The sequence below is a fragment of the Zootoca vivipara genome, chromosome 7 (assembly GCF_963506605.1).
Source record: "Zootoca vivipara chromosome 7, rZooViv1.1, whole genome shotgun sequence".
NCBI classification, from domain to species: Eukaryota; Metazoa; Chordata; class Lepidosauria; order Squamata; family Lacertidae; genus Zootoca; species Zootoca vivipara.
Window position 1 is genome coordinate 95,769,886 of NC_083282.1, and position 134,871 is coordinate 95,904,756.

Consider the following 134,871-nt stretch of genomic DNA (forward strand, 5'->3'; position numbering starts at 1 on the left):
ACACCCCCTCAATTCCTTCATGCAAGTCATTTATAAAGACGTTGAACAATAACGGGCCCAGGACAGAATCCTGCGGCATCCCACTTGTCACTTTCCCCCAGGACAAGGAACCATTAATGAGTACTATTTGGGTTCAGTCAGTCAACCAGCTACAAATCTTGTTGTTGTTTAGTCATGTCCGACTCTTCGTGACCCCATGGACCATAGCACGCCAGGCACTCCTGTCTTGCACTGCCTCCCGCAGTTTGGTCAAACTCATGTTCGTAGCTTCGAGAACACTGTCCAACCATCTCATCCTCTGTCGTCCCCTTCTCCCAGTGCCCTCAATCTTTCCCAGCTACAAATCTACCTAACAGTTAATCTCATCCAGCCCACATTTTACCAGCTTCTCTGCAAGAATATTGTGGGGGCCCTAGGTCAAAAGCCTTACTGAAATCAAGATGCACTATGTCCACGGCATTTCCCTGGTCCACCCAAGTTTGTAATTCCATCAAAAAAAGAAATCAGATTGGTCTGGCATGACTTATTTCTGAGAAACCCATGCTGGGTCTTAGTAATCACAGCATCCTTTTCTAAATGCTCACCGACCGACGGTTGAATTATCTATTTTAGGACCTTCCTTGGTATTGATGTCAAGCTCACCAGTCGGTAGTTTCCTGCGTCCTCCTTTCCCCCCTTTTTGAAGATGGGGAGAACATTTGCCCGCCTCCAGACTGTAGGGACCTCCCCTGTTCTCCAAGAATTCTCAAAAATAATACACAAAGGCTCTGAAATTGTGTCCACAAGCTCCTTTAGTACCCCTGGATGCAGCTCATCGGGCCCTGGAGATTTCAATTCATTTAAGTATCTAGGTGTTCCCTTACTACCTCTCTTCCTATTTTAGGCTCCAGCTCCCTCCTTACATCATTTATTCTGTAATTGCCAGGGTGGGTATCACTTTCCTTTTGGGTGAAGACAGAGGCAATGTAGGTGTTGAGTAGTTCTGCCTTTTCTCTGTCACCCAAGAGCATTTCTCTGTCTTCCCCAAACAGAGGACCTTCCACTTGCTTGTTCTTCCTCTTACTTCAGACATAGCCAAAGAAACCTTTTATTATTATTTCTAACCTCTCTTGCAAGCCTGAGCTCATTCTGAGGTTTAGCCAGCCTGACCACCCCACCCCACCCCGCAACTGCTGGCTACTTGTGTCTACTCCTCCTTTGTGATTTCCCCTTTGCTGGTCAGAAGGTCGGCGGTTCAAATCCCTGTGATGGGGTGAGCTCCTGTTGCTCGGTCCCAGCTCCTGCCAACCTAGCAGTTCAAAAGCCTGTCAAAGTGCAAGTAGATAAATAGATACCGCTCCGGCGGGAAGGTAAACAGCGTTTCCGTGCTCTGCTCTGGTTCGCCAGAAGCGGCTTTGTCATGCTGGCCACATGACCTGGAAGCTGTATGCCGGCTCCCTCGGCCAATAATGCGAGATGAGTGCGCAACCCCAGAGTCGGTCACGACTGGACCTAGTGGTCAGGGGTCCCTTTACCTTTACCATTTCGTCTTCATGCCCTTCTTAACTCTCAGCTCATCTGTCAGCTTCTTATGCAGCCACACCGGTTTCCTTAGATGCCTCCCACTTTCCTTTCTTGTTGGTATTGTCTGCATTGGGGCCTTCAGTATTTCTCCTTTTAGAAACTCCCATCCTTCTTGGACTCCCTTCTCATTGAATATTTCTGACCACAGGATCACACCCAGTAGCTCCTTCAGCTTTTCAAAATTGGCCGCCTTAAAGTCCAGAGTCCGTGTCCAGCTACACTCCGCTTTCCCTTCCATCTTTTTAAGGAAGCCTTCCTGCCTGTTGACACTCTCGCCCCCTTGGCCTCGTGGTGCCTGACCTGATCTGGGGTCTACACTCCACTTGACCTCCTCAGATTGAGTTCTTCAACAACTCCCAAGCCTTGGAGTGATTTGACCCTCTTGACTTTGCCTTCCAATTTTCCTTTTTACCAATCTCCTCATTTTGGGGACATTTCCTCTCTTGAAACCGCAGGCGACCCTGTGAGATTTTCTTGGCAATTGGCCATGTACTTGTATATCCAGTTTAATAGCTCTGTGGTCCCTTCTCCCGGCTGGTTCAGCAACAATGGCACCTGGCACCAGGTCCTGGAGCCACTCAGGGTGGCTGCCCCTCTGTGACTCCTGGCCGGAACATGTTTGTAGCCGGTCCATGTGAGGGGAGGTGAAGTCACCCCTCAATGCACTGTCTCGTCTTTCAGATGCTTCCATTCGTCACCTCCAGATCTCCAAGAGCATTTTCATTAGGGGATGAGAGCACATCCCAGCCCTGAATGACTCTTGGGGTTTGGCATCTCCAAGAAAGATTCTGCAGGGAGAGTCTGCCCCTTTGGGGATTTCTGTCTGGCAGGACCCCCTCCCCTCTTTGATGGGCAGAGTGACACACCCTCCAGTGCACCCTACGCTGTCCTTCCTAGGGAGCTGGCTCTGTGGCAAGCACACACACACACACACACACACACACACACACACACACACACACACACATGCCTGTTCTACATTTGGCACTGGGGAGCCGAGAGGACTTCCCCAATCGTCATTCTCCCCGAGTGCTAAGCCGTTTGCAGGCTCCGCAGAGCAGTCGTATGATTAGATTCCTAGGCCTTTATGAATAATTTGTTGTGCAATTACAAAGCAAATATTTAATTGAACTTTATGTAAAATGTGCTGCTGAATCTCCTGTGGCTTTGGGGTGGGGGGGGTGCCCATCCTCTGTGAAGCATCACCAGCAGGCCCCTCCCTCCTTCCTTCCTTCCCTCCCTCCCTCCTTCCTTCCTTCCTTCCCAGTTTGCTCCGGGGAGCCTGGATGGTCCTGCTGAGTCAGGTGCAGGGAGCTGCCCATCTGGGCCCGGAAGGATGCGCTCAGGCGGCAGCCCCCCTGCCCTAGCCTGCTCTGTTGGCTGTCAAAGGGGAGGGGTGGCATCTCCCTCCCTCCCTGGGCATCCCAGGGCCTGTCTTCTGCCTCCTACCGTAGGCAAGCCCCGAGCCTAAGGCTGCTGTGCTGGCCCTGCCTTTCCACCTCGGAAGGTCTGTGTGCTCCCAGGCTGAGCTCCACCAGGCTCCCCATTCAAAGAGAGTCCCTTTCCGGTTATTAAAAGCAAAGTCCAGCAGTCTTCACTTCCCCCAACCACGCACTGATTCAATACCCCCCCCTCCAAAAAAAATAGCCCCTCTCCGAGAATTCAAACACGAGGCATAGACCCCTTTCAAGGGAGCCGCTTACAGTGCCCATCCCATGCCTGGCTGCCGTGGCAGAGTGTGGGTCAAGAGTCCTGGGTCTGTTGGGTGCAGGCGGGTGCCATCGTGTGGCAAGCAAGTCTTCAGCACCAGGTACAGGGGCTGATTGTCCTGCCCTGACCCCACAGCCGGTGAGTCCCCTGCTAGTGGCAGCAGAGTTCTGTTTCCATGGGGCAGGAGGGCACAGGACACCCTTCCAGGCCCCTCTGCTCATGGTCACGCACTCAGTCAGCTCAGCGCAAAGTTGGCCTCCACATGTAGAAGGTGGGGGGCAAACGTGCCACCTCCCACATCAGATCCTGGGCCAGTAGAGCAGGAACACGCCCCGCCCCCCCACAAGTCAGAGGAGGAGATGGATGGATCTGCTTTGAAGAGGGAAGAGCTGAGCCCCCTCTGGGCAGCATGTCCAACAGGGAGAGAGATGCACACAGGGCCGGATTTGGGTTTGATGAATCATAGAATCCTAGAGTTGGAAGAGACCACAAGGGCCATCCAGTCCAACCCCCTGCCAAGCAGGAAACACCATCAAAGCATTCTTGACAGATGGCTGTCAAGCCTCTGCTTAAAGACCTCCAAAGAAGGAGAATCCGCCACACTTCTTGGCAGCAAATTCCACTGCCGAACAGCTCTTACTGTCAGGAAGTTCTTCCTAATGTTGAGGTGGAATCTTCTTTCTTGTAGTTTGAATCCATTGCTCCGTGTCCGCTTCTCCAGAGCAGCAGAAAACAACCTAAGCTACTGAAGGTAATGGGGCCTTTTCTATGTCCAGTTGTCCTTTGTCAACAACAAATTGCCACTGTTTTTGTGTGGAATATATGCTACCGTATATATATATGGTAATTTATGGACCGAATAGGTATCAAAAGCCATTTGCACCCTAAATATACATCCAGGTTTTTTCCTTTAAATTTTTTTTGGGGGGCCCTAAGAGAGTGGAGCCCTAAGCTATAGCTTGTTCAGCTTATATGTAAATCCAGCACTGGTTGCACATGTGTTGCTGTTGTTTTTAAAAAATAAACCTCAGTTTGGGGCTGGGTGGAGCCAACGCCATAAATGTCTGTACAGCAATCGAAAACACTCTGAGGAGGGAGATGGGCCCTCAAAGCAGCGCAAGCTGCTTCTTTCTCTTGCCAAGCCTGTCCCCCCCCTTCCTCAAAGAGCTCCAGGTGACACTCAGGCACCTCATTACCGTACCTGGTCCAGATTTTTCCATTTCCTCCCCTCTTCCTGACTCGCTGGCTCCGGAGATTCTGCCCCCCTGCCCCTCCCTCTTCCCTCCCCCTGCACCTGGCCTGGACAGTCCCCTGCCTTTCCCCCACCGGGGGGGGGGCTTCTGGCAGCCTCCACTGTTCTGGGCAGGTGGGGATGTCTGCTCAGGTGGGCTCCTCCAAACAAGCCCCCCACCCTCTGTTTTCGAGGGAGCAGGAGATACTCGGGTGCAATCCACGTGGGTGTGAGTGGCATGGAGGATCCTGGGGTGGTGCTGGCTCTTGGGGGGGGGGCTTTCCTGCCATGCTCCTCCTGGCTGGCTTGTTCAGGATCTGTCCTCTGCCCACAGATGGGTCCCTGGGCAGCCGCCTTCTCCTGCGTCCTCAGTGCTGTCACATATTGATCTATGGCTTCTGCTTACATGGAAGGAATTAGTGATGCTCCAGCGGCTCAAGGGCTCTTCGGCTACACAAACCTCCCTCTCCCTCTGCCCCCCCCACCTCATCCTGAGCATGCTCACGCAGACCCAGCCTTCAAAACCCAACTTTCTGGGCCAGCTCTGACACACCCGCAGCATGCAACTGCTCAGGTCTGGTGCGCTCTGTTGGTTTGGGGGGGGGGGGAGGCAGCCTCATGAGCCAGATCATCAAGCCCATCAAGCCTGATATTGTCTACACTGACTGGCAGCTGCTCTGCAGGCATTCAGACAGAAACTCTCTCCCAGCCCTGCCTAGAGATGCTGCCAGTGGCGATTGAAGCCGGGGCCTCTGGCATGCAGTGCAGACGCTGTAACCACTGAGCCACAGCCCCGCTGGAAGGGGCCACAACAGATGACCTTGCTTCCTACGGAATGGGTCTCCGGGCGCCCCCACCTGCAGAATGCCAGGTTTGGTTCAGGCAAGAGACTATTTTAGGCTTCCTGGGGATCCGTTCAGCAACTGAGCGCACACCCTCAGTAGAGGTCAGAAGAATCACCTGTGGGATCAGGCCCATCTAGTCCAGCACCCTCTTATCCCAGTGGCCAACCAGTTGCATAAACCCACAAGCAGCATTTGGGCGCAAGAGCCGCTCTCCCCTCCTGCGGCTTACGCCAACTGGCATTTGAAACCAGCACTGCCTCCAATGTGCTGGCAGAGCAGAGTCAAGCTTGTGGGTGCTTTGGGGACCTCTGCCACGGTGCTGCTATCCCAGCTGGTAGCTGCGGACCCCTCTTTTGTGGGAGCACCATGCCAGAGCCCCCCACCTGCCCCCTTGCCGCTGCTTCACCTGCCACGTGGGGATTCTGCAGTCCTGCGCTGGCGGGGAGGGGAGGGGAGGGGGAGGCAGGCGGTACATCCAGTTCCTTCTGCAAAACTTCAAACCCACCGTCCTGTTTGAATTATTCACTCGTAATCCCTGGAGTTGGCAGCAGCTCCGAGAGGATCCAGCAGGTGCAAGCAGGAGACGGAAGGGAAGGGAAAGGGGGAGGGAGGGGGGAAAGAGGACATCAAATGGCAAAAACCACCAAGGATTTAGAAAGGCGGAAGAGGCTGCCAGCAGGAAGGGAGGAGGAGGGGAGGGAGAGCTGTGGTGGGGAGGTGCAAGGGGTTAGCCAGGGGGCAAAGTAGCACCCAAAAGACAGTCCAGGCCCTGGAGTGGAAAGAGCTTGGGGAGCAAAGAGCCAAGGCATGAGCAGCTGGCCACAGATGGCCAAATCCTGGAGCCAAAGACCAAGCACACGTCTGCATTTCACTTTGGCCTGAGAACATGGGAACATCAGAAGAGCCTGTCTGGGGGAGGAGGCTAGAGGCCCATCTTGTCCAGCCTCCTGCTCCCACCATGGTCCTCCAGATGCCGGGGGGGGGAGCAGCAGGCAGGAGAGCCCCACTTGCCCCTCCGGCAGTTTCCAGCCACTGGCCTTCAGAAGCAGCCCTGCCTCTGACCGGGGAGGCAGAGCAGAGCCAGTCTGCCTAGGAGCCCCCCATTGCCCTCTCCTCCAGGAATGCTTAATAATTTCTAATAATCATTTAATAGTCCTTTGTATCATTTATACATCACCCATCTAACTGGCTTGCCCCGGCCACTTTTGCAATGGTCAGCAGTCCTTCCTCCCTCCCTCCCTCCCCCCCTGTCTCAAGAAACATCCCATGTTGCAAGGAGGGGAATGAGAAGCTCTGGCTAAACAGCTGGAGGCTGCCTTGGGGCTGCTCTGGCCAATAGCGGAGGCTGTGAAGAGGGTCTTCTCTCTCTCTCTTTTTCTGGACTCCATGAGGAGTGAAGCAGTGGGTGACCTCCATGGACCAGCTCAGAGACTGCTCTGCTCATTCAGAGAAGCAGAGTTGCTTCTCTGTCGTCCTCCAGGCTCATTTGGAAGCTGCAAGCCCAAGAGCTCTTGGGGGCAAGAGAGGAACTAAGCCTGCCTAGTTCAGTGGTTCCCAACAGGTGGTCCGGGGACCCCCAGGGGTCCGCGAGCTATGCCAGAGGGGTCCGCAAGATGCTATTAGAATAAAAAATATATTAAATATATTTCGTATGATAGCAGATTTTTTGTTTTGGCCGCTTCCTGCATGAGCAGAGTCTAGCGCAAAGCTAGAATTAGATAGAGGCAGTAGTTCTGCTGTATGCCGTTAGGTGGCGCTTTACAAACACTACTGTTTTGCAAAGAGGCAGCGCACGCATTCTACTAACGCTCACCTCCCCAAGATGCTTTGCGCGCGTCGGCTTCATTTGTGCGCTACTGCGCAGGTACCCTGTCTTCTCCATTCCCCTCCCTCCTCCCTGGCGCGCGCTGCCTCTTTGCAAAACAGTAGTGTTTGTAAACAAAGCGTTGTTTTTCGCGGAAGCTACAGTTCGCGTAGTTAAAAATGGACCGTTGGTTTAAAAGTGGTTCGTTAAAACGACAAAGGCCTACAGATGAAGAGGAAGAACTGTAAAAAACGTATAAATATAAAATATAAAAAGACTCTTAATTTGGCTCTTACTTTTTAATTTTAGGATTAGGAATTAATGGGGGTCCTTGTCACAATAGCGGCTCGATGAGGGGTCCTCGAGAAAATTTTGTTGGGAACCCCTGGCCTAGAAGCTTCTTTGGGGAGAGGCCTCCACTCTCGCAAGTCCTCTCAGCCACCCTTGGGAATGGAAAAGCCAAGGCGGCCAGCAATGGCAGGGCAGAGGCAACTGCCTCCCCAGGTTTATTTTTGTTTAAGTGAGCAGTTGGACACAAAATGTGCAGTTGGGGGGGGGAATCACGCAACTGGAAAATTGCGAGTGAAATGAGGCAGATGTGCTTAGGAACACTTAAACAACAGGCCATGTCAGGAATGGCATGGCCACAAATTATATGTAAGGTCAAAGGCATTGAAAGGCCCTCTTCTCTCTCCCCAGACTGTCCTTCTCCCTCCTTCCTCGCTTTGTCACTTCCTGGAAAAGGCCCTGAAACCCTCCTGCCTCTGCGTCTTCTGCCTCTCTGGCACCTGCCCTCTTCCTTCTGCAGCCAGCGCAGAACAGCCAGTCCAGGGTCCCACTCCACCCCTGGTGGCCTAGGTTTCAGGTAGAGGTGCTCTGGGCCAGGGGCGTACCCAGGATCAAAACTAGGAGGGGGCAAGCCATGGTCGTTCAGGGGCGGGTCCAAGGCACGGGAGGGGAGGGACCACAAAGTGGGAATGTGGGCAGGGCTACAGGGCCAGCGGGCCCGACGACTCTGCGGCGGCTGCAACTACTAAATGAACCCCCTAAACTCTCTCACACGAGGCGGCGAGGAAGGGTCACTGCCGCTGGGCTACTCCTGCCGCCGGCAATCCGGCGCAAACGCCCCCATGCAGCTTCCTTGCAGCAGCCACGACCACCGCCTTTGGGCGCCGCCCCCCACTCCTCCTTTGCGGGCTTCTGCCCGCCGAGGCTGAACTGGCTCCTGTCGGTGCACTTCCTCTCCCGGCCCAGGAGGAGTCTCAGTAGCAACTCCTAACTCAGGGGGGGGTAGGGGGTGCGGAGGGGGGAAGGGGGATTCCCAGCCCCCGGCGCCGACGATCGCAGTATAGCCTACCGGGAGGCAGAGTGCAGCAGCGGCTGCAACCAATGCAGGGAGCTGCGTCTCCTTCGCTTGCCAGCCCAGCGGAACACCTAGGCAGGAGAGGTTGCCGCCCGGCAGGGCTTTCTGTTGGGAGGCGCGAAGGCCTTAGTGGGCGGGAATTGGTGCAAATGTAGGCAGGGCGGGCTGAGAGGAGGAGCCGCCGCCGAGGAGCCACGGCACCAGCAGTGTTTCCTCCCCCCCTCCCCTCCCCTCCCGTGTCAACAAGCGGGGCGCCTGCGCAGGGTATTTGCTTCCCTAGTTGGGCCCGTGGTTTGGTCTTCTGAGGGGGCAGCTGCACCCCCCTGCCCCATGCTGGGTACACCCATGCTCTGGGCTGTATCCAACTACATTTGGCTCAGAGGAGACCTATTGAAATTAATCATACAATCGTGGAATTGTAGAGTTGGAAGGGACTGTCTGGAAGGTGGCAGACTCTCCTTCCTTGGAGGTCATTAAGCAGCGGTCGGGGGGGGCATCTGTCAGGTATTCATTAGCGGTGATTCCTGCATAGGAGGGGGCTGGACTAGATGGCCCTCGGGGGTCCCTTCCCACTCTACAATTTTATGACCCTAACTAGGCCAGTGCTTGCCCTGGATGGATCTCTTCACCTCTGTATCCTGGCTGCCCCAGGGTCTGACTCTGCAAGCACCGGGCAGTAAGGGGCCTCCGGGTCCCTCCCTCCTCCACCTGGCCGCCTGACTGACTGACCAGTGCCCCAGGGCAGGGACATGGGCTGCAGGTGGGAATGTTGTGCCAATCCAAAGTAGGAAAAGGAGGCCACGCCCTGAATGGCACGCCTTGCCAGCTGCCCCTGTGGGGCTGTGGAGCCCATAGGCAGGGAATGGTGTGGCCCGGGGGTCTGAAGCAGGCAAGTCCAGGAGGCACAGAGGCCCCTCATGTGGCTGTGCCAGGGGGCATCCTGCGGCCGCTGGAGCATGAGCTTGGCTCCCCAGGGCCTGCCAGGCAGGTGTGTGAGGCATCCGGCGCGGCAAAGAGGCTCTGACAGGAACGGGCACCAAAGTGTAATGTTGATTACGTTGGAAGCAAAATAAACACGAGGCCTATTTATGTATCTATAGAGAATTAATTGGGGAGCTCCAGAACGCGGCAGATTATAAATGAGAATCATTTTCAGCAACTCCAGCTCATTCATCTTGTTTCAAAAAGGGACTGTCAGCACAGAAGCTTCTGGCTCCGCATCGCCCCCTCCCTCCCTTGCCCCCCCCCAGCGCCCAGGGGGGAGGGGGCAGCTCAGGGATGGAGGACCCGCCTTGCATGCAGAACATCTCTCATTCGGTCCCCCCCCCCACCTATACATACATACATACACACACACACACTCCAGCTCAGAGGATTTCCAGGAGCAGAAATACGAGAAGGGGCTTTTTCTGGCTGCAGGACCCTGGAGAGACACTGCCAGCCCAAGTGGGCACAATGCACGAGGTGGACCAGTAGTCCGGCTTGGCCAACCATGTTTACAAAGAGCACACACACACACACACACCCTTCCTGCTCCCAGGCCAGACTCAAGGCCCACCTGATCCCACGTCCCCGGTTCCTACAGAGCTTCCTTTGGGAACTCACAAGCAGGACCTGAGGCAACAGCAGATCTCCCTTGCAGGTCATTCCCAGCGACTGGCATTCAGAGGATTGGGGTATCCATGGGGCTAGGGCTGGGGGGCACTTGCTGGGTCCCAAATGTACTTATTTTTTAATGTACACAGACACGCGTATCCAGCTGACCAGCAAGATGTTTAACCAGCAAGCAGCTCTTTGTTACTGGCCACATTGCCCAAGACCTCAAAGCTCCGGCTTTTGCTTGAAGAGGGATCCCCTTTGTGTTCTATTTTCCTTTATCTTATGGATGCACAAGCATTAGCTTAAAAAAGGGCCTGGCTACTTTCAGACCTTGCATCCAGCACTCACCACAGCCAAGGCAAGCTTTTCATCCAGCTGAGAGTCGTACAATATCACCGTCCTGAAGGCAAATTACAGCTCTCTGCCTTTCCATTAATGTTAAATGGACAAACAGAAGTTAGCTCCAAAATGTATCATCCCGTGCAATGCAGCAAATTGCCATGGCTTCTCTCCCTTCTCTTCAGCACACTGCCTGGTGCTTCGGGTTCAAGAACATAAGAGCATAAGAAGAATTCTGCTGCAAGAGACCAGTGGCCCACCCAGTCCAGCCTCATCCTGTTCTCACAGTGGCCGAACAGCTGCCCATTATGGGGAACCAGCAAGCAGGATCCAAGCCCAAGAGCCACACTCTGGTCTTCAGAGGCATTGCTGCCTCCAACTTCACAGCCAGAGCACCTTCTTCTTCCGGGGAGGTTTTTAAGCAGAGCTTGGATGGCCTCCTGTCAGGCATTCTTTGGCTGTGATTCCTGCCTTGCAGAACCCTCAGGGTCCCTTCCAGCTCTACCATTGTGGTCCATCATTGTCGGCGCTTTCCCCCTCTACTTCTGCTGTGCAGCTGAGGGTTTGTTTCCAGCTGCCCCGTGGGTCTTGGGGGCCCAAGGGGGCCCCCCTTGCAACCTGGACACGGAGCTGCAGCAGAGCGGACTTGGGGGTTCCTCCTCATGCCCCCCAGTCTGCACGAGGGGAGACGTCAGAACAGGCAGGAGGAGACTCCTGCCAATCCTTTGCCAGCTGTGACGGGTGCAAGCGGTGCTTTGCAGAGCGTGCGTGCGTGCGCTCCCTCCAGGGATCCTGATTCTGCCCCCTTTGATTGCACAGAAGTGGCAGACGAGTCAAAGCAGCTAAGCCGAGCGAAGCACATCTGTGTGGAATTCCCGGTGGGATGAGCAGCGGATTCGGCAGAGGGAGTGGGCCTGGCGCACATGAATAGTCACTTCAGCTTAGCAAACGCCCTGCAAATCCATAATGTTCCTTAGCTCCAGCCCATGCGCACAGCAGCCTGCTAAAAAGGAGGGCTCATTGTGGGCTTGGGGGCTTGGAAGCCACTCACTGCAAAGTTGGTGCTGTGGACTGGAGGGGGACGGGTCACCAGTGGCTCAGGTGGGCAGGCAAGGTACACAAATGGCACCACCTGGGGGGGGGGAGTGAGCATCACCTGCACGCAGCCTGGAACTCTTCCATTTTCAGGAAAGGAGGGGTATAAAGGTAGCACATTAAGAAATAACATCTTTCCGCATTTCATGAGTGTTCCAGCTGTCAGGCCTGAGAGTGAAGCGGGAGGTGAGAAAGGGCCTTGAAACCTCTTTTAAAAACTTGCTCTCTGGACTGAATTCTTCTTCTACATGACTTGGGTGGTGGCTTTGGGCTACCTAGCGCAGGGGTTCCCAACAAAATTTTCTCGAGGACCCCTCATCGAGCCGCTATTGTGACAAGGACCCCCATTAATTCCTAATCCTAAAATTAAAAAGTGAGAGCCAAATTAAGAGTCTTTTTATATTTTATATTTATACGTTTTTTACAGTTCTTCCTCTTCATCTGTAGGCCTTTGTCGTTTTAACGAACCACTTTTAAACCAACGGTCCATTTTTAACTACGCGAACTGTAGCTTCCGCGAAAAACAACGCTTTGTTTACAAACACTACTGTTTTGCAAAGAGGCAGCGCGCGCCAGGGAGGAGGGAGGGGAATGGAGAAGACAGGGTACCTGCGCAGTAGCGCACAAATGAAGCCGGCGCGCGCAAAGCATCTTGGGGAGGTGAGCGTTAGTAGAATGTGCGCGCTGCCTCTTTGCAAAACAGTAGTGTTTGTAAAGCGCCACCTAACGGCATACAGCAGAACTACTGCCTCTATCTAATTCTAGTTTTGCGCTAGACTCTGCTCATGCAGGAAGCGGCCAAAACAAAAAATCTGTTATCATACGAAATATATTTAATATTTTTTTTATTCTAATAGCATCTTGCGGACCCCTCTGGCATAGCTCGCGGACCCCTGGGGGTCCCCGGACCACCTGTTGGGAACCACTGACCTAGCGCGTTTGTAAAATACATTATGCATTTGTAAAATTGGCACCATTGATCTCGGAACCAAGAGTCACAGAATTGCGGAGTTTGAAGGGATCCCAAGGGTCATTTAGTCCAACCCCTGCAATCTCACAGCTGAACCTCTTGAGAACAGAGGCCACAGGGCTATGCAATCCAAGGTGCATACAAGGGGACAGCAGCTTCGGGGGGGGGCAGAGCAGCAATAGCACACACACACACACACACACACACACACACACACGGACAGGAATGGAGGGGAAAGAGTCTTGGTGGTCTCAAGTTCTTGTGGAATAAGAGGAGAGGGTGCTCCGAGGGGTCAGAAACTGGTTAAAGAACAGCCCTCTTTTTGTGGGGTGGGATCTCTCAGACCCATCTTCTATCTGTAGAGATGTTTATAGGTTTGCATTTCTCGTAATCGGTTTTAACAAGATAGAAGTTGATAGTATCAAGTTTGCACGGCATGGAGAGAGTGGATGGGGGAAAGTGTTCTTCCTTCTCTCATGACACCAGGAAAACCCACGGGCATGAAGATGAATGCTGGAAGATTCAGGACAAATGAATGCATCACAGTTAAACTATGGAACTCCCTCCTGCAGGAAGCAGGGATGTCTGCCAACTTGGATGGTTTTAAAAGACTATCAGACAAATTCATGGAAGAGGAGAGTGCCATCGATGGCTCCTAGCCAGGATGGCTCTGTTCTGCCTTCACAGTTTCAGGGAGCGATGCTTCTGAATCCCAGTGGCTGGAGAGTTGCTCTTGGGCTTTAATTCTCCTTGCTTGTTTCCCACAGGCAACGGACTGGCCTGATCCAGGAGACTCTTCTCGCAGGAGGAGCAGGACTCCCATTCCCACTTCCTTCTGGGTTGAAATCATCTTTAGATCTTCAGGTTATTGCCCTGAGTTTCCCCAGGAAGGCAACCCCTACGCCTCCTTTCTTTGAGTTGGTCCCAGCGGCAGAGCTTCACGTTCTGCCACCGGGGGCGGAGAGCAGGCACGCTGCCCCCAGTGGCGTGGCACACATTCTGGGGGCGTGGCGCACTGTGTGCAGTGACGTGGCACACGTTTTGGGGGCAGGGCACGCCGTGCGCAGTGGCGGGGTGCGCGTTTGGGGGGCGGGGGGGCAGCGGTGATAGCGCCCCTGGGATCGTGTCACTCGGGGCGCACCGCCCCCACCGCCCCATCTTCCTACGCCCCTGGTTGGTCCCACATACAATTCACCAAGTTGTATCATTCAGGAGGGGGTAGTTGTGCTCCACATACTTCTATGACGTGTGAGCTTTGGGGGTGGGACAGAGAGCAGACCCCCCACACCCCCTCCCCCGATGTGCTGGTTCCATGGGAAGGCAGGAAAGGAGAAGGAACCCCCCCCCTCCCCAGCACACACACATGGTAATTGCTGCTCCCTCCGCCTGGCTCTTAGCTTCAACCTCTCACTCTGCCTGGCTGGTAATTTATATCATTAAAAGAGGAGTTCGTTCGAACAGCGTTACTAATTAGTATGGAAATACTATTAGCATTGTTAACACATTCAAAGCATTTGTATTAATGCTCGTTGGCATTGTGCAAGAGCCAGCCTTGTGGAGGGAGGCCGGGGGGGGGGGAGAAAGTGAGCAGCAGCTCAAGCACAGCCTAAAGCAGCCCCAGGAGCCCCGGGGCAGGTGAGAATGGGGGGGGGAGGTGGGGCAAATGATCATTCCCCCAACCACCCCCACTGCTGTGCAGAGACCCAAAGTCTCCTCCCTGCGTTCCTCTCCCCTGTCAGTTCCCCCAGGGCTGGGAGTTCAGAGAGAGACGGGGTCACTGAGCTGAGAGTGGGGAGGGACCCCGAGGGGCAAGAGACTCCGGGCGCCTGCACTTCCCCAGAGTTGGGTCTCCTTTCAGTGCAGGCCAGCGGAGAGAGTGGTGTCTTTTGGATACAGTGGTCCCTCGGTTTACATACTTAATCCATTCCTGAAGTCCGTTCTTAAACCGAAACTGTTCTTAAACCAAGGCACGCTTTCCCTAATGAGGCCTTCCGCCGTTCGGCTTCCGTTCTTAGACCGAGGTAAAGTTCTCAAACCGGGACACCACTTCCGGTTTTGCGGAGTTCATAAACCAAATAGTTCGTAAACAGAGCTGTTCTTAAACCGAGGTACCACTGCATATGCTTTTATTTACACATATATACAACCAGACACCTTCTGGCAACTCCTGCATCCCAGCTGGTGCCAAACATCTTGCTCTGCTTTCCACATCAGCGAGGCCGGGGGGCGCGTGTTTTGTTGTCTGGGCAGCCCAAGATCTCCAGACACACTGGCCAGGCTTGCACTCCAGGGGGGGGGGGTTCGACTTCAGTTCTGCCAGCGCAGTGGTTTGGCTTCCCTCCTGGAGGCGCCCTCTGTTGCCTCTTGAGGTGGCTGGATGCCAAGGATACAACCTGAGCAGAGGATGGAGGGACTCACAGAACTAACAGCCCAACAGGTGCTGCCTCCCCATCCGTCCCAGCTTTGGGGTCACGCACAGAGCAAGACCAGCCTCTGTCTGTCCAGCTCCCAGCAGTATCCCAAACTCATGCCTACAGACACAGCTCCCCCTCCAGGCCTGTTGCTCCCCTGCTTGGAACACCTGGCATCCAGCCAGGTGAGGTGGATGAGAAATGCCCTCCTTCTCCCCAGAGAGCACCATCACTTAGCTGTTGCTTTGGCAATGTGGCCCCCTCTTTTAGTCATGCAATATGCAGTGCTTAGCTGAGCGGCTAAGGCCATTAGCCTAACAAAGAAATGGGTTGGACTGGCTCTGCAGCTCCTTCTCCTATAGTCTAAATCCCGGATGCCAAATCACAGGCCTGGAAGGGACCCCAGGATATCATCCCCATGGAGCCCTCCCCTCCCCCCACCCCCTATTCTGTAGCAACATTTTTGTTAGAAGACCAGCACTTCCATATTGGAGTTCTTTAAGAGTTGTTGGGTCAATGCCATCTGGACTCTGCTTGTGTTTTTATTTAGTGACGAAGGGTTAGAACTTCATTTCTTTTCACCACTGAATTAGCTCCAGTCCTTCGGAGGCCTTTCCCAAGCAAGTTAGTTCATGCTCGGGGATCTGCCCTCCATCCTTTGCAGTGAAGAGAGACACAAAGAATTCATTCAGTTGCTCTGCGATCTCATTTTTCTCCTTTGTCTGCTTGCTCTTCTTCTTTTGCCAACATTTGCCTTTCCTTTGTGTTCTTCTCATTTGTACAAGACTTTCATTTTTGACAGAAACCTTTTTGTCTTCTTGGGTTTCCTTGACTCTGCTCATTAACCACGCTGGCATCCTCTTGCACTTGGCAGTGGCTCCTTTCCTGATCTGCAGAAAACAGCCTAGATGAGCCTCTACTGCTGTCGTTTTCAATGACCCCGGAGCACTCTGGAGATATCTGATCCTTTCAACTTCCTTTATACAAATCCTCTCCTTTTCTAGAAGTTTCCTCTTTTGAGGTCCACTTTGACTGTTTTGGACTTGCTCAGCAACTGTGTCCACTTCCATGTATGTTGAACTCAATAGCACATGTTCTTTCTTCCCAGCTGGATTTAATGGCACTTAATGCCTCACTCCATATCCTAAGTGCCATTTAAGATAAAGCCCCAAACTGCCCCCTTCTCCTTGGTTCCCTGACAGGTAAACACATGCATGGAGAAAGCAAATTTTCTAGATCCATTCAAGGCCTGATTTAAGCACCTAAATAACCTTGATTTCCCTGACTGATGACTTATATCAGGAGAGAGGCAGGGGGAATCATAGAACTGCAGAGTTGGAAGGGACCCCGAGGGATCCAGGACAAGTGGGTGCAGCCTTTTAGTTCTCCTTGCAGCTTTCAACTTCATTGGCTATGGCATCCTTCTGGAAGGACTCCGAGGGATGGGAGCTGGAGGCTGGGCTACAAAGGTTCCACTCCTTCCTCAAAGGTCATCACCAGAAGTCAGTATTGGGCAACTACTGCTTGGCCCCATGTCTATAGGAGCCAACTCTTAGGGGCCGAGGGAGCTGCGGCCCTCCAATACGATATTAGAGGGGGCTGGGGGGCCCCAAAGTTGATGGGTATTGCCATTCAAATGGTGTGCATGCACTGCGTCATGTAATTGATTGCGTGGGGTGGGGCTTACCTCCCCCCCCCAATATTTTATTCAAGTTGGCACCCCTGCCTGTGGCTGTTTAGTTGCCGGGTCCCACAGGGGGCCACCTTTTCTCCTGTGCTCTTCAAGGTACAACTTGCCCCAACGTGAATTCTTTGGGAACTGTCACCTGGGGATAGAGAGCGCAGCTCCATCAATGTGCAGTATGAATCAGGAGAGGCCATGAAGGTGTCAGATCAGGGTCTGGGTGGGGCTGAATCCTGGTAAGGTGGGGGCGCAGGAGTTGGCAGCTCCCAAGTCTGGGAGTTAGCTGTACAGCCTGTTCGCTGAGAGCCTGCACTCCCTACTAAGGAGCAGGCTTGGGGACCCATCCCGGATTCCAACTTGCCTCTGGAGTCCAAGTGGCTTCTGTGTCTGTTCCCAGGCTGATTCACCAGCTACAGCTTCTCCTGAGTTGCCTATGCTCTAGTGACCTCCTGCCTAGACTACTGTAATGCACTCTACATGGGGCTGCCCTAGAGGACTGTCTAGAAGCTGCTCTTATACCAGGTATTTGTCCATCTAGCCCAGGATTGTGAAGGCTTTCCAGGGCGGTGTCAGGCAGAGAAGAGCCTTCAGTATTGTCTTCCTCCTTATCCTTTTTAATTGGAGACACTGAAGCCTGAACCTGGGGCCTCCTGTCTCCAAGGCAGGTGCTCTAAATCCAGGCTCTGGAAGTACCCCACCACTAGTTACTTCTGTGCTAGACTACTGCCATGGGCTCTCTGTGGGTCTGCTTCTGAAGATGGCAAGAGTCACAGAATGTGGTCACCCAGGAGCTCTCTGGGGTTGGATGGCCAGGATATGTGAATCTGATACGGAGCCAGTCCCTTGAGCTGCCTGCTGTGCCATTTAAGACCCAGCTTCTAGTGCCGCTATTTGACCTCTGACACTGCCAGCGATTCCCGGGGGCCAGGCTGAGTCAAGGACCTGACTGCCTCCCTGTGAAGCTGCCCAAACCTCAAGAGCAGCGCCTGAGGCCCCTCTTGCTGGATCCACCTAGAGACGGGGCCTTCTCCGTGCTGGGTCCCTGTTGGTGGAACTTCCTCCCATGTCTGGTTTCCCACACCAGTTCCAGCTTTTAAACCAAAGCTGAAGCCTCATTCGTTTCCCATTGCTTTTAGCTGAGATGAGCTTTTTCCCATTAAGAACTTGGGCGGTTATGGATGATATTAATGGATATTTTACTGCTGGTTTAAACTGTGTTTTAATTGGTTTAATTAATTCTGTAGATTGCTTGGCTGGACTTTGACATCTTCCTCACTACAAGTTTTAAACTGCCGGTTTTTTGTTGAAATTTCTCTTTTGAGTTAGTGAGGCTTTTCATTTTAAGAAATGTCTTTTTCCAACCAAACAGCTTGCTTTCTGCTTCTCCAGAGGGCAGGATCTGAATGAATGGACTCAGGTGGCGAGACATTAGGAAGAACTTTCTGAGAGTAAGAGGCGTCTGGCAGTAGAAGGGTCTCCCTCAAGAGGTGGCAGACTCTTTCATCAGAGGTGGGCGCCTGACAGGGGTTATTCAGCCATGATTCCTGAGTACAGGGGGTGGGATGGATGACCCTCAGGGGTCCCTTCCCACTCTAAAGTTCTATGCTTCTATGACCCTTTATCTGACTTGGTACAGGGCATCTTCCTGTGTCCATGTACGTTCTTATGAAATGCATCCAGAAACGGGGAGGGGGCTCCGGGGGGCCTCTGCAGACGAACCTTCCCCAATAGCAGAAGGACGAATGGGGCTAATATTCTCCTCCAGCTTCCTGAGCTGGCACCCACTGAGCTGCTATAATTAATTAATTTATTATTATTATTATTATTATTATTATTATTATTATTATTATTATTTCTACCCCTCCCATCTGGCTGGGTTTCCCCAGCCACTCTGGGCAGCTTTCAACAGAACGTTAAAAACAGAATAGAACTTCAAACATTAAAAACCTTTAAAAACATTTAACCTTTAGATGCTGGCTGAAAACTTCCATGCAGGAAAATAATGCAGACAATAATGAAATATCTTCTTGTAATAGGTGATTCATTTGAGTCTTTACGTGGTCTTTATTGTATACCTCTGTGTTGCTAACTGTGTCATTGTTGTTTTACCAACGGCAGCATGTTGTTGTTGTTTGTTGTTTAGTCGTTTAGTCGTGTCCGACTCTTCGTGACCCCATGGACCAGAGCACGCCAGGCACTCCTGTCTTCCACTGCCTCCCGCAGTTTGGTCAAACTCATGTTCGTAGCTTCGAGAACACTGTCCAACCATCTCGTCCTCTGTCGTCCCGAGAGGACGACAGAGGACGAGATGGCAGCATACAGATACAATTTTTACAGATAAATATGTTGGGGTGGGGGCACTGGTGGTGCTCTAGGGCAGGGGTTCCCAACAAAATTTTCTCGAGGACCCCTCATCGAGCCGCTATTGTGACAAGGACCCCCATTAATTCCTAATCCTAAAATTAAAAAGTGAGAGCCAAATTAAGAGTCTTTTTATATTTTATATTTATACGTTTTTTACAGTTCTTCCTCTTCATCTGTAGGCCTTTGTCGTTTTAACGAACCACTTTTTAACCAACGGTCCATTTTTAACTACGCGAACTGTAGCTTCCACGAAAAACAACGCTTTGTTTACAAACACTACTGTTTTGCAAAGAGGCAGCGCGCGCCAAGGAGGAGGGAGGGGAATGGAGAAGACAGGGTACCTGTGCAGTAGCGCACCAATGAAGCCGACACGCGCAAAGCATCTTGGGGAGGTGAGCGTTAGTAGAATGCGCGCGCTGCCTCTTTGCAAAACAGTAGTGTTTGTAAAGCGCCACCTAACGGCATACAGCAGAACTACTGCCTCTATCTAATTCTAGTTTTGCACTAGACTCTGCTCATGGAGGAAGCGGCCAAAACAAAAAATCTGTTATCATACGAAATATATTTAATATATTTTTTATTCTAATAGCATCTTGCGGACCCCTCTGGCATAGCTCGCGGACCCCTGGGGGTCCCCGGACCACCTGTTGGGAACCACTGCTCTAGGGGTCCCTGACTCCAAGGTGTGTGCATTTGCAGTGGACGATCGGCTCTCAAAAGCTGTCCCCAGTGATCCCAGCCAGGCCAGGACCCTCCGGAACAACCTCCCAGCCAAGACTCGGGCTGCTCCCCACCTGCCACAGAGGAGACGAGGGTTCAGTCCGCAGCCCCCCTCCTTGCACTCCCATCCCCCCACCCCCATGCTGGGGAAAGATGAATTTCTGGCCACAAGGGGTTAATGCCAGGAGCAGAGCAGAGTAATTGGGAGTTAATATGGTCCTGTGTTTTTTATTACGCTCAGTGCATTAAATTGATAGCCTGTTACCAAAGGCCACGAGTGTCACCTCTCAACAAGATGAAATCTATGTAGCCCATGGACAGCAGAAACAGCAAGATTTATAAAGGTCTCCATAAAATTAACATTTGGAAGGGAAGGGGGGCAGGGCAGCTGTCTCTGGAGATGGGAGACATCCCCCCCAACCTCCCTCCCTCCCAGCAGATGGAACTGCAAAAATGGGGAAGGGGGAGCAGCCTGGTGCAACAGATCCAGTACCCAAACTGGGCATGGGGGGGGGGGGCAAGGCTGGCCCGATCTCCTTTTCTGACCCCACACCCCTTATCTCCTGCTTTTAGGGAGACAAAAGGAGGCTGTGACTTGGCCAGGCCTGGAAAGAGGTGCAGGGGCTTGCAAATGGCATTAAGGCCCAAAGGACTCCCTTCCTTTTCTTCCAGGATCTGAGGACCAGCTGAGGTGGGGGGGCAGGAAGGTGTCTAACAGGGTGGGGCAGCCTCAGGCCTTCCCCCCACAGCCTAGCCCTGTGGCGGATGCAGGAGGGCCAGGCTTGTGGGGGAGGGCTTTTGCCAAGCTCTGGGTGAAAAGTTCCCCCTGCCCCAGCTGCCCACTTGGGGCGGGCATGGGCATGCATGGCCCTCTCTGCACTTCTTGATTGGCGCCCCCACCCCACCCCACCCCTGGCTACCCTAGGCACCCCCAGCCTGACTGCAGCAACACACACCCACACCCCAGCCTGGAACTGCGACTGCTCCTGCTTGCTGGATTGTCACAATTAAGACAATGAAATATTTAGACAGGAATAAATAACGAGGCAAAGGCTGGTAATGAGGGGAGGCCGCCCAGGCCTGACAAGGTGTAAATCAGGACTCCCTCCCTCCCTCCCTCCTGCTGCTGCACTTAGCTATTTCTGCACCCAGGAAAGACTTCCAGGTCTGCCTCTGCCCCCTCCCTTGCAACCGGCACCAGGAGCAGGTTCAGTGGGGGGGGAGGCAGGGGGCCTCTGACACTAACTGCCCTGCTGTGGCCATGTCCCCATAAGCGTCTCCTGCCCTGCGTGTCTGGGGAAGGGCTCAGTGGCCCTGGCATGGGGTTCCCTAAAAGCGCCCTGGCTAATTCCATTCTGGAAAGAAAACCTTGCATGGAATCGTAGAATCACAGAGCTGGCCGGGACCCCCAAGGGTCATCCGGTCCAACCCCCTGTAATGCAGGAACCACAACTCAAAAATCCCTGAAAGGGAGCCATCCAAACTCTGTTTGAAAAACTTCCCTATTTTCACTGTCTCTTAACTATCGCAGGCACTTGCTGCTCCCTTTCCTTTGCACCCATCCAGGTCAGGCTCCAGAGAGCTGCCCTCTCAGCTTGCCCACCTCCCCACCTGGCACTCTTGCTCACCCCCAGCTCTGGTGGTGATGGTGGTGGTGGAGGCCCCCTCCGTCCTGGGGGAGCCAAGGGAGGGGTTGCCCCTGGTCCCAACGGCCTCCTGGCATCTGAAGGCTGGAGGGCTGCATAGAACCCAACGGTGAAAATGTCCTGGAAGGCCTGTAAATGCCGCTTTGGTCATCGCGATAACTCCAGGACTAAGTGTTAGTTGCTGCAAAAATAAATTCACACAGGTTTGGATCCCATGATGTTTTGGTTCAGTTCATTGGGAGAGGAGAGGCTTTGACGCTGGCTGCCTGTCAGCTCTTCCCTTGACCTGAGAGATGGAGGAGAGCTGGGAAGGGGCCTCCAAGTCAGAGGAGAACCCATTGGGCTCCTAGCTTGCTGGGTGTAGAAGTAGCGCTTCACATATTAGCACCTCACAGACAAGTCATGACACCTGCCTGCTGCTTTGGCATCTGCCAGGAGTCTGTAAAGGCAGCAGGGCTCTGCAGGGAACGTTGAAAGCTCTCGCCTTTCTTTCATGAAGCAACAAAAGCGGTCCTTCCCTTCTGGCGTTCCTGACATCCCTCTGGTCTCCCTGCAGCCAGCCAGCCACTCGCTCAGAGCCTCCTTTGGGCCTGCGGATCAGGACATATAATCCAGATTTCATGAATGCCTGGCAGCTTTAGCCAAAGTCAGGAGGAAAAGACTGTGTTGCGCCCTCCCCTGTCGGAGCCAGAGGCCTCTGGGTGCCACTTGCTGGGTCAACCGAGCTGAGAAGAGGAGCCTCGACTAGATGGGCCTCCCTTGGCCTCATCCTGCTGCTGCTGCTGCTGCTGCTGCTGCTGCAGGGCTTCTCTGGTCTTTTTTTGTCCCTCCTGATTTTATAAATACAGTGTCTATAAATAGAAAAATATTTATGTTACACATTTCTAGCTTATTTAATATGACTTGATAAAGTGCTTCATTGGTTAAATATGAGCATAAAAGTTTCTACAATTTCTATATACTGTACAGGGAACAGAGATTTCCTTGTTCTTGCCCCTCCTTGGTCCAGTGAACCAGCTTCATTTTCAATGCAGCTCTCCTGCCTTGCCTTGCCTTCTCTCCCTCTTGTCAGATTTGTAAGTTGTCATAAAGGCCTTGGGCAAACACAAGAGGGCCACGAAGTCGTTCCTGGGGGAAGAAGGTGCTCCCAAATTTTCATGTTAATAAAAAGGTTACCATTCCTTGGAATGATGCTTTTGAGATATGCAGAGTGTAACCGTGGGATCTATGAGCTGGAGGGGGGGGACCGACGTCCAGGCGCCGTAGAAAGCGGCTTCCCAGCGACGCCAGGCGGGTGGGGGGCTGAGTGCCCGGAGGGGAAGGGGCCTCCAGGAGGTCTTTGGGGACTCCCGGGGCGGGTCTCAGGACTCGGCGCCTGGCTCCGCTGCCCTTGCCTTTGGGGGGCGATGGCTGGGGGGGGGCACTGGGGGGGGGTCTCCCGGCATAGGCAGCCCGCTGTGCCGCAGCCTCGACGCGGCTCCGCACCGCCGCCGTAAATCACTCTTTGCCTTTCGCAGCAACAACTTAACGGGATTAATTTATTGCGCCCTGTCTTTAACAAACATCATTATCATATCGCCATGCAGGATTATGCAAATCCGGGGGGCGGCAACGAGCGGAGCCTCTCGCCAACGGCACCTTCGCTTCGCTCCTCGACGGGGCGGGAGGGAGATCTCCCCCCCCCCAAAAAAGTATCCTGCGCACTCGCTCGGCAGAGGAAAGGCGCCCCCACGACGAGCCCGGCTTCCACCAGCAGGCGCGGACTGGACCTGCAGAGACCCCCGGGCTCCGGATGCTGGCACCGGGAAGAGGGCGTCGGGGGGCTCGTGGGCGCAACTGCGTTGCGACGGCCTCGCCAGAACGGCCTTCGAAACACTCGAGGAGCCAAGCGGACGCCGCCGCGGGCTGCCCCGTCCCTCCCCTCCCTCGCCACGCGGCGGCCAGGACATCCCCGCCCCGTCCAAGCAGCGGCGCCGAGCAGTCAGGCCGCCTCCCTCTTAGGCACGTGGTCGCCCAGCTCGCGGGCCGGCGGGGGCTTGCTTGCAGAACCGCTCCCACGGGGCTGCCAGGTTCATGGGAACCGGACAGAGCCTCGCTCGCTCCTCCTGCCCTCCAGGTCTCGATGCGCCCCGGGAAAGGCGGCGTGGAAGCACGGCGGCCACTGTGCGCTGTTGGGGAGGGGCACCAGCGCCATGCAAGCCCCCCCCCTCCCTAAATCTGGCACGGACCCCCGTTAGAAGCCGCGCCTGGAAGCGCTCAGAGGCCTGGGGAAGAAGACCCCCGAGGGTCGTGCCCAGCCAGCATCTGCAGGGCAGGCAAGACCCGATTCCCCAGCTCAGCTTCCAGCTACCGTACACTCTTCCGGCTGCGCTCCTCCCTGGACTGGATAGTCTGGACTCTGTCAACTGCGCTCTTGTAACCTCCCGGTTAGATTCCTGCAACGCATTATGCATGGGGCTGCCTCTGAAGACAGTTCTTGGAAACTTCAGCTGCTGCAGAATTTGGCAACCAGGTTGTTCATTGGGGCAAGACGGTGGGAGAATTTTACACCCATCCTGGTCCAACTGCATAGGCTGCCTATTAGTTTCTGGGCCCAAGGAGGGAGAACTTCACAGAGCCAGAGTAATCTCTCCCATTTTCTCATGCCACTGCAACAGGGGGCTGCTGTTCCCCCACAAGGGGTCCCTCCGGAGCCCCAGAGCAAAGAGCACTTGCATCCTGCCATGGATCCAGCCCAGAGTGGGGGGGGGAGGCCTGTCCCTGGACGGGAGCCAGACCCCTCTCCTCTGCGCCCTTGTGCCCAGGCACCTGGTGCCGCCGTTTGTCATTCCCTAAATGCCAGCGCTGTAGGCAAGGCTGATGAAGGAGCCACCGGAATGAAGTCTCCTTGCTGCTTTTTATTGCAGGATCACCGCTTGGATTTATGAGGCCTGAGTGAGTCTCATTTCTCTGGCAAGGCAGAGGGAGTAATTAACTATTAATAAAAGTATTACCAAGCTCCCCACAGGGGCTGCTTAATTCATGGGGCAGGAAAGGGCAGCGTAAGGTGGCTGCCTCTGCAGCGGCCGCCTGCCTTAGCACCAGCCTTGCTGGCTGCCAGAGAAGAGGACCAGGACCCGGACCAGGCAGCATCTCTTGCTCGGAAACTGGCAGGTAAGGGCACTGTAGCTGTGGCCCTCAGCAGCTGGGAGGGGCAAAGCCTTTTCTCTGCCACTTGAAGGAGATGCCAGGGAGGGAGACGTCTGCCTTGAGCCCATGGAGGGCCCAGGGCCAAGTGCCAGGCTGACCCCAGGTCCCAGAGCCTCCATCTGCCTCACAGCCCTCAACCCCCCCCCCCCCCAGTGGAGGCAGGAAGCCTGGTCTACCTTTACAGCAGAGCTGGAAGGGTTGCTGAAATGATGGCATGGAACATACCTGGAATACCTAAGAGGAAATGCTCTGTAAAGACTTAAGTCTTATCGCTGGGGAAATGATGGAGTTCCTCCGACAGTGACTGTAGCTCACAACTTGTGCTCCCAAGTATATTAATAGCAACTGTCAGCTGAGGCACAATTGGTTGTGTCAACTGGCCGTGGGAGAAGCACAGGGAGCCCCAGAATTAAACACCAGCCTCCTCCTAGGCCTGGGTCACTAGAGGCCGAATTCTTCAAGGCCTGCCCCCTTCCTTCCATGACCCCACACATCACAACCTGCTCTGACTCCTGGTCCTGACTTAGCCCCTGAAGGAAGCCCACCTTGTGCTTTCTGCGGTTTTAGAAGAACAAAATCTTTGTTTTCACATCTCTGGCCGAATGCCTTTGTTCACTTTTAAGACCGTGATGTGGGCACCAGTCACAAAACGGCAACCATGTGAGCATGGCATAACACAAAGTTAGAGCAGTCACTGTGGCTTCTTCCTCAGCCTCAGGTTCCCATGAGAAGTCAGCTGTGTCCTGCTGCTTGTTAAGTTCTGTGCTCCCCCCACTAGGGAGCATTTCTCAGCACCAGCAAAAATGTACCAGGTGCCTATGAAAACTCTCTCATGCACATGGACACCCGACACACACATGCATTGCTCACCTCTCACCACAAATGCACCTCCCCTCTCTCTGCCCAAATGCATCTCTCCCAGACCAGACCACAGTCTCTCCTCTCCTTACAAAGCCCACCTCCCTCTCTCTCATATATGGGCATCCATTTTTCTGGGGGGAGGGGGAGGAAACCCTGAAAGGCAGAAGGATAATTTCTCTCTCTCACGCACGAAAAGATTGCTGTCCATATCTGTTGCCTCATATCTTTCGAAAGATGCTTCAACCTTACATTAAAAAAAAAAAAGGAAAGCTGTGAATCTAGGAATTCAAGTTCATCCTAGGGGCACCGGAGGAGCAGCAGCACTGTATGTGAAGGACATGTAATAATAATAATAATAATAATAATAATTAATACCAGGGGTCCCCAGACTTACCAGGCTTCGGGCCGGTGCCCGCCGCGCCAACCGTGCAGCGGGCCGGAGGGCAGGGGAGTGCGCGCGCAGCGGGCCAGAGGGCGGGGGAGTGCGCGCCCGTGCGCATGCGCACACGCACACGGTCGGAAAAAAAATCGCCGAAAATCACTTGTGCGCATGCGTATGGGCCTCCCCCAACCCGGAAGTGCATCGGAAATGACCTCTTCTGGGTCGGGAGAGGCCCATACGCATGCGCACAAAGGATTTTTGGCGATTTTTTGCCGATTTTTAAGATCGCCGCCGCGCCGTAAGAGTGGGTGGCGGCAGCGGGCCGGATTGGGAGGCCAATTGGGCCGCATCCAGCCTGGGGGCCGTAGTTTGGGGACCCCTGATTTATACCCTACCCATCTGACTGGGTTTCCCCAGCCACTCTGGGAGGCTCCCAATCGAATATTAAAAACACAATAAAGTGGTTACAGACGCTTTGGGTTACAAACTCTGCTAACCAGGAAGTAGTTGCTCCAGGTTAAGTTCTTTACCCCAGGATAAGAATGGAAATCGCGCACCAGCGGCAGCAAGAGGCCCCATTAGCGAAAGCACGCCTCAGCTTAAGAACCATTTCAGGTGAAGAACGGACCTCTGGAACGAATTAAGTTCTTAACCAGAGGTACAGCATTAAACATTTAAAAACTTCCCTAAACAGGGCTGCCTTCCAGTGTCTTTTAAAAGTAGGATATTTGCCGAGCATCTGAGCAGCAGGGACCAGGGAATGCGAGGGTTGCTGCCGAGGGGCTCCTGCCTTGCTGCCTGTGGACCTTCCTGTTGCAGCACCTGGCTGGCCACAGTGGGAGAACAGGACAGGTGAGGTGCCCTCCACCTTTGGCCTGATCCAGCAGGAGGAGCTTAGCTTTTACAGCTTGAGTGGCAGCTGCTTGCTCACCCATCTCCAGCAGCCCTCAGCTGGATCAGGGGGCAAATGCCATGGGGCCATCGAAGTGTTCCTTCCCAGCGCCCCCTGGAAACGGCTCCACAGCTTGGAGCCCAGGAGGAACCTGCAAAGCACGGCAGGACCCACTGCCTGGGAAGGAGAGGGCTCAGAGTCCCTACTGCCAATCTGGTCCCAACCAGCCTCAAACGAGGTGACGGGCACAGCCTCCTCAGCCCCAAAGCCCGGGAGGGGAGAATCTGTGGGGGGGCCCTCCAGAGGTTGGACTCCAGCCCCCCTTCCGCTCTTGCCAGCAGGCCCAACAGCCAGGGATGCGGAGAGCTGGAAGTCCCACAAGTCCCCAGACCCCCCCCCCCAACCTGGGCCCTCCAAGCTGCTGAGGCTGTCACTTGGCAGCTGCAGGCCAAACACATGCAGGAGGAAGCAGCAGCCCAACAGACCGGTGCCTGGCACAGCAGCGCCACCTGCTGCCCGCTTCCTGAGTGTGGCCAAAGCCACTGGGGCAGCAGGAGAGAACACACCTGTCTCTTCCTGCCGACTCCCCAAGATTAGTGTGCTTGGCCGTCCAGGTTTCCGTCACAGGAGATGCTTCCATCCCACCATGAATCACGGTTTTTTAAATTCTTCAAAGGCTGCTGTGGCTAAGGCTAAGCCAGGCTCGCCTGAAGGCGTCCTTCTTCCTCTGGGCCCCTTCAGACTGGCAACTCCGCCTTGCTTCAGTTCTCAGGCTTTGAGGAAGGGCAAAGGGCAAAGGGCAAGAGGCCCCCTCCCCCTCCCCCTCCCCTGATGCCCAAGGGCAGCTGCCTCCTCCCTCCTCCCCTTCCATCTTTCCAGGGAAGAGGCCCCAAGGCCGTTCCTCATGCTGCTCTCTGCAGCGGCTTCTCTGCTGCTGCTGCACGGTCCGTTTTTGAGGTGGGTTAGATGATTTCATGGCTGATTTCCACTCTTGCTTGCTTTTGGCAACTCCCTCTCCCCCCCCCCCCCCGGCCATTTCCAGTTTTCTATTCCCACTGTCACTTCCAGCTTATGCAAAGGATCCTTCCCATGTTGAGATACCCTGCACAGAGACGGGGCCTTCTTCAGCATGGCTCCCCCAGAACCAACGCAAGCACACAGCAACACCCCTGGCCTCCCACAGCTCATGCCACAGAAGAGTGGCTGACCCCTGGTCACTCCAGTCGTGCCCAGCATCGAGGAGGAAAGGGCTGACAGGCAGAACTCTGGGGCACCTCCCAACTCCTTCCTGTTTGTGGAGCCTGGTTGGGGCAGAGCGCCTGGGGGCCAAGAAGCCCCCCTCCTCAGCAGGGGGGCAGGGGCAGAGCTCAGCACCGCAAAGGCAGGTCCCAGAGGTTCTTGGGACTGAGAGGTGGGGCTGGACGTGGGTGCAGGGACACGGCTCCTTGGCAGGTCTGGATCTGTGGCCTGACACTGCAGAACACCTTCCCCTCCAGGCGAGGGAGAAGATGGGTGTCTTTCTTCACAATCGCCCCTTTTCCAAAAGATTGCAGAGTCAACAATTGACACTAAAAACATTTAAGACAGACAGACAATTACACTTCCTTTGTTAAGAAGTTTATAGGGTGCCTTTGGATGCTTGAAAGCAGCTGTGCGTTTTGTGGGGAATGTACATTTCAGCCCCACCCCCACCCCCGGCATATCCTGCTCTTGAGAGTCTCCCTGGCAGCTTTGTGGATTCTCTGCATCTCTGCTCTTCAACTAAACACAATTGCCCAGGTGCCTCGGAAGGACCATTGTAGTTGCATCTTGAAATAAGAGCACCGACCGCAAATTAGGAAAAGGGCAGGCATGAAGCCAGTTCACGGGGGCCTTAGAGAAGGCGAGGAGCAAATTGTCCCTGCAAATCAAAGGTCAGGCAGACAATGGGACCAGGAGGACAAAGCCTTTTGCTCAGGGCATCAGGGAGACAAGGGACAGCCCATGAGGCAGCCAGGCCTGACCCTAACCCTCCTCAGCCGTGGAATGAAGGTCACTAACTTAACTCCAATGGCTCTAGTTACAGGTAGGTAGCCGTGTTGGTCTGAGTCGAAACAAAATAAAAAAATTCCTTCAGTAGCACCTTAAAGACCAACTAAGTTTTTATTTTGGTATGAGCTTTCGTGTGCATGCACACTTCGTCAGATACACTGAAACAGAATCCACCAGAATACATAAGGGTCTGGTGGATTCTGTTTCAGTGTATCTGACAAAGTGTGCATGCACACGAAAGCTCATACCAAAATAAAAACTTAGTTGGTCTTTAAGGTGCTACTGAAGGAATTTTTTAATTTTAACTCCAATGGGGAATTCAAGAATCTTAACAAGCTCAGCAAAGAGGCAACTCTCCTCTCTTGCAGAAACTCCACTTCCCACCAAATGTTCCCAGAATATGAGGCACATTTAGCAGCCGTGGAAGGAAAGGACAGGTCCTCTCCTGGAAGGGCAACTGCTGGAACAGGAAGCAGTGAGGAGGAATGAACATCCTTTCATTCATGCAAAGAAGGAAATAAATAAATAAGAAAGGCTCCATGTAGGGAACCATGATTTTTAACTTGATCATAAAGGATCAGCAGAGAGCTGGTCAAGTTTATGGACATCATCACATTATTCAGAGTGGTGAGGGGGAAATGGACAGCCAAGGGCTCCCCAGGGTTCCCCTCCTGCCACCAAGCAAGTCAGGTGACAAAATGGCAAATGTGGTTCAATGTGATTGTTGGGTGAGGAAAGGGATCTTGAGGGTGCAGTCGCAGTGGGGAACTGCGCCATGGAAATGTCAAGTGAATGTGTCAAATCCCACGTTAGGGATCCAAAGCAAAGCTGCCTACAGGATTCCAAGTGTGACCCTGTGAGAGATTTCCATAAGGTGTCATCTAATTTTCCTTATGGAAATTTATGGTGGCTAAATATGGGGTACAGTCTGGTTCTGCTCAGTTCATCTCCAGAAGGAAGCACAGCAGAGCTGGAAAAAGCTCTAGAAAAAGGCAGGCAAAATGTTCAAGGGTGAAAAAGCAACCAACCAACAGCCCCTCCCCCCTCCCCCAAAGATTAAAGGGCTGGAGCAGCTGCCCTTTGAGGAAAGGTTGCAACAGGCTGAGGTTAGAAAATGGAGACATGATGGGTGAAATTGTGGGCCAAATGAGCAGAGCAAAGTTTCCCTCCCTCTCTCCTGCTACTAGAACCCAAGGAGGGTCAGGTCACCAAAGAAGAGGGAGATTTGGGGTGAGTGGAAGGAGGCCCTTCTTCACACAGTGAAGAGTTAAACTCTGGGATTTGCTCCCAGGAGAGGCAGTGGTGGCCACCAGCTCAGCTGGCTTGAGCCGGGGACAGTCCCAGAGGAAGAGGGACTGCAAGGGACAACTGGACAGAGAGCGCCTCCATGCCGCTTCCAGAAAATCAGGGTGGGAAGAGCCCTCCTGGGGGGGGGGCCTTCCTTGGGGGCATCTGACTGGCGACTCTGGGAGGCCGGAAGCTGGGCTGCATGGACCCACTTTGGTCCAACTAAACCACAAGCACCACCATGACATATGAATGGATGGCACAGCTGCATTTCAGAATACCACGCACACCTGAATGGTGGCAGCGGCTGCCAGCGCCACCCCGTGTCTTTCTTGCCAGCTGCCCAGGGCCATTCTAAGCAGCCACAGCTGGAGATGAGGGGAACTGGCAAGGCTGCGATCCAAGACTTGCTCACTTGCAAATCTGGATGACTTCCATGGGACTGACTTCCAAGCAAGGGTGAAGAGGGTGCAGGACCCTGAAATGCCACTCTCCAGAGCCCAGAGATGGGCAGTGGAAACTCCCAAACTGGCCTCCAATGTCCTCATGATGACAGCAGTAAGGCAGCCTCACGCCACGCCCAGAGGGGAGCAGCGAGGGCTCCTCTTCACCCAGGCAGGCTCGAGTGGTCCAGGGCATTCTGCGTTCAGGGCTCCAGCTCCCAGCCTGCTTTCCCTAGGACTACCTTCCGGTCCTATGCCCATCTCTCTCTTTGCCCACACCCTGTCCCAAGTTTGTGGCAGGTTTCTACTGCTTACTCCAGTAGCTGGAGCTCTGAGTACCATCTCAGAAGCGCCTAGTTCTGAGACCACCCTGATGCCCCCCCCCTCCAAACTCCAGGGACCCAGAAGCAGAAAGCAAGAGGCTCTCGGCTGCTGCTCTGGCCTCAGCCCACTTTGGTCCCAACACACCTCCCAAAGCACCAGCTGCTCCTCCCCTCCCAACAGCCTTTCCGCTTCTCAACACATTCACATGGCACAGCCTCCGGCCCTGAGGGGCACGCAGACCAGAGGGCACAAAGAAGGGCGCAGAAAGGTGGCGCCCAGTGTCGCCATGCGCAAGGGCTCACAGGATGGCATGATCAGCCTCACTTTAAAGCCTCCCCCAAGCTCCCTCTCTGAGCCACTGAGACCCAACACAGCGCCTGCACCCACCCAGCTTCCTGGGGCTCCCCCACCCCCAAGATCTTTCCCATAGCACCAGGGCCCAAGTGCTTCAGCCTCTTCCCGTCTGAGGGGCACAAGACCACCCACCCCATTTGAAGCCCTCCGGGGTGGCCAGCTCCCCCTGCCTTGGGGCTCTCTTGGCTGAACTGCTGGCATGTTTCAGCGCTGGGGGAATCCCGCAGGGTCCTCTTCCTCCTGGTGATGGAGCAGCAGCAACTCCAAGTCCGGGCTGGAGCAAGACTCCTTGGGCCGCCTGGCGCCCTTTTGCCCTGCGCAGGGAAGGAGGCACTGGTCAGCCGGCCCCCAACACGCAGCAGGGCTTCTGCGGCCCCCACCCCAAACCTTGGCTATGCAGGAAGCCCAAGTCCCAAGACACCCCGTCCGCGTCCCTGACATTACCTGTGGCATTGAGAGCCTTCAGCGCAACATGGAGGGAGAGCCCCAGGAGGCAGACGACGAAGCCCAGCCAGTTCAAGAGGCTCAAGTGGTCTCCCATGAGGTGCGTGGCCAGCAGAAGAGTGCAAACCTCCTGAGGACAAGAGCAGGGGCGAGTCACAGCCACCAGGACTGGCGGCCCCAGGAGCCAATCGAAAGACTCATATTGGGAAGGGGGTGGGCTGAGTGCTTCTCACAGGGGCCCAGAAGCGCCCCAGGCCTCCATGGAACAAAGGAAAGACCCCACCCCAAAGACTCCTGTGGTCCCACTTGAGGCCAAGCAAGAGGCGACTGGGGCAAGGAAGGGCCAGAGGAGGAAAGGCCACCCAATACCTTGAAAATCCCAGAGACGGACAAGGCGAGGCTGGAGGTTTTTGACACCAGGAGGAACTCCGAGAAGCCCAGCCCAAAGGCCAGCAGCCCTCCCAGGGCCAGCTTGCCCAAGAGGCCCAGCAGAAGGTCCACCTCGTGGAAACGGAAGAGCTTCTCTGACGCAGACAAGGGCAGGCCTGGGAGGAGAGAGAGAGAAAGGGCTCAGGAACCTCCAGGGCCCTTGACCTGGAAGCAAGTGCCGGGGGCTGGATTTCCAAGGGAGGGTGCTCAGCCCTAGGGGCCCTCAGGGCTCCTCCTGCCAAGCCAGGGGCCCAGGGAAGCTCAGCCCTGTTCTGGGGAGGCCGACCCACCTTTGAGCAGGCAGAAACTCAGCAACAGATTGACAAACACTCCCAGGGTTTCTCTCCCCCTGCAACCAAGGAAAATATTCCTTGCAAATGACCAGGAAAGCTGAGGGGGCCACGGATGAGCTTTTTCTACAGGAAGAGGAGCTGCTCTGGTGGCTGCAAGACTGCACTGAGGCAAACAAATGATTCCCAAGTCCAAATACAGAATTTATTTGGGTTTCCACAGTGGTGACAGTTTAGATTTTAAATGTTGCCGGTTTTTAAAATTTCCTATCAACTGAATGCTTTTGGGTGCTGCCCTGTCTTGCAGCTCCAGCTCTAAATTTGTAACTTCTGTTTGCCAAGAACTAAAGAGCCAGCCCAAAACAGCCTGACGGACGTGGCTTTCCCCCTGCTCATTGTTCCCTTCCACTTATGCCTAATGCTCCATGCCTGGCATCACAGGGCACTTGTCAAGCCACATCCATTCGCTTCCCTGGGTCTACTCTGAGCATGGATACAACCCAGCACATTCTGTCTAAGCCTGAAAAAGGCTATTACACATTTTCCCATTTCTCCCCAGAATCTCCCCCCCCCCCCCCGACTGGAGCGCTGAACGCACCAGCCAGCAGCTTTGGAAAAGGAACCCAAACCCTGCTTGGACCCCAGTGAATGTCCTAGACTGAGCCATGGTTCCCAATGTGAGGCACACACCCCACAGGGGGGCAATTTGATTTTAAGGGGGGGGGCAACTCGAGAATGAGTTATTAACAGTTAATGGCCTTTTAGGCTTCCTCTGCGTGAATAGTTCACTTTTTGAATACAGTGGTACCTCCGGTTGCGAACAGGATCCGTTCTGGAGGTCCGGCTGGATCCCGAGGTTTTCACAACTCGAGAAGAAGCAGTAGACCGCTTTCGTAACCTGAAGTTTACATTACCTGAGGCTAACATAACCCAAGGCGCTACTGTAATAAGAATGATATGTTCCATTGTGGGCGGATGAGGATTTTAGAGATGCTTAGCTGCGGCATGGCCAAAGGAAGGTTGGGAACCACTGCCCTAGAGTAAGAAACCCCCAGACAAGCACTCTTTTGGGGAACAGCTCCCCTGGGAGATTTGCCCCTGGATCCCCTGCTCTGCTGTTCCCTCAGCTTCCCGCTCAGGTGCCATTTCTGCCCCCGCCTCACCCAGACAACTTACCCTCAAAGGCAGCGAAGAGGGGGAAGAGGCCCAGGAACATGGCTGGCTGCAGGTGGAACATGGTGTCTATGGGGTTCTGGAGTCCTGCCAGGAGGGTGAGAAGGGGGAGCCCATCAAGGAGCAGGAAACGGAGCAGGAAACGGAGCAGGATGTCGCCTGCCCCCCAACACCCGCCCAAGAGGGGCACATACCCAGCTCGTCCTTCTGCAGAAGTATCTGTGTCAGCGTCCAGCGGATTCCGCCCAGGAAGGAGGCGCCCAGCACCATGGCAAAGCCCTCCATGTCAAACTGCGTCGCCTTGTAGGTGAAGAGGAAGAGCCCCCCCGCAATCAGCAGCACAACCAGCACCAGCGCCGCCCTCTGGTGGGAAGAAGAACAGCGCAGGTTGGCTGGTGCCCAACCCCCCAATAACCCCCTCCCGCTCAGCCTTGGGGGGGGGGGTCGGGGGCTGGGTGCTCTCACCGGCTCCTCCAGCTTGAAGACCAGAGAGAAGAACAAGATGAAGAGGACGGCCGAGGACTTGGTCATGGTGTAGCTGCAAGGCCAGGGAGGAAGGAGGCCGTCAGGCAGGCAGGCAGGCAAGAGACGGGCAGCGTCTCCACAGCACCCCACCCCATACTCACAGCGAGACGGTGATGTACAGGAAGCTCCAGTTGCTGAGACCCACATCCAGGGCCGTGGACAGAGCTGAGAAGCAAAGAGAGAGAGGACTGAAGGAGAGGTCAGTTTTGCTTTCCCACCCACAGCTAGTCAGCCAAGACATGTCCAGGAAGCCCTCAAGAGGAGGATGACCGCAGCCCTTCTCCTTTGCCCCCAAGCGACTAGCAATCGGGGTTAGACTCCTTCTGCACATGGAGGCTCCTCAGTCAGGCATCTCGACTAGTTGCCACCTTCCTCCCCTGTGACTGAGCTACCGGCCCAATCACCACCTCTTCTGGCAGTAAAATATGGAAGCACAAATTGTACATTCTGCATTTTTCTTCTCTCTTTCCTGGGTCCCTTTCCCTGTGGACTTGCAGGTGTGAGAATCAGGAGAGGAGAAGAACCAACTGCTGCCGCCACAGAAGCAGCCGTCTTTTCACAAACCGAGAAAGACTGCGTGGAGAGGTGTGTCCTGCCCCTTCGCCTTGATCAGGCACCCCCAAACTGTGGCCCTCCAGATGTTTTGGCCTACAACTCCCATGATCCCTAGCTAAGAGGACCAGTAGTCAGGGATGATGGGAATTGTAATCCAAAACATCTGGAGGGCCAAAGTTTGGGGGTGCCTGGCCTTGATGCTTTTGGTCCTGCCGGCCAGCCGAAATTCAAGGCTAATGGTCCACCCCAGGGCCGGATTTAGGTTTGATGAGGCCCTAAGCTCCTGAAGGTAATGGGGCCCTTTCTATGTCCAGCTGTCCTTTGTCAACAACAAATTGCCACTGTTTTTTGTGTTGAGTATATGCTAGATGGTAATTAACGGACCTAATAGTTATGTAAAGCCATTTACACATAACAAATAGGAGCCTTCACAACACAAAACGCTGTTGCTGTATATCAGTTTTATTTTATTTGTTTTTTATCTTGTATTTTGGAAATGTACACCCAGTGGGTTTTTTCTTTTAATTGGGGGGTGGGACAAGAGAGTGGGGCCCTAAGCTGGAGCTTGTCTTATATGTAAATCCGGCCCTGGGTCCCCCACCCCTGACTTCCCAGGAGCAGAGGAAGAGGGAGGCACCGGCCGCCTTGGTCCTTCCTGGTCCCGCTCCCCCCTCCGGCGCCTCACCTGCGGGGCCCACCTGGCGCAGGTAGGCGGCCCAGGGCAGCAGCGGCCGGGCGGGTCTCCGGGCGCAACGGCGCGTCAGGCCCGAGAGCGTGAAGATGACCAGCAGGTGCAGCAGCGTCATGAAGAGCGGGAAGCCGAAGCTCTGCGGGGAGGAGGGGGGAGAGTGAGCCCGGGAGGCGGAGGGCGGGTGGGGGAGGGGCGACTCTCCCTCCCTCCCTCTTCCCCCCGCCCACCTTCATGATCCACTTGTTGTAGAAGGTGATGCCGATGGAGAAGGCGTAGTAAAGCAGCACCAGCGCCACCACCAGCGCCGCGGACCCCGCGCCGCCCCCCGAGCCCCCCGGGAGCCGCATCCCGCCGCGCCACGCGCCGCCTCGCCCTCCCGACTGCCGCTTCCGGCGACAGGCCCCGCCCTTTCCCGTCGGGCCGCCATAGACTCCCAGGCCAGAGCGGCCCCTTCCTCCTCCGGCGGCGAAGACGAGCTCCTCCTGGCGGCGCCTGCCCGTCACTGCACCCTGGGGAGCCCCGGGGAGGAGCCCCCGCCCCGAGAGTGGCCCGGAGGCGAAGCGCCCCTCGGGTTCCTTCATTGACGGCGTTGCATTTCTCTCCCCCCCCCGTCTTGTCCAACGAGCTCAAGGGCCGGGTCTCTGGTTCTCCCCTTGCTCATTTGACCCCCCTCCCCATCCCTGCGAGGTAGGCGAGGCTGAGAGGCGCCGAGGCAGTCACAAGGTGGGCTTTATGGGCCGGGGGTGAATTCGAACCCAGGTCCTGGCCCAACACCCTGATCGCTGCCCCCCCCCATGCAGGAAGGGCCCGCCGGGGGCCGAGTGGGGTTGCTGCCCCTGAGTCCTACCTGGGGCTTCCAGGAGGGGCACCTGGCTGGCGGGGAGGCGATGCAGCAATACGCGCCGCATTTCCCGGAGGGACCCAGCGGGCAGATAGAGCTGCCTTGAGTCTGGCAGGGCTTCCTCTTGGGAAACCTCTGCAGCATCCTTGCCCCAGCAGCTCTTCCAGGATCTCCCCAAACATCCAAGGACAGGCCCCTGGTCCAAGTGTCTCCCAGAATCCTCACAAATTAGGGGCGGAAGGCTGGGAGCCGAGGCCGTGCAAGACCCGCCCGCCCCCTCCATGCATGAAGTGGCCCAAATTTGGCTGGAATTCAACCACCAGCCACTCCCGAAAAGGGAGCAGGGGGACGGCAGGGATTATTGTGCCCACAGGGTTTAAGTTGAAACCTTCAATGTGGGTGCTGTGCAGAGGGGAGGCAAGACACACCCCAGGCGGAGAAGGGTTGGGCTGCTCTTGCAACCAGGGGTCCCTGTCCCCAGTCTTCAAAAATCGCAGGAAGCCTCACAAGCACCCATATTCTGGTCAAAATAAGACCTGCATGAGCAGAACCTCCGGTGTTTACTGCCAGTTTTCAGAAGGGAAATGGGACAGGTTGCTGCCCACTCACTTCTCCTCTGAAATCCACGATTTTCTACAGGCAGCTCTCACTTCTGCCTGGGGTGGGGGGAGGCACTGGCACCCACAAGAAGCAGGAAGCCCTCCTTGCTCCCTCCCAGGGAACAGTTCGCTTCTGCTTCCGCCTGGCCTAACTCTTCTCCTCCCACAGCCTGGTCTCAAGAAGGAAACAGGAGCCGGCAAAAAGGAGGAAAACAGCCTTTAATGCGAAGATTGGGGTGGGGGTGGGGAATGAGGGGCATGCCAGGTCCAGCCTGTGCACTGTGCCCCACTGCCAGGTGAAAGCAGCTAGACTGGCAGCCTTTCTTGGGTCGGGGGGGGGGGGGTCTCAGTGCTCTTCCACCCAGGGGAGCCTAGATGGGGGAGCAGAAGCTGTACCATGGGCTGCATTTGCCACTGCTGGGCTCACCGGGCGGCAGCAGACCCACAGGATGGAGCCCCTGCCTGCCTGGAAAGTAAGAGAATCATGGAACGGTAGAGTTGGAAAGGGTCCCCAAGGGTCATCTTGCCCAGCCCCCTACAAGGCAGGCCCCAGAGACCGGTCAGGGATGAGGCTCTGCTGCCGACCCCCATCTGTCATGCCCCCTTGCCTCAGGCCAAGCACATCAGGCAAAGGCACACCAAGGACGGCTCTGCCACAAATCTGCAGAAATGCCATTGGGGGGGGGGGAATTCAGCGCACGCTCAGCCCTCCAGCACAGCTGGCTCTGGCTGCCCCCTGCTGCCCACCCTAAGGAAGGGGGCAGGGCGGAGAACAGCTGCCATAGAGGGGAGAGTCTTGTAGCATTCAAAAAAAAAAAAAAAAAACCAAACGCTACTGCCCAGCAGGATCCCTCCTTCTGCAGTCAGAGAGGAGCCCCCCCTCCCTCCCCCCCGCAAGAAGAAGAGGTCCTGGGCATGCGCTGGAGGGGGCCGGAGGCTGCCCCCCCCCCGCCCTGCCTCTGCTGCCCAGGGGCATCATCCGTAGTGGTAGACGAAGTCGTAGCTGCTGGGCTCCTTGGGGACGGGTGGGGGCACCTCGGGGATGGGGATGTTCTCCAGGTCCAGCAGCCGCAGCTTCATCTCCATGCTGAGCAGCGTGTCCAGGTCGCTCTTGGTCAGGTCGCTGCCCATCTCCTTCCCCAGGAGGGCGTTGAGGCCATCGATCCAGATGCAGTACTGCGGGGGAGGGGAGGGACCTGAGACCGGGGTGGGGGTGGGGTGGCCTGGCCGCCCCTCATGACCCCTGACATGTTGCTGGGGGGGGGGGAACCTGCTCCCGCTTCCTTCATCATAGAATTGTGGGGTTGGGAGGGACCCCGAGGGTCAGGCAGGAATCGCAGCAGGAGGAGAATCCCTGGCAGGCAGGCAGGCAGACAAGCTCTGCTCACCAACCTCCCAGGAAAGGCTTCCCAGGGAATCCTCTCCCCTGTGAGAACAGGATGCTGTGCTCATGGGCCTCATCCCAAAAGATCTTCCCAGGTTCATATGGCATTTAAGAACCTTCCTCCCTTTCCCATGTCTTGTCCCCTCAACTTGTCCAATATCTCTGCCATTATGCCACCTTCCATGCACCCACGGACCTGCCGTTTAAATTCCTTGGGTTTTATTTCATGCCTTAGAATCATAGAATCGTAGAGTTGGAAGAGACCACAAGGGCCATCCAGTCCAACCCCCTGCCAAGCAGGAAACACCATCAAAGCATTCTTGACATATGCCTGTCAAGCCTCTGCTTAAAGACCTCCAAAGAAGGAGACTCCACCACACTCCTTGGCAGCAAATTCCACTGCCGAACAAATTCCACTGCCTTGTTTTTACCTGACCGTGATCTATAACTGTACATGGACTGTATATTGCCATGAGCCTGCCGAATAAAAAAATCTGCAATTTGCAGATTTTTGCAGAACCTTTCATTCAATATACAGTACATTATTTCAAAACAAAACCAAACAAAAAATCAGGCTCCCCCCCCACATCCCTCTCTCCTCAGCCACTGAGATTCCTTCCATTTTCCTTGGTGGGGTTCATGTCTCCCCCCCCCCCCGAGATTGAGCAGCTTTGCAGAGGCAGAGAGAGAGAGGGAGGCAGGAAGGAAGTTGGTGGGCAGCTACATGGTCAGCCCTGCAAGGTTTGAGAAAAGGAGCTGAGGTTGACAGAGAGGAAAGAGAAAGGGGGGGGGGGCTGAAGAAAGCAGAGATGCAGCAAAGCAGCAGGTTGGAAATGGGGGTGGGGGGAAATGGAGAAAGAGCAGCCCAGATGGGGCAGCCAGGTGCAGATTGCTCAAAATATCTCCACATGGAGACCAGGGATGGCTTCCTTAGCTGGGGGGCAGGGGCACAAGAAAGCCTCCTGGGTAAAATGCAGGACCCCCACCCCCTTTCAGTCCTCCTCTCGACTTTCTGGGCCCAAGAGGAAGGAGATGGTCCCTGCTTCACCCACAAATGCTCTGGGCCTCCAGCCTCTCCCCTGCCTTTGTGAAAGCCCCAAAGCCCCCAGTGGCCTCAGCTTCCTTTAGACAGAACAGCCCTTTCCCTAGAGGAAGTGACAGGAGATATGAGAGCCGTTGTCAAATCTCTCAAGGGCTGCCCCATGGCAGAGGGAACAAGCATGTTTTCTCCTGCTGTGGAGGGCAGGATTCGAACCCATGACAGTAAGAGCTGTTAGACTGTGGAAGGGCCTCCCTTTGGGAGGTTGTGGACTCTCCTTCCTGGGAGGTTTCTGAGCAGAGGTTGGATGGCCATCTGTCAGGGATGCTCGAGGTGAGATTCCTGCATAGCAGGGGGCCAGACTAGGTGGCCCTTGGGGTGCCTTCCAGCTCTACAATTCTATGACTCTAGGAGGAGGAAGCGCATTGCAGGAGCAGGGCCATCCGTTGGGAGGAAGGCAGCTTCCCCTCGCTCCTGACTCACCTCATATTTGTTGGGGGCTATGAAGTTCAGGGTCTCATCCGGATCGTACAGGATGGAAAAGGCCAACTCCAGAGCCTCCTGCGGATGGGAAGAGGGAGAGAAGGGGCTGGTGAGCCAAGGAGGCCAGTCCCCACCCCCTACCAACACCACCTCCCAGGGGTTTTCCTCCCCAGCCAGCTACCTTGTTCTGCTTCAGAGCCCCCTTCTCCTTCATGTGTGGACAGTCCTTCCCAGTGACGACGGCCTTGATGTCTGCAACGGGTACTGGGCGAGAAGGAGGGGGTTCTGGTCAGGCTGGGCAAGAACAGCGGGAGAAGCCCCTTCCCTCTTCCACAGAATCAGAGATTTGGGAGGTACCCCTGTGGGTCCCGCAATGCAGGAATCGCAGCGAAAGCCCCCCGGGGGCTGCTGGCTGCCCTTGCCCAGAGGGCTGGTCCCTGAGCCCCTGCCGAGTTCCTCGTCTGAACCCCCTGCCCCCATCCCTCGAGGAGCGCCTCCCCTGCCTGGCACGGCACTCACTCTTCTCCTGCAGAGCCTCAAATGTGACCTCCCCCTGGGTGTTGTCCTCCAGGTCCCCGTAGTGAAGCACTTTGTGGTTCAGAGCCAGGCGGCAGAACCAGAACCGCTCTGCAGGGCGACAACAACAGCACATGGCCCATAAGAAGGCAGGGAGGCTGCTGCTCTGAAATCACTGAGAAATGGACTTCCTGTTTTGCAGCGAACCTGGCAAGTTGCCCTCTCGGGTGCTCTGGTGCCCAGGAGGGGTCCCACACGGAGATTAATGGGGGGTAAGGGCATGTAGTCCCATACCTTTTGAGGAGATCTAAAGGGCACGACCCACAGTCATTCACGATTGCCTTTTTTGTTTTTGTTTCCAGCAACTGGGGCTCGTAAGCAGAGCCAGCCGTGGCCAGGAGCCCTCCCCAGCCCTTTCTCCCCTGCTGCCCTCACCTTGCCTCCGCCGGTTCCCAATCTTGCGGAAGCTGCTCCCCTCGCAGAGGCGGTTCAGGCGCTGCTGCTTGATGAGCTCCAGGATCTCCGGCTGGATCTTCTCCCGCAGCTCCCTGGGGGGCGGCCACATGGCAGCTGGTGAGCACCCCACACTGTCCCTGCAAGGCGCCACCCCCACCCCCGACCCCCCAAAGCAGCCGCTCACATGATGGGCGGGGAGTGGAAGTCGTCCTGGCTCATGCGCTCCGACTGGCGCAGGCGCAGGATTTCCGAGTAGCTGAGGCTGCGCAGTTTGCTCTTGAACTGGTCCAGGGAGTTGGGCTTGGAGGGCAGCGCCCGCATGATCTGCTCCCGCACCACCTGCATCACCTGGGAGAGGGGGGCAAAGTTACGCCTGGCAGGGAGGATGTGGCTGGAGGGAAGCTCCTCTCCCTCCCTCGCAACACCAGGTGTGTTGGAAGAGTCAGGCCTGAGGGAGGGAAAGGCTTCTTCACGCAGAGCATCAATAACCTGTGGAACTCCCTCCTGCAGGAGGCAGGGATGGCCTGGGTGGCTCTGAAAGGGCTATTGAGACCAGACCACAGCTTTGCTTTGCCTCCCTGGTCCGTAGCAGGAATGCTTCTCGATGGTCGTCGCTGGAAACCCGAGGTGGGAAAAGGTTCTCTCGCACTCAGATCCTGCTCATGGGTATCCCATCACCTGCAATGTGGCTGGCCACTGTGAGAACAGGATGCTGAGCTAGATGGATGACCTCTGGCCTGATCCAGGGACCTCCTCTTATTGATACAGAAATTTTGTTATTAGATTCTCGGTGCAAATTTGGCTTGTTTCACACCTTTATAGGATGATGTGTCAATGTATCCACGAGTGGTTGGATTCTTGTGTTCCTGCCTGTTGCAAATCTCACAGGCCTCCCTCCTGCACGGCATTTCCATGCTTCTCTGACCCTGGAGGGTGGGAGGTTTCTTGGTATTACTAGAAGGGCACCAAAAGCCGGCCAAGGAGGTCTATTTCGAGTTGGGAGAGCAAAGCAAGCATTCCAGGGACATGGAAGGAAGATAAGGGAATGTCAACAAGCCAGAAGCCAAGTGCCAAAGCTGAAAACAGACTGAGCCGGACTTTTGACACTCCTTGACCTGTAACCTCTTTTGATACATGCCATGATGTTTTGTGATGCATACCAATAAAAGCTTTGTTCAAATGTCCTTTGCTCGCTGGCAAGGCTGCCCTATTGTGCAATAGTTTTAATCAACCAGGCCCCTACAAGGCACTTTGGCTTGCTATTCTCTTGGTTCCCTCACCTGGGACAGAGAGGAGAATTCTTCCCACATTCTGTTCTTATAGAGGAGAGGGATAAGGGAGATGGCTCAGCTAGGCCGGAAGGCAAGAGTAGGTACCAGGGGCAGAGGGAAGGAGACCCGTGCCCACTGGAGAGCAGCTGCCCCCTCCCGCCACCCCCTGCCTCTGCCCCACGTCGCCCCACCTTGTTGAAGTCCTCCGCCGTGGCCCGCATCTCCTTCCAGGTCTTGTTGAGCAGCTGGATGCAGATGGCAAAGAGCTCCTCGAAGGCGCGGTCGTGGGTGAAAAACATGGGGTGGTAGTCATTGCGGCCTTCATTGGCTGGGCAGGGAGAGGGAGGAGGTCAGAGCAGCCAGGATGGCACCTCAGGGGGAGCGCCAGGGAGCAAGAGGAAGCCAAACACGTGGGAGGAACATTGTGGCCACAATCAAGCAATGTAAATTCCCTTAGTTGGAGGGGGGCCCTTTCAGTCCAGGGGCCACTTTTCTGCACAGGCAGCTTCAGGGGGCCAACAATCGGGTGCAGCCAGAGAGGCGAATTTTCCATTTGTACAGCAGAGCCCACAATCCAGCCATGGAATAACAGAAGGGACCCCGAGGGTCAACGAGTCCAGTCCCCTTGGCCAAATAGCCCCCAGCAGAAGGTGCCCCCCACCTCTGCTTGGAAACCTCCAGAGAAGGAGCATCCGCCATCTTCCCAGGGAGGCCGTTCTGCTGCCAAGCCGTCCTATGGAACAGGCAGACCCTCTTCCTCGGACTGGCTCAGCCTGCCCAGGGGCTTTTTGGGGTGGAGGAGAGAGAGGGTCCCCTCTGGCACAAGGGCTCAAGAGAGAAGACCCTATGGGTGCTCCCCCCTCCACCCCCCAGCACTGCTCTCCCCTCCCTCCTCGTCTGACTTCACTTACGCAGCTCCCCGACCTGCAGGATCTCGCACAGCATCTTGGTGAGCTCAATGGCGCTGCGCCCAAAGGGACACTCGTGCTTATCCTCCCGGCTGCTGTTCTCCAGGACAATCTGTGGGGCAGGAAGGAAGCAGAGTGAGGGGGGTGTGGCTGGTCCAGGAGCCTCGGCCTTCCCAGTGGGTGGCACCCTCCCCGCTTACCCGGATGTAGGTGTCCTGGTGGCACTTGGCCAGGTAGAGCATGTTGTCCAAGGCCAGCATCCCCGGCGGGGTCTGGGTGAAGTCCAGGGCAGGGTTGATGTGGTTCTACACAGGAGAAAAAACAACGCCTACCATCAGCAACAGAAGGAAGGGCCTGCCGCCAAGGGGTTCCCACTGCTGAGGGCACCGGCCTGGATGGCTTCAAGAGAGGGCTAGCAAACTTGGGGGCAGGACCAGTGGCCAGCGATGATGGGAACTGTAGCCCAAAACCAGTTTGGGAAGCCCTACTCCATCCATTGGAATTCTGAATCGTATTAATAGTTTTGATGAAAGATTTCTGATATTTTCTGGCATTTTGACATACTATAAATTTACTTACAGTAATTGAATCATGGAATCATAGAATCGTAGAGTTGGAAGAGACCACAAGGGCCATCCAGTCCAACCCCCTCAATTGTATTAATCATTTTGATGAATTTGTTGTTGTTTGCTTTACTTACATGTTATTGTGTTTGACAGAATAGCAATTGCAATGTCTTCTGTTTCCTAATGTTATTGTGATGATTGTGAGCTGCTTTGAGCTCCACATTTGTGGCTGGAAAAGTGGACCATAAATATTAAACCGAATCAAATGTCTGTTGCTGGAACCGCAGGAGGGGAAAGCGCTGCTCTGGTCTGGCCTGCTAGTTCCCTCTGGGGCACCTGCTTGGCCATGGGGAGAACAGGCTGCTGAATGAATGAGATGCCCCCCCCCCCTGGGCTGAGAGTCTTTGGGGGGCTGCCTACCATGAAGCCCAGCATCTTGTAGTCCTTGGTGTACATGGCTCTCCTCTTCTCTGTCCCGCCCCCAGGGAGGCTGTTGCTCTCCGACTCGGCGTCAAAGGCGATCCTGCGCAGCTCAAAGATGATGTCCCTCTGTGCCTGGCAAGCGAGGAGAGAGGCAGAGCGTGAGCCCAGCGCAGAGGCTGCCGCTCACGCAGAGGGGGCCACAGTCCTGCCAGTCACCTGGTCACTGGGGTCCATTTTGGTCATCATTCTCTCCTCCAGGAGGTTGAAGGTCAGGACCTGCAGCACGTACAACTGATGGGCCATCTCCGTCTTGATGGGGCGGTTGCCCCGAATGACGTGCTGCAGGAGGAGAGGGAGGAGGTGGAAGAGGCTCACCTGCGTGAGCAGGGCCAGGTCCCCCTTCTGGCCCCTGACCAGTGCGGGACACGCCTGGCTGGGGAGGAACAGGAGCCCCCACCCTCTGCACCCAGAAACACCCACAGCCTGCAGCAACGCCGGGTGCCTGGTCAGGCCAGAGACTGTGCAATGGGGGGACCAACAAGACCGGGCACCCTGAGACGGGGTTGAGATGGATGCCATGAGACAAGGCTATGTCAAGGCCAAAGCCTGGTCCTACTCACTGCCAAGATGATGGAGCGCAGGTGCTTCTGAGCAAAGGCGTTGGCCATTTCCTGTTGGGGGTTTACAGAAGAGAGAGAGAGAGAGAGAGAGGAAACTCCAACCGTGCCCCACCTCCTGGGGGGCAAAGGGTGCTGAGCAGCCAAGCACAGGCAATGCAGCCATTCAGCAAAGGGGCTGCTCCCGCCCTCTGGGAGTCCTCTGGCTGTCCATCACCCAGAGCAGCTGCAGCAGCTGGAGGAAAGCTGCACCCCCAAAGCCCCCACCTCAGCAGCCCCGCCAAGGAGCCCCCACCCCACTGCCCCACCCCAGGATGCAACAACAACAGACCCAAGCGGCGGCAGGGGTGGGGGTGAGGGGGGAGAAAAAGAATCACCCTGGTTTTGCCCTCTCCAGACTAACCAGGAGCTGCAGCCCAGCTTGTCCTCTGGCTTACAGCTCACGGCTCGTCCAGGAGGGCAAAAACGCTACCATGAGTTCAGAAGATGCACTAAGCCTGAGCAGCCAAAGAACCAGGGAGGACAAAGTGGCCACAATCTCCTCTCCCTGTGAACACATGCAAGGTGTGCAAGCAAGATATATAGATATGAGAGAGAGAGAGCACAGAACTGCCTCTGAGGCTGAGGCAGAGGAAGGGCATGGGGGGCCTGTCTCTATTTATTTGCAAGACATTTCTATCCCCCTTTCTGGCTCTGAAGAGAGAAAACATCAGTGCTCTTAGAGAGGAGCTTCCCAGGACAGAATCCCTCCACTTTCGCCAGCTGGGGGGATTTACTTACAGTGCAAGGCAGGTCTAGCGGGTTAAGGAGCTTCTCCTGCGGACAACAGGAAGCAGAAAGACAAAAGAGAAGCCGGCAGAAGAGTCAGCACAGAGACCCTCGCAGGGAGGTCAGGCGGGCAGGGGGAGACGGGCATACACAGAGACGCAGTGCCACACAGCACATCCACAGACCGGCCAGTCACGTCACCACCTGGGGAGGCAGACCTCCCTCCCCCCCTGCCCCCCATCAGCAAAGGGGTGCAACAGCTGGTGCCCTCCACTCCCTCCCCATGGCACCCCCTTGCCCAGCCACCCACCTGCCTCTTGTCCTCCGGGGCCTTCAGAAAGAGGGCGTTGATCAAGGCGATGGCATACGTCTGGATCTCCTGGTTTGAGCTGCAGGGGCAGAAGCGGGGGGGGGGGTGAGCGGCAGGCGGCTCCCCACCTTCTCCCACCCTGACAGGATGCCCGGCGCTCGGAGGCACCACTCACACTTGCAGGTGGGCAATGAGCTGCCCCACAGTGATCTCCTCGGCAATCTTCTGGTAGAGGCTCTGGCTGTTGAGCACCATGCTCTCCAGGATGGCCAAGGAGCGCTGCAGGATGGAGACATCCACCGTTGGCCGGCTCACGTAGCCCGCGATCTGGAGGGGGGGGGAGGCAGAGGGCACTGAGCACCAGAGCCATGCATGCCCACTGCCCCTCCCAAGGAGCCCCCCTTCTCCTGTGCTGCCTGCTAGGACCGGGCGATGTATCAATGTCGACCAAACCGGTTTGAAGTCCATATCATAATATCGGTTTCGTAATTTCTGACTTGGTAATATATCACGAATCATGGTGTTTGTGTGTGTGCTATGCAAAACCACCAAGCCAGCCGATGCCTCTGCATAGCTCCATCCTTCTTTCAGACGGGGCAATATACTGGCACATCGTGATGTTTAGCGGGTGAGATGTTGAAAAGCAGCGATGGCCCAGCCCTGCCGCCTGCTCTCACGGAGGCTGTACCTGCTTGACGAAACTGATGGACACCATGTCCCAGGAGATGATGCCGTGGTCCATGAGCTCCAGGAAGGCTGTCAGGGTGAATGCCAGCATCTCACTGTAGCTGCAGGGGGCATAGGGGAAGGCGGGTCAGTGGGGGGGGGAGGCACCTCCAGGGCTCCCTCTCTGCCCACTCCTGGCTGGGCAAGGCAGAGTCACTCTGCTGGACGACGCAGAGCTGCAACTGGGCACCATCTTGGCACATAGTGGGCAATGGGAAAGGGAGCCGCCTGCTTCTGGGACCTCCACCTAGCCTCCTCAGCAGCTGCAACTCAAAGAGGACAGAGGCAGGAATTTGTGCTCCTCCCTGCTCTGCGGCTCCACCACCTGCCTGTGGGATGTGCTGCAGTCTGGAGAACCAGAGCAGAAAAGGGAAGGGCAAACCAGGCAGGCCCCTCAGAGCAACCAGCCAGCCAGAGGAGGATTTGCTCAGGCCAACAACAGGCTCAAGGCCTCCCTGCGCTTGCCCACTAAAAGCCAACGCGGAGATTGAATTAACTATTCAGCAGTTTAAAAAAAATCTCTGGCCAAGTCTCTGCTGCCTCCCCTGCCCTCTGGGCAGCCCTGGGGCAGCTGCTTCCCCCCCCCCAAGAGCGCCCTGCTCCAGAAGAGGCCAGGGGGGCTGCAAATGGCTGCAATGATGGCAGAAAGAGAAGGCCAGAACTGTCAACATTAAAGGAGAGACCCAAGGAAGTGAGCGCTGCTGGTGCTGGATGCCCGCCTGGATGCCCGCCGGGCACTTACTGGGAGAGGAGCTTGGTGCCGCTCTCCACGAGGCGGGTGAGCACCGAGATGCCATCCATGTTGATGAACTCAGTGGCAAAGGTCACATCTGCAGAGAGCTTAGCCAGCTCCTTCATGGCCTCCAGCCGAGCCTCCATGCTGTGCGACTGCGTCCGGTCCATCAGCTGGCGGGCAGCCCTGGACTGGGGTGGTAGGGCGACAGGTAGCCCCTTGCAAACCCCAGACCCCTCCAGGGGGCTCCTCTCAGCCGGGCAGGAGAGAGCAGGTGGCCTTGTGGCATGAGCCCAAAGCCCACTAGCAGGCTCCAAATCCCCAAAGGGGGAGAAAGAAAACCCCACCCCTCCAAGAGGCAGCCCAGACCTACTGGAGAAACAGCCAGCTGCAGGATGGTCCCGTTCTTGATGTCACAGCGGGTCTGCAAGGCAAGAAGGGGGGGGGCTGCTTAGCACAACTGGGGAAGGAGCGGAGGCCCACCAGCGCGGCTCCTGGTCTGCTTCTGTGGGTTTCCTCCATCCTGATCAGAGTTGCAAGGAGCTGCATGGCACCCTATAGCCCTCTCCCTGCTTTTTTAGGTGGGGGGTTAGGGACAGCCCCCACGCACCTGCTCCGTGATGTACAGCTGGGCCCCATCTGCGTAGCGCAGCGTGTAGTACTCTGCGTTGGGCAGCGACCACCTAAAGGGGGGGAGGATCATGTGAGCCTCCTCCCTCAGGAAGCAAGCTAGCGGGGGGGGGCAGTGAGCCGCACCCAAGAAGGTGGCTGGAGCGGGGGGCGGAGGCTAGTGTGGCCCCCATGAAGCCAGCCATGGCTCCCACTCACCCGTCACAGACCTCCTTGATGATGGACGCCAGAGGCCGCTTCTAAGAGAGGCAGAGGGAAGAAAGAGAAGCCTGAACTGGAACTCTCCCCTGGACAGCAGGTGATCCGCAGCCCCCCCTTTGCCCTCGCCCCCCCACCATTCAGCATTAGAAGGCCTGGACACCCCAGGGCTCAGCTCTGCCCCCCCACCCCCAGCTGAAGGCAGCCAGGCTTCTGAACCTCAGGTGCTGGGAACCGCAGGAGGGGAGGCAGCTCAGAAGCTTGAATGCTGCTTGTGGGTTTCCCACAATGAGCACCTGGTTGGCCACTGTGAGAACAGGATGCTGGGTGTGGTCCTTCCCCCCACCCCCCCGGGCCTGATCCAGCAGCTCTTCTGATGCTCTTAAAGTTGGGCTGTGCCTGTCACCTGGTCAATCTCCAGCAGCTGAGCGTTAGCCCCCGGCCACTCCACAGCCACCTTGACAATGTCCGACGGGGGTGGCATCCCTCCAGGCTGGCAGCCACCTGACAGGTGGGGTGAGCAATGGGCCTCCCAAACCTAGCCAAAGGCGAAAGGCAAGTCAGCTCCAGTGCAGAGGAGATTCTGCCTCCAAGGACCCAGCAGCACCGGCCTCTGCCCAGGCCCAAAGACAAAAGGCCAAAGCCCTGGAAAGCAGAGCCAGCCCCCGGGCTAGGCAAGCTCTTTGCCCCCCACCCCGGCTCCCAGCAGTGAGCTGGCAAGGAGGAGGGAGCACTGCTCTCAGAGGCACCCAGCACCACCTCCTGCTGTCCTGGCCAGCTCCAATTCTGGGCTGCCCCCAAAGACTGCCAAGCCCCACCTTCCTTGAACTGGGAAGCCGCTGGGAGGGCAGACTGGCAAGGAAGCAGGGGGGGGGGCTACCAGGATGCCCCAGCTCTGCTCTTTTGCCAAGGAGTTGCCACAGGCGATTGAGGGGCCCCTCTCCTCGCCCCAGCAGCCAGCCAGACCCCCTCCCAAGGGATGCCAGGGAGGACATGGGCTCAGCAGCTCTTCATCTCAGCTGGTGCCTCTGCCTGCCTCCCCTTCACCACCAGCCTCCTATTCAAGGCCAGGCGCCCTTAACCCTTTCCTGGCTGCGGCGGTTGCTGCTGCTGCTCTGGAAGGGCAAAGTGACGTGCCATCTCCTTCCCTCTCTGCTCAGGAGGGCAGCAGCAGCAGCAGGAGGAGGAGGGGGAACCTGCTGGAGATCCAGTTGAGTAGCTTTATTTGACCGACTCTTAGTTTTGCAAGGAAATGTGGGTCATTCTGTGCTGTGCAGTACATCCAACCCAACCTGTTTTTCCTAGAAAAGTTGAATATATTTTAAGGGCATCACAGTTGAACGTTACGATGTGCCAATTAGGTTTTAAGAGAGGTGGAGATGAAGGCGCTAAACTATTTCATGTTAGCATGCCCAGGGAGCTGGGTCTCCAGGGATGGTCCTCTGAAATAAAGGGCACTGCAGATCAAACCCGAGATTTAGCTGGGGCTGCATCTCTTCCAGATGCCCACATGCATGCATTCTGCTGGCTCTTTTTAAAAGAAGGGTGTGTTTCTCCAACGTCCCGCCCTGAGGATCTGGGCAGAGACATAGGCACGGAAAATCCCATACGCTGCCAAGCCCACCAGGCAGCTGCCACACACCAAGTCCCTTCCCTTGCCTCTCCCCCAACTGCCCCTCCCCACCTGTCAATTGCCTCCTGCCCCCCCCCGGCACTGGGGGGGGGCTCAGGGTGCTGCCCACCCCAGGCAAGTCCGGGGTGGGGGTGGGGCTACCCATCCAGCTTCTGGTAGAGCAAAAGCAGCAACAGCCCATGAGGAAGCCGGGAAGGGACTTGCTGGGAAGGGAAGAGGAAGCAGCCCCCTTCTGCAGAAGAGACAGGCGACAGGAAGCCAAGGGGCATTTCGGGGGGGGTGTAGCCCATGGGGCTGCCCCCTCCTCTCCCGCAGGAACTGGGTGTCAGGCCAGCGCAGAACCAGGCGCTCTCGCCCCCCAGGCCCTCCCACCCACAGACCCTGCCTGCTTGGGAGGGGGGAGCAGAGATGGGGCACCCAGACGGGCCAGGGAGGCGCAGCTGGGGGCAAAAACAGGAGCCCCCCCAAAAGCTGCGGCTTATGGGGAGGTCCCAGCGGGTAGGGGGGGCGCTGCCCCCCGCGGGCCTCTCCAGAGCAGCAGAAGGGGGTTGGGGGAGGAAGCGGCCCGCGAGGGCCTCTGTCCGGAGATGGGGGCCGGAGGGGGCTGGCCGGTCTCCCGCAGGCCCAGCAGGGGGCGCCCGTGTCCCCCCCCCACAGAGTAGCCGAGCCCCTCCTCCCTCCCTGCGTGACCAACAGACAGAGGGGTCGGGGGGAGTGAGGGGGAGACGGAGCCCCGAGAGTCGGCCGCTCCGCCTCTCCGCCCCCTTGGCCGAGGCCTGCCGCCCTCCCCGCCCCCCGCGCTCACCCGGCTGCCCGGGACCCTCCGCTCCGCCGACGCCGCCGACGCAGCTCTCCGGCCGCGGATCCCGCTGCGTCCCGCCCCTCACGCCCGGGCGCGCAGCCCCATTGGCGAGCGGCGGCCGCCACTCAAGAGCGCGCCCCGTCCCCCATTGGCGCCCGCTCCGCTCCGTCTCTCTTCAGCCTGGGAGGCGGGGCGTCGTCGCCCGGCGCCGGCTGCCATGGAAACCGCGCAGCTCCGCCCTCCTCCGGAGCCGCCGCCGGGTCGTGCTGGGCAGTCGCCCGGGCAACGAGCCCCGCCTCCGAGGGTAGGGGCCGGGCGCCGGAAGTGTTGGCGGGGGAGCGTCCGGTCGGCGGGCGCTTCCGGTTCCGCTCAGGCAGCGCGAGGCGCGTCTTTGGTTCGTGCGGCGGCGGCGGGAAGGAAGGAAGGCAGAAGGGAAGCCGCGGGAGAGGGAGGACCGACGCCACCGCCACCATGGTGAGAGGGGTGCGGTAGGGTGGGGTGGAGGGGGGGGCTGGGATTGAGGGGGGACCCCTCCCCCTCCCTATTTCGCCCCCTGACTCTCCCCTCCCCCCCCCGCAGACGGTGGGCAAGAGCAGCAAGATGCTCCAGCACATCGACTACCGCATGCGCTGCATCCTGCAGGACGGCCGCGTCTTCATCGGCACCTTCAAGGCCTTCGACAAGCACATGAACCTCATCCTCTGCGACTGCGACGAGTTCAGGAAGATCAAGTGAGGTCTAGGGGGCAGGACCCGGGGAGGGGGCCAGGGGGGGCCCCTTAGCAACACGCCCCCCAAGCAGAGGCCGGCCCAGGAGAGGCCTCACTGGGCTGCACCCCAGACAGGGCCTCCCCCCCCCGACCCAGCCCCTCATGACACCTCTCAGGCACAAGCCAACTAGGGCTATAGCTTGGGGGTGGTGAGGTGGGCCCCCACCAGGGGCTCAGGCTAGCGGGGGCGCTGCTAAATTGGCCAAAAACATGTCCATAAATATGTATATAAATAAAAAATGTTGGTTATTGCCTTTTAGTAAATGTTTTAAATAGAGGGTGAATTGAATGGGGGGGGTGGAGGAGAGGCAGAAAGAAGAGCTCATTTGTCATAGGTTAGGGGGCACAATCTGGACAGTTCTGCCAGGGGCACAAGTTCACCCCACCAAAGCAGCCCTGAAGGCAGCCGGGGTCTCCCCCGCCTGATCCTCCTTGGGGAAGGGAAGGCCATTGGAAGGCTCTCCAAAGGCAGCAAGGGCAGGCCATTATTTCTGCCTGTAGGACCCCAGGGACGGTGGTGCTTCTGCCATAGCCCTGGGCCCCCGTTCGGTCTCTTCCCCACCCCTTTGACACCCCCCCTCCAATGTGGCATAAGGCACCCACCTCTCTGAGGGGCCAACAGGTCACCCTCTGAAAACGTAGTTGTAAGGGGCAGAGATGCTTGTGACACAGCTTTGAGTTGCTTCTTCTTTCCTTCCTTCTAGGCCCAAGAACTCCAAGCAACCCGAGCGGGAAGAGAAGCGAGTGCTGGGCCTGGTTTTGCTGCGAGGAGAGAATCTGGTTTCCATGACAGTCGAGGGGCCACCCCCAAAAGATGTAAGCGGAGCCAGATTGTTGTTGTTGTTTAGTCGTTTAGTCGTGTCCGACTCTTCGTGACCCCATGGACCATAGCACGCCAGGCACTCCTGTCTTGCACTGCCTCCCGCAGTTTGGTCAGACTCATGTTCGTAGCTTCGAGAACACTGTCCAACCATCTCGTCCTCTGTTGTCCCCTTCTCCTAGTGCCCTCCATCTTTCCCAACATCAGGGTCTTTTCCAGGGAGTCTTCTCTTCTCATGAGGTGGCCAAAGTCTTGGAGCCTCAGCTTCACTATCTGTCCTTCCAGTGAGCACTCAGGGCTGATTTCCTTAAGAATGGAGAGGTTTGATCTTCTTGCAGTCCATGGGACTCTCAACAGTCTCCTCCAGCACCATGCTGGAGCTCAGCGTGTTGCTAAGGAGCCAGATTAGGGGAGATGTTTGCTTGTGCTCTTGTCCCTTCCCAAAATAGCTTAGCAGAGGGGTCTTAAAAGCATCCCTTTAAAATTCCAAGGCGTCGACTAAGCCTGGCTTTTTGCTCTAAAATATTTACGGTCTGCTTCTGGAACTAAAGGACCTGCAAGTATATATTTATTATAAAATATTTTGAAATGTCTGCTTCTTCTACATATCAGGAATAACACAGAGTCAAAAATCAACCTGTAGAATACCAGGGAGGGGTAAGAAATTAATCAGAGAGGATGGGGGTTAATGGCGGCAGAGAGAAGGGCAGCCAAATACTCTTTGGTGTGGTACTTGGAAGAAAGAAACTAGAGCTTCAGGGGAGTGCAGGGAGAAAAGTCAGATTTTGGGGTTGGGAAGAGAAAGGTGAAGCAGGTAAAAGTGTGTGTGTGTCTTTCCCCAATTTTTTTAAAAAATATTATGCAAGCGGTGGCCAGACTCATTGCTGAGCATGGCAGGGTTTTTTAATAACAGCCCCCCCCCCGCCCCCCCGGAAAACTATCCTGCTGCAGTTTCTGTTTGGCTCTTTCAGACTGGCATTGCTCGCGTGCCCCTGGCTGGAGCTGCTGGAGGACCTGGTGTTGGCAGAGCTGCTGGAAGGGGCGTCCCCGCAGGAGCTCCCATGCCCCAGGCACCCGCAGGCTTGGCTGGTCCCGTGCGTGGTGTTGGTGGCCCATCCCAGCAGGTAAGCAGGAGGCACATCCTGCCAATAAATGCCTTGGGGGGAGGGCTCTGGGGCAGCTCAAGGACATTGGCATTGGATGTTTGCAGGGGAGGGAGCAGCAGTGGATCCCTCCAACCTGGGATCTCCCTTGCAGGAGATCTCTAAAAGCCTCTTTTCCCCTCCCAGGTGATGACTCCTCAGAGCCGAGGGACAGTTGCTGCTGCAGCGGCTGCCGCAACGGCCAGTATTGCAGGAGCCCCCACTCAGTATGCGCCAGGCCGCGGAGGCCCCCCTCCACCTATGGGCAGAGGGACCCCACCTCCAGGTAAGCAGCAACCCAGTTGCCTCCCCCATCCAGACTGGCAGAACCTGGGATGAAATGACAGTAACTGAGCACCGTGAAGAGTTGGTGTCAAAGCAGGATTACTCTGAGGTTCCCTTTGGGACTCATGGGAGGGGAGGGGTGGTCTGCAGAGTCAAGGGAACTGAAGTGGCTTCCTTTTCACTGCAGGCATGATGGGGCCTCCCCCTGGCATGAGGCCCCCCATGGGCCCCCCGATGGGCATGCCACCTGGCCGAGGCTCCCCGATGGGCATGCCACCTCCTGGAATGAGGCCTCCTCCCCCTGGCATGAGAGGTGAGTTGGCTTGGAGCCTGAATCAAGGGCCGGCTGTGTGGGTGAAGCCAAAGGCAGATCCTATTCTGCTGCCTGTCGGCCTCCTGTGAATGGAAATCTCATTGGAGGAAGATAGAAGCCCTTGATAAGCTTGGGACTAAGGAGAAGGGAAGGGCAAGGTTGTCCTTGGGGCGCAAGAGCACTGCTGCCCCCCCCCCCCGGGCAGCACCTGCAAAGCTGATCGCCTCTGCTCTGTCCTTTCTAGGTCCCCCTCCTCCTGGCATGCGCCCACCCAGGCCCTGAGAGGTGACGCTGTGAAGGGAGCAGAACTTGGGCCTTTGGACTTGTGTCTTGTTCACCTTGAGGGAATGGTGGGGTGGGGGGATTGTGTGTGTGTTTTGTATTTGGGGGATTGTCATGTTGCCCTTTCTAATAAACACTGGGAAGTTTCCTGCTGTGGTGGTACAAATTCATTCTGAGGTTGAGCAAAGCAAACGAGTCGAGGCTTCCTGGAGGGCTCTTCACCTGGGCTCAGGAACTTAACAGCCAGCTGGATGAAGCCAATGGCTCATTGGTCCGGCGTCCTCTTCTCACAATGGCTGACCAGATGCCCCAGTGGGAAACCCACAAGCAGGACCTGAGCACAAGAGCAGCCTTCTCCCCTCCTGTGGCTTCCAGCAAGTGCTCTTCAGATGCTATTCACCAGCTTCTTGCACCTCATCTTAGGTTCAGGGCAGGGAGGGGGGCATTGCAGCCATGTCCCTGTGGTGCTGCCAAGGCATCAAACTGCTCAAGCATTCCTGAAGAGGAGGAGGTTGAGCTTTTGCTAATCAACTGCTGGGAGGCAGGCAGGCAGAAGCTCCAGTTGAGAACTTGCTTGGTTTGGATAGAAAAATCCCCAAATGACATGGGTTATGGGCAGTGTTACAATCGTCAAGATGGAATGTCTAGTTGCCATTTTGGGACAAGACTAAAGTCTTTATTTTTCCATTGATGGGCTCCTCAGTGTCTCCAAAAAAATTTATACATCACTTGGGAAGACAGGCGAACTAATATCAGTGTACTGGAAGAAGCAAAGATCACCAGTGTTGAAGCAATGATTCTTCAACATCAACTTCGTTGGATTGGTCATGTTGTGCGGATGCCTGATGATCGTCTTCCAAAGCAACTACTGTATATTCCTGCATATAAGACTACTTTTTAACCCAGGAAAATCTTCTCAAAAGTCGGGGTTCGTCTTATACGCCAGGTCGTATTTCTTATACGGCGAGTATATCCCAAACTCTATGCAGTATTTTAACTGGAAAAGTTGGGGGTTGTCTTATATGCCCAGTCTTATATGCCGGAATATACGGTACTCTATTCCGAACTTAAAAATGCAAAGCGTAATGCTGGTGGTCAACAAAAGAGGTTTAAAGTGTCTCAAGGTAAAAATAAAATAAAATAAACACTGACAACTGGGAAACACTGGCCTGCGAGTACTCCAGTTGGAGAACAGCCTTTACCAAAGGTGTTGTTGGCTTTTAATATACTCGAACTCAGGACGCAAGGGAGAAACGTGCTAAGAGGAAGGCACGCTTGGCAAATCCACACTGTGATCAACTCCTACCCGGAAACCAATGTCCCCACTGTGGAAGGACGTGTGGATCCAGAATTGGCCTCCACAGTCACTTACGGGCTCACTGTTAAAACCATGTTTATGGAAGACAATCTTACTCTGCTACGAGTGATCGCCAAAGAAGAAGAAGATCAATGACTGGCTAGGATGATAACCTGAAGCTAGGTTAAGAGCTTTTAAGAACTTAAAAGTCACTTGATCTAAGGACAATCCAGTTTTCTTGATGGTGACACGGACCATTCATAACATAATATCCTTCACAATTGTGAGCAGAGCAGTGGGGTGTGGTAAGCGAAGGCAAGCTACAACAATTTAACTATAACATTGTTCACGGTTCCTGACCAGGCTGCACAGAAAAAAGATCAAATAATTTCTCCCTCTACATTTTTGTTGTTTTGTCCCATTTTGGGCAATTCTTTTGAGACCAGTTATAAATGCAAATAATTGAGCAGTAAATAAATCATGATTTGTAGCAAGATTTCTGCCATCTTATTCCCCTGTTCTGTCCTGACACTGGGAATTTTTGATTTCATATTTCACCGCACACTTGAGTGGTACATTTTCCCAATTCCACACAGGAGGTTCTCTACCATCCATCACCCACACCTTTTTTTTAGAAAGTCACATGAGACCTGTAGTCAATCGAAAAAGTCCTTTTTAATGATAAACGTGTAGAATAATCTACAGTTTTTCAGAACATGAACAGTTTCCTCCTTGGTGAGAAAGGTTAGAAAGCAAATGGAGCTACAATACGCAGGCAAGCAAGACACTGGCTGGTGAATTCCTCTTTACAGGAAAGGCTGCAACAGCGGGAAGCAGTCTGGCTTGTCCTTCCCAGGCCGAAGCTGCCTCCAGCCGCCTGGATGTGGCTGGTGCTGCTGCCTCCAGGAAGGCTCACTTGGATCCCAAGCCTCAAAAAGGGCTCCACCACCCAGAAACTTCTTCCTCACTTCTTCCTCTTGTACCTGCACAAGGACAGGAAGCAGAAAGCAGCGCGTCAGTCCTCTGGTGGGGGAGGCAGAAGAGAGCAGGAGGGAGACACATGGGTAGAAAAGGCAGGGAGCACAGAGCCTCACCTGGAACTAGCTGCTCTGAAATTCCCTCCTTTCCTCCTTGAGGCAAGACCCAGGCGCTTGCGGTCTTCGAACGAGGGCCTGCAGGAAAGAGACGTCAAGATCGTGGCCAGGCAGGGCCTCTGCTGATGGGGGGGGGGCAGGGGGGAGGCTGGCTGGCACAAGCCTCTCCTAAGAGGCGGGTGTGGTTGGACTAGGTGATTCTAGCTGGGGAACTTCTGGCCCATTTTAGCAGCTGGTTTAGATGCCAACTGCTTGGTACTTTTGGGGTAGCAGGAGCCCCTTGCACTGTGGCTCCCAACAAACTTTCTCGCTTGGGGTTCTCTGCACAACAGAGATAGTCTGTGATTCCTCACCTGTGGACTGGAGAGGTCACTCCCACCCCTGGCAAGAGGATCACCAGGACCATGAAGGAAAGGGGTGATGGCCGGGGGGGGGGGGCATGCACAATACTCACCCCGCCCGATACTGCTTCAGGGCTCTACGGCTGGTGTTGGTGAGCTCCTCATCAAACACGGACGTCTTCTTCTTGGGCTGCTGCCTGGGCCCTTGAGGAATGTGGCAGAGAGGGAGACCCTAGGTTGAAGCCAAGGCAAGCTGCAGCCTGGCAGCCCCCCACCCACTGCTAGCCCCTCCCCTGCCCTCCCCTGCAGAGAAGGGGAGCTGCTTCTTACCTCCTTTGGCAGTTGCGGGCGGAGCCTCCTCGGGGATGGCCCTGGCACGCTTGGGGCGGCGATTCCTCTTGGCCAGACGCTCGGCATACATCTGGGACTTCAGGATCTCGAACTGGGACCGCTCCTCTGGCTGCAGCAACAGCACAAAGGAGGCTAGCAGTGCTTCCTCCCCCAACTCACCAGCCCCCCAAAATGGCCGTCTCCCCCCCACACACACACACACTCAGCCACTGCTCACCGTCAGCTGGGTCGCCTTCTTCTGAGACTCCTTCATGAACTTCTTCCGCTTCCTGGTGCCTCGCAGCGCCAAGTCAAACTCCTGCAGGGCCTTGGCAACTGGGGGCAAGGAGAGAGCCCAGAAGCAGAAGGTGAGAAGCCAGGCAAGGCCAATGTCAGAGAGAGAGAGACACCCCCTTTCTCAGCCAAGGTCACCCCCGTCCCACTCTCCCAGCCAGGCCCTTACGCTTCTCCTTCTTCCTCTCCTCCCGGCTCTGGAACCAGCTGCGGGCAGCGCCCTCTGTCCCTTCCTGAGCACTTGTCTCCAGTTTCCGCTTGGCAGTGTTGATCTAGGAGGAGAGCAAAGCCTTTGGGCACAGCCTCAATGCCCAGGAACCTCGGTAGTGAGCCAAACAAGGGCTGCCCCATGTTCCCTCATCAAGCTGGGAGGGCTGTGTCCCATGGGGGAAGTTACCACAAAAGGAGCCAACTAAAGGGGAATCCCAGAGGGGCAAAGCAGGGAGGCACTCAAACCAAATTGCTCTGCAAGAACTTGCTTGCTCCCTTTTGCAAAGATAAACCCTTCTAGGGGAGAAAGGGGCCCAATAATCCAGGCACCCCAACGCCTCCTCCCTCTTCCCCCACATTGCTGCCTCTGCCCCCTGCTCCTCCTCACCTGGGCCTCTGAGTGCTGCAGCTCCCTCTCCTCGCGCTCCAGGCGCAGCACAGCATAGACGTCCGACTCCAGCTTCTCAATCTTCTCCCGGAAGCGCAGAATCACATCTGGGGGCAAAGGGCAGCCGCTCAGCCTCCCCCAGTGCCACCTGTGGCCTAAGGGTGCCCGTCCCCATGCCCTGCTTCCCAGCCCCTCCCTCCGGCCACCATGCTTACCCTGGGGAAGGACTCTGGCCTTGACGGGCGCCTTGGCGGCCTTCACAATCTCCTTCAGCATCTTGCGCTCCTCTTCGCCCACCAGGGAGACGGAGCGGCCAGCCCGCCCTGCGCGCGCTGTGCGTCCCACGCGGTGCACATAATGCTTGGTGGTGTTGGGCATCGTGAAGTTGATCACCTGTGGCAAGACAGGGGAGTCTCAGAGGAGCACCTGTGGGACTGGGGCAAGGGCCCACCTGGTCCAGCATCCCGCTCTCCCAGTAAGAAGCTGAGCAGGACTCAAGCTGGCTGAGCAAGGGTTGGCAACGGAGAGGGGAGAGCCACTGACCGTTTTGACACCTTCAATGTCCAGTCCTCGTGCCGCAACATCTGTGGCCACCAGCACATCAATCTGCTCGTCCTTGAAGCGCCTGCAGACAATGGCAGCACCCGCAGGGAGGGAGCGTCAAGGGCAGCCAGGAGCCTCTCTTGCGCCTCCCTCCCCCTCCCTGCTCCCCACCCTGCCTACCGGAGCCCTTCCAGGCGCTGTGTCTGTGAGAGGTCACCATGCAGCTCCCCGACACGGAGGCCCATCAGGCCCAGCAGGATGTGCAGCCGGTGCGCTTGCTTCTTGGTCTGTGTGAAGAGCATCACATGGTCCAGGAATGTCCGAGTCAGGAGGGCTGGAGGAGAGAGGGGTGGGAGGACACAAAACTCACATAGCCTGTGGAACTCACTCCCACAGGAGGCAGTGACAACCACCAACCTAGGATGGTTTAAAAGAGAATTGGACATACTCATGGGGGAGGAGAGGGCTTTCGGTGGTTCTTAGCCAGGATGGCCATGCTCTGCCTCCAGTCGTATCAGCAATGCTTCTGAATTCCAGCTGCACAGGAGGGGAGAGGGCTTTTGTGCTCAAATCAGGCTTATGGGGGGGGGCTTCCTCACTGGGGCATTTGGTTGGGTGCTGGGCTAGATGGGCCTTTGGCCTGATCCTGCAAGCTCTTCTGATGTTCTTAAAAGTCCAGCTCCTCTTCTCATAGCGGCCAAAAAGAGGCCCCTATTGGGTACAGGCAAACAGGATCTGAGCACAAGAGCGACTCTCCCAGCAACTCATACCCAGAAGCACTGTTGCCTCCACGGCCTCTGGACCCCCACTCCAGGCTCCCACCTGCCACAATCGCCTCCCGGTCTCCCTCACGGCTGGGCCGGATGCGGACAAACTCCTGGCGCAGAAACGGGGCCACATCCGTATTGCTGTTCACAAAGACCCGGACAGGGTTCTTCAAGGAAACGGAGGCCAAGTCTTTCACCTGCCAGAGAGGGGGAAGCTTCATCAGCCCTGCCATGAAGGTCCCGCTAACACTCCACTCCTCCAAAGAGAAGCAGGACATCCCAGTCCAAGGGAGATCACAGGGAGGTCACTGTTCTGTAGCAGAGCACCAAGATTCAAATACAGGTGAAACTCGGGAAATTAGAATATTGTCAAAAAGTGCATTTATTTCAGTAACACAACTTAAAAGGTGAAAGCAATGTTTTTTTAATCATTTTTATTAAATTTTCCATTTTAACAATCCAATCCAATCATATAAAATATTCCATATTTTACAGATACATATCAAATCGTCCAAATATTCTGCCAAATTATAATTTTGGGGGGACTCCCCATGCTTTGGAAGTTCGGAGGGCTCTAATCAACATCATAATCCTACTGCATTTCAAATCTTCTGATAATTCTTATTTCTCTTCTGTTGTCGTCCTTCCTTCATTCACAGTCTCTGAGTTATTTCCACAAGCGAATTAGAACAGACAATAATATATTACTGTGTGGATTTTAGAATCAGAATCATAGAGTTGGAAGAGACCACAAGGGCCATCCTGTCCAACCCCCTGCCAAGCAGGAAACACCATCAAAGCATTCCTGTCAAGCCTCTGCTTAAAGACCTCCAAAGGAGGAGACTCCACCACACTCCTTGGTAGCAAATTCCACTGCCGAACAGCTCTTACTGTCAGGAAGTTCTTCCTAATGTTTAGGTGGAATCTTCTTTCTTGTAGTTTGAATCCATTGCTCCGTGTCCGCTTCTCTGGAGCAGCAGAAAACAACCTTTCTCCCTCCTCTATATGACATCCTTTGATATATTTGAACATGGCTATCATATCACCCCTTAACCTTCTCTTCTCCAGGCTAAACATACCCCGCTCCCTAAGCCGTTCCTCATAAGGCATTGTTTCCAGGCCTTTGAACATTTTTTGGTTGCCCTCTTCTGGACACGTTCCAGCTTGTCAGTATCCTTCTTGAACTGTGGTGCCCAGAACTGGACACAGTACTCCAGGTGAGGTCTGACCAGAGCGGAATACAGTGGTACTATTACTTCCCTTGATCTAGATGCTATACTCCTATTGATGCAGCCCAGAATTGCATTGGCTTTTTTAGCTGCTGCATCACACTGCTGACTCATGTCAAGTCTGTGGTCTACCAAGACTCCTAGATCCTTTTCACATGTACTGCTCTCAAGCCAGGTGTCTCCCATCCTGTATTTGTGCCTTTCATTTTTTTGCCCAAGTGTAGTACTTTACATTTCTCCTTGTTAAAATTCATCTTGTTTGCTTTGGCCCAGTTGTCTAATCTGTTAAGGTCATTTTGCAGTGTGATCCTGTCCTCTGGGGTATTAGCCACCCCTCCCAATTTGGTGTCGTCTGCAAACTTGCTCAGGATGCCCTCAAGCCCATCATCCAAGTCATTGATAAAGATGTTGAACAAGACTGGGCCCAAGACAGAACCCTGTGGCACCCCACTAGTCACTACTCTCCAGGATGAGGAGGAGCCATTGATGAGCACCCTTTGGCTTCGGTCAGTCAGCCAGTTACAAATCCACTGAATGGTAGCATTGTCTAGCCTGCATTTTACCAGCTTCTTTACTAGAATATCATGGGGCACCTTGTCAAAGGGTCAATTATAAATGGAATGATATCGGGTTCTTATCTCATTATACATGATAAGCGATCTTCAGCCATCTCAACCCTTGCTTTTTCATGCAAAACCATTTGCAGTCGTTTGCGGTCATCAACAGCTATCAGTCAGTCAATCACCCATTTCCACCACCCTTCTGAGTGATCCCCCCTCCCCATCCCCACCCCTCCCCACCCCTTCTCTACATAAGTGCCTGGAAACTTCCATTTCACTGTATCTGAAGAAGTGTGCATGCACACGAAAGCTCATACCAAAATAAAAACTTAGTTGGTCTTTAAGGTGCTACTGAAGGAATTTTTTTATAAATGGAATGTAATTAATGAAATGAAATGGAATGTAATTAATGAAATGTAATAGCAATGTTTATTTTTGTATTATTGTAACTATTTGTATTATTGTATTATTGTAACTATTTGTTTTATTACTGTGGAATTTCCAAAAGAAAGCATTTGTAAAAATTAAAAGGAAAAGGAAAAATAATAAGTTGCAGTAATGATATAAATGCACTATTCGACGATATTCTAATTTTCCGAGTTTCACCTGTACATTACAAGATTCCCGTGGCCACTTCCTATCCACCCAGTGCATCGTCACAACTGCACCCTCCCCAGTCTCCTCCCTGGGTCTCCCTCGGTACCTCGTCTGTCATGGTGGCAGAAAAGAGCATGGTCTGGCGATGTCGGGAACACAGCCGGATGATCTCCTTCATCTGCTCTTCAAAGTACTCGTCCAGCATCCTGGGGGGAGCGGGAGAGGCAGGTCAGGTGAGCAAGTAGGGTAGGGTGAGGGGAGGGGTGAGGGCTCCTGCTACAGGCACAAAAACTGACAACCCAGCCTGTGCCAAAAGGCAGGTCTGGGCTAGGACTGAGATCCCAGGGGATGGGGCAGCACCCTGCAAAGAATGGCTACAAGGGAAAAAGGAGCAGAAAACAAGAGGTGTGCAAAGTAACACACTGGGTGAAGAAAGAAGAGAGGGAGATGTTTTTTCTTTCCCTTCCTCATAGTACTGAAAGGTGACATGACTGCCATCTTCAAGTATCTTAAGGGCTGTCACATGGCAGAGGGAACAAGACTTGAACCCATGGCTTCAAGTGACAAGAAAGGAGATTCTGGCTATAGACATATGGAAAAACTCTCTGGCCGTAAGAGCTGTTCGACAGTGGAGCGGTCTCCCTTGGGAGGTGGTGGACTCTCCTTCCTTGGAGGTTTTTAAGCTGAGGTTGGGTGGCCATCTGCCATGGATGCTTTAGCTGAGATTCCTGCATTGCAGGAGGTGGGACTAGATGACCCTTGGGGTCCCTTCCAACTCTACTGTTCTATGAATCTATGGTACTAGAACCCCAAGGAGCCGTCAATTAAAGCTGAATGTTGGAAGGCTCAAGGCAGATAAAGGGAGGACTTCACACAGTGCATAAACCAGGCGTGCTGATGGCCACAAACTTGAAGGGCTTCAAAAGAGGACAGAGGAGAAGGTGGCTGCCCATGGCCAGGGCAGCCTACCTCTGAATACGGGGTTTTGGGGTTCACAGCCTGGAGAGAGCTTTGCTCTCATGCTCAGGTCCTGCTTCTGGGGTTCCCTAAGCAGGCCTCTGATGGACCTCTGCTGCGAGAGCAGGATGCTCGCCTGGGTGGGCTTCCTTTGGCCTGATCCTGCAGCCAGGCCTCTTGGTGTTCTGAGGACCTCTCCCCCCCCCACCTGCCTGCGCCCAGAGATTCCCCTCACCGGTCAGCCTCGTCCAGGATGAGGACCTCAATGCTGCCCAGGTGGAAGGAGGGGCAGTTGTGCAGGTGGTCAATGAGGCGTCCGGGGGTCGCGATGAGGATGTCGGGGCCCGAGCGCAGCGCCGCCTCCTGGGTCTTCAGGTCCAGGCCCCCTGCAAGGACACAAACCGGGTGGGGGCATCAGCTCCCCGAATGCACTGCAGCCACCTTGCTAGGCAGGATGGGTGCAAACGAAGTCACACACCCACACACACACCCCGGAGGCTGAACAGCAGCCTTCTCCATCTTCCAGGTCCTGCTCACTCACCCACGGCCAGACAGGCGGTGACGCTGGTGAACTGCGCCAGCTGCTTCGTGACGGAGTGCACCTGAATGCCCAGCTCCCGAGTGGGCACCAGAACCAGCACCCGCGTCACTGGGGCTTGGCGGGGCTTGTAGATCAGGCGCTCCAGCACAGGCAGAATGAAGGCCGCTGTCTTCCCTGAAGACAAAGACAGAGATCAGCCTCCTGCCCCACCCCAAGCCATTGCCCCCACCCCACCCCCTTGAACCCGGGGCTTACCTGTCCCTGTAGCCGCACATGCGCAGATGTCCTTCCCCAGGAGCCCCACAGGGATGCAGGCCTTCTGGATGGGGGTCGGCTGCTTGAAGCCCAGGGCGGTTATTGCCTGCCAATCACAGCCGTTGGGAAGAAGCCAGTGTGAGCAGGTCTCTGCCCTACAACTATGCAAATCATAACTTGGAACGCCCCTCAACATGCTGCTCTCTGGCTTCTCAGAGAGACTGGGTCTCCAAACTGGCATGGGCAGCAATCCCAGCATATGATCATTTCAGGGTAGATAAATGGGAAAGTGGCCATTTCTAGCTCAGCCTGGTTGGCTACTGCCCATACACAGCTGAGGGGCGTCTTCAGTGCAGGAAGGCTAACAACGTCACCCAAGGCATTTGGCATGCTTGTTGGCCTAGCAGAATCCAAGAGATCTAGTTACAGGTAGGTAGCCGTGTTGGTCTGACATAGTCAAAACAAAATAAAAAAATTCCTTCCAGCAGCACCTTAAAGACCAACAAAGTTTTTATTTTGGTATGAGCTTTTGTGTGCACAGAATCCAAGAGAGAGAGACTGATCTACGCTCAGACTACAACACAAGGGTAACATTTTATCATCTCGAGGCAATACTTCAGGTAATTTTGCTGATAGCCTACAAAGGCAGTAAATCTAGTCTTTCTGCAACCTAGTGACGAATTTTCCCGTGTATAACATGCCCTCATGTATAACACGACCCCTGTTTTTTTGGACTCCAAATAAAGAAAGCCCCCATATGCACTATCCATGTATAAGAAGACCCCCAATTTTAAACTTGAAAAAATAGGGGGAAAATATATTCTTATACATGGAAAAATATGGTAAATACTAATACTAATAATACTAATAATAATAATTACAGCCCCAGAAAGTGAAATACTTGATTCTGGTGGCTCGTTTGATTCTGAATGTCAGGTGGCTAAGTGCTCTCAGAAACTTTAGAAAATAATCAGAATTTTTAGGAAAAGTGGTTTTTTATACTAGAGGAACCAATCGCAGAATGTGGTAGAATTTCTTCCTTCAGCTTTGGACAGTTGAGTCATGTGATAATGGAGAAGAATTCAACTAGATTTCGGAGATTTGAATTGTGTGGACTGAGGGAAACGAAATATCCCACTGAAGCAGCAGGAACCAATTTAGACAGCTGTTTTGACTGCAAATTGTGCATGCACAAAAGGTCAACACAGTATCTTCTTGTAGCATCTACAGATCTACCTTCAGCTTTTGATTTGATAGACAGAGTTTGGTCTAAGCTGCTCAATACGAATATTGATAAAAGACTATTGATTTTAATTTAAACCCCATATTCTTATGCTCATCTTGAAGTGAAAGGTTAAATGTCCACCTTACTAACCCCCTTTTAGCAAATAAACTGGACTGACAACTGACAAGGACCCCCTCTCCCCACATGAAGTGACCCTGACCCTGTGATCATCACCTGAGGCCCTTCTTCTGATGCCTCCTCCATGAGGTCCAGAGAGCGGGCAACACCTGTTCTGCTGTGGCTCCTCATTTGTGAAATGCTCTCCCCAGAGAAGCTCGCCTGGCGCCTTCATTACATATCTTTAAGTGCCAGGCAAAAACCATTTTTCTTCAACCAGGCCTTTGACTGATTAACATTCTACAGCTTTTTTAATGTGTTTGCGGGAGGAGTGTTATGGGTTTGTTTTTGTTTTCTTATGTATTTTGTGGTCTCCTTTTGTATTTTTATGTTGTGAACCACCCTGTGATCTTTGGGTGAAGGCTGGCATACAAATTTAAATATAAATAAACAAGAACTTCCTTCTTCCATCCTCCAACTACAGGCTCATTTAAGGTCCATTTACCCAGAAGCCTTGAGCCGTTAACAGTACAGTGGAACCTCAGTGAAAACGTTCAAAAACCAAGGAGCAATGGGAGGTCAGCAAAATCCATTGAGAAAAAAAGAAAAAAATGCAGCAGAATCTGTTCGACTTCCAAGACACATTCGAAAACAGAAGCAACTACTTCCGGGTTTTTGGTGTTCAGTTTCCAAAATGTTTGGCTTCCAAGACGCTTAAAAACGAGGTTCCACTGTATGGTGAACATCCTAATGTTATCTTTGCAGCTAAACAGTAGTTTTTTGTTTTTCTGTTTCTTTTGTTACTTTGATTTAACTAGGAAAGGCATGTTTGCCTTACCTACTTCTGGAACCCCAAAAGCTGTCAAATGTGATGACTCAGTGTGGCTGAGATTTGCCCCTCCAAAAGAGACTAGGCAACCACCTTCGCCATCTCCCTCTGAAAGAAAGCAGGAACTGGCTACCTTCAGCAAAGGCCGGGAGAGGTTCATATCTTGGAAGGACAGGCTGTCATCGTACTGTGAAGCATCTTCAAAGAACTGCTCAGGTTCCTAGAAAGGAGGATCAGAAAGAGAAAGCCTGCAACACCGACCCACAACATGAGAGAAGGACCCCTGTTTCTGCAGGTATTCCTTCTCACCCCAGCACCACCCAGCATCCAAAGGCTCACCTCTCCACCTCGCTTCCTTTTCCGTCGCTGCTTCACCTTGAGTGTATCTGTGAAAAATGACACAACCACCGCAAAAGGATGAGCAGAACACCTTGCAAATCAGAGAGCAGCAGCACCTACTAAAACCTCAATTCATGCAGCTACGTGCAAAAAACATGTCAGCTGCCCCACTGTAAGGCACAGAAGATGCACACTTGCTCTCTTCTGCCCCGGTGCCTGCACAGCACATCCATCATCATGCTTACCAGCTTTTGTGAAGATGCTCTCATCTGCCGAAGAGTACTCAGACTCCAACTCCTCCTCCTCTGCATCCTCCTCCTCACTTCCTCTGGCATCCACCTTGTCTACATTCTCCTGTGTAGCCTCCTCAGGATCTTCTTTTGCTGGCCCTTGTTTAGCTTTCTTTTCCTAGAAAAGACCCCCCCAAATGGGACATTATTTTTCCTGCCCAGCCTCCTTCTCTATGGCCAAAGAGTTTATTTTGACCCAAAACTGTAACAATTTCATTACAATTTGCCAAACTGTAACAAACAGCATACAACAACTACATACTCCAAAGCATCAAGCGTTTAAAGAAAGGAAGTCACGAGTTTGTATCATCTGCTAGTTCATACCTAGCTTAACTTCCATTAGACCTCTGAATCTCCAGCGCAACTTTTTGCAATATCGTTTCTTTTGCTCATCTTTCTTGCAGCCAGAGCATAAAGCACCACTTTATGTGACACAAATCTGTTAGCGTCAAATATGTTAGGGAATTGTTTCTGCCATTGTAAGCCTGCTTCTAAACTTCCTTCTCTAAGATTCCACAATTAAATAACGTTCCACAGAACCAGAAAAACTGCTTGAAGATTCTCTAAGGGTCCCTACAGAGATGCAATCACACTGTAGGCACCTTGTGCAAAAGGCAAAGCCCACACAACACTTTCATGGTTCACACATGTTGCCCCATCCAGAAGCTGATCCTGCATTAAGCAGAGGATTGGGCCAGAAAACCTTCCAGGCCCCATTGCCCTGACTTTGGGATACTGAAAATGGGAAGTTCTGTTGTGCTTGGATAAGTCATTCTGCAGTCAGAGAAGTTCCCCTGCACATGAAAGTTGGACACTACTTTTGGAAGGCAGTACAACATGCACACACAGGTGCACCAAGTAGTGGGGATTGAGGGGTTTTCAGCCCCCCCCCATTTTTCAAGGAGGGGACTGGGCTGCCCCAAAATCCTGTGGCCCTGCTCCGCCTCCTCCTCCCTGTCTGATGTCGCGCGGGGAGGAGGTAGCTGAGCATGGAGCCCAGCTCTGCGCTCCCCATTCCCCACCCAGCATTCGAGTGCTGGCACATGATGTGTAACATGCTGCATCACATGATGCGCCCCTGCAATGTTGAGGGCAAATCACCGCCCTTATCCACACACATACAGGAACCCAGAAGATCCCAACCAGGTGGGAATTTCTAACCTGGGCTTTCCTTTTCTTTCTTACAGTTGCAATCTTCTCGTCCAGGCTAGTAGCGGATCTCTGCACAAGAGAAAACAAACAAGGTGAGTACAAGAGTGAAAACCCAAAGGTCAGGAGGCTCCAGCAGGATGACCTCATGGGAATCCTAAGGCACGGAGCAACCTTTCCATCTTGACTTTGCAGGTCTCAGGGGGGGACAGAGAGAAGGCCCAGGAACCTTTTTTGCTCCAGAGGAGGGCAAAACAGAATTGGCACTGGCTTCAGAGAAGTTGCCCTGCCGGATCATGCCAGAAGGTGAAAGGTTTTTTTTGGGGGGGGGGAGTGATGGCACCCAGCACGGCCCCCGGGGCCCCCAGGTAGGTGCCCCTGCGGAGCCCACCCTCTCCCCGCGAGAGCCAGGTGCACCTCTCACCTTCCCCTTGAGCTGCCTCAGCACCTCCGCCCAGGGCCCTCCGCTGGGCCCTGCCGACGCCTCGGTGAACGCAAAACCCACTGCGAAGTCTCCGCCGCGGCCGCCGCGCCCCACAGACAGCTCCTGGGGGAGACGAGAGACGAGAGATGCGAGCGGAGAAAAGATGGAGCGAGGGTGGGAGAGGGAGAAGGGGGCAGAGGGAGAAAAGAGGGAGAAAGGAGGAGATGGAGAAAAAAGACAGGGAAAGAGAGAGGGAGAAAGAAAGAAAGAAAGAAAGAAAGAAAGAAAGAAAGAAAGAAAGAAAGAAAGAAAGAAAGAAAGAAAGAAAGAAAGAAAGAAAGAAAGAAAGAAAAGACGAGAAAGAAAAGACGAGAAAGAAAAGACGGAAGGCACCGCCGGAGAGGACGAGCAGGGCAGGCGCTGCGAGGCTCTCCCTCCCCGCCACCCCCTCTTCCCCGCCCGCTCGCCTACCTCGGCCTCGGAACCGCTCTCCTCCTCCTCGGCCTCCTCGCCGCCCGGCCCGCCCAGCCTCGCCCGCCATCCTTCCCCGAGCTCCATCGTGGTGTCGGAGGGACCGGAAGTGCAGGGCGCCGGGTGCGCCAGACACAGAGCACCGCCCGTCCGCCACCCTTTCCCTTCCGCCGGGGACGGCAACCGGGACGCAGAGGTTCCCTCCGCGGGCGGGGCGGGGCGGGGCCGGGTGGGAAACGCCGCCCCTTGTGGGGAGGAGAAGCGAAAGCGAAAGCGGGGGCGGAGCCTGCCGGGAAGGGGAAAGTGAAAGTCGAAACTGAGCTGAAAAGGCGGCGGCGGCGGAGGCGGAGGCGCAGAGCCTGGAGGCGCCTCGACGGGCAGGAGCGGAGCGCAGAGCGGAGCGGAGCCATGGACGGGCGCGGGCGAGGAAGGGGGCAGCAGCGGCGGCCCCGAAGAGAAGGAGCGGGAGGCAGAGGTGAGAGCCATCATAATATATATTAATATAAATAATAATAATTTATTATTTATACCTCGCCCATCTGGCAGGGTTTCCCCAGCCACTCTGGGCGGCTTCCAACAAAAAATTGAAAATACCTTAAAGCTCTCTCACCATCAAAGGAACCCAAGTGAACAGCAGAGAAGCTACACAAGCGACGCTGACAAAAAACCCCACACATTAAGCAGAATAGAAACATTGTCACCCGACTCCCCCCCCCCACACCCATCTACCTCTCTTCCCCTTTCCTCCCCAATGTCTCAACAATGTCTCCCCAATGTCTCAACAAATGAAACTGATTTGTAGAAATGTTATGAGAGACATTGCACGTATCTTTGTAAGCCAAGAAAACTACACACACACACAAAAGCATCAGTCATTTCAAGCGGAGGAGAAGCAGAGCTTTCCGGGACTAGGGTGGGAAGCTCGACTGAGGCAGGAGGGGAGGCTCTGCTCACAGCCTGCGCTTCTCGCAAGAGCACCGGAGGGATCCGGGAAGTGGGAAGGGATCCCCAAGGGTCGTCTGACTCAACCCCCGCAATGCAGGAATCGGAGGGTCCCTGACGGATGGCCACCCAACCTCCGGTTTAAAGCCTCCAAGGAAGGAGGGTCCTCCCCAGAGTCAGGACTTCAGACACCCAAAGAGTAGAACTAGGGACTGCTTCTGCCCCTCCCAGGGCGACCACGGGAAGGCTGGCGCGGGGGGGGGGGCGCGTCTCCCGGAGCACCGCGTCTCCGCCGTTGTCAGGTTTGGCGTTAGCGGAGAGCACCGGTGTTCTCCCGGGACGAGAAAGCGAAAAAAGGAGCCGAGCAATGGCTTCAGCTTTGGCGGCTGGATCTGGCCCAGCGTCCCCTTCCCGCCGGAGTCAGCCGCGCCCTCCCCCCCCCCCAAGGAAAAGCCCCGTTCTGCGGCTCGGGCTTCCTCTTGGCAGCAGGCAGGAGGCTGTGCGACCCCGCCCGGACCGGCAATCCCCCGCCCCCGGTCCATCGTTTCTTGGGGAGGAGCAGCCAAATGGGAGGAGCCGCCCATTTCCCTCCCAGCGCTCTCTGGATGCTGTCCTTGGGTGGAGAATTCAGTCCCCGCCTAACTTTGGAGGGGAGAAGCCAAAGTTAACCCCTGGTGGGAGGGGGCAGAAGGGGGCAGCACCCAGGTGAAGCACAGCTTGGGCACCTGCTCAGAGACTCTCTGTTGTTGTTTAGTCGTTTAGTCGTGTCCGACTCTTCGTGACCCCATGGACAGGGGCGTACCCAGGATCAAAACTAGGGGGGGGCAAGGGGCGGGGCCAAGGCACGGGAGGGGAGGGGCCACAAAGTGGGAATGTGGGCGGGGCTACAGAGCCCAGGTGAAATCAAAATAAACCTGAAGCGACGGCGGCGAAGGGGAGAAAACCAGCGGCCGCCTAGAGGAGAAGAGGGAAGTCTGGGGGTGGGCGGGGGGGGGGAGAGAAGGGAACCAGGCTTGGATCGGGGCCTCCGCGGAGGTCTGGAGCAAAGCCCCGGCCTCCGCGAAGCTATCCGAGGCTCCGTTGCTGCAGCGGTCTCAGGCGCTGAACGACTCCCGACGTTCGGGAGACCTTTGAGCACAGCCGCGCTGTGCGCATGCGCCCTGCACGGCGGCCGCCGGAGTCCACAGCCGTGCTGTGCGCATGCGCCCCGCTTTGCGCATGCGCAAAGGTCTCCCGAACGTCGGGAGCGTCAGCCCTTGCCCCCTCCCACACAGCGCGGCTGTGTGGACTCCGCACGGCTCGGGCGCAAGAGACTGCTGCGGGCGCCGAACTCGCGCTCCGCTGGGCTGTCCTCCGCCTCTGCCCACCAGCCCCGCCGGCAGCGCCACTCTTGCCCGCAGCTGCCCGACCGGCCCTGCCTCTAGAGTAGGGCAGCGGCCCCTCCCTGCCCCGCGGTGGGTACGCCCTTGCCCATGGACCAGAGCACGCCAGGCACTCCTGTCTTGCACTGCCTCCCGCAGTTTGGTCAAACTCATGTTCGTAGCTTCAAGAAGACTGTCCAACCATCTTGTCCTCTGTCGTCCCCTTCTCCTAGTGCCCTCAATCTTTCCCAACATCAGGGTCTTTTCCAAGGATTCTTCTCTTCTCATGAGGTGGCCAAAGTATTGGAGCCTCAGCTTCACGATCTGTCCTTCCAGGGAGCACTCAAGGCTGATTTCCTTAAGAATGGATAGGTTTGATCTTCTTGCAGTCCATGGGACTCTCAAGAGTCTCCTCCAGCACCATAATTCAAAAGCATCAATTCTTCGGCGATCAGTTCCATACATCACTACTGGGAAAACCATAGCTTTAACTATACGGACCTTTGTCAGCAAGGTGATGTCTCTGCTTTTTAAGATGCTGTCTAGGTTTGTCATTGCTTTTCTCCCAAGAAGCAGGCGTCTTTTAATTTCGTGACTGCTGTCACCATCTGCAGTGATCAAGGAGCCCAAGAAAGTAAAATCTCTCACTGCCTCCATTTCTTCCCCTTCTATTTGCCAGGAGGTGATGGGACCAGTGGCCATGATCTTGGTTTTTTTGATGTTGAGCTTCAGACCATATTTTGCGCTCTCCTCTTTCACCCTCATTAAAAGGTTCTTTAATTCCTCTTCACTTTCTGCCATCAAGGTTGTGTCATCAGCATATCTGAGGCTGTTGATATTTCTTCCGGCAATCTTAATTCTGGCTTGGGATTCATCTAGTCCAGCCTTTCGCATGATGAATTCTGCATATAAGTTAAATAAGCAGGGAGACAATATACAACCTTGTCGTACTCCTTTCCCAATTTTGAACCACTCAGTTGTTCCATATCCAGTTCTGACTGTAGCTTCTTGTCCCACATAGAGATTTCTCAGGAGACAGATGAGGTGATCAGGCACTCCCATTTCTTTAAGAACTTGCCATAGTTTGCTGTGGTCGACACAGTCAAAGGCTTTTGCATAGTCAATGAAGCAGAAGTAGACGTTTTTCTGGAACTCTCTAGCTGTCTCCATAATCCAGCGCATGTTTGCTATTTGGTCTCTGGTTCCTCTGCCCTTTCGAATTAGAGACTCTCTAATTTCCCTCTTTTTCTTCTGCAGAGCCTCGAGATGGAGGAGGCTGCCAGCAGAACTCAAGTGGGCAGCGTGAAGGGGGCTCTGGCCCTGGCAGAGCTGCTTACTGGCTGGAGGCAAGCGGTGGTCCTGAGCCTAGAGTGGAGCGGAGGGTTGGCTCTGGCCGGACCCCCCACCAGGACGGGGCGCGCAACCCCAGGCGGCTGGGGGCAGAGGGGAGCCGACCCCCTCGCAGAGGGGGCGTCTGGCCTGGGGCTGATCGGAGGGAGGAGTGGAGGACTGGGGGGCAGAACCAGGGAGGGCCGGCCAGGGATGGCCCAAGAAGGCAAAGAGAGGGGGCCCCAAACACTGAGCCCACCCAGCGGCCCCACGCAGGACCAAGAGGCGCTCTGCAGCACCGGGGCCCGATGATCAGCACCCGCTTCCTCCATGAACTCCTGGAGAAGGACCCTTCGGAGGTGGCCATCACGCTGGCTTCCAACCCCAGCCTACGGGAGGCGCTCTCCCCAGTTGTCATGAGGCCGGACTTGGTGCAGCTGCTGTGCCAGGTTCTCAACAAGGCCTGCCTCTCCCGCATGGACCGCCAGAGCATTCAGCGGCTGCTGGAGACGTTGAAGGAGTCCTCCTTCCTCCGGGTCTACCTGCCCCAGTACGTGGCCGACATGCTGACGGAGGCCCGGCCGGAGGTGCGGCGCCAGTGCCCCCAGCACATTGCCAGCGTGGTGGCGCTGCTCCAGGAGCTGGTCAGCATCTTCCCGGCCAGCTCCCTCCAGAAGGTGGCCATGCTGATGTCCGTCCTGCCGGGCTCCGTCAACGGCCTCCGAGCGCTGGGGGTGGACTTCCCGGAGGAGCTGGACCGGAGCCTGGAGAAGCTGCAGGGCTTCGTCCAGCACCTCCAGGAGCGGCGGCGCGAGGGCACCTTGCGGGTGGACAGCTGCACCCTCCTCCAGCCCACGGCACCCGGCGAGGAAGGGGAGTACCGCACCATGTCCATCTACCCCACCTATGAGGAGGTGAACGGCAGCCAGAAGCCCTTCCTGCGCCCCAACCTCATCAGCCAGCCCTACGAGAGCCCCGCCATTTACCTGGACACCCACTTTCGCCTCCTGAGGGAGGACTTTGTCCGGCCACTGAGGGAGGGCATCCTCCAGTTCCTCCAGAGCTTAGAGGACGCCGGCCCAGGCAGGAGGAGGAGGTTTGATGACATCCAGGTGTACCTGGACGCCCGGGTCCTGGCTCCGCTCTGCTCCCGGACCGGCATTGACTACATGGTGCACTTTGATTCCAAGCCGCTGCGCGGCGTCCGGTGGGAGAACTCCAAGCGCCTGCTGTACGGCTCCTTGGTCTGCCTGTCCAAGGACAACTTTGAGACCTTCCTCTTTGCCACGGTCTCCAACCGGGAGCCCAAGGAGCTGTGCAAGGGCTTTGTCCACCTCTCCTTCGCCGGCCACAGCGAGGCCCTGCTGGCCGAGGTTCAGCCCTCTGACTCCTTCGTCATGGTGGAGACCACCGCCTACTTTGAGGCCTACCGACATGTCCTGCAGGGGCTGCAGGAGCTGCAGGAGGAAGACATCCCCTTCCAGAGGTACATTGTTCACTGCGAGGCCCAGGTGAGGGAGCCGGCTTACCTGCGGAGGGAGCTGGGAAGCAGCGTCTACGACCTCAGGTGCCTGATGGCCAAGCCACCCCCTGCTGCTGAGGCTTCTGGGGCGGGAGGAGCCCCCGAGGGCCACGTGGACGTGCTGGACCCCTCCCAGTGGCCGACGCAGGAAGCCGTGGGCCTGGATGAGTCCCAGCTGCAAGCCCTGAAACTCGCCCTGACCAAGGAGCTGGCCATCATCCAGGGGCCTCCGGGGACAGGTGAGTCGGGGTGTCCCATCCTCCCAGGAAGAGGGGTCTGTTGCAGGAAGTGGGGTTGGGAGGGGGAGCCTTCCGCCGCAGAGGAGGCAACTCTCCTCCGGGGTTCCAGGATCTCTCCAGGGCCAGAAACACTATGTATTTATCACATTTACGTCCTTGGATGGCGTAGTCCCGTACAAACTTTGACACACATCCGAAAGATATGTCAGCAGAGTCAGCAAAAGCAGAGTTGTTGTGGAATTGTAGCATCAATCATCTTTATTTACAGCAAAGAAATAAAAGTAACAGTTGTGTGAGCAGCTTCCTTACACATCCTCTTTGTTGGAGAGAGAAAGAACAAAGAGCAGAGGTTGATCAGCCTGACTTCCATTCGCACATTGATAACAAATGAAATCAGCCAGTCTTGTGACCCTTGGCGATAGTGGCAGTGAAAAATACTGACAATTTCCTCCAAGGAGCTCAGGGTGCAACATACAGAGTTCTGCCTGTTTTAGCCACACACCAACCCTGTGAGGTAGGCTAGGCCAGGCATCCCCAAACTCCGGCCCTCCAGATGTTTTGGACTACAATTCCCATCTTCCCCAACCACAGGTCCTGTTAGCTAGGGATCATGGGAGTTGTAGGCCAAAACATCTGGAGGGCCGCAGTTTGGGGATGCCTGGGCTAGGCCAAGAGGCAGCAACTGGCTGCCGAGGTCACACCAAGTGAAGTGCAAGGCCGACTTAGGGATTTGAACCCAGGTCTCTCCCAGATCCTAGTCTGACGCTCTAACCACTGTACCACCATGCCTCTCCAGATGGAGGCTCATATTTCTGCCTGAAACTGGGGTGGGTGTAAAGTGGAGCCAGCCGGCCAGCTGGATCCTGACATCCCACAAGGCCCACTTTTCCGACACCCCCCCCCCCGGTCACTCAGGCGTCGGGTGTCTTCCTTTGCCTCACGGTGTTTGAACCCGAGCCAAGGCCGGAGGGGGCTGGTTGCCCGCAGTTCCTGCTTGGAATGGCAGTGTGGGCTCTTTCCTTGCCCCTGGCAAGGTGGCTGTGGCACAGGGGGTGCTAGCCTTTTCTTGGCCGTGGGGGAAGAACTGAGGCTGTGGGGGGGGGCTCTGATGCCCGCTGGGAGTTGGCAGACGGAGCTTCCTGCTTTGATGGGGCTTTTCCCACAGGGAAGACCTATGTTGGGCTGAAGATCATGGAAGTTCTGCTGGAAAACAAGGCCGTCTGCGGAGAGACCCCCATCCTTGTGGTCTGCTACACCAACCATGCCCTGGACCAGTTCCTGGAAGGTGGGGGTCTGCCTGCCCTGAGCAGCAGCACTTTGGCCGGGGCGGGAGGGGTAGAACAGAAAATCACAGGGTGGTCGAGTTGGAAGGGGACCCTCAAAGGTCATCCAGTCCAACCCTCTGCAATGCAGGAATTACTGAGACTCCTTTGCAGGGGGGGGGTCATTCCATGGCTGGTTGCCCATTGTCCTGGCAGTGGCAGTCCCCCTGTGTGGATCCCCTGCTTAGATATCACACCTTGACTTTTACATCTCCCCCCCCCCCCAAAGGAATCCTAGAGTTCCAGCCGAGGGGAATCGTGCGGGTTGGCAGCAGAAGCAACAGCGAGAAGTTGAAGCCCTTCACCCTGCAGCAGCTGCGGGACAGAAGCGACTTCTTCAGAGGCCTGCCTGGCCACCTCCGGTGGTCCCACCATGATGTACGTGCGAGGAGGGGGGGGGCTGGTTTGGAGGGTGTCGTTTGTGGGGAGGAGGGTGTTTGCTGGGACTTTGCCCAGGAGAACAGCCAGATCAGCAAAGCACAGGGAAATGGAGGTCCCCACCTAGAGCAGAAGGAGGGACCCCAAGAGTCATCTAGTCAACCACTGCAATGCAGAAATCGCAGCCCAAGAACCCCTCCCATATGGCCACCCAGCCTATGTTGAAGGATAGAGACCACCTCCCTTCTGGGGGGGTCTGTCACATAGTCGAACATCTCTTAATCTTAAAGTTATTCCTGATGTTCAGGCCATGGCCAGAAGAAGAAGAGTTTGGATTTGGTATCCCACTTTATCACTACCTAAGGAGTCTCAAAGCGGCTAACATTCTCCTTTCCCTTCCTCCCCCACAACAAACACTCTGTGAGGGGAGAGGAGCTGAGAGACTTCAAAGAAGTGTGACTTAACCACTACACCACCCATTGGAGCGCAGCACCTGTGGAAATGCTGCCTTGGTGCTGAAAGGGAGCTCTAAGCTGCCTCTGCAGACCAGGGCCAGAGCTGGAGGTTGTGCGGAGCAGAGGAACTCAGCAGGGCACCCTTTGGGGGAGACCAGTTGGAGGCGCCAGCAGAGGAAGGGCAGGGAGCGGAGCTGCCCGGCCAGGCGCCCCCAGCTGTCCTCTGCTGGAGGCACCGCACTGGGTCTTGTTCCCTCGCTGGGCTTTGTCTGCTCAAGGGGCTGACCTGGCCTCTTTTTCCCGAGTGCAGATCACCAGCGAGATGCGGGAGGCCGAGGCCGAACTCACCCGAGGGGCAGCTCAGCTGGAGTGTGGGCTGCGCGGGATTCTGCACGAGAAGCACCTGCGGAGCTGCATCTCCAGCCAGCACTGGGAGAGCCTCAAGGGGGGCCTGGTAAGGAGAAGGAGCAGGGGGGAAGCAGCCCCACAAGAAGACACCCCACCGGGATCTCTCCGTCTTAGGGACCAAGAGCCCCTGAGAGGGCAGAGGGGGAGCCCCCAACTCCTCCAGGGCTTCTCCAGCCCCTCAGCTGGAAACAACAGAGCAGGGGCCCAAAGTCTTGGGCGAGAGTGTCATTTGCTTTGGCTGCTCTGACCAGTAGGAATTCTCCCTCAAAGGTGTCGGGGGGGGGCTTCATGGGGACTCCAGTCATGGAAGAAACCACCTTATTTATTTATTTACTTATTTACTTACTTATTTACTTATTTATTGCTTGAAATGTGTGTATTTATATACGTAGAAACAATGAAGGAAAAAACAGAATGTTGAAAGTTTCTAACCATCTAAGGTAAAGGTAAAGGGACCCCTGACAATTAGGTCCACTTGTGACCGACTCTGGGGTTGCGGCGCTCATCTCGTGTTATTCGCCGAGAGAGACGGCGTACAGCTTCTGTGGCCAGCATGACTAAGCCGCTTCCAGCGAACCAGAGCAGTGCACGGAAACGCCGTTTACCTTCCCGCCAGAGCGGTACCTATTTATCTACTTGTACTTTGACGTGCTTTCGAACTACAGTGGTACCTCTACTTACGAATGACTCTACTTACGAAGAGAAAAAATAGTAAAAAATGGTGGCGCCCGTACGAATTTTTCGACATCCAAACGGCCTCGCTGCCCTGCGCTCGCCGCTGCCTCAAGTCCACGGTGACGGGTCCTTCCTCACCCGCCACAGCTACGCGGCTTCTTTCTTCGTGCTCCGGAGCCCCTTCGCCCGCCTCGCCGCCGCTTACCCATCCTGTGTGTGTCCAGCTGCACGAGCGGCATTTCCTTGAGGGCAATGTGTCCTCCACCGGCGTCTCCGCAGCTGGCCCAGCGCAGGCAGCACCACACGGGGCTGGGCACCTCTCCTGCCCTGGCGGAGGATACATCGCCCTCAAGGGGATGTTGCTCATGCGGCTGGACACACACAGGATGGGCAAGCGGCGAGGCAGGCAAAGGGGCTCCGGAGCACGAAGAAAGAAGCCGCGCAGCTCTGGCGGGTGAGGAAGCACACGTCACCGTGGACTTGAGGCAGCGGCGGTGAGCGTGGGGCAGCGAGGCAGGTGAGGCTCCGGAACAAATTAATCCATTCCCAATGCATTCCTATGGGAAACCGCGTTTCGACTTACGAATGTTTCTATGTACGAATATGCATTCGGAACGGATTAAATTTGTAAGTAGAGGTTCCACTGTACTAGATTGGCTAGGGTAGGCTTGTCTAAAAAGGAAGTTTTCAGCAGGCGCCAAAAAGAGCACAGGGGCAGCGTCTGCTTGACATCAAGAGGCAGGGAGTTCCCAAGGCAGGTGCTGCTTCTTAAACTGTCACCCCCCATGAAAGACGCATCGCCTTGGAGGGAGATTTTCCCATGAGACCCTCCGGCTGGAGAGAGACCTCCCAGCTGTTGCAAGGGTTCCTTGCCTGCCCCAGCTCCTGCTTGCCTTCCTGTCTTGGGGCTGCCTGGGACTGTGGCACCCACCCAGCCACCTGCCGCTGAGCTTGTCTGAGCTGCTCCTTCTTGCTTTAGGAAGAAGACTGGATGGATCCAACGCACTCTCTGATCCTGGAGTGGCTGGGACTTGGCGCCACGCCGGTTGAAAACGCGGCCGACCCAGAGAGGCCAGAAAATGCAGGTAGGGGGCTTTCCTTTGACAAGGAAGAGGTGGCCTGCCCACTCTCTGCCACCACCTACCGCTCTCTCTCTGACCATTCAGGCTTTGAGGAAGACCAGGAGGCGGAGGAAGGCCCACGGGCAGAGCCAGAGCTGCTGCAGGTTGTGGAGGAGGCAGACTTGATTCAGCACGAGCGGCTGCTGGACCACGATGAGGATGGGCGGCAGCGGAGGAGGAAGCCCCCCAGGCCCAACCTGGATGACCTGTTTCTGGCCATGCGGTTGGATGACGAGGAGGAGGAGAAGGGGGAGCAGAGAGCCCCACATGATGCGGAAAACGCTGGGTTTCAGGTATTGAGAGGGGGGGGGACACATTGTGTTGCATTGCAGAGGGTGAAAGCCTTAGCCCCTTTCCTGCCCCTGACCAGCTCAGCCCCTCCTTCCAGGAGGAGACTGCTCTGCTGTCGCTGCCCCTGAGGTGGGCAGGATAGGGGTTGCCCCTGCCTCCTCCTCATCTGCCCACTTGGGGATCTCTCTGCAGCTGCAGCCGGCCCAAAAGAAGAAGATGAAACGACAAGCAAAGAAGGAACTGGGAAAATGGCAGGCGATGACCAAAGAGGAGGCCGAGGCCGTCCTGGATGTGTGGCAGCTGGACCTCAGCTCTCGCTGGAAGCTCTACAGGTAACTTCTGCTGCAGGGGCTTCCGGCACCCATGCCTCCCGCCTCCCCCACAGGTAGAATAACAGAATCATGGGAAGGAACCCCAGGGGTCGACTAGTCCAACCCCCTGCAATGCAGGAGTCTCAGCTAAAGCATCGCTTAAAGATGGCTGCCCATCCTCCAAGGATGGAGAGTCTACAACCTCTCGAGGAGATCATTCCAATGTCAAACAGCTCTTATGGTCAGAAAGTTATTCCTGAGGTTGAGTTGGAATCTCATTTCTTGCAACTTGAAGCCACAGGTTAAAGTCCTGCCCTCCAGAGCAGCAGAAAATAAGCTTGCTCTCTCTTCCCAGCCCTTGAGATATTTGAAGACGGGTCTCACATCTCCTCTTAGCCTCCTCTTTTCCAGGCTAAACATACCCAGCTCCTTCAACCATTCCTCATAAGGCTTGGCTTCCTGACCCTTGATCAGCTTGTCAATATTCTTTTTAAATTGTGGCACCCACAGCAGGACATCGCATTCCAGGTGTGGCCTGACCAAGGCAGAATAGAGCGGGACTATGACTCCCCTTGATCTGGACACAACATCTGTGGATGCAGCCTAGAATAGCATTGGCATTTTTTGCTGCTGCATCACACAGTTGACTCATGTTCAGCTTGTGGTCCACCAAGACCCCAAGATCCTTTTCACACGTGCCACTAGTAAGCTGGGTGCCCCCCCTCCTATTATTGGTGCAACCTGACCTTTGTACCACACAGGTACTGGTTGCAGAAGCACCAAGCTGAGATCCAGCGCCAGATGCTGCACCACAAGCAGGAGTACCAGGCGGCGGCTGACAGGCTGGCTGAGCTTCGCCAGCACCAGGACCTCCATGTCTTCAAGACAGCCAAGATTGTGGGCATGACGACCACAGGTGAGGAGGAGGCTGTGCAGCAAGCTGCCCCCAACACCCTGTGACGGGGGGAGAGAAGGGGGGAGCCTCTCTGATGTGCTTCCTTGCCCAGCTGCAACACAACACCCCTGCAGTGCTGCCCTCCATTGGAGAGGGGGCTGGGAGGCAGGCGCCTGGCAGCTTGGCTGGGAGGCAGAGGGGGCAGAGATCAGGATGTCCCCTCACCCCCCCATCTCGCCCCAGGAGCCGCTCGGTACCGCCAGGTCCTGCAGCAGGTGGCCCCTCGTGTGGTCATTGTGGAAGAGGCGGCCGAAGTCCTTGAGGCCCACGTCATCACCACGCTGAGCAGGGCCTGCCAGCACCTCATCCTCATTGGAGACCACCAGCAGGTAGGTGGGTGGGTGGGTGGGTGGGCCAGCTGAGGGGCAGGGTCTGCTGGCCTTGGGCCCCACCCCTTCCCCCACCCACCCCCACTCCCCACTCCCCAGGCTCCATCTTCCTTCTTTCCTTGCAGCTGCGCCCCAGTGCCAACGTCTACGACTTGGCCAGGAACTTCCACCTGGAGGTTTCCCTCTTTGAGCGGCTGGTGAAGGTCGGCCTGCCCTTCGTCCGCCTCGCTTTCCAGGTGAGGCACAAGCAGGGGGCCCCCTCAGCCCCCTCCCCTCGCTTGCTTGCTTGCTTGCTCTGTGGAGACCCCTCGATCAGGCCATAGTTTCCAAAGGGAAACCCACCAAGTTGGGATATGGGTGCAAGAGCATAGATCCCCTCAGGGGATTGGGAAGCATTTACAGCCTCCAAATGGGGTTTGGAAGAAGAGTTTGGATTTGATATCCCGCTTTTATCACTCCCCGAAGGAGTCTCAAAGCGGCTAACATTCTCCTTTCCCTTCCTCCCCCACAACAAACACTCTGTGACGTGAGTGGGGCTGAGAGACTTCAGAGAAGTGTGACTAGCCCAAGGTCACCCAGTAGCTGCATGGGGAGGAGCGGAGACACTAACCCGGTTCCCCAGATTACGAGTCTACCGCTCTTAACCACTACGCCACACTGGCTCTCAGAGCTGGGAGCCTTTCAGGCCTGGTTGGGGGCAGCCCAGCCCCTGGCTGCTCTCCTCTATGGTTGGCGGCCCAGAGGCAGTCCCTCTTTTTGTAAGGGCGCTTGCCTTCCCCTCTCCATCACCTCTCCCCCGGCTTGCCCTTTTTGCAGCACCGCATGAGGCCAGAGATCGCCCAGCTGCTCACCCCGCACATCTACCAGGACCTGGAGAACCATCCCTCGGTGCTCCGCTACGAGAACGTCAAGGTGAGCATCTTTCACCTCCCCTTGCCTCCTGCTGCTGGCTGGCTGGCAGCCCTTTGGCCAGGAGACTCTGCCTTGTCAGCTCAGCAGCCTCCTCTCCTCCTCTCTGCTGCAGGGCGTCTCCTCCAACCTTTTCTTCGTGGAGCACAGCTTCCTTGAGCAGGAGATCCAGGAGGGCCGCAGCCACCAGAACCCGCACGAGGCCCAGTTTGTGGTGGAGCTGTGCCGCTACCTGCTGCGCCAGGGCTACCAGCCCTCCCAGATCAGCATCCTCACCACCTACACGGGGCAGCTCTTTTGCCTGCGCCGGTTGCTGCCGGCCAAGGAGTTCCAGGGCGTCAAGGTCCACGTGGTGGACAAGTACCAGGGGGAGGAGAACGACATCATCCTGCTCTCCCTGGTGCGCAGCAACCTGGCAGGGCGGGTGGGCTTCCTGCAGATCCCCAACCGCATCTGCGTGGCCCTTTCCCGTGCCAAAATGGGCCTCTACTGTGTGGGCAACATGGGCATGCTCAGCCAGGTGCCTCTCTGGAGCAGGATCGTGCACACTCTGCGCGAGAAGGGCCACGTGGGCCGGGCGCTGCGCCTGGCCTGCCAGAACCACCCGCAGACCAAGACGGACGTGGTGCAGGCAGCGGACTTCCGCCAGGTGCCCGAGGGGGGCTGCAGCGTCCCTTGTGACACCCGCCTGGGCTGCGGCCACGTCTGCCCCCGGGCGTGCCACCCCTACGACCCGCTGCACAAGGAGCTCCGCTGCTTGAAGCCCTGCCAGAAGGTGCTGTGTGACAATGGGCACCGCTGCCCCAGGCTGTGCTGGGAGCCCTGTGGGATGTGCCAGGTGAAGGTGCCCAAGACGGTGCCCAGGTGCGGCCACCAGCAAGAGGTCCCCTGCTCGACAGCCGCCGAGGATTTCTGCTGCCAGGAGCCCTGCAGGAAAACCCTGGAGTGCGGGCATGCCTGCCGCCTCACCTGCGGGCAGCAGTGCGAGAAGCGCTGCCCAGAGATGGTCCTGGCAACGCTGCCATGTGGGCATAGCCAGAAGGTGCCATGTTCAGCAGTGGCAGAGATGGCATACGGGCGTCCCATCCGCTGCAAGACAAAGTGTGACAGCGTCCTGGAGTGTGGGCATCCTTGCCCAGGCTCGTGCCACGCTTGCTTTGGGGGCCGCTTCCACCAGCCGTGCCGGAGCCCCTGCAAGCGCCTGCTGGTTTGCGGCCACCAGTGCCGCCAGCCCTGCACCGGGGACTGCCCCCCATGCCGCCAGCCCTGCCAGAACCGCTGCATCCACAGCCGCTGCCCCAAGCAGTGTGGGGCGCCCTGCTCTCCCTGCATGGAGCCCTGTGAGTGGCGCTGCCAGCACCACCAGTGCGGGCGCCTGTGCTCCGAGCCCTGTGATCGGCCGCGCTGCGACGTGCCCTGCCCCAAGCACCTCCCTTGCGGGCACCCTTGCGCCGGGCTGTGCGGGGAGCCCTGCCCGCAGAAGTGCCTGGCCTGTGACGCGGAGGAGCTGACGCAGATCTTCTTTGGTTGTGAGGATGAGCCTGGCGCCCGCTTTGTGCAGCTGGAGGACTGTGGGCACATCTTCAGCGCACTGGGCCTCGACCGCTACATGGATGGGGAGGAGGAGGAAGAGGAAGGGGCTGTCCGGCTGAAGGTGTGCCCCAGCTGCCAGACGCCCGTCCGGAAGAGCCTGCGCTACGGCACGTTGGTGAAGAGGAGCCTGGCAGAGGTGGAGGTGGTGAAGGGGCGCATGCAGGGCAGCTCAGCCGAGATCAAATCGGGCGCCCTCCAGTTGATGAGGGCGCTCCAACAGGAGACCACCCTGAGGCTCCACCTGTCCAGGCAGCACGAGCAGCTGAGGAAGAAGCTGGAGGACGACTCCCTCTCCGCCAGCACCCTCGGGCTGGTAGAGACCCTCTTGGGCTTCTACGCGCAGGTGGCAGGCTTGATGGCCACTATAGGAAAGTTGGCACGGCAGGAGCAGGAGGGCATGAGAAGGCGCCTGGCCGAGGTGGCCGGCTGGCTAGACCAGCCCCGCGACAGCCTCAGCAGGCAGCAGGTCTCTGAGCTGCAGACCGAGCTGCGGCGGGTGACCTACCTGGTGGAGCTCCTGGCGAGGTGCAACACCGCTGGCAAGCAGGTGAGGCAGGCCCCCGGCACAGCGGAGCTGGTCAGCGCAGCCCGGAAGGTCCTGGAGGGGCCTGGCAGGTTTACCCCGGAGGACGAGAGGAAGGTGAAGGCCCAGCTGAAGGAGCTGGAGGCCGTCCTGCCCACTGTTGCCGGGCTGGGCATCTCCGAGGAGGAAAGGAAGCAGATTGTGGCAGCCGTCAGCGGAGCCACCCGCGGGCACTGGTTCAAGTGCCGCAATGGGCACTTCTACGTCATTGGCGAGTGTGGGGGGGCCATGCAGACGACCCGCTGCCCGGAATGCCAGGAGACCATTGGGGGGGAGGGACACAGGCTGGAGTCCAGCAACCAGCTTGCCCCTGAGATGGACGGGGCAACCCATGCTGCCTGGTCTGAGGAGGCCAACCGCTTGAACATAAATAATTTCCTGCACTAGGAGGCCGGCCACCCTCATGGGAGCTTCTTTCCATCAGATATTTTTATATTTTATCATGTACTAATGTTTTTTATCACATTTGGGCACCCTATCATAGTGGACTTGGTTCAATGAAACAGTTGCAGAGCTTTTAACATGACAACAGTGGGTGAGATGAAACAAACAGTAAGATGAGCAGGTAAAGGCAACTCAGGAAGTTGCTCCTTCCTGTCTCTCCTCACCTGCCCTGCAGCTCCAGGAGCCACGTTCTGCTTCCCGCCTGCTCTGTCTTTTCCAAAGAAGCAAGATGACAAGTCTCAAAGTGCTTTTACAATCAAGTAGTATATCGCTTTTGTGAAACAGATAATCACCCTGGGTTGTCAGAGGGGCTGGGAGTGGGCAGTGCAGGGCCCCACTCTGCTCATGGCACCCCTGTCCTGACAACTCTATGCCTGCCAGATTTTACTGTTGCAAATAAATTTGTCCTAGCAGATCCCCGTTGTGCTTCTGAGCGTCTTTTCTGTGGGAGGACGGCACCCTTCTGTGGGGGCCAGCAAAGGGCTTGTGTCCTGGACGATGCCAAAGGTCCCCTCTGGGTCAGGCCGGAGCTGCTCCCGGGAGGGTGCCTGTTCCCTTGGAACTCTCCCGGCAGGGAGACTTGCTCCTGAGGCCCTGGAGCCCCCATGAAGAATGCCCTGTAGCTGGAGAGGGGCAAGACGGCTGTGGCCACGAGGCCTTTCACCAGCTTCATCTGCTGTGATAGCTACGGCCATAACTGGGTCAGGATTGCTTGCCCCCTCTAGGCCATTGTCTGGTAAACTTGAGGCTGGATTACTGCAATGGGGTCTCTGCAGGGCGGCCCTTGGGAGGGTGCAGAATTCAGGGGACACAAAGCCAGCAGCGTGTGACAGCTGCTAAATAACGCATCTGTGATGGCTGCTCGCATGCTGCTGCGTCCTGACTTGTGTGGATATGCAAACCCTGAGCAACTTGAGCCCTTGCACGTCAAGCTCCATCATAGATCATGGGGGGGGGCATGCTATTCATTGTCCCCCGTGATCCAGAGGCCTGACTGGGATCCCCCAGAAGCTGGGCGTGTGGTGTCTCTGGACCACTGCTGGGGAACTCCCAACAGAGATGCAGCAGGCTTTGCACTTCCAGGCATCTCTCAAAGGCACTTTTTGTGTCACTGATTAGCCAGTTACCCATATTCTGGTTTTTGAAATGGCCTTTTATGTTTTAACATTGTAACAGGGAGCACCCCACCATCGCCTAACCTTGACTCCCTTAGGTTCAGGTCGGGGGTCACACACAAGAGACTTCAGCCAAGAGATAGAAGCAAAAAAGCCAGAAGCCCCGATCAATGGGTTGCATCCGTATTCCAAAGTTTCCCATAATACACCTCAATATGCATCAGGACAACATAGATGTCACAGAAAATGTGTGGTCTCAGAAAATGTGTGGATCCAGGCATGCCCCTGTCAATTACAGTACAAAGGAAAGCATTGGAACTGAAAAAGATTGATGCAAGGAGTGATTTCTTATGAATTTCTAAAGCTTTCTCATTGAGCCAGTACATAGAAACATTTATCAGTGAATTGGTACATTTGGTATTGACACGTCCCCTTGTTTTCCTTTGTTGGAGACCTGGGGCTGAGCTCCCCTTGCAGGTGCAATGCCTTTGCAGATACTGTACTGTATATTGCTGTTATTTTCTCTTGACGCTGGAGGATTTGGTTTGAGGGGTGAAAGGCAGGGAAATGCCTGAGTGAATGGTTTGGTGGTGTGCAGCGGAGAATGTCTGTCTTTGCCTCGTGCGTGGTGTGGAGAGGCAAGGCTCGTGGGGGGGGGGGGAGGTCTCGCCCTCCTCCCAATTTCCCGGGAACAACATGGTGCCCATCCTGATAATAAATAAGGCAAGGCAGACTAGCAATACTTTCGCATTCAGACCCACAGAAGGGTAGAGCTGGGAGGGATGCCCAGCGCCGAGATTCTGCTCCCCGCTCTGCAATGCAGGGATCCCAAGGAAAGAGCCGCGGAGCGAAAGGATCCTCCGGCTCCGCAGCCTCCTCGTCCCGGGCTTGGCTCAGCTCGGCCGGGTGCACGTGGAGGCGACGAGGCGTCTGCGCATGCGCCCCTCCCCTCCCGCAAGTGCCTCGACGAAGAGACTTCCGGAAGTGGAGCAGCTCCGCATCGAGGGCTACGGTCGCGATGCTTCTTCACGCGGAGCTCTGGTTCCCTGCCGCGGGTTGTAGGAGCCGCCATGTGCGGGGCAAGAGCGAGGGAGGAAGAGCCGCCTTGCGGGGTCGCAGGGAAGGCACCCCGGCAGCCGCTTCCAGGAAAGGCCGGCTTCGCTCCATCGCGTGGCTCATGGAGAACATTCATTCATTAATACAGTATTATACATACATACATACATACATACCGGTACATACATACCCCGCCCATCTGGCTGGGTTTCCCCAGTCATTCTGGGTGGCTTCTAACAAAATATTAAAAAATACAATAAAACATCAGACATTAAAAACTTCCCTGAACAGGGCTGCCTTCGACTTTTTGGAGATAGGGGGTGCGAGGTTGGGGAAGCATCACTCCCAAGCGGGGCGGGGCGAGGCTCCCCCCCCCAATTAACTCTGATCAAGCCCCCACCTTCCCTTCCTATGTGCAAAAGGTCGCTCGAAAGAGCCAAGGAGGAGAAAGCAGCGTCATCCTTAGCAGTCGGGCTGAATGAAGCGAGGGCTCCCCCTCCCAGGGGTTACAGCCGTGGGGCAGCTCGACCAGTTGCCTTTCAGCCTGCCGCGCAGCCTCCCCTCCCCGCGCCGGCAGCCTCGCTCTGGTTCCTGCGGGCGCTGGGGAGCCGGAAGTGCGGCGGGGCGCTGGTCCGGCGCCTTCTCCTCTTTGGCACGCGCGGGTCCGGGGGCGGCGGCGGCGGCGATGGCGGCGTCTCCTCCGGGGCTGGCGGCGCTGCAGCGGGTGCGGGAGGCTCTGCGCGCGGAGCTGGGCGAGCTGCGAGGTGCGCGCGGCCTTCGGGGCGGGCGGAGACGGGGCGGGCGCGGCGGCGGCGCTCTGCACGCGCTCAGAGGCATGCTTCTCTTGCAGGCGGCGAGAGCCGGGAGGGCGCCGGAGGCTTCGAGGCCGGGCGCTTCTGGGAGGCCCTCGGTAGGTGCCGCCTTGCAGCGGAGGCCCCTCGGGGCCCTTTCTGTCTCCAGGGGCGGGCGGGGAGGGGGCGCCAGGCTGCAGGGACCTCCGCCCCCAATCCCGGGGGTCGGACAGCCCTTGGCCAGCAGAGGGCGCAGGGGGCTTCCCCCTCGACACCCCTGCAGGGCAGGCCGCTCCCCCCCCCCTCACCCTCCTGCCCTTCTCCGCAGAGCGAGCGTTCCTGGCCGCCTCGCAGGAAGCCACCAAGCTGAGCCTGGCCTTCTCGAGACCCCCGCCGCCTTCCCTCCAGGTGGGTGAGGGAGGGGCCAGCCCGGAGCCCCCCCCCTCCCATCCTGGGCATTTTTCACGGGGCTTATTCCCTGCAATATTTTTCGGGGGGGTGGTGGTGGTGGTTGGTCAGTGGCGTAGGAAGGGGGTGCTGTGGGTGCAGGCCACCCCAGGTGTCATCACTAAAGGGTGTGTGACAAAATGGCTCTGGGCTATGTGAGTCTGAATTAATTTGACCGTTAAAAATGCCACAGGGAATTAATAATAAATAAATAAATATTATTATTATTATTATTATTATTACTATAATTATTATTATTTATGCCCCACCCATGTCGCTGGGTTACCCCTGGGCAGCTTCCAACAGAAGGTTAAAAATACATTGAAACTTGCCTAAACTTGGGCTGCCATCAGATGTCTTCTAAATGTCATATAGTTGTTTATTGCCAAAAAGGAATGCTGAACAGAACAACAATCTACATTACTGGGATCAATCAAGAGCAAAGGTGTAGCTAGGGGCCGGGGGGGGGGGACACTGGGTGCCACACTGTGGGGGGGGCAGCACTCACCGCGGGGCCTGCAGCATGCCCAAGCCATGTGTCTCTCTTGGGGTGACACTGTGGCTCGGGCACCTGCAGGCTCTACTCTGGCCCATATGGCAGCTGAGGGGCCATGGTGGCGAGGCTCGATGCAGAGCGCCCCACCCCCTGGGCAGAGGGCGCATCCAATGCTTCGGGCACATGAGCAGCTTGGGGGGGGGAGTTCTCCTCCTCTGGTTTGATCCATGCTTTGCTTTAATTTCACAGGCTTCCAATAATTCTGCCTCGATGCTCCCAGATCTCTCCGCTTTCCCCCCCCATCCTGCCCAGCCGAGTTGTCTGAGCCCAGGGCCTTTTTTACGGGGTGGGGGGAGCTGCCTTGTGAGCCAGGTAACCTTTGGGTGCTGTCCCCTTGCAGGAGCAGGAGAGCCTGGCGGAAGGGGTGCACAGTGCTGTCCTGGCAGCCGCCTCTGCGTATTACCAGCTCCCCAAGGGCCAAGGTGAGCAAGATGGAGGCGAGGCAGGGACAAGGGGGTTCTTTGGGGGGGCAGCGTGTGAGTAGCAGGCCGGGGGGGGGCAGGCACTAGGTTGGGCTCCTGCACCTTGTGCTGGCAAGAAAAGAAGAATCATAGAATTGTAGTGTTGGAAGGGACCCCCGAGGGTCATCCAGTCCAGCCCCCTGCAGTGCAGGAATAAAAGACAGAGAGGTAGCAGGGGAGGGGTGTATCTGAAGGGCTGCCCCATGAAAGAGAGTTTTCTCCAGCTTTGGAGGGCAGGACCCAAAGCAGTGGATTAAGTTTACAAGAAAGGAGATTCCGACTCAACATTAAGAAGACCTTTCTGACAGTAAGAGCTGTTGGACAGTGAAACAGTCTCCCATAGAATCGCAGATTGGAAGGTACCCTGAGGGTCATCCAGTCCAACCCCCTGCAGTGCAGGAATAGGCAGCTGTCCCTTACGGGGATCAAACCTGCAACGTTGGCATTATCAGCACCAGGCAACTGAGCTATCCAGCTCAGACTCTCCTTCCTTGGCACCTTTGAAGCAGAGATGGATGGCCCTCTGTCATGGGTTCTGTAGCTGAGATTCCTGCATTGCAGGGGGTTGGACTGGATGACCCTCGAGGTCCCTTCCAACTAGAAGCCTGAGATTCTGTATGAGGTCTTCTGGGGGGTGGGTTTCTCCGGAGTGTCTACTGGGAGCCTGCCTGTAGTCTCTCTGTGTGAGTGCCAGGCAGGCTGTGGGGCTGAGGCAGACCTCGGAGGAGAGCAGCGGTGATGGGTCTCCCTTTGCCCCCTGCAGGGACCACCCTGCGCAGAGCAGTGCGTGATGCCACGGTGCAAGTAGTGGAGGGGATGATTCAGCTGACAGAGGTCATTCTTCGGACCCCCCTCCAGAGGTAAGCTGCTCCTTCCCCGCCCCCACCTTCCCAGAGAATGTTGGGGAGAGGCAGGAGGTGCAGAACGTCTCTCCCAAGAGGGTGGGGCCCCCTCCTGATGCTGCTCCGCTCTCCCTTGCAGCCTCTCACGGGAGCAGCTTGTCTCCACGGGAGGCGTCTGGGAGGCCTGCGACCAAATTTCCAGCCTGCCTCGAGGTAAGTCGGATCACCCCTGGGCAGTTGGGGGCAGGGCAAGGGATGCCACCCCTGGGCAGTTGGGGGCAGGGCAAGGGACGCCACCCCTGGGCAGTTGGGGGCAGGGCAAGGGACGCCACCCCTGGGCAGTTGGGGGCAGGGCAAGGGACGCCACCCCTGGGCAGTTGGGGGCAGGGCAAGGGACGCCACCCCTGGGCAGTTGGGGGCAGGGCAAGGGACGCCACCCCTGGGCAGTTGGGGGCAGGGCAAGGGACGCCACCCCTGGGCAGTTGGGGGCAGGGCAAGGGACGTCACCCCTGGGCAGTTGGGGGCAGGGCAAGGGACGCCACCCCTGGGCAGTTGGGGGCAGGGCAAGGGACGCCACCCCTGGGCAGTTGGGGGCAGGGCAAGGGACGCCACCCCTGGGCAGTTGGGGGCAGGGCAAGGGACGCCACCCCTGGGCAGTTGGGGGCAGGGCAAGGGACGCCACCCCTGGCGCTGCCATTGCTTCCCCTTCTTGCCTTGCTCCTCCTTCCTTTCTTCTCTCCCAACAGATAACCAGGCGGCTGTGGCCCTGGCCATTTCCCAGGCTCTGGGGATTGTCAGAGACGCACAGGAGGAGATGGAGCAGGTGCGCAGGGAGGGGGGCTGCCTGGGGGGGGGGGCTGTCCGCTGGCTTCATTTGCAAGAGAGCAGGGGGTATCGCCATCCCTAGTCCGCAATTGGAAAGCCCATATCTAAGTTTGAAGCATCATACTAATGGGTTTAAGCACAACGTTTAGGTATCCTGCAATTGCATTCGCCTTTTCAGACGCTGCGTCACACGGTGGGCTCAGGTCAGAATGCAGGTTGCCGGAATGTAAAGTCTTCTGAAATTGGGGTGGGGGGTGTTTTTGCAGGGGGAGTAAACGTGCTCGTGCCTTTCATGAAAGCCATATTGACCTTTCATGGAGCACCTCATTCTTTCCTGTTACTGGGGCCCAGATACCAATAGTAAAATCTGTCTGTTTCTTAATTTTTGTTTTGGCAAAAGGCCAAGCCCGCCCCCCCCCCCAATAATGCAGCCTGCTCAGCCCATAATTAAACCTGGCACTGCTCCCCCTCTGGATGTGCCGATCTTCCCTCGGCCTCTTCTGCTGTGTGGCTTCTGGGGGCAGATAAGGGCACCCAGCCGCCCCAGGCAGGCTAGAGGCAGCCTCTCCGGATAAGGGCTCCTGCCTTGGCTGGGCTGCCCTGATAGGGCCCCCACCCCTGGGCTTGGCCCCTCTGCTCTTGGCTCTTCACAGCTTATGCAGCCGCCATGAAAAACTGGCTTGACTTTCCTGCAAATCTGCTCTACTGAGATATGAAGAGTTGTCAGAGGGAGCCTATGGCCTAATAGAGATTTTTTTTTTAATACATTTCATTAATTGACAAAATAAACCAAAGATAAGGCGCCTACAGAAATACTCAGCAAGTTGAAGGCAGCAAGAGGTTGGGCTTTAGCACTGAACTTGTTATTCCAAAACGTTACAGAAAATGCCCCCTTTCCCCATAAACCTGTTAAACTGGTTTATATGTGTTATTTTATAATCACTTGGCTTGATCGTAGCTACCAAGTACCAAATTTTCTCAATCCATTCAGATACAGAAGGAAATATAATAGCTAAAAGTTTGGGGGGGGGGGCATAATTAAGCAGCGGCTACAAGGTTACACACTGTTCCTTTGACTGGGTTCCCTCTTGCGCTGCAGACTCTGGGCTCTGGATCCTCCCTGGGGGTTCCCCAATGTGCCCTGGTTGCTTCCAGCCCCCCTTCCCTCCTGCATTAGGAGCTGCCAGGCAGCAGGGGGGTGGACTAGAGGGTGCTTGGAGTCCCTTCCAACTCCACAATCCTCTCAATCTCTTTCCTCCCTCCTTGCCTGTAATGCCCAACTGGGGAGGTGAGCAACTTGGCGGCCTCCCTGGTATTCCTCCCCCTTCTCCTCCTCCCATGACTTGGAGGGTGGGTGCCCATCCCCTTCCCTGCCTGGAGGGGCGGGATGAGAAGTGTGACTGGCATGTCCCTTTGCGCTCAGGCGCAGATTGAAGGCGGAGACCCGTACAGCGATGTGCTGGAGGACGAGGACTTGGGCTCCCGGGCAAACAGGGACACTTACTGGTCGGCGGCTGACCGGCAGCTGCTTGGCCCCTGCCTGGGGCTGGTGAAGGCTGCCAAGATTTGCCTGAAGAAGGTCCTGGGGGCCGTCAGGAGCCACGGAAGGGCCGACGTGGCAGAGCAGGTGGCGCAGTTAGACGACCTGGCCGACATCGCAGGAGACGTTAGCCCCAGGTGAGGCAGCCCCAGGTGTAATTAAACAGATGTCTTATGTCTTATATATATCGGATAATGTACATATATTTTTCATGGGGTAAATCAGTTAATGTATTATATACATAATCGTATTAAGATCATAGCACTAAGATCATGAAGATCACCAGGGGAGCCTTGGGAGCTTTTGTCCAGGGGGTGGGGCCAGGGGATTGCTGTCGCCTAGGGGGTGGGCCAGGAACAGCAAGACCACTCCCAATGCCCTCCCTGCAGGATTGCTCTGCTCTGTCCTTGGAAAGCCCCCCCCCCTAAGGAAGAGGGGCGCCAGGGAGCCTTGCGGCCGAGTCCAGTGCATGCTCTGCTCCCTCAGGCTGCCTCTCTTTGGGGTCGGGGGCTGTGAGGGGGGCAGGAGACCACAAGGCACCCTCCCCTGACCCCTCCTCCCTCCCTGTTTTTATTCTGCAGTGTGGACGAGCTGGTGCTGAGCACCTACCCCCCTGTGAACCAGTTGGCTCTGCGGCTGAATGTGAGTTGCCCATTGGGGACGATGAAGCTTTTTAGGGGAAGCCTCTGGTCCTCTGCTTCATTCCCCGGAACTATGAGCAGCTTTTGGGAGTCCCTATTTCCCCACATTGGGGAGACGCTTCAGCCCATGAGGGTGGGAGGCCTGGGACCCCCAAGATGGCCTATGGGAGAGAAGACAGTGCAAGCAAAGAGTTGCACCTGGGGCTGAGGGGGCCTCTCCTGCGCCCTGGAGAGGGGGTGCTTGATGCCCCATTGCAGATCACCCTTCTCTTCCTCCTCTGCCAAGCTGGACTCCCTTCCCTTCTCTGCCCTCAGCAAAGGCAGCCGAGAAGCGGAGGAAGCTGCCACTGGGCCCAGGACACACTGCCTGGCAAGGGAGTCTCTGCTGTTTGAGGCCAGAGTGCCCCTTCCCCAGCCCTACATGGAGATGCTGCGGGGAGATTGACCTGGTCCTCCTCCCGGAGTTGGGACAGCCATTCCCTCTGTTTCAGGGGGTGAAAGGTCAAGGCTACGTCCGAGGGGCTGTATGGGAGTGCCAAAGGAAGAAGCCCTTTTAAGATGGCCTCTATGCCAAGTCCTGCACTTGCCTTCTGGACACCTTGTGGCCACCGGACAAGAAACCTCCTGCGTCTGTTGCGCTGTTGTTGTTTTCTAGAAAAGGTGAAATTCCAGCAGTGGCTGCTCTGGGCTTGACGTGTTGTTTCTTTCTAGGCTGCAAAGTTGGCGTCTGTGCTAAAGAAGATGCTGGAACTGACCAGGTGAGCAGGGCAGCCTCTCCTCTGGGGCAGAGGGGCACAGCTGGTGGGGAAACGGTCTCCATCTTAAAGACACAGCCAGCCTTTTGCCGCAGCGCAATCGCCCTCGGTGCTGGGACTGGGTGGGCGGCGGGTGCCTTGTCAGAGTGGCCCACCCATTGCTTCCTGCGTCGGTTCTCACCTGCACCTCTCTCTCTTTCCCTCTCTCCTGCCTCCCCAGGGCCAGCCATGTCTGCCCTCCGTCAGAAGAGAGCTGGGTGCAGTTCCTGGCTGGGGCAGTTGACCACAACATGGACAAAATCAAAGACCTCACCCAGGGGCTCCTTTGATGGGCCTCCCTGTGGGAGGGGTGCTGGACCCTTGGGTGCCTTCTGTGGCTGCCTGCAGAAGAGAGAAGAGGGAGGAGGCAGGACTCCTGCAGGACCCCATAGCTGCTCGGGGGGGGGGGGCAATAAAGTCTCCCCTGCGCTTGTGCTGGCTGGGCTCCTGCACTAGAGGAAGTCTTGTGTGCTCCTGATCATTTATACCACCTCACCCATGTGCCCAGGGCTTCACAAAGCACCGAAGGAAGCCAGGTCTCTGCCCCAAGGAACTTGCAGGCCCAGATGCGACGCAGGGGAAGGAGGGAGCCGCACAGGTGTCACTTGTCCTTTGGCTCTACCTGTTGAACAGCAGTGCGGGAGAGCAGCCAGCTTGCTTTGGGGACAGGAGAGTTGCTGCTTTTGAGCAGCCTTTTGCTTGCCCCCCGAAAACAGCTCCCCAAAGCCCCCCTTCTGCTGGCGCTAGGCTGATGAAGAAGGAGCCACAGTCCGAGAGGTGTCACTCCAAGTGCATTTAATGGTAAAGTGCGGGGGGGGGGAAGAGTCCTGTTGCTCTGGAGACGCTCTAAGCTGCTGCCCCCACCTGGATGGTCCTGCAGGCCTTGAGGGGCTGGAGCAGGGGGCTCTCCACACGCACCGTCAGCCTCCGGGGCCCCACCTGGGTTGGCGTGAATGGGATCCTCAGCGCTGTGCTGCCGCCGGCTGGGATGTCTCCAAGCCTGCAAGGGGGAGCCAAAGGAGAGGGGGCAAAAGGGAGCTGCTGCCAGCTGTCCTGGGGAGGGGGATGGAGCAAGCTTGTTTTCTCCTGCTCCCGGTGGATCCATTGAATCAGAATGGTAGACTGGCACCAAGGGGCATTTCGGGCAGGATTCAAGTTACAAGAAAGGAACTTTGGACAGTGGGCCCTGTTTGACGGTGGAACGGACTCGCAGGGGAGGTGGTAGACTCTCCTTCCTGGGAGGTTTTTAAGCAGAGGCTGGATGGCCATCTGTCAGGGATGCTGCAGCTGAGATTGCTGCATTGCAGGGGGCTGGACTAGATGGCCCTCGAGGTCCCTTCCAACTCCACAATGATTCTAAGAGCAGCTGCTCACCTTCCCCCCCCCCAAAGCCTATAAACACCACCCCACCGTCTGTTGTCAGAGGTGCCAAGTAGGTGAATCCAGCTGGGACCTCAGCAGAGAGCCCTTCCCCCTCAATCCTGGCAAACAAGTGGGGCTGGGCTGGCACAGCCCCCCACCCCCACCCTGCTTGCTCTGATGCAGCCGTGGGGAGTGTGCCTTTGCCTTCACCTTCATGGAGAGGGCTTTATCCCCCACCCCAAAGAAAGCAACCGTGCCAAAGAGTGCCCCTCACCTGTAGCTCCTGGTCTTGTGGAAAAGGCCCCATCCAGACACGGAGACGAGGCAGCCTGGGAGGTCTTCTGGGAGGGGGTTGTGGAGCTGGATCTCAGCTTGGGTGGCCTGGAACTGGGCTGTGCGCTCAGGGACCTTCATGGAGAAAGCAGGACAATGGCAGCACAGGGACTGGGGGGGAGGGGCAAGCTGAAGCCATAGACCAGGCACCCCCAAACTTTGGCCCTCCAGATGTTTTGGACTACAATTCCCATCTTCCCCGACCACTGGTCCTGTTAGCTAGGGATCATGGGAGTTGTAGGCCAAAACATCTGGAGGGCCGCAGTTTGGGGATGCCTGCCATAGACCTACTGGGCTTGCTAATAGGGAGGGGGCAGATTACTGGCAATGCAGTCCCGGGGGGGGGGCTTTGGGCTCTACCCAGCCTGCTTTGCTGTGGCACCCCACTGAAGAAACAAGGACCTCTTCTTCCCTTTGAAGGGCTCACAGTCAGGAAAGGAGGACTGCGGGCTCACACACACACACCCCAAGCAGGCCTGCCTTGAGATACTGTGGTGCAACAGCTAATATTGCTCCAGGACCTGGGAGAGACTAGGGTTCAAAGGCCTGCTCAGCCATGAAGCTCCCCAGTCACTGTTCCTCAGCCTAACCTACCTCACAGGGCAGTTGTGCAGATAAAGTGGGGAGGAAGACCCCTGTGTACCACCATGAACTCCTTGGGGGGGGGATATGAAAGTAATAGATTTTTCTCTGCTCTGCCTTCAGGTGTGAGTGGGGCTCAGCTGTGTCTGTGCAGTTAGCTGAAGAAGTGTGTGCGTGCATGCGTGCATGCGTGCATGCGTGTGCTCTGGCCTCCCACTGACCTGGATGTTGAGTCCAGGGGCACAGAAGCGGATTTCCTGCCAGGTCAGGTAGTTGCTACCGGAGGCCGTGTCTCTCAGCAGCGCCGTAAGCTTCAGGAAGAGAGCGTTGTTGCGCAGGGCTGGGCCGTATTCTGCGTAAGGCAGTGTGGTGCTTAGGGCTTCCTCTGGAAAACAAGGCAGGGGGTGGGGGCTAAGGGAGATTTGCAGAGGGCACCCAAGGACTCGCCCGTCACAGGCTGTGATGCCTCTGCAAGGAACCCGGTGCGCTTGGACTAGATGGGAGGGGTGTTTGCAGGATGCATCCTCCTCCTGAGTCAGACCAATGGCCCATCTAGCCCTACAGGGTCAGCATTGGCTGCAGGACATTTTCTCTACCCAGAAGGCCTTTTCCGGCCAGGCAGGTACTCTGCCCACTAGGCCACAGAAGGGGGATCAAATCCAGTCTATTGCAAGGAACAGGCCATTCCTGTTCTAGCCCTGCCTTGCCCTCCCTGAGGCTGCTGGTGGGGCCATGAAGGGGCTGAGTTCAGCTCCCACATCCTGCCCTTTTCGTAGCAGGAGAGCAGAGAGAGAAAGAACCCGCTCCACATGGGTTGGACTAGATGCCCCATTGGGTCCCTTCCAACTCTGTGGTTCTCTGTGTAGGAGAGTAGCAGCCAATCTTAACAAAAGCCTATTCTTGCTAGTTAGCATAAGAAGGGGTTAAGACCACAGAGCTGTTATGCTGATAGGCAGAGACTCGACCATAGAAATACAATTGGTGGAGAGGGCTCTGTGTGATGTCACTTGCCCTCATCTCTCTTCCTTTGACCAGCCAAGAGGGCAGACATGCCCTTTGTCTGCTCCTGCTTAGGCAGATGCCAGAAGCTGGTTATACTGTAAATGGAAGCATTTTGCTTGCATAGCTTTTGCTGCTACTGTTCAGGTTAACCAATGCAGGATTTTAAGTAAGTGAATTCTATTTTTAAACTTACTTCCCAGGCTGTTCCCTGATTCTTTGTTAAATCGGGGTAAGAAAGGGAGAGCCAGCTTACTTCATAGTTGGACTTAGCCTAATTCCTGTACTTTTAATTTTGCTGCCAAGGATGGGATTTTGAGAAACTGTTCAGACCACACATGTGGGCGCCTGAAGGGATAAATTGCAATCCGCATATCCTCCCCAGGAAGCTTACCATGCCCGTCAGGGAGAGTTAAGTGATACTCCTCCTTCCAGAACTGTGCCAGGGCCTTGCCATCATACTGCAGTGGCTGGGCACCCAGAACCAGTGCCAGGTTCTTCTCCTCCCCGGTCCGGTTCACCACCAACACAGAGACCGGGGCATCTTGCCCCAGTGGCCAGGAGCTCTCGGCCTGGATTTGGGCAAAGAGGAGAGGCTCTGTGTCATCTTCCTGGGCCAGAGGGGCGAGTGGAGGCGGAGGGGGGCTGCTGTCCCCCTCAATCTGGTCCTGGAGCCGCTTCTGTTCAAGAGAGACCTTGATCATCATAGCCCTCTCTGCAGCAGACCCTGCAAAAAAGCCAGAAGCCATTTCCGCTTTGGTCCTCAGGGAAGCAGGTGATAATTTTCTTCCTTGACTGGCTGAGAATGGGGGGGGGGGTCAGAGATGCCGCCAGATTTGGAGCCCACCCACCCCAGGATGGGGAGCCTGTTGAAAGACAAGCAGAAAGCAAGAGCTCACCTGCCCCACTTACCTTCCGGGTGCTTGTAGTGGTGTGTGAGATCCTCGCACCGGTCGCTGCCCACTGCCTTGGTGCTGAGGTTGTTGCCCACGAACTTGGTGGGGCAAAAGGCGCGCTGGAAGTCCCCGTTGTCCTGTCGCACCCAGGCAGTGCAGGTGGCGTTGGTGGCTGCGAAGAAGGTGGCAACATCGTAGGGCAGGTCCAGGCGGCCTTCCTTGATGGCCCGGACAGGGGCTGGCCCGCAAAACGAGGAGCCTGCGGAGAGGAAGGGGAGGACGACCATTTGGGAAGGGGTGGCCTCTGTGGCCCAGGGGGAGCCCTGCTTTAGCCACTGGTAGTGGTCCAAGCAGAAGCGCCCCTCTGCCTTGTGGAGCTGGAGGCAAGGGGGCTACAGAGTGTGGCTAAAAGGGCAAGCTAGAATCGCAGAAGAACTAGAGGGGGAAGGTACTCCAACGGTTGTCTAGTCCAGCCCCCTGCAATGCAGGTATCCCACCTAAAGAATCCCTGACAGATGGCCTCTCTCCCATCCATCACCCCCCTCTAGGTGGAAGCTGCTCCCCCATCCTGGTCTCTCCATATTGGGGCGGGGGTCAATCGCAGTGTCCCGCCCCTTCTCTCTTGAGCCCTCCGCCCGCGCGACCTACACCAGCCCTCTTCCTGAGGCGTGGCATCCACGGCTTGCCATCCGTCATAGCCGGGGGGCAGATCCCGGCGGGCCATCCAGCACTCGTTCCAGGCGTGGAAGGGCCTGCAGGAAACCGGGAGGGAATGTCTTAGGGGGCTCTGAAGCCCGTCCGTCTCCCCCACCTCACCCCCACTCCAGTATTATGGCGCCTCACCAAACGGCAGCCGCGGAGAGGCCGGGGATCAGGGCGGCGCTCTCGTCGAAGTATTCATCCACGCGCAGGCGGCCGGCCGTGTCTTGAGCGGAGGCGAAGCTGGTGACCACGCGGGTGGGGATGCCCAAGCTCCGCAGCACTGCAGGGAGAGAGGCAGGGGGAACTGGATGGCGAGGGGGCTACCAGGGGGGAAGGGACCCCAAGGGCCATCCAGTCCAACCCCCTTCCTTGCAGGAATCGCAACCCTTTAGGCCTTAAGGAACAGCAGATTTGCCCACGCCCAGTCGCGGCCGAGCCAGAGGGAACTTAGGAGGGTAACATTTACACCGGCTCCCTCGACACTAAACCTCTTTCCCCAGGAGGGGGGGCAGTCCCTCAGAGCTAGCAGAGTAGGCATTGGGGGGGGGACCATTTCAGGCAGCAGGAGCCCCTTCCTCGTCTGGGGCGCATCCCTGAACAGGACCCTGTACCTGTGCACAGGACCCCCGCGAAGACCCAGCACTGCCCATAGCGGACAGGCTGCCCTCGCGCTGCCAGCCACCGGCGCAGGATGGGGGCGCTGCCCGGCCACTGGAAAGGGGACCTCCCGTCGCTGTAGTCCCCGGTCCAGCCACCCTCCAGGATCGCTTGGTGCGTCTTGCTGTTCAGCTGGAGGGGGGAGAGAGAGGGGGAGAGAGAAGTGAGCAGCACTAGGAGAAAAGCGGATTGTGCAGCTGCCCGCCCGCCCGCATAGCAATGTAGAGTTGGAAGGGATTGTGGGTATGAAAGGGTTAAGACGCAGAGTTCCTCCTGTCTCAGAAGTCAGAACTCGTTCTCTTTTCCGCCCTGCTTCCGAGGCAGCCAGACATCTATGGAGATTTCTTTTTAATTTCTTTGCGAGGAGAATTTGCCTGGCCTTCTTTTTGTTACTGTTGCTGCTGGAGTGGAACGCAAGACTTTATGTACGTAAATGCTGTTTTCATGCTTGGTCAACAGTCTGCTGTGTTCTTTTCATTAAGAAGGAGAAAGGGGGGATCCAGTCTGGATGAATGGCAAGAAGGCTACACAGGCGAGTCCCAAAGTTTCCACTTTAGGGCTGCAAAGGATGGGGTTTGGAACTCTGCTAACTAATTTTTTAAACTTTAAACGTTCCGCTCACACATGTGAGTAATAGCGAGGATAATTTGTAAAATATATCCGACCCGCTGCCTACACAGTGTGTGTGTGTGTGTGTGTGTGTGTGTGTGTGTGTGTGTAATCATCCAACAGGACCCCCAAGGGTCATCGAGTCCACCCCCTGCAATACAGGAATGGCAGCTAAATGCACCCCCTCGCCAGCAGGGGGCGCGAGCGGCCCACCCCGGGCCCGAGGGTTCCTGAGCATGTGCAGCTACTTCCACGAAGCCGGCACGGTCTGCGGGCGACTCTGCCTTCTGCTCCTGCTCCTGCCCACCTACCATGGAGCTGACCAGGCGGCAGACGTGGAGAGGGTCGCTGCGCTGGGCGCAGGGTGCGTCCTTCAGCCAGAAGAGGCCGATGGCCGGCAGGGCCAGGCTGAGGTCCACGATGTCCTCTTCGAACTAAAAAGAGAGGCGCAGAATTGAAGGCTGGAGAGTGAGGGGAGCCCCACTCGCGCCCCCCGACCATCCCGACCCCTCCCTCTGCGCGCGCCTTCTGCTGCAGGAAGGAGCAGCCCCGTAGGTGGCTGCAGCGACCACCTCTCTGCAGGTGCGGCCGCCCACCTGGCCCATATGCTGAATAGGCTTCCTCGCGAGAAAAGGGAAAATTTGACAGCTATGACCTGGCCCAAACCGTCCAGGCGCAGCCGACCCCTGGGCTGAGGGGGGGTAGGTCTCTCGCTCACCTGTCCGTAGTCCCAGGGCTGCTGCTGGGGCTCCTCCTCTAGCCCCCAGTAAACGGTGCCCTCTTCATTGCACACGTATTCCTGGCGCTGCGCCTCGTTGGGCAGGAAGACGCTGTCCTCTGCGGGAGACGGCCCATCAGGGGGGGCAAGCAGCTCAGCCTGGGGAGGGGGCTTCTCTGGTTGGCAGGGGTACCCCTGCCGCGCCGCCCCCTCCCCGCAGCAGGCCAGCTCTTCCGACCCCACCCACTGCCTTCTTGGCTCCAGCATCCCAGCCTTGGCACCGACGCGTCTTGCCTCTGCTGGTCGACCACCTACCTTGGCACCAGGGGTTGAAGAGGAGCGTGAAGGTGCCCAGCGGGCGCGGAGCCCCTCGGCCATGCTGCAGCAGGAGGGAATATCGGCCGATGGCGGCGTCGGCGGGCGAGGTCACGGTCAGCGTCCAGGAAAGGGTCTCCGGGGCGTCCACGAAAGCCTCCCAGCCGCTCTGGCTGCCCCGGCGGGAGATGGGGAAGCGCACCAGGGACCCGTCCGCCTGGCATGGCCGCTGCCCTGCAGCCAGAAATGCCAGATGGTCAAAAGGTGACACAAGGCAGAGAGGGGCGGGGGACAGGTCTACTGGGGGGCTCGCTGGAGAAAGGAACGGGGGCTCAGGTAGGCAAGAGAGGGGCCGCGAGGCCCTGCGGGGGTCTTTGAGCTCTCCTCGACTGTTCTGTCAGACGGGGTGGGGATGGGGGGCGAGCCTCCCCAGGGCCAAATCCAGGGCTTCATTCATTAACGGGGGGTTAAAGCATCTTCTAGTGCAAACATATGACACCTCCCAGCTGTTTTGGGAGACAGTGCTACATAATTACTTTTCTACATTCCTTCCGAGAAGGGCATTCTAGCTCTGGGGCAGACTTAGCTGCTTTGTAAGCAGAAGGTCCCGGGTTCCGATCCTCACAGCATCTCCAGGTGGGACTGACAGAGACTTCCCCTCCCCCCCAACCCGCTTAACGCTCTGGAGGATCGCTGTCAAGCAGTCTAGAAAATCTTAAGCGAGGTGGCCCAGAGAACCCCATAATCGTAGCGTTGGAAGGGACCCGGGACTCGGAGTCATCTAGTCCAACCCGCTGCAATGCAGGAGCCACAGCTTCCTGAAAAAGGGTCCGTGGGCGTGTCCTCCCCCCTGTCCCCACCCCCAGCTGGGGCACTGCTGCTGGCGAAGGTGCAAGTCCCCTCCCCTCGTGTGCCCAGCAAAGCGGACCCACTTTAGGACCGCTGAAATGAATGAGAAAGTTAATGGGACGCTCTCAGTTGTTCATCTCGCTTTCATTTCTGACCCGCCTTACTTTTTTTGGGGGGGGGGAGTTGGAATTCCCTCCAGGCGCCGCGCAAACTTAGCTGCCGCTCCTTTTCTCCCCTGTGATGCTTAACTCCCCACTCCCCCTCTGCTCTGCGGTGCATCTCCTGGTGGTCTCCCGCTTCTGCCAGCCGGCAACCACCCCCCTCCCAGCCCGAGGAGCGCGAGAGGCGCGCTGGCCTGGGGCTCCTGGTGCGGCGGGGCCGTCGGGGAGCCGCGGGTCTTTCGGCCTCCGGCTCTTCCGGAGCTTACCCGTCTGGGCGACCAGGCATGTCTTGCGCAGGTACCTCCGGGGGGCTCCGGGCAGCGGCTCTCGGAAGTGGAGGGTGAGCGCAAAGGGCTGCCCGCGCCGCACCACCAGGCGCTCGGTGCTGACGGCCGCCGTGCGGTGCGCCGGGTTGTTCCTCGACGGCTGCAAGTCGCATCTCGACACGTGCAGGGCTGCGGGGCGGGAGGAGGGCGGGCGGTGAGGGGGCAGGCGGCACGCAGGGCGGGGTCGGGGAGGGGGTCGCTTCCGCTCCGCCTCCCGCTCTTCTGGCAATTGCCGCCCTGAAGAGATGGGCTAGAGAGGCCGGCGTCTGGACAGTAGTGACTGACCGCCAGACTGCGGCAGCCAGGAATGTCCCTCTCTTCCCTGAAATACGGTTAGGGGGTTGCTCACGGTTAGGGGGCTGCTCACGACCCCCGAGAAGCGGGATTCTGCTAAGGGTGCTAAGGTCTGTTTGGAATGGCGGGGGGGGGGGTGCCATGTTGCAAAAGTGCGCGGGAGGGGGGTCCTGCCTGACCAGCTGGGTGTGACAGAGCAACGCACATGCCGCACGTGAGAACGGGGCTGGTCCGTCCCACCGAACTGGTTGCTGCCAAAAGCTCTGCGCCTGCTCTTGGCTGGAGAGGAGCCTTTTCGACCAGGCTGCGCTAATCAGCCCCCTCCGACCCACCTGCTCTTTGGGCTCCCCCTCCCCCCGCTTTAGCCGGGCCTAAACGCCCCCCACCTTGAGACGCCCCCGGCTTGCACCCAGGACCCTCTCGCCCCGCTTCGTGGCTCCCTGCCGGGTTCCTCCCTACAAGGCCAGGGGCTCCCGCCCGCCTGGGCAACCTCAGTTGCGCCGCGCTGTGATGCTGCGCCAAGGAGCCTAACAGACAGACCCCTCTGGGCTGGCACCGGGTTTAGACCGCTTGGCAGTGCCCAGGGAGTCCCCGCTCACCTTGGCCCATGGCGCTTTGTCCCTTTCTCCTCTTGCCTCGGGCTGGCTGCGGGCGGATGGTCGGGGCCGAGGATGGCGAGGCGGCCTCTGCCGGGCCCGTCGGGTGGGGCCCCCTCGCCTATCCTGGGCTCCTTATCAGGCTGGAGTCACCTGCCTCCCTTATCTCTGCCATGTGTGGCTGGCCGGGCGGTTCCGACGGGCCTTTCCAAGCAGCTGCCTGTTACCGGGCGGGCTGCTTTCTGCTGGCTTCGTTTTCTCACGCTTCGTGTGGTTTTCCCCATTCGCGGGACGCGGCTCAGGTGTGTTCCCTACAGGCCACAGGTGGCAGGTGGCGCCGCGCAAACCGTCATGCATTTCTAAAAAGTCGATCTCTTAGTGCGGCAGCATTTACCCTCTGGAACTCCCTGCCCCTTGACCTCAGGCAGGCGCCTTCGCCGCCCTCTCTCGCATCACTGGGGAGAGGAGGGTGCGCAAGACATTCTGGTTCAGGAAAGCCTGTGCACACGCGATAGTTTATTGCCGATTTTTTGTTCTAAAGATTTGCTCTTACTGACAACCTAATAATTGTTTTATTCTCTTTGTAAGCCGCAGATTTTTATGACATTGATCGAACGATTAAGCGTCTCAATCTCCACCAGCGACGGTGTGTCTGCGCGGGACAGGGGCGCAGGATAGCGAGGAGTCTTCCCGGGAAGGGCTGCTGCCTGCGCTTCCCGCCCCCTTCCTGGACGGGGAGAGGCGGGGGTCTGCGGCGGCAGAAGGAACCGGCGGCGAGGCGGCGGCGATGGGTGGGAATGCAGACTTTTATAGGAGGGGACAGAGGGGGTCTGAGCAGTCGTGGCCCTTGAGGCGCTGCCAGGGGTCCCGGCTTAGTCAGTCCCTGCGACACCTCCATCCCGAGCGGGGGGCCACTTGCAGCTGCTTGTGGCCCTTGACTGGGGGGAACTGGCTGCTCTTGAGTGTGACGTGCAGCTGCCGGGGGCCGCTCTTGTAGGGCGTCAGCTGGAGCCGGACACTGGTCTGCTTCCGGGGGCCCAGGGGCCCCAACCTGCAAAGAGAAGAAGAGCCTGGCAAAGAGGAGACCAAAGGGACCGGCACAGCTCTGAGGCAGTGATGAGCCCCAAATGGCCAGGGGTGGGGGGGAGGTGGGGGCACTCACAGGGCCAAGGAGGCATACATCATAGCAGTGTAAAGCTGGAAGGGACCCTAAGAGTCATTTAGTCCAACCCACTGAAGTGGAGAAAACAAATAAATAATCTGTCATCAAGGATGCTTTAGTTGAGATTCGGAATTGCAGGTGGTTGGACTAGATGACCCTCAGGGGTCCCTTCCAACTCTACAATTCTATGATTCTGTCCCTGACAGGTGGCCATCCAAACTTCTTGACCAAAGAGAAGGTCCCTGTGGGAGAGGGTCTTCTTCTTCTTCTTCTTCTTCTTCTTCTTCTTCTTCTTCTTCTTCTTCTTCTTCTTCTTCTTCTTCCTCCTCCTCCTCCTCCTCCTCCTCCTCCTCCTCCTCCTCCTCCTCCCCCCTTCACGACAAAATACAGCATCTCCCTCCCTGACTGGCAATAAAGGCCTTGGCCCCCAATGCTACGCTCCTGTAAATCAGAAAGGGCTCTTGTAAATCAGAAAGGACGATAAATCTTCCAGTTTGTATGGTTGCTTATTCCTTTTTTTCTAAAGACTCTTTCAGCACATTGTGAATATCTTTTCCTGCTCGTAGGTCTATCTGCTGTTTGTAGTTTCACGGTGCCAGAGAGGCAACGGAATGTATTGCTGGGCCCTTGACTTCCAGGGATGCTCCTGCTCAGAAATGGCTCCAGAGCTGATATTGCACGGGGAAGGGGAAGGGGCCACGTGCACATTCGCACATTCACACACACACACACACACACACACACACACACACACACACACACCAGGGGGAAGGAGCCTGCCCCAAAGATCTTCCAAAAGGCAGAGGTGCAGAACTGTGAACAATCATCCTTTGGCCTGCACTTCCTCCAGGAGATCAAGCGCTGGGAGTGGAAGCTTCCACTGCCCCCTTTGCCCCCCCCAAAGCCCCCTGTGAGAAAGTAGCAGCCAAACCTAACAAAAGACCACAGAGATGTATTGCTGACAGGCAGAGACTCAGACCATAGAAATGCAATTGGTAGAGAGGGCTCTGTGTGATGCCACTTCCCCTCCTCTCTTGGAGAGGGAGGAGCATAGAGTACTTCCACTTCCTCTCTCTTCCTTTGACCATCAAAGAGGGCAGATGTCGCCTGTGCCAGGCAGATGCCAGCTGGTTATACTGTCAATGTAAGTATTTGCTTACATAGCTTTTATTACTGCTGTTGCTGTGATCCAGTGCATGCTTATAAAGTAAGCCAGTCTTCTTTTACTTCCTTCCAAAGTTGTTGCCTGAACAAAGTTTTACAGTCTGCCATTTTAAATTTTGCTGCCAAGGATGGGATTGTGGAACTCTGTTCCCCCCCTGCATGTGGGCGCCTGGAGGGATGTCTTGCAATCCGCCTACCCGCCCCCTGCCCCCTTACTCACTGTATCTGGGGCTGGCCCTTCACCAGCCCACTGCCTTCCATGGTCAAGATGCAGCTGTGCACGGGCACTGAAAGGGGATTGGCAAACACCACCTGGATCGGGAAGGGCTGGTTCACCACCACGGAGGCCAACACCTGTGCCAAGGACCAAGTGGTTAGAGCAGAAGGGAGGGTGGCTCTTTGGGACAGTTGCCCACCCCCAGCCCTCTCTTTGCCTAGTTCCCCACCCAAACCACATAAGGTGCAGACGTATGGGCCAAGGAGGGAGCCGGTCATGTGTCTTGGCTCCTTTGCCCCCAGGAACAGAGCCTTTGGAAAACTTTCACTGGACCCCACGGTAGCTGCCCATCTCCCAGGCAAGCAGCCCACTACCCCCCCCGCCAACCCAGAGGTTATGTGCCTACATGGATGTCCAGGCTGGGGCTGGCCATGGTGATGGTCTTCTCTGCCAGGGTCTTCTGCCAGGTGGTGTTCTCCTCGCCCAGCGCAATGATGCGAAGCTGCTTATCCTCTCCCAGCTGCTGCCCATACTGCTGGTAGGAGATCCTCCAGGGAAGCTCCTTCTCTGCAAAGAGGCCCGTGTCAGAGGAGGACGGCACTCCTTTGCCTTGGGAGGCCTGCCCAGCTCCCGATCAGCTGGCCTTACCTTCCTTGGGGCGGAGGGAGAGGTACAGGGTCTCCTGCCAGAAGGGCGGCCGTGGGTGGCCATCATGCAGCACAGCCTGGGCGCTGAGGCTCAGCTTGAGCTCCTTGTGGGCAAACTCCAGGTTGCAGGCCGCCAACACCAGCTGGATGTCCTGGCCCACCTCAGGACTCTCCACCAGCCGGAGCCTCAGGGAGGTTTGGACCGTGGCTGGCGGCTCCCGGAAGCTGTCGTCCACAGGGGCAGAGAACGCAACTGGAAGGACTCCTGACCTGTATCGCACTGGGGGGCTGAGCGGCTGCCTCTGGCCAAGAGCCTTCAGGAATATGCGGCGCTCTGCCGAGGAGCCTGGGGGGAGAAAGGAAGGACAAGGCAAGGCCAGTGAGTACACGGGGTGAGGCACCCCCCCACCCCCATCCAGAGCTTGGCTGAGGGCGGGGAGGGGAGTTTGAGAGCCATCAGAGGCACCAGATCTCTGCTAGCCTACTTGCAGTCTGCATAAGATGACCCTTGCAGGATCAGGCCCTCCTAGTCCAGCCTCCTCTTCTCACAGGGGCCAAGCAGATGCCCCAAGGGGAAACCAGCAAGCAGGACCCTTGAGCACAAGAGCAGCCCCCTTCCCTCCTGTGGCTTCCAGCAACTGGAATTGCGTTCTAGTCTCTCACCAGGGAGGAAGAGCAGAACTAGCAGGGTTAGCCGCCCTGAATTTATTTATGTTATTCTATTTACTTATTAGGGACCCAGGTGGCGCTGTGGTTAAACCACTGAGCCTAGGGCTTGCTGATCAAAAGGTCGGCGGTTCGAATCCCTGTGACGGGGTGAGCTCCCGTTGCTTGGTCCCAGCTCCTGCCAACCTAGCAGTTCGAAAGCACATCAAAATGCAAGTAGATAAATAGGAACCGCTACAGCGGGAAGGTAAACGGCGTTTCCGTGTGCTGCTCTGGTTTGTCAGAAGCGGCTTTGTCATGCTGGCCACATGACCTGGAAGCTATACGCTGGCTACCTCGGCCAATAATGCGAGATGAGCGCGCAACCCCAGAGTCGGTCCCGACTGGACCTAATGGTCAGGGGTCCCTTTACCTTTACCTATTTACTTATTAAATTTATAAACTGTCCGCCCTTCACCCAAAAATCACAGGGTGGTTTTTACAGCATTAAGATACAAAACGAAAACACAAAATACATAACGTAACAAAAAAAAGCAGAAAAACCAGTAACAAACACTTTTAAAAAGCCATAGATTGTTTAACCAGCCTAAGGCCTGGGAGAAGAGGGATTTTTCTGCCTAACACCTAAAGACATGTAACGAAGGCGCCAGGCAGGACTCCCTGGGGGGAGCATTCTACAAGCAGGGAGCCACTGCAGAAAAGGTCCATTCTCATGTAGCCACCCTCCGGACCTCTTGCGGAGGAGTCACATGAAGAATGGCCTCGGAGGATGATCGCAGGGTCCAGGTTGGTCATATCCTGAGCTATTGAAGGCTTTATAGGTCAGCACCAGCACTTTGAATTGGGTCTGGAAACAAATTGGCAGCCAGGGCAGTTGGGCCAGGATTGGCATCATATACTGAAACCATCTTTCCCCAGTGAGCAACCTGGCCGCTCCCTTCTGCACCAGATGAAGTTTCTGAACTCTCATCAGAGGCAGCCCCACCTATAATGTGTTGCAGTCGTCTAACCTAGAGGTTACCAGAGCATTGACAACAGAAGATAAGGGCGCAGCTGGGCCACCAGATGAAGCTGATGGAAAGCACTCCAGGCCACTGAGGCCACCTGATCCGGACGTTCCCCCAAGTTGTGTACCCACCCCATCAAGGCCACCTCCCAGCCATCCAGTCTAGGGAACCGCCCTGATCCAGAGTGAACTTCAGTTGGCTGGTGCTCATCCGGTCCATTATCAAGGCAAGACAATAGTCCAGCACTTCCACTGGCCACCTGCTGGCGTAAAGGACAGCTGTGTGTCACCAGCATATTGCTGACAAGGGACTCCAGATGACCCCACTGTGGTTCCATGTGGATCTTTTTGCAGGCATTTTGCAGCTGCTGTTTAGTGGCCAAGAAGCTGCTCCCAGCTGGTGCTCTGAGGCTGGTGCTCCACCTGCTGGAGGTTTTCTGCAGCGCCAGCTTCCGCCCTGTGGCCCCAGGCCCTCGAAGACCCAATCACAAGAAGAATCATGCGCCACAAAGCCCAACCCCAGCCAACTGCCTTGACAGTGCAGCAACCCTCAGGCTCGCCCGCGTGGTGCTTGCGGCAGCCTCTTAGCTTCCTGCCTTTCTCTCTGCCCCAGCCACGAAAGGCGCTTTGCTGCCACCATCACAAGCAGGATCAGACATGCTGGCTGAGAATTTCACAGCCTTCAGATGAGGGAATTGCACCCTGCAATTTAGGGGCCTGCTGGCCAAGAGGCCTCTCCACCGGCTCTGTCTCCAGGCCAGAACAATCTGTTCTGCTCCTCTGTAACCACTTGCAGGAATGGTGAATCCGGATGACAACTTCTGAGTCAGGCCAGCTGGCCAGGTGCAGGATGGGTTCCTCCACCTCCCTACCTTCTGGATATTTGTAGGCGCTGGTGATGTCTTCCCGCTCATCGCTCCCAACGCATTTGGTGCTGATGTTGTTCCCAACAGCCCTGGTGTCCCACTGGAGCTTCTCCTTCCTTGCCCCGTCCAGCAGCCAAGCCACGCGGTCAGCATTCACCATGGAGAACACAAAGGGGGCATCAAAGCGCAGGTCCAGCTCTCCCTCCCGGATGGCTCTGACAGGGGCTGGCCCACAGCAGTATAGCCCTGCCAGGAGGGAAGAGAAACGTCAGGGCTGGATCAGTCCAGGGGCCCATCTAGGTCAGCATCCTGTTCTCACAGTGGCTGCCCAGATGCCTTTTCTGGGAGTCCACAAACTGGACCTGAGCACCTCTGGGAGTCCACAAACTGGACCCGAGCACCCGATCCATCCATACCCCTGCCCTTCTTTCATAGGGGAGATTCTCCACCCCCTTGATCATTTCACTCGCCCTTTTCTGACCCTTTTCCAACTCCACAATATCCTTTCGGTGACCAGGATTGTACATAGTACTCCAAATGTGGTCTCACCTTAGATTACTGGGAGTTTTATTTTCAGTTCCTTCCCTAAAGATCTGTAGCATGACGTTTGCCTTTTTCACAGCTTCCACACCCTGGCTCAGCGTCTTCATGGAGCTGCCCCTGGCGCACCAAGGTCCCCCAGAGACACAGTGAGGCATGATGGGAAAGCAGTCAGGCCAAGCCTAGGCCAGGCTGGAAGGAGGAGCGAAGGAAACTCACCATTACTGCGCTCCTGGGGGGTGGCATCCAGGACCTGCCAGCCATGGTAGCCTGGGGGAAGGTCTCTCCGTGCCATCCAGCACTCATTCCACACGTGGAAGTTCCTGCAGCAGAAGACAAGCAGAGCCCAAAGAGGTGGTCTCGCTAGCTGGGAGGGGTGTGGTTTGTGGTAAGATGCATCTCTGGGGTCATCATGGGGGGGTCACAGAGGTCATTTTGTCCAACCCCTTGCAATGCAGGAATAGGATAGGAAAGCCCTTGCCTCACTCCATCCCTGGGAAGGAGCCCCTGAGTCATGGTGGTCCTCCCTCCATCACATGATGCAGAGAAGAAGGGGCCTTCATGCGCTCTGGGGCAGTCGGGGGGGAGGGGATTTGGCAGTCGGGGGGAGGGGCCCCCAGGAGGCAGCCCCATCTCACCAGATGCTGTCCTTGCTCTCTGTGGGCAGGAGGTGCCCGGCCTTGTCATAGAAGACATCAATAATCAGGTTCCCGTCCTTCTCGTGCCCCGAGTCGAAGTTGGTCACCACCCGTGAAGGGATCCCAAGGCATCGCAGCACTGGGGAGAGGAGGGTGCAGCTGGGTGGCGTCCTGGGCAGCTGTGACCCCTCCCCACCCGCTGCCCTTCAGCTTCTGCTGGTGGAACCAAGTGCTGCTGTTTTCCCCTCTCCCCCCCAGAGAAGGGATGGCTGTGCCAATTCTGCCGGGATCCTGCACTTGGCTCCTGTAACTAGCCTCTGAGCATGTTAATAGTGAGAAGCAGCAGCAGCTTCAGCTTGCAGTGAAAAAGCAGCTGGGGTGAGGCTCTTACAGGGACCCCCATATCTGCCCAGTCTCTGGGCCCCAAGAGTTAAGTCTCTCTCTGTGTGTGCATCAGAGGGGACTTGGGGGTCCATTTCTCCAGCCTACTACTTGGCTGGCCCACCCCCCGTTTTTCCCCCTAAGGAAAACCTGCCTCTCCCTTTGGCCCAGGTAGGCCATCTGCTTTCACCGATGGTATTTAAAGTCGCCCTGTGTTTTGCTACTTGCCCCCCCCCTCCATTGTCCACCTCCCCTTAAGTACCAAGCTCTCCACAAGTTTGCAGTCAGGAAAAAAAGCTGTGTTTCTTAAATTCCTTGCTAGGTGAGGAAGTTCGTGTTCCCAAATGCAACTTATCACTTTCCTATTCCAAAAACAGCTACTCCTCATTACACAAGGATCTTGACAAATAGTAGCCGGACAGTCCCCTCCGCACTCTCCCTTCTGGCTTTGCAGGTGAAGCAGAGGCCTCCACCTTTCCCTGGGGAGTTGCTCCCAGCATGCATTGCTCCCCGTCCCTACCTGTGCACATCACGGCGGCAAAGACCCAGCACTGCCCATACTTGACCGGCCGGCCCCCGCTGCGGTCCCACTGGGTCAGGATGGCGATGCTGCCACTCCACTCAGTGGGGCGGACGCCCCCAGAATAGTCCTCGCTCCAGTTGCCCAGGAGGACCCCATTGTCATCGTTGCTGTTGATCTGGAGGGGGGAGGGGGGAGGCAGCCCCATGAGTGCCAGAGGGCCCCTCCAGGCACAGCCAAGCTCACGGCCACTCGACTGAGCCTCCCAAAGTACTTTGAACTTGCCCCTTGTCGAGTTGCAGCCTCATATAACTCTAGCGTGCTTGAAGCTAATTAGTTCATGAAGGGGTTAAATCATAGAGTGAGCTGTCCTGTCCGCCTCAGCCTATGTCATTACCTGTCACTTGGAGAGGAATTGGGTCACCAAACCTTTTGTTTCAGACAGAACGGAGTCTCAAACCAGTGAATGTTCTGGCAGCTGCTTCTTGCAAGGGCAGCCCTATCTACCCACAATGCATTGCAGCAGTTGAAACAGGAGCCTCTCAGAGCATGGCCCCCAGTCGCCTGGAGCACTCCTGCCATGCGCCTGCTCTTTCCAGGGGAAGGAAAAGTGTTTGTGTACATGCAGTTGTTTTTCATTTTAATGGGTTTTTAATGGTTTTTGCTGTGTTGTGAAATGGCTTCAAGGTGCTGCTTGGGAAGTGATTTATGAGTGAAATAAGCTACGGCAAGCCCATGTGGAACAGCCTGTACACTGAATTCCTGGCTGGCTGGCGTGGGGCATGGGGAAGGCCACGCCTCTTGCGCATGCTCCATTGCACTGTCTCCTGGCTGAGGGCAAGTCCAGCCAACTGCTTTGGGCCCACATCCCACAAGGTCCCACCAGCCCCACCCTGAGTCCCAACAGCTCTTACCATGGCGCTCAGCACCCGGCTGATGTAGACAGGGCTGTTGCGCAAGGAGCAATCCCTGCCTGGGTCGTGCAAGAAGTGCAGGCTCCTGTCCAGCAGCTTCAGGCAGATGCCCACAATGCCCTCCTCAAACTGCAGAGGAAGAGGAGATAGAAGGATCCAGCTCAGCTGGTCTGGCACCTGCTCCAGGTGGGGCTAGGAGAGACTCCTGACTGAAATCTCAGAGAGCTGCTGCTGCTGCCAGCCAGTGTGGGCAATAATAAGCTAGATGGAGCAATGGCCTGACATAAGCAAACTCGGACAAATGCAGGCTGCTCTTTGGCTTGGCCTGGCCGGATTCTTCTTCTGGGCAGGGGCCAAGGGGAACTGGAGGAGGGAGGGAGGGCTGGGCCTTGTCTGGCTGGGGCTTGTGGCTCCCCCCCCCCACCACTTGCTGGACTCCAACTCCCAGCTGCCTCAGCCAGGCCAGTGGTCAGGGATGGAGAGGTCAGCTGGAAGTCCAGTCATGCCTTCAGAGCCCCATCTTTAGCCAGCCCTAGGGGAGGCTGCGCCTGCTGCAGCACAACCCTAAGTGGAGCTTCCCTGGATAGAGCCACTCTACCTTAGTGTAGTCAACAAGAGTGGGGGAAGGTGGTTGGTCTCAGGAGCTGCTTGTTTGGGCTTCCCACTGGGAATGGGACTAGATGAGTCATTGGCCTGATCCGGCACTGGGGTTTGCCTTAGGTACTTGCCTGCCCAAAGTTCCAGGGCACTGGGCGGATCCAGTCCTTGTTTCCCTGGTAGATGAGGCCCTGCTCGTTCAGGATGTACTCCTCCCTCTCCAGCTCGCTCTCCAGGTAGACGTCATCATCTGAGAGGCAGGGCAGGGGGACAGGTCAGAGTATGGAAGCCCCTCCTCCAGGAGGCAGTGATGGCCACCCACTTGGAGGGCCTGGAGAAAGGATTAGGCCAGGAGGAGAGAGCGGGCTCTCGAGGGCCACTAGCCAGGCTGGCTCTGCTCTGCCTCCACAGCTGGGGACAGCAATGCTCCTGAATGCCTGTTGCTGGAAAGCGCAGGAGGGGAGGGGGCTGCCCTCGCACTCTGGTCCTGCTTGTGGGCTTCCCCAATTGGAGCATCTGGTTGGCCACAGTGACAACGGGATGTGGGCCAGGTGGGCCCTTGGCCTGATCCAGCAGGCTCTTCTGAGGTTCCTTCCCCTCCTGGGACCCAGCTTCACCTCCAAGCTTCATTTCAGGAAGAATGGAAGAATCAAGATCTACATCAGAGTCTGCTGCCCCTGTGGATCCTGCTGCCTGAGGCAGTTGCCTCCCCTTGCCTCATGGGTGCACTGGCCCCACTCCCCTCCAGGCCCAGGAAAGCCCCCCAATGCTCCAAGGTCCAAGGGAGATGCTACAAGCCCCTGCCCCCAGATGCAGACCCAGGACTCTTCCGCTGCAAGGCTGAGCAAAGCCAAACATTGGGGGGGGGGGCCTGGCAGGGATGGGGGAGATTAGCAGCCCAAGCTAACACATGCCTGTTCTTGCTAGTGAGCATGAGAAGGGGCAGAGTCCACAGAGCTGCGTTGCTGATAGGCAGAAATACAATTAGAGAGGGGGCCTAGAGGGGTAAATTGCCATTAATATCTCCTCTCCTACCCATTAAAACCCAACCGCCCCAAGGGCCCTCCACCCCCTACCTGGGCACCAGGCATTGAAGAGCAGGATGAAGTCCCCCAGGTAGTAGAACTTGGAGGTGTGGTCGGAGTCGACTCGGATCTTCAGCTGGTAACGCCCAATGGGTGCCCCAGCCGGAGGCCGGACAACGACGTCTGTGGATCGGGGCCCGCTGGCGGCGCTGGCGGTGGCTCTCCAGGCGCGCTTCGAGTCCGGCTGTCCTGGCCCCACCGGGAAGATGGATTGTGTCCCCGCCTGCTGGTCTGGCTGAGGCCCTGCAGAGTCAGGGGGGAGTCAAGGGGAGCTGGAGGGTCTCTCGCAGGGGGTCAGGCCAGTTCAAGGCAGCCCAACGGGGCATTGAGCAGCCAGGAAGAGCTGGCCCGGTTGGACTGCAAGGGAGCTGCCATCACAGAAGGTGGGAACTGGCTTGCCCGCAGAGGCTGCCCTTGGTGGGCCATCGTGCCCCCTCCCCATGCTGTCTACTGCACTAGAGCAACAGAGACAGGACCTGGAAGAGGGTTCAAGACCCCACACTTAACCATGACATTCACGAGGTGACCTTCGGGGCCAGTCACTTCCTGTCTCAGTCTAACCTACCACACAGGGATGCTGTTGTGGGGATTAGAGGAGGACTAAGACCTGGGAGACGAAGGTTAAATTCCCCATAAAGCCATGAAGTTCACTGGCTGTGACCTTGGGCCAGACACTACCTTGAGCTCCATGGAGAAACGGGTGGGATATAAATACAATAATGAACACGTAAAATAGAGGCCCTGCTTCCTGCTTTTGTCTGCAGCAGCCGCTGCTGCTCAACGAGACCCTTTCAGCTGCTGCTGCTGCTGCTGGCAATAGGACCCCACTGGGTCTCCGCCAAGGTCTGGGACTCCCTTGGCACCTGCTGGCAGGCAGAACTCTGAGCTTCCCACTCCAGGAGCTCCAATGGCCTTGGTTGACTCAGGGCAGCAATCATCAAATGGTAGAGTTGGAAGGGTCAAATGCAGGAATCTCAACTAGATTATAGAGGAGAAATGATCATGCAATCTCTATTAAAAAAAAACCTCCAAGGAAGGAGAGTCCACAGCCTCCCGAGGGAAATCGTTTACTGTCAAAAGTTCTTCCTGATGTTGGAATCTCCTTTCTTGTAGCTAGAAGGCATGGGTTCGAGTCCTACCATCCAGAGCAGGAGAAAACAAGCTTCCCCCATCTTCCATGTGACAGCCCTTCAGATATTTGGAGATGGCTCTCCTATCTCCTCTCAGATCTCCTCTTTTCCAGGTTAGACATGCCCAACTCCCTCAACCGTTCCTCATCAGGCTTGGTTGCACCCAGGCAGGCAGCATTTGCCAGGCAGTCCAGATGGAAGACAGGGAGGGGACAAGGCAGACCACAGGAGCCAGAAGAGACCCCAGGGCTTGCAGCAGGTCCCTTGCCACTGGGTAGGCCTCCTGAGAGGAAGGATGGTGCTGCCCTGGACGTGGTGAGGGCTCGGGGCCAGAAGAAGAGCCTCTTGGAGGAGGCCAGTGGCTCACCTAGTCCAGCCTCCAGTGGCTGTGGGAAACCAGCAAGCAGGATTTGAGCCCCAGAGATCTCTTCCCTCCTGTGGCTTCTAGCAACTGGTATGCAGAAACATTTGCAGCCTCCGACTGGAGGCAGAGCAGAGCTATCCTGGCTAGGAGCTTTCAAGAGCCCTCTCCTGCATGCAATTGCCTCATCCTCTTTTATCTCCTCTCCTCTCATGGGGGGTGGTGAAGTACTGGCAGGGCAGGGCTGGTTGGAGACCCCAGGCCAAGCCCCTTCTTCTTCCTCCTCCCCACCTGCTCCTACCTGTCTCTGCAATCAGGTGCAGGGAGTCTCCGTGCAGGTAGCCTCGGCCCTGGAAGTGGAGGGTGATGGTGAAGGGCTGCCCCCGCCGTGCGATCACCTGCTGGCCCCCCATCTCCGCTGTGCGGTGCTGCAGGTTGTTTTCGGTGCTGTGCCAAGTGATGAACGCCAGCTGCAGGTCTAGGGAAGAGCAAAAGGACATCGGCGGAGACTGCTGGGCCAGGCTGTGGCCCATCGAATTCTGTTCTCTCAGTGGCCAGCGGAATGCTTCTTCTGGGAAGCCCCCAGGTAGGACCATAGAGTTGGAAGGGACCCCAAGGGCCATCTAGTCCAACCCCCTGCAATGCAGGAATCACCACTAAAGTATCCATGACAGATGGCCACCCAACCTCTGCTTAAGAACCCCCAAAGCCACCTTCTCCCACTCTTGCTCTCCACAATTCTAAGCTAGACTGCCTCTGTCCATGGAGGCTCCATTTAGCAACCATGAGACACTACGAAGAGCCCTGTAGCAGCTGGATCAGAAGGGGCTCCCATTTAGCCCAGCGTCCTGTTCTCACAGTGGCCAATTCGATGCCCATTATGGGAAGCCCAGAAGGACTCTCCCAGCCACCGATACTGAGAAGCATTGCTGGCTCCAGCTGTGGAAGAGCAGAGCCATCCTTGCTTGCGGCCACTGAAATCCCCAGGGAGGGGAGCCGGAGCAGCAGGAGGAGAAGGGGCCAGGGCATGCAGAGGGGGGCTGAGGAGAGCCTGGGAGGAGCAGAGCCTGCCCCCCTCTCCCTCTCCTCCTGGGCTCACCCCTTCCCCATCCCACTCTCCCCCCCCCCCCCGCCAGTCCCGCAGGCCAGGACTCACCTGCGGCCATGCTGCTGCTCTGTCAAGCGCCTCCTGAGGAATGCCTCCAGGCTGCTGCCCGCCTTCCTCCTTCCTTCCCGGCAGGCCGGAGCCAGAGAGGCGGAGGTGTGGCAGCAGCCACGGCATGAACGATTCACCTTCCTGCTCAGTCACCAACTTTCTTGGCACAGCAGCATCCCAGGAGCAGGCCAGGTGTGGGCGCGACGGGCACTTGCTGAGAGAAATGTTCGCCCCACCTGCCCGGCTCTCCTCTCCTCGTGGGAACAGAGGGAGCAGCTGCCTTGCATCGAGTCAGGCTCTGGCTCTCTCTTGCTCCAGTGTGCCTGCACTGGCTGGCAGCAGCAGCAGCGGCTCCGCAGGGTTTCAGGCAGGGGAGCCTTTCCCAGCCCTACCCAGAGATGCTGCTACCGGGCATCAGACATGGGGCCTCAAAGGACATGGTCCCCGTTGGTCGGGGGTGGGGAACAGCAGTGGATGGACCTCAATGTCGGGGCAGACCCCACCTCCCTGCAGGAGACAGCCCACAGTCGCATCCAGTGGCCAACTGCCCAGCCTTTTGTGGGGGGGGGGGTCACTGCTGTAGCGCCACCCAGAGGTCGCTTTCGCACAGCTGCTCTGCGGGATGGAGGTCCAAAGAGGCCCTTCTGGTCCTTCACAGGAACCTGCCCTTGGCCCATCTCACTCAGCGGGGCCAATGCTGGGGTCACCGCCAGGTGTTGTGGAGTCCCTGCTTGCAGCAGTCTGCGTGGGTTGTGGCCAGGGATGACGGGAGCTGTAGTTCAGCAGCACCTGGAGGGCTCTGCCTGGCAGGCACTGACTGGCAGCATCTCTCTCTGTCTTACTCTTGAGGGTTTCCGATCTTCTTATTCTTCCCCCCTCATCTGGCTGCCCTATCTTGAGTTACGGCCCTAACAATAAAGGAAGACGCCAGTCCTCAGAGTTCACCAAAAAGGGCTGAAAAGCTGAATTGACAGAAGAGCAAGGAGAGAGAGAGAGAGAGAGAGAGAGAGAGAGAGAGAGAGAGAGAGAGAGAGAGAGAGAGAGAGAGAGAGAGAGAGAGAGAGAGAGAGAGAGAGAGAGAGAGAGAGAGAGAGAGAGAGAGAGAGAGAGAGAGAGCACTCAGACCCAGAGCTTTTAAGTGCAGACCTTTGCCTGGAAAGAGCAGGCAAAGGGGAATTGCAGAGAAGCCCTGAGTCAGACCACTAGCCTTTCTCACTCAGTTCTGTCTACACCAACTGGCAGCAGTTCCCTGGGGTTTCCCAGGCCTCTCAGGAGGGGCTGCCAGGAACTGAACCTGGGTCCTTCTGCATGCCAAGCAGGTGCTCTGCCCTTGTGGAATGTGGGGGGTGGTCTCTTCCTCAAAAAGGGCCCAGTGCACCCTCCCCTCTCGGCCCCCAAAGGTCCTGGGAAGCGTAGTTTGTTAAGAGTGCTGACTTCGCAGAGCTACAGTTCCCGGCATCCTTGGCAAAGGGGCGTTCCCAGGATCCCCCACAGATGTCAGGATGTGGCCCTCGCTGGCTCCCCATGTGTAGTAAGAGGAGCCTGGTGGAGGAGGAAGGGTCATGGTGCTTGCAGAGGAGAGAAGCCCTATCAGGAGGAGAATGCTGCAGCCTGCTCCAGGACCCCAGGTTCTCCCCCCCCCCGTTGCAAGGCTGCTTTGCCCCCCCCCCCACTGCTAGGTGCTGGGCCATCCCAGCCACAGGCGTCTCCCACCAGCCGGAGGAGCAGGAAGTGCCCCTGAGTTGCCCTCTCTGCCTCTCAGGCCCTGGGCTTTGTGGTGGGCAGGCCAGGACCAGCCTGGGAGACAAAGGCTGAGCCACTGTGGTTTCTGGATTCCTTCTCCCTCCCCTGCCAAGAATGCCTGAGCTGGTGGATTAGCAACTCTGCCTGTCATTCTGCCTGTCTCTCTGTCTTTCTGCAGACAGAAGGGAAGGACTTTGTGTCACAGTGCCACCCCCATCCCATAGTCCCCCCCCCGCTTGCCTCCTTTGGTGCCTCAGCGCCTTGCAAGGGGATCTCCCTCAGTGGGGCAGCCAGTTGGACCCCACAGAGCATTTTCTGCAGCACATAGTGAAGCTATAGAACTCCCTGCCACAGGATGGCCGCCAACCCGGATGGCTTTAAGGGGAGGAAGAGAGGTCTGTCCAAGGCTCCTAGCTGGGATGGCTCTGCTGCCCTTCCACACCTGGAGGCAGCAGTGCTCCCAAATACCAGTTGCTAGAAACCACGAGAGGGAAGAGAACTGCAGCTCTTTGATGGTGTTTCCTGCTTGGCAGGGGGTTGGACTGGATGGCCCTTGTGGTCTCTTCCAACTCGATGAATCTATGATTCTAAGGTCCTCCTGCACATGCAAGGCTTCTCCTCGGGGCCCCTAGTTGGCCCCTTGAGAACAGGGTGCTGGACTAGATGGGCCCCCATTGGCCTGGTCCTGCAGGCCCTTCTTTTGTCCTTGAGTTCCACAGTTTAAAACTGATACAGTGCTATCTTGGTTTATGAACTTAAACTGTTCTGGAAGTCCATTCTTAAACCAAAGTGTTCTTAAACCAAGGTGTGCTTTCCCACAGCAGCGGGGGAAACAATTTACACCCAACAGGAAGTGGAACATGTTCTGCTTCCAAGGCAAAGTTAACAAACCAAAGCACCTACTTCTGGGTTTGCAGCATTCTTAATCCAAGTTGTTCATAAACTAAGCTGTTCTTAACCCAAGTACCACTGTACTTCAATTTGTCTTTCAACATTCAGCTTTGTTAGCTGACCCCGTTAAGTTCTCATATGATGAGGGGGACCACACTCTACCCAGTTCCTCCTCATAAAAACCCACCTCTCCAGTTCAAGTTACAGTAGTTCAGGTGTGGCACCTGCCCTGTGGGTCTCAAGCAATTTGTTTCAGTGTTTTTGGGTGACTGAATCAGTTGTCACTTTCTGCTACTCCCCTTCCCATGCCCCCTCCTTCCTCAAGTGAGGCACTCATCTCTTTTCTGTCTGTAGTCTAGTCCTGAATGGAGGAATCCTGACTTTTTCTTTTGGTCACTCTGCTATGTACAAAACCAGAAAACAGCACAAGCCAACCACAAAGAAAAAATATGCACCTGATAGCAATCTGAAAAGACAGGAATGCCTGGCGTGCTCTGGTCCATGGGGTCACGAAGAGTCGGACAGGACTAAACGACTAAACAACAACAACAACAGCAATCTGAGGTGTGTGTGTGTGTGTGCGCGCGCGCGCACGCACGCTGAGAATTTGCTTTCATTTCTTTTCCAGTATGCTAAAAAGGGCACGGAAGGAGCTTATATATATGTAAATATATGATTTATTGCCCGCTGTTCAGTGTAATGTCTGTAGGCACTTCACATGAATTAAAGCACAATGTTAAAACAGTTTAGAACAACCTACAACCACAAAACTAAGGTGCGTCCTAAAAATATACATCTCCGGTGCCAATAGCCAACGTAAAAAGGTGCATATTCAGGATTTACAAAAAGATGTAGAAAGATGGTGTCAGATGCAGCTCTGCAGGGAGACAGTTCCACAACTGCAGGGCTGCCCTGTCCTCTGTCAGAAAAGACCCTGAAGGGAAGAAGGTGGTCTTTCAGATATTTGAGGTTTAAACACTCAAATGAGCACCTTGAATTGGGCCCATCAACAGAATGGCAGCCAATGCAACTGATTTAAAACAGGGGTTATGTGAGATCTAAGAGGGAGGCCAGCTAGGAATCTTAACTGCTGTGTTTTGGACCAGCTGAAGTTCTGAGTCATCTCCCAGAGCAGCCCCATACAGAACACATTGCAACAGTCCAGTCTCAAAGTTACCAGTGTGGAGTACAGTGGCCAAGTCATTTCTGCCCCAAACGGGCCGTAGCTGGAGAACCAGCCAGAGCAAGGCATACCGGTAGGCGCTCTAAGCCCAAAGGCCAAAGCATCCTTATGTGACAATGTGGAAGCCACAAGCATTTCAAAGCTGCAGACCATCCAGGACTTGCCGGTCCCTGTCCCCCCCACCCCCACGGCATGGGAGACACAGCACCTCTGTCTCTTCAGGATTCAGCCTCAGTCAACTGGCCAAATTCCAGCCCATTGCTGCCTCCAAGCCTTGCTCTACCCCAGGCATGTCAAACCTGCGGCCCTCCAGATGTTTTGGACTACGATTCCCATCTTCCCCAACCACTGGTCCTGCTAGCTAGGGATCATGGGAGTTGTAGGCCAAAACATCTGGAGGGCCGCAGGTTTGACATGCCTGCTACCCCTTCGACCTGCCTCTCCCAATTCAGATGGAGCAAAGAGATAGAGCTGGGCATCACCTGCAAACTGATGGACTTCACTCCAAAACTCCCAGAGGCTGCATATAGATGGCAAATAGCACAAGGGACAAGATGGACAACTGCCAGGCAACCAACAGCAGGCAGGCTCCCACAACTACCTTCTGGAAACGGGCTTGGAGTTAGAGGCAGGAGCAGAACCATCAAAGCCCAGTGCCCCCCACCTCCCTAAGCTGCTCCAAAAGGATCCCATGCTCATCTGTATTGAAAGTCAACAAGAGTTCAGGGATCCATCTTTCTCCTGGCCCATGGCATCAGCCAGGGTGACCAAGGCAGTTTCAGTGCCCTCATTGGCCCTGGAGCCAGACTAGAATGGATCCAAGTAATCAGCTTCCTCCAAGCCTGCCAGAAAGTGGACCCCCCATCACCATCTTGAGCGCATTGCCCCCGAAAGGGAAGCCAGTGTTTTGTAAGGAGGCAATGCTTCACCACTTCCTTCAAGGCAGGTGGTTTCCCCCCCCTCCCGTGAAGGATGAATCACTCCCCGTCAGCCCCCTATGGCTAACACTCAGAAGCCAAGATGGACCTGGGTTCTTGAACATCTATATTTAGCTGCTGTCAGGAGAGCTGGAGTGAACTGTCATCAATATGCAGCTGAGAGGCAGCCCTATCTCTCTCCTCCATCTGAATCAGGGAGGCGGTTGAGGTGCTAGACCAGCGCCTGGAGGCAGTGATGGCTTGGATGTGGGCCAAGGAACTCAAGGTGGATCCTGGAAAGATTGAGATGTTTATGTGCCCCAGGAAGTAGGGAGGCGGCCTCTCCTGTATGGCCTTTGCCCTGGAAAGAGCCGGTTTGCAGTCTGGATTGGACCCTGTTGCTGGAGGCTCAGGTGACTTCAGTGGCCAGGAGGGCCTTTTTTCAACTCTGGCTGCTTCCCCAGCTATAACCCCTTTTGGACAGAGAGGATTTGGCCACTGCGCTCTGGACTTCCAGATTGGATTACTGCAATGCACTCTCTCGGGGGCTGCCCTTGAAGACAACCCAGAAATGTCAGTTGGTCCAAAATGCAGCAGCCAAATTATTGGCTGGGGTTCTAGTTAACCCCTGTTTCAAAACAGCTGCCAGTTCCTTTCCTGGCTCAATTCAAAGTGCTCATGCTAGTTGTTAAACCACTCTGGCCCTAAATGTTTCCAAGGCCTCCTCCATCCCTACAGACCCTCTCAGGAGCTGAGATCTCTTGGTAGTTCCTCTGCCCTCAGAGGCTGGGGGGTGGGGTGGAGCAGAGGCTCCTGAGAACGTGGTCTCTGTAGCTGCAGCCCCCAGGTTGGGCCCTCTCTCCCCCCAGAAGCTTGCCTGGCACCCTCATTGTACAGCTTCCAGAGGATGCTGAAGAGACTCCTCTCTGCCCTGGCTTTGGACACCTGCCTGAGCTGCATGTTTCTAGGACCCACCTTCTTTTGTGGTTCTAAGTTATTTTACATTGTTTTTAGTGCTGAGTTTTAATTCTGTAACCCAGCCTGGGATGAATGAATGAATGAATGAATGGCTAAGGGGACAGGTGGGTGGGACACACTATTTCGAGCAGCTTGTCCACATCCTCCAGCTGCAATGATCTAAACCAATCCAGTGTAGATGGGAAAGGCAATGCTTGAAGCACTTCCATTGGACGTGGCACATCCACGTCCGCCTGAATCTGAGCAATTTTGTTCCTGAAGAACTTTGCCAAGTTGTCTCTGCGGGTCTTTGAGGAGGTCGTGGCAACACTCTCTTGGCCAGGCGGCAAAAGCCCATTCACTTCTCAGAAAAGCTTTGCCAGATGGCAGCTTAGGGATGCAATGGTGGCAGAGGAAAAGCAGGTTTTCTTTGCTGCCAGCCCAGCCAGGTGGTGAGCATGGGGGTGCAGCCTCACCTGTGTTCAGTCAAGTTTGGGCTGAGCCTTATGCCACCTGTGCTCTAGCCACTGATCCTCCTGTTTCGTTGCAGGCGGGTCACTGGAGTGACAACACGGACTACAGGCTCCCTAGTGACAGTGAGGGCACTTTGGAGCAACCGTGTGAGTGGTTCTACATACCATCTTATTCCATAAGAGTGAGACAAGAGTCTTGGCCGGAGTGCCGGCTCTGTCAGATGGAAACATGCCCCCCCCCCACCGAGTGTTCATGAACCCATCCGATTCCCTCTGCCTCCAAGACTGGACCAACCTGCAGAGTGGCATGTGCTACCTTCAGCCCAAACCTCACCAGGGAATGGTCTGCCCAAGACACAGAACTCACAGGGAGCGTGACCAATGCGCTCTGAGGAAAGACCCGGCTGAGGACCTGCAAAGCCACATGGGTGGAACCACGGATGTACGGAGGCAGAATCATGGCGGAAGGGAAGGGAGAGAGGCCATTTTCCAATTGCCTGACACTGCTTTTAAATACTTCTTGGGTGGTGAATTTTCTTTAAAAAAAAGGAACCAAGGTGCTTGCACAGCTGCTGTGTTCATGTCCTGTCAGTGTTTAATTGGCATAATAGAATCAATAAATTAGAAGGTGAGGACAAACAGCAGAGGGAAGGCCTCTTGGTATGAACAGGAAAGACTGAAAGGGCTCCTCATATACCAGTTCAACTACGTGTGGGTGTGGGGAACATGGGTCTAATCTGAATAGGGAAACAGTCATTAGCATCTAAAGAATGCTCAGGTGTGAGCAAGCCCAATATCTTGGGCTTGGAAAACAGGTGAAATAATTCACTCAGTTTCTCTGCAATCTCCTTTACCTCTTTTGGCACTCCTTTGCCTCCCTGGTTGCCCAAACCACCTATGCGAAATTAGAGGGTTTTGCCCCATTGTGCATTGCTTTACTCTTCTTATAATAAATTGCATTTGCTATTTTCCTGTCCATTCACTCAGTTTTGAGAGGTCCTTTTGAAGCTCCTCACAATCCCTTTTTGTTTTAACCCTGAACAATTTGGTTCAGCCCAAAGGAAATGTGGTGGTTACTAAGATCCTGCATGGGTTTCTCAAAAATAAGTCATGTCAAATGAATCTCATTTCTTTTTGTTTGCTTGTTTGATGGATCAGGGGAATGCTGTGGACATTGTGTTTCTTGATTTCAGTAAGACTTTAGACAAAGAACCCCATGGTATTATTGTAGAGAAGCTGGTAAAATGTGGATTGAACGAGGTAACCCTTAGGTGGAGTTGTAGCTGGTTGACTGACCAAACCAAAAGAGTCCTCATTAATGGTTCCTCGTTATCCTGGGGAAAAGTGACAAGTGGGGTGCTGCAGGGTTTTGCCTTGGCCCATTGTTGTTCAATGTCTTTATAAGCCACCTGGATGAAGGAATTGAGGGGATGTTCCTCAAATCTGCAGACTTTGCCTTTCAGCTTCCTTTTTACCAATCCCCTCATGTTGGGAAAGTTTCCTCTTTTGAAATCAAATGTGACTCGACTGAGACCTTCCTGGCAATTGTTCCACTTAAATTCATGTTCACATTTCTGAACACAATGGTTGCTCAACAACACTGGCATCTTGCACCTGGTCCTGGGCAGTCAGTGAATGGTAGGCACCCCTCTAGTCCATAGCTACCAAATTATCCCTTTTTTTAAGGGATTTTCCCTTATGCTGAATAGGCTTCCTCGCGAGAAAAGGGAAAACTTGGCAGCTATGCTCTAGTCGGGTCCAAACTGTTCCAGGGCACAGTCATTTCCCAGGTATCCAGCCCTTTGCTGCAAATGAAAGACACCGGTGGCAAAGATCCTCCTTCACTAAGTGTCCTGTGCCCCCTCCCCCCTGGGCAGTCCTGGATTCTGTCTGGGGTGAGAAAAGGACCCAGGCACTCAGCAGGTGTGTTGGGAGACAAATCACACAGGGGGAAGAGGAGCAGCAACAGCAGCAGCAGCAGGAGGAGGCCCTGCAGGCAGCTGGGGCACCAGAAGCTCAGCAGAGGAGGCTGGCCTGGCCTGGCCTGTGTCCTGCTGCCCCATTAAGGAGAGCAAGCTTGGGAGGCAGCTGCCTTCTGGTTAGTCTGCTGCAGCAGAAATGGTAAAGAGCATAGCTGCCAAGTTTTCCCTTTTCTCGCGAGGAAGCCTATTCAGCATAAGAGAAAATCCCTTTAAAAAAGGGATAACTTGGCAGTTATGGTAAAGAGCTTGGTGGCACCTTAAAGACAATAACATGGGTTTGTTATAATAACATGCCATAATAGCATGGCAAGCGCTTTGTCTACTTCCTCAGACTCAGGCTGTGAGCTCCTGAGTGGCAGGTGCATGTCTACATGGTGGAGGGGAGAAAGGGTAAACCGTGAGGTCAGAAGAAACCAAATGCAGAAAAGCATAAATGGTGATAAATCGCATGACTCAGAGCTTTTCTGCACTTAGCTTTCCTCTGCTCTTTTCCGGCACTTTAGAGATCCGTTTCCAGGCACCTTCTTGTTTTTTGTTTGCTCTGGAGCTTTCTTCTTGAAAACCAGCTCCTTAAAGCTCAGTGGCTCTCATGGCTCTGCTCCGCTCCCACAGTTAGAGGCAGCCCTGCTTCTGAATCCCAGTTGCTGGAAACCACAGAGGGGAGAGTTGCTCCTGTGCTTGGATCCTGCTTGTTGGTTTCCCACTGAGGCATCTGCTTGGCCACTGTGAGAACAGGATGGGCTCCCTTTGGCCTGATCCAGAAGGCTCTTCTGGTGCTCTTTTGTCTTTCACATAAATGCTCACACAGATATCCTGGCACAGGAAGCCTGATAAAAAACCCTCATTCGGATTCTGTGCAGAGGTGAGAGCATGGAGCCTCTTACACGCTTCAGGCCTCCCTCCAAAGCCCCTTCCTTGAATGGGGGTCCCCTCAACAGCTAGAGAGTGTTCCGGGAGGTGTAAATATCCCCACCTGTCTTTTCTATGTTGCCACTTCCAGGGCCAGCTGGGCATGTAGTTGTTTGTTTGTTTGCATGGACTGGATGGGAGATGGCAGTTGAGGGTCAGATGGGAAGATGTGCCAAGGGAACGAGACTCTGGTGTTGTGGGCAAGATAAAGAGGTCCTCGAATAGTATTGCCAGGGCAGACGGGCAGCGGGCAGAATTGGCATTTGGGGCTGTTGCAGGGCTGCTCCTTGCCTCTATGTTACTGTTTGCTGTGTCCTGTTGCTGCTAGTAAGTACGGGGGTGGTGTGGGGTGTGGGGTGGTCTGTCTGTCAGCAAGTGCCGGTCCGTGAAGGGAAGGCTCAATGCCCAGAATTATGGCTCTAGGTTACTGATGATGATGCACCTTAGAAAGAGCCTTTTTTTATCATTTACAATTTTTACACTTGAAACAATGACAATACTTCAAGTACTGTAAAAACAACAACACAGTTGATGTTGACTCACCTCCCATGGTTCATTTTGTTGCTTTCTTTTCCCCTACATATACTAATACCATATCTTATTCTTCTCAGCTTTATATTTCAATATTTCTTACTGCTGAATTTATACTTTTACTGTTAACTTATGTTACAATATGTTTCCAAATAGTCTGCAAAACATTTCCAATCTTCTTTGAGTATTTTTTTATCCTGATCACTTATTCTATTTATCAATCCTGCCATTTCTATAGATTCTATTAACTTTCCCATTCTTCCTCTTTTGGTATTGTATCTTCCCTCCATTTCTGAGCACACACCAACCTTAGAAAGAGTCTTAGAATTGTGGAGTTGGAAAGGACCGCGAGAGTCTTCCAGTCCAACCTCCTGCAATCTTCTGCCCAACATGGGGCTTGAACTCACCACCCAGAGCTTAAGAGTGGCTGGGGAAACCCAGCCAGATGGGCGGGGTATAAATAATAAAATTATTATTCAATTATTAAGAGTCTCATGCTCTACCGACTGAACAGCTTTACTAGGTGTTTGGGAGCAGCTGGTGCTGCAGCTCTGCCCTTTCCTCTTCTAGGTCTGCCCCATCCATGGATTATCATTCCTGGGGACCATTTCAGCTTCACTGACCTGTTTGGCTTCTTTTTGGGGTGGGTATTGCAATCTGAGGAATGCCTGATGTAATTTTTTTTGTTGAGAGTCTGTGTCTGACGAGTCCAAACAGGGTAGGGGTGGGGAACCTTTTTGGCTCTGGGGCCCAGATTTTGATTTGCCCCCCCAGCCAATTTTGACATGTGGGAGGGGCAACCTACCTGCCTGTGGGAAATGAGAAGGCACCTGTGGGCTGGCAAAGGGCTTCTTTCTCCTGCCCAGCAATGAATGGGCAGGAGGAGCATTGGAAGGGCACCTGCAGGGCAAAGGAGAAGCGCTCCATGCTGCCAAGGCTTGCGGGAAGCAGCCTTCATTCCTCCTGCATCAGCCAGGGGTGCCCCCCCCACCTGCCAGCCCCCTGGCTCCTAGCAAAGGAGCAGTAGAGGGCAGCTCACTTGAAGCTCCCCATTGCTGCTTTGAAGTATGAATGTAAGCCATAATGCACCTGCTCTGCCCGGGAGGTCCTTATGGTGTCAGGTGCAGAATAGGGGGCTGTGGGGACTCTGCTGGGCCAAATCCAGTTTTCTGTGGGAGATTATCAATAGATTGTAGAGCACCCCATCCAAGTTGCCACAGATGTCAAGGGCCTTGACACCAACACTCACCTCCATTTTGAAAAAATTAGATGTGGTGGCCTCAGTACCAAGCCAGCTTTGTTTGCACACACACACACACACACACACACACACACACACACACACCTTTGCTTCTCCAGACAAGCTGTTTATTCCGCATTCGTCCTCCTTAGGAAGGAACGTCCTGATCTGCCTGCACAAATCTTCTGCAGTAGTCGGACTTGCTAGGGTCTTTGCTGAACATTTGTTCTGGTTTGCTCACAGGGTGGGTTTATGATATGAACATGGGAAGCTGCCTGATAGCGAGTGAGACTGTTGGCCTCACCCTGAGCTGGAGATGCTGCTGGGACTCCGCCTGACCCCTTCAGGGAAGGAAAGATGCTCAGCTGCAGAGCTGCAGTGGTCCTCCCCCCTGTCCCCCCCCCCCAGGATGAAAGGCAACAAGGATGATACATCCTGCACACACCTTGATGTGCTTGCGGGGAATTTACAAATCCTCCTGTTAGTCAGTCATTCACCTCACACTTTTTATTGCAATTCCCCATCTTGCCCTTCAGGGGGTTGCACTAGATTACCCTTGGGGAGCCCTTCCAACTCTCCAATTCTACTTTCACTTTCCAAACTTCAAAGAGTCCCACCCTTTTAAAACTTGATTTCTTGCTCTGGAGCAACAACGAGAGCCCTTTAATCCACTTCAGCTCAGGAAATCTAAACTTCTGGCATGTCCATTAATACCTCCTGCCAAACACGGACAGACTGAGAGAGTTCTGGGGCTCCCGGAAACGTGGCCCCTGTTTTGTGACATGTTTGGTTGGAGTTTTCCAAATCAAAGGGGCAGCAGCTCCCAACCCCCACCGCAAGTTGGTGGCTCAGTCGGCTCTTCTCTCAGGGTAACGGCAGCAAGGAAGCGGGGTGGGGGTGGGGGCTGTCCAGGAGTCAGGGAAGTCCCGGTTGCTGGAACCGCCGCCCCCGCCGGCCAGCAGCCAACGACCTCGGACGGCCAGCCCTCCAAACGCCCAGCCCGCCTCCTCGCGTCCGACGGCCAGCGCCTCTTCCAAAGCTCCAGCGAGACCTCCTTCGACACCCGGGCAGCTGTGAAGCCAGGGATGGCCGCTGCTGGGGGCGCTTTGCCGAGAGAGCGAGCAGGCAGCGGCTCCAGGCTTTTCCCTGCCTTTTTGGACCCGGCTGGCGCAGCGGAACCGCCCCGTCGCACCTGGCCGGCTTTGCAGCGGTCCACTGCGCCATCTGGTGGTGGACCTGTGCAAGCGCGACTCGCGGGAAAAGGCAGCGCGCCTCCCGGTGGCGAGAGTGGCGAACTGCACAGCAGAGGTCGTGCCAACCTGAGCCTGGCAGCGTCGGGCGATTCCTGCACGCTCCCTACTTCAGTTCTCCGGAGAGCATCATGGACAGACGGAGTGCAGAGTGCGCCAGCCATGATGAAAGGGGAAATGACCGGACGCTTTCTAGCTGTTTTTCTCTGCTCCGCAGCCACAAGAGGGCAATAAAAAAGCCTTCGGGGAGCCCTTGAAAGCGGTGTATTTATTTCTCTATCAGCAACCGGTCTAGAAGCAAAACAAATGGCTCCCTGCTCCCCTTTTGCTCCCTCATTAGCCCAGGAGTTATCCAGAGCAGAGTGGGGAGTTGTGATTTATATAGAACAGAAGAAGAGCTTTGCTGGGTCAGGTGAAAGGGGGGCCCATCCTGCACCCTCTTCTCATGGTGCCAACCAGATGCCTGTGGGGAACCTGCAAGCAGGATTTGAGCACAAGAGGAACACTCTCCCTCTCCCCTCCTGTGCTTTTCCAGCAACAAACTTTGCCTCCCAACCAGAGCTACTACCCCCTCCCCTAACACTCCATGCAACAACAAACAAACAAACCAACAAACCTGCTCAGAGCATGATTTATTTAATTTGCCTGCCCCTTTTTTTTTGCCCAGGGCAACCCAAAGCGACTAACAACTAATCCCAAGGGCTCTCCTCCATGCATCTGTCTAACTTTCTTTTCAAGCCATCCACATTCTTGACCATAGCAGCCAACTCCTAGGGGTTGAAGTCCATTTGCCCCCCTTAAATATGGGGGTGCCTCCCTCCCAAAGTTGTTGAATGTTGCACATTCAAATGGTTTGTGTGCATGCTGCATCTTGTGATCAATTACACAGGGTGGGGCTTATCTCCCCCCTCCAATGTTTTATTCAAGGTGGCTGCCCGGTTGATGGCCATCACAGCCTCTTGTGGGAGGGAGTTCCATAGTTTAACTCTGCCTTTCCTATGATCTGTCCTGAATTTTCCAGCGGTCAGCTGCTTTTGCTAAGGACTGGTGGCTCAGCTCTGTGTCCAGCTGTGTGTGTGAGGAGAGGCCCAGATTGCCCTTCTTCCCTGAGTGTATCTGGGGGCCTGGGGGTGCTGAGTTCTGCATTGTGAGCATTGGGCGTGTCCCCCAGTCTTGGCCTGCATCTGGCTGTCATGGAGAAAGGCAGCCAGCCACGTCTCCAGGTGCCAAGACTGCCTTCTGGTGGGAGTCTGGGGCTCCTTGGCTCTCTTGCGTGACACAAGTATCAGGGCTGCTGGGCCGGGTGCAGGCAGAGGGGTGGCCCCTGTGTCTGCTGCACTGCTGTAGCCACTCAGCGTGGGGCATGGCATGCCCAGCCTGGTGGAGGGATGTGGGCCTGGGAGAGGGAAGGAGGCAGCCTCCCTGGCTCCCACTGGCTCTTCGCAGCACAAACACCTGACTCAGCCTGCCTGTGGCAGCAGGAGGGACCCTGGATGGATGGGGTAAATTACAGCAGTGGGCTGCAATTAAACTTAATGAGGAGGAAGCTCTATGGCTTTCAATTATTATTATTTTGCAGCCCCTGGGGGGGGGGAACTGCCTGCATCACCCTAAAATCTCTCGCTGCTGCTGCCAGCAATGGGGCTGGGAGGCTGGGGGCGGGGCGGCTCTTAAGCTATTGCCTCAGGGTTGGACCCAGCTACCGGTACATTTGCTGCATCCAAGTCAAGGAAGCTGAGAGGGCTGCAGCCTTGACATGAGGAAGAAGCTGCATTAGATTCCCCAGGGATTAGTTGTAAGTCACTTTGGGTTGCCCTGGGCAATTTTAAATGACAGGCAAATACAATAAATAAATCATGCTCCGAATAGGATTGTTTGTTTGTTTGTTTGTTTGTTGTATGGGGTGTTAGGGGAGGGGTAGTACGGCACCTCTGTTGGAGGGCATGCCCTGCTCCTTCTGGAATACAGGTAGGTAGCCGTGTTGGTCTGGGTCGAAGTAAAATGAAAAAATTCCTTCAGTAGCACCTTAAAGACCAACTAAGTTTTTATTTTGGTATGAGCTTTCGTGTGCATGCACACTTCTTTTGGGTCCCCACCCTGCACTCAGCTCCCACCTGTGGCTCCTAGAAGCTGCCAGCAGGTGGCAGCAGCCACACCAACAGGTCTCAACCTCTGCATGCAAAGACGCTCTGGCAGATGGAGCAACAGAGACCAAGAATGGATCCAGGGGCCAAGAAGGCGGTTTCTGCACATGTTGTAGAGGAAAGTGAAACGCAGGAAGGAAAGGAAAACTCTGATCCTAAACCTCTGCTGCCTTATGGGATATCTTTGAGAGAAGAAAAAGCTAAAGAGTAAACCCCACACAAAACCAGACTGGAGTCCCTAAGGCGGTTGGGTGGTGCCTCACAGGTCTCCTTCCAGCGACTGCTGCAGCCAAGCTGGTGCTAAACGTCCTGCTCTGCTTGCCTTTGGACCTCATGAACAGGGGGGGGGGTCCTGGTTGTCTGGGCAGCCCACAATCTCCAGACACATTGCCCAGCCTTGTGCCCCAGGGTGGTCTGACTTCACCCCCAGAAGCACACTCCATTGTCTCTCCAGACAGAGGGGTGCCAGCAACAATTATTATTCATTTCATTTGTGGACTTCTATATTTTTAAGAAAAAGATCTCAAAGCATGTTGTTGTTTAGTCGTTTAGTCGTGTCCGACTCTTCGTGACCCCATGGACCATAGCACGCCAGGCACTCCTGTCTTGCACTGCCTCCCGTAGTTTGGTCAAACTCATGTTCGTAGCTTCGAGAACACTGTCCAACCATCTTGTCCTCTGTCGTCCCCTTCTCCTAGTGCCCTCAATCTTTCCCAACATCAGGGTCTTTCCCAAGGATTCTTCTCTTCTCATGAGGTGGCCAAAGTATTGGAGCCTCAGCTTCACGATCTGTCCTTCCAGGGAGCACTCAGGGCTAATTTCCTTAAGAATGGATAGGTTTGATCTTCTAGCAGTCCATGGGACTCTCAAGAGTCTCCTCCAGCACCATAATTCAAAAGCATCAATTCTTCGGCGATCAGCCTTCTTTATGGTCCAGCTCTCACTTCCATACATCACTACTGGGAAAACCATAGCTTTAACTATACGGACCTTTGTCGGCAAGGTGATGTCTCTGCTTTTTAAGATGCTGTCCAGGTTTGTCATTGCTTTTCTCCCAAGAAGCAGGCGTCTTTTAATTTCGTGACTGCTGTCACCATCTGCAGTGATCAAGGAGCCCAAGAAAGTAAAATCTCTCACTGCCTCCATTTCTTCCCCTTCTATTTGCCAGGAGGTGATGGGACCAGTGGCCATGATCTTGGTTTTTTTGATGTTCAGCTTCAGACCATATTTTGCGCTCTCCTCTTTCACCCTCATTAAAAGGTTCTGTAATTCCTCCTCACTTTCTGCCATCAAGGTTGTGTCATCTGCATATCTGAGGTTGTTGATATTTCTTCCGGCAATCTTAATTCCTGCTTGGGATTCATCTAGTCCAGCCTTTCGCATGATGAATTCTGCATATAAGTTAAATAAGCAGGGAGACAATATACAACCTTGTCGTACTCCTTTCCCAATTTTGAACCAATCAGTTGTTCCATATCCAGTTCTAACTGTAGCTTCTTGTCCCACATAGAGATTTCTCAGGAGACAGATGAGGTGATCAGGCACTCCCATTTCTTTAAGAACTTGCCATAGTTTGCTGTGGTCGACACAGTCAAAGGCTTTTGCATAGTCAATGAAGCAGAAGTAGACGTTTTTCTGGAACTCTCTAGCTTTCTCCATAATCCAGCGCATGTTTGCTATTTGGTCTCTGGTTCCTCTGCCCTTTCGAAATCCAGCTTGCACTTCTGGGAGTTCTCGGTCCACATACTGCCTAAGCCTGCCTTGTAGAATTTTAAGCATAACCTTGCTAGCGTGTGAAATGAGCGCAATTGTGCGGTAGTTGGAGCATTCTTTGGCACTGCCCTTCTTTGGAATTGGGATGTAGACTGATCTTCTCCAATCCTCTGGCCATTGCTGAGTTTTCCAAACTTGCTGGCATATTGGGTGTAGCACCTTAACAGCATCATCTTTTAAAATTTTAAATAGTTCAGCTGGAATATCATCACTTCCACTGGCTTTGTTATTAGCAGTGCTTTCTAAGGCCCATTTGACTTCACTCTCCAAGATGTCTGGCTCAAGGTCAGCAACCACACTACCTGGGGTGTGCGAGACCTCCATATCTTTCTGGTATAATTCCTCTGTGTATTCTTGCCACCTCTTCTTGATGTCTTCTGCTTCTGTTAGGTCCTTACCACTTTTGTCCTTGATTATGGTAATCTTTGTACGAAATGTTCCTTTCATATCTCCAATTTTCTTGAACAGATCTCTGGTTTTCCCCATTCTATTGTTTTCCTCTATTTCTTTGCATTGCTCATTTAAGAAGACCCTCTTATCTCTCCTTGCTGTTTTTTGGAAATCTGCATTCAGTTTCCTGTATCTTTCCCTATCTCCCTTGCATTTTGCTTGCCTCCTCTCCTCCGCTATTCGTAAGGCCTATTCTCAAAGCATAGAATCATAGAATCATAGAGTTGGAAGATACCACAAGGGCCATCCAGTCCAACCCCCTGCCAAGCAGGAAACACCATCAAAGCATTCCTGACATATGCCTGTCAAGCCTCTGCTTAAAGACCTCCAAAGAAGGAGACTCCACCACACTCCTTGGCAGCAAATTCCACTGCCGAACAGCTCTTACTGTCAGGAAGTTCTTCCTAATGTTTAGGTGGAATCTTCTTTCTTGTAGTTTGAATCCATTGCTCCGTGTCCGCTTCTCTGGAGCAGCAGAAAACAACCTTTCTCCCTCCTCTATATGACATCCTTTCATATATTTGAAGAAGGCTATCATATCACCCCTTAACCTTCTCTTCTCCAGGCTAAACATACCCAGCTCCCTAAGCCGTTCCTCATAAGGCATCGTTTCCAGGCCTTTGACCATTTTGGTTGCCCTCTTCTGGGGCAGTTTACATACAACACATTAAAACATCATAGGTTTCAGTGGGTCTTCCATGAGTGTGACTTACCGTACTTGGCTGCATCCCTCAGTGTAAAAGGGGGAGTTGGAGGAGGTAGAGGACGATCTTGGGTGAGCTGCCATGCACAATGCAGCCCCAAGGCCTCACCAGCCTTGCCTTGACCTTGCACAGGTCTGAAGCCAGAGGAGGCCCAACTGGGCAGACGATTCCTGTGCCCGTCTCTCTCCTTCCGTCCTGCTCCCTCCCTCCCTTTCCCCTTCAGCTACTCTCTCTTGGCTCCCATTAACAGCTTCAAGGTGCAAAGGCTTTGAGGGGAAGGCAGGGTGTTTCTAGAAGAAACTCTCCACAAAAATGCGCACTTAGAAGATGTTTATTCACTGGCGGCAAAGCATAAAAGGTGAGGCAACATAGGAAACAGAGGGGAAATATTGGGAAACAGCCCTGGAGAAGATGCCACCCTCCCTGGCTGTTTGCCAGGAGATGAGGATGCAAAGGGAAGTGCTGGGCAGAGGAGCCCCTCTGCGCCTCCAGAAGACCAGCACTCGAACCTCAGCAGCTGGCAGGCTGAGCTGGTTGCCCATCTTGCTCTTTCAGAAATGGTTGAACGTGAAAGCATGGGCAGCTGGGGCCTGGGCTTCAGAGCAGTGGTTTGCTCCCCAAAGCATCACCTTTGGGTGTTTGGGGGCGGTGCATTGGGCAGCGGCAGACTCTGGGCCCTGGGCAACGCCTAAATTCAGTCCCGCCTACCTCTTGCCTTCTGTTGTTCCCCCGGTGGTGCCCTCTCGACTCAGCGCCATGTGCAGGCAAACTGGTCACGTTACCCTAAATCTGCCCCTGTATTGCCGGGGTGCTGCTGTGACCCACAGACACAGTCCAGCCCTCGGGGTGCCATTGGCTATCTCAACTTGTCAAAATTCTCATCATATTGTTTTTATTCTTTTTAGGGGGAGGGGATGCTATCCCTTTTTTGCTTGACTGGAAGACGAGGCAAGATAGGAAGCCTCATGCATAAATAAATAATAAAATAATAATTTCAGGAACTTTCCTATGTAGCTCAAAAACTAGATATGACAAAGTATATGATGGCAATTTCTCTCTCTCTCTCTCTCTCTTTTTTATTAATAAATCTTTATTAAGGTTAAAAATACAAAACATAAGAAATAATAATAATAAAATGTCACAAAGAAAATAATACAAATATTCCAAGTAAACCATATAAACAAACTAAAACATTAATTAAAAATTATACATAAACCAAAATTATTATCTCCAGTATCTCTCCTGAATCAACTATGTTTCATAAACCAATATATCCATCCTTCATTTATAAACCGACTTCTACTTGTCTTCTTCCCGGACTAAAAGTCTTATACCTTTTTACACTGCTTCACTTAATTTCCAACCTTTGATCTGTACGAAATGTTAGAAGTAAATCCAAGTTTTTATCATGGGGCACTGCTTTTTGAGATATTCACCAAATTTCCCCCAGTTTTGAACAATTTTTTTATTATTACCCCCTCTGAGAGCATTTGTTAATTTTGCTAGTTCCACATAATTTAATAATTTTTCTTGCCATTCTCCAATTTTTTGAATTTCTTCTTTTTTCCAATATTTTGCAGGCAATTTCTTTCTCACTGAGTGTCCCAGATCAGCTGAGCCAGCAAAGCCTAACAACAACAACAACAACAACAACAACAACAACAACAACAACAATAATAGTATATTTATATCCCGCCTATCTGGGATTCAGCAGAAATCATAGGCCAAGGGGAGGCCTGGCAGAGGAGAGCTGAGTCCTGCAAGCAGGAGGTCCCTGCTGGCCTCTGCAGGTAGGGCTGGAAGAATCTCCTCCCTGAGTCTCCAGAGAGCTGCTGCTGCCAGAAAGTTGGGGCAGAGGTTTGAGGCCGTGTGGTATAGTGGTTAGAGCATCATACTAGGGTCAGGGTTCAAATCCCCACTTAGCCATGAAGCCTGAACGAGTTTGCTGGGTGGCCTTTAGTCAGTCCCTGCCTCTCACAGATGCTAGGAAGGAACTTCGGAGAGGTCATAATCCGAGGGTTTCTCTCTACCTTTAACAATGGCCTCTTTGCCCCATGGGAGCCTGGAGCCTGCCTGCGTCAGCCAACCAGAATTCCTTGGGCAGCCCACCCTCCCTCCCTCTGGCCTGGCCCTGCTTGGCTCCATTTCCTCCTCCTGGCTTGTCAACAAGGCTTCCTGCCCGCCAGCCTTCGCTCCTCTCCCTTCCTTGTTTTTGATGTAACATTATTTCATTAGCTCGACTCTTTTGAAGTGTTTGCTAATGGCACCTGGGGAGGATCTTTCCCCAGGGATCCTTAGGCAGGCTGAGCACCTCCCCCTGCCCCACATACACACCCTGTCCTCCAGCCTCCGCAGGATCCTTCCTTCCCCATACCAAGGCTGGCTCTGCCACGGCAAGGGGGGTCAAGAATGGCCACAATGGCTATGCTCAGAGACAGCAATGCTCCAGAATACCAGTTGCTAGAGGCCACAGGAAGGGAGACTGCTCTCGTGCTTGAATCCTGCTTGCTGGTGTCCCTTAAGGGGCACCTGGTTGGCCACTGTGAGAACAGGATGCTGGACTTAGATGGGCTCTCCATACAGTCTCACATTAATGCCCTGCTGGCTAGCAAGCTCTTGGACATTGTCTTTTTGGGGGGACGGACGGACGGACACGACTTGTGCCTTTTCTTCATAGATCTTAATGATCTGCTCTAGAATCTTTCCTGGTATTGATGTCAGGCTGACTGGGCGGTAATTGTTTGTGTCCTCTCTTTCCCCCCTTTTGAAAATAGGGACAACATTTGCCCTCCTCCAGTCTGCTGGAACTTCGCCTGTTCTCCAGGAATTTTCAAAGATTATTGCCAGTAGTTCTGAAATCACCTCTGCCAGTTCTTTTAATACTCTTGGATGTAGTTCATCTGGCCCTGGAGACTTGAATACATCCAAACTAGCCAAGTATTCTTGTACTACCTCCTTACTTATTCTGGACTGTGTTTCCCCTGCTGAATCATTTGCTCCATATTCTTCAGGTCGGGCGTTGTTTTCTTTTTTGGAGAAGACTGAGGCAAAGAAGGCATTGAGGA

The 134,871-nt window shown here is 55.5% G+C and overlaps 8 protein-coding genes across 11 annotated transcripts; 3 read left to right on the plus strand and 5 right to left on the minus strand.

Moving 5' to 3' along the window:
- Positions 1 to 28,880: 28,880 nt before the first annotated feature.
- On the minus strand, positions 28,881 to 35,808 carry SLC35C2 (solute carrier family 35 member C2). 2 transcript variants are annotated; one of them, XM_060277437.1, is made up of 9 exons: positions 35,442 to 35,808; positions 35,209 to 35,350; positions 34,070 to 34,133; positions 33,909 to 33,981; positions 33,638 to 33,743; positions 33,447 to 33,530; positions 31,921 to 32,096; positions 31,552 to 31,681; positions 28,881 to 31,421 (listed from the first exon to the last, which is right to left on the minus strand). In XM_060277437.1, the coding sequence occupies exons 1-9, from the start codon at positions 35,793 to 35,795 to the stop codon at positions 31,312 to 31,314; spliced, it is 1,239 nt and encodes a 412-aa protein (XP_060133420.1). In that variant the 5' UTR covers positions 35,796 to 35,808; the 3' UTR covers positions 28,881 to 31,311. The 2 variants fall into 2 exon arrangements, with proteins under 2 accessions (XP_060133420.1, XP_034977882.1); XM_035121991.2 differs by having other exon boundaries at positions 28,882 to 31,421; positions 33,638 to 33,806.
- A 79-nt stretch (positions 35,809 to 35,887) lies between these two features.
- On the minus strand, positions 35,888 to 50,202 carry ELMO2 (engulfment and cell motility 2). Of its 3 annotated transcripts, XM_035122563.2 has the most exons (22): positions 50,121 to 50,202; positions 48,089 to 48,220; positions 47,683 to 47,723; positions 47,465 to 47,537; positions 47,228 to 47,278; positions 46,864 to 47,045; positions 46,084 to 46,183; positions 45,571 to 45,722; positions 45,396 to 45,474; positions 45,098 to 45,133; positions 44,321 to 44,371; positions 43,917 to 44,039; positions 43,698 to 43,832; positions 42,912 to 43,016; positions 42,715 to 42,823; positions 41,995 to 42,131; positions 40,717 to 40,880; positions 40,512 to 40,624; positions 40,080 to 40,187; positions 39,742 to 39,824; positions 39,561 to 39,638; positions 35,891 to 37,830 (listed from the first exon to the last, which is right to left on the minus strand). In XM_035122563.2, exons 2-22 carry the CDS (start codon positions 48,164 to 48,166, stop codon positions 37,630 to 37,632), a joined length of 2,199 nt encoding a protein of 732 aa, XP_034978454.1. In that variant the 5' UTR covers positions 48,167 to 48,220; positions 50,121 to 50,202; the 3' UTR covers positions 35,891 to 37,629. The 3 variants fall into 3 exon arrangements, with proteins under 3 accessions (XP_034978456.1, XP_034978454.1, XP_034978455.1); XM_035122565.2 differs by lacking the exon at positions 40,080 to 40,187 and having other exon boundaries at positions 35,888 to 37,830; XM_035122564.2 differs by lacking the exon at positions 45,098 to 45,133.
- A 272-nt stretch (positions 50,203 to 50,474) lies between these two features.
- On the plus strand, positions 50,475 to 53,876 carry SNRPB (small nuclear ribonucleoprotein polypeptides B and B1). Its single transcript, XM_035124154.2, has 7 exons — positions 50,475 to 50,591; positions 50,697 to 50,848; positions 51,591 to 51,702; positions 52,678 to 52,830; positions 52,996 to 53,134; positions 53,321 to 53,446; positions 53,691 to 53,876. Exons 1-7 carry the CDS (start codon positions 50,589 to 50,591, stop codon positions 53,726 to 53,728), a joined length of 723 nt encoding a protein of 240 aa, XP_034980045.1. The 5' UTR covers positions 50,475 to 50,588; the 3' UTR covers positions 53,729 to 53,876.
- A 1,805-nt stretch (positions 53,877 to 55,681) lies between these two features.
- DDX27 (DEAD-box helicase 27) lies at positions 55,682 to 68,089 on the minus strand. The gene is made up of 21 exons (XM_035123873.2): positions 67,976 to 68,089; positions 67,505 to 67,627; positions 67,093 to 67,152; positions 65,887 to 66,049; positions 65,642 to 65,688; positions 65,436 to 65,522; positions 63,132 to 63,237; positions 62,877 to 63,050; positions 62,571 to 62,721; positions 61,485 to 61,584; positions 59,048 to 59,189; positions 58,406 to 58,559; positions 58,226 to 58,307; positions 57,898 to 58,075; positions 57,683 to 57,789; positions 57,254 to 57,356; positions 57,029 to 57,126; positions 56,791 to 56,920; positions 56,574 to 56,664; positions 56,120 to 56,197; positions 55,682 to 56,008 (listed from the first exon to the last, which is right to left on the minus strand). The coding sequence occupies exons 1-21, from the start codon at positions 68,060 to 68,062 to the stop codon at positions 55,990 to 55,992; spliced, it is 2,280 nt and encodes a 759-aa protein (XP_034979764.2). The 5' UTR covers positions 68,063 to 68,089; the 3' UTR covers positions 55,682 to 55,989.
- A 242-nt stretch (positions 68,090 to 68,331) lies between these two features.
- Positions 68,332 to 84,021, plus strand: ZNFX1 (zinc finger NFX1-type containing 1). Its single transcript, XM_035123931.2, has 13 exons — positions 68,332 to 68,450; positions 71,536 to 73,368; positions 74,534 to 74,653; positions 74,920 to 75,068; positions 75,834 to 75,977; positions 77,586 to 77,691; positions 77,773 to 78,020; positions 78,211 to 78,350; positions 79,091 to 79,245; positions 79,468 to 79,613; positions 79,739 to 79,849; positions 80,430 to 80,525; positions 80,638 to 84,021. Exons 1-13 carry the CDS (start codon positions 68,384 to 68,386, stop codon positions 83,083 to 83,085), a joined length of 5,763 nt encoding a protein of 1,920 aa, XP_034979822.2. The 5' UTR covers positions 68,332 to 68,383; the 3' UTR covers positions 83,086 to 84,021.
- A 1,967-nt stretch (positions 84,022 to 85,988) lies between these two features.
- CCNDBP1 (cyclin D1 binding protein 1) lies at positions 85,989 to 92,667 on the plus strand. The gene is made up of 11 exons (XM_060277439.1): positions 85,989 to 86,077; positions 86,164 to 86,223; positions 86,433 to 86,512; positions 87,448 to 87,529; positions 88,332 to 88,428; positions 88,550 to 88,623; positions 89,157 to 89,233; positions 90,659 to 90,912; positions 91,357 to 91,417; positions 92,128 to 92,174; positions 92,392 to 92,667. Exons 1-11 carry the CDS (start codon positions 85,999 to 86,001, stop codon positions 92,498 to 92,500), a joined length of 1,020 nt encoding a protein of 339 aa, XP_060133422.1. The 5' UTR covers positions 85,989 to 85,998; the 3' UTR covers positions 92,501 to 92,667.
- A 55-nt stretch (positions 92,668 to 92,722) lies between these two features.
- On the minus strand, positions 92,723 to 101,699 carry LOC118089272 (protein 4.2). The gene is made up of 13 exons (XM_035123791.2): positions 101,613 to 101,699; positions 100,660 to 100,848; positions 99,384 to 99,617; positions 99,069 to 99,187; positions 98,662 to 98,784; positions 97,696 to 97,873; positions 97,226 to 97,364; positions 97,031 to 97,134; positions 96,399 to 96,641; positions 95,881 to 96,213; positions 94,709 to 94,872; positions 93,847 to 93,980; positions 92,723 to 93,210 (listed from the first exon to the last, which is right to left on the minus strand). Exons 1-13 carry the CDS (start codon positions 101,620 to 101,622, stop codon positions 93,057 to 93,059), a joined length of 2,124 nt encoding a protein of 707 aa, XP_034979682.1. The 5' UTR covers positions 101,623 to 101,699; the 3' UTR covers positions 92,723 to 93,056.
- Positions 101,700 to 102,193: 494 nt separating this feature from the next.
- On the minus strand, positions 102,194 to 114,669 carry TGM5 (transglutaminase 5). Its single transcript, XM_060277507.1, has 13 exons — positions 114,660 to 114,669; positions 113,805 to 113,981; positions 112,004 to 112,255; positions 111,059 to 111,177; positions 110,331 to 110,459; positions 109,417 to 109,594; positions 108,516 to 108,654; positions 108,097 to 108,200; positions 107,344 to 107,583; positions 104,801 to 105,145; positions 104,559 to 104,719; positions 104,156 to 104,289; positions 102,194 to 102,660 (listed from the first exon to the last, which is right to left on the minus strand). Exons 1-13 carry the CDS (start codon positions 114,667 to 114,669, stop codon positions 102,486 to 102,488), a joined length of 2,163 nt encoding a protein of 720 aa, XP_060133490.1. The 3' UTR covers positions 102,194 to 102,485.
- Positions 114,670 to 134,871: the final 20,202 nt, after the last annotated feature.

Excerpts from the sequence above, each read along its gene's own strand:
- SLC35C2 (XM_035121991.2), bottom strand. The coding sequence starts at position 35,795 with ATGAAGGAACCCGAGGGGCGCTTCGCCTCCGGGCCACTCTCGGGGCGG. Across the intron at positions 33,982-34,069 it reads CTGTACATCACCGTCTCGCT|CTACACCATGACCAAGTCCT; the intron begins GTGAGTATGGGG and ends CTGGCCTTGCAG. Across the intron at positions 31,422-31,551 it reads GAAGGCTCTCAATGCCACAG|GGCAAAAGGGCGCCAGGCGG; the intron begins GTAATGTCAGGG and ends TTCCCTGCGCAG.
- ELMO2 (XM_035122563.2), bottom strand. The coding sequence starts at position 48,166 with ATGCCACCCCCGTCGGACATTGTCAAGGTGGCTGTGGAGTGGCCGGGG. Across the intron at positions 47,724-48,088 it reads AGCTGCTGGAGATTGACCAG|AAGCGGCCTCTGGCGTCCAT; the intron begins GTGACAGGCACA and ends TGCCTCTCTTAG. Across the intron at positions 40,188-40,511 it reads TGGGAACCGGCGGAGGCAAG|AGCGGTTCTGGTTCTGCCGC; the intron begins GTGAGGGCAGCA and ends GTCGCCCTGCAG.
- SNRPB (XM_035124154.2), top strand. Across the intron at positions 52,831-52,995 it reads TTGGTGGCCCATCCCAGCAG|GTGATGACTCCTCAGAGCCG; the intron begins GTAAGCAGGAGG and ends TTCCCCTCCCAG. Across the intron at positions 53,447-53,690 it reads TCCTCCCCCTGGCATGAGAG|GTCCCCCTCCTCCTGGCATG; the intron begins GTGAGTTGGCTT and ends TGTCCTTTCTAG.
- DDX27 (XM_035123873.2), bottom strand. The coding sequence starts at position 68,062 with ATGGAGCTCGGGGAAGGATGGCGGGCGAGGCTGGGCGGGCCGGGCGGC. Across the intron at positions 67,628-67,975 it reads AGAGCGGTTCCGAGGCCGAG|GAGCTGTCTGTGGGGCGCGG; the intron begins GTAGGCGAGCGG and ends CGTCTCCCCCAG. Across the intron at positions 58,308-58,405 it reads CAGCGCCTGGAAGGGCTCCG|GCGCTTCAAGGACGAGCAGA; the intron begins GTAGGCAGGGTG and ends CATTGTCTGCAG.
- ZNFX1 (XM_035123931.2), top strand. The coding sequence starts at position 68,384 with ATGGACGGGCGCGGGCGAGGAAGGGGGCAGCAGCGGCGGCCCCGAAGA. Across the intron at positions 77,692-77,772 it reads AGAGAGGCCAGAAAATGCAG|GCTTTGAGGAAGACCAGGAG; the intron begins GTAGGGGGCTTT and ends CTGACCATTCAG. Across the intron at positions 80,526-80,637 it reads TCCGCTACGAGAACGTCAAG|GGCGTCTCCTCCAACCTTTT; the intron begins GTGAGCATCTTT and ends TCTCTGCTGCAG.
- CCNDBP1 (XM_060277439.1), top strand. The coding sequence starts at position 85,999 with ATGGCGGCGTCTCCTCCGGGGCTGGCGGCGCTGCAGCGGGTGCGGGAG. Across the intron at positions 88,429-88,549 it reads CTTCGGACCCCCCTCCAGAG|CCTCTCACGGGAGCAGCTTG; the intron begins GTAAGCTGCTCC and ends TCTCCCTTGCAG. Across the intron at positions 90,913-91,356 it reads GCAGGAGACGTTAGCCCCAG|TGTGGACGAGCTGGTGCTGA; the intron begins GTGAGGCAGCCC and ends TTTATTCTGCAG.
- LOC118089272 (XM_035123791.2), bottom strand. Across the intron at positions 97,874-98,661 it reads GCCGCCTGGTCAGCTCCATG|CTGAACAGCAAGACGCACCA; the intron begins GTAGGTGGGCAG and ends TCCCCCCTCCAG. Across the intron at positions 97,135-97,225 it reads CTCTCCGCGGCTGCCGTTTG|GCCCTTCCACGCCTGGAACG; the intron begins GTGAGGCGCCAT and ends GGTTTCCTGCAG.
- TGM5 (XM_060277507.1), bottom strand. Across the intron at positions 109,595-110,330 it reads GCCGGGTGCTGAGCGCCATG|ATCAACAGCAACGATGACAA; the intron begins GTAAGAGCTGTT and ends TCCCCCCTCCAG. Across the intron at positions 107,584-108,096 it reads CCCCCAGGAGCGCAGTAATG|GGCTATACTGCTGTGGGCCA; the intron begins GTGAGTTTCCTT and ends CCCTCCTGGCAG.